Raw genomic sequence first — 142,827 nt, forward strand, 5'->3', positions numbered from 1 at the left:
AGGCGGCAGCTCCAAGGAGAGAGTGGCGTGATGTGGAGGTGTGTCCGCTACAATCATTTGATTGAGAGATCTAGAGCAGATATTTTTCCACTCAGCTCTGTCAGATCTGTACTTTTCCCGCCCAGCGCTACCCTCCCACAACACACCCCCTAATCCCCGCCTCGAACACACCGTCACTCCAGCTCCAAACCACACCTTTCACTTCGAACTCGGACAGCACAGGACAAATTTAGGGTCCACCTGTTGCCTGCTGGAGGAGGATTAAGCTTTGTTGTGTGCAACAGAGGGGGAGGGCTTTGGGAACGGGGTGAACTATGGTGTGTGACCCCTTTGGCATGTGATCTGAAATAGAAAGGGATTTATGGCTGCTGGGAAGACAGACAATGGCAGCCTGGGAGTCAAGACGAGCCCCTCTCTGTTGTCCATAAGAAACGATGAGTCATAGCTGGTGGCGTGTCGGACTGTGACGCGAGTTCGTCTAAGGTCCGACACCTGTGCACTGCCATTATTTTACCTCATGACCAAGGAGAAGTAAGAGTAGGAGTAGTTTTTGTGTTTGTGATTCTTCAAAAGGTCAGTCGACATTATGTAACACCGCTTTTAAAAGTGGCCTGAGACCAAATTTGGCCCTCAGCAAGCCTCCCACTCATGAACTCATTATTGTTTATTTAAAGAGGAATCTTATATGTAATCACAGCACTCTCCTTCATGATAAAAACCAGAACCCCGACAGGAAAACTGTGTCCTGCCTTGCTTTGAAGAAACAATGTGGCCAAAGTGAAATTAAATAAATTCAAGGAAATGTAGGGAGACATGTATGCATGTCCAAGAAAGTGAAATTAATGGGTAATATTGATAATTAAACTGACAAAAACTTTTTAAAAAAAGGGAAAAATACTACACCTCATATAAATGTACAGGTGCATGTCAAAAAATTTGAATAAAATCATGGAAAAGTCCATTTCCAGTAGTTCAAGTCAAACAGTCCCAACCAAGTATTGAGTCATATAGATTGACATACTTTTCCATACATTTCCATATTAAACATACTTTTTAAAATTGGTCTTTTGTAAAATTAAATTTTTTTACTCTGAATTTTAGGTCTTCATTAAATGTAAGCCACAATCATTATAATTCGAATAAATTCAATAAATTAAGACATGAAATGTTAAATTATGTGTGTAATGGATCTATATAATGTGTTATTTCCACTTTTTGAATTGAATTACTGACATAAATACATTTTTATATGATATTTTAATTTACTGAGATGCACCTGTATTATTATATTTTTATTCTAATATAATTGTTTTTGAGTTTGCTCAACTCTGAATTCCGATTTTTGTCAAATCAACTGTAAATTGTACGAACTTATAATTGTACACTGTAATAACTTTTAATCCTTACTTCTGCCTACTTCTGCAATGTGCTGAATTCACATGATTGTAACGCCGCTATGAAATGTCAGCTAATGTTGCGACCACAATTTTGAGTTAGCATTGATACGCTAATGGCTACTCTTGTAGCTGTAACAACAGCGCCGCTAGTATTAGTTAGCCGCTAGCTTTCGCTAATGAATTTCACCGCTTTCACGCATTTCACAACAAAGAAAGAGTTAACAAAAAATTTGCAGAACTATTGTCCCTTGTTGTGAACCCCAACTTAAAGATATAAGTAACAACAACTCACCAACTTGTTCTTGAGCAGACAACTGGCTTCCTTTGTTGTGCTAACTTACATTATTGCCCTAAATGTCAGTAATTTATATTTCCAAGTTTTACCAACTTAAATCACGGTTTAAGCCAAAAAAAATACAAGTTGGCTTTCTTGCAGTGTGGATGCTCCTTCGCTGTTAAAAAAAAAACCCCCAATAAGTGCAATGTAAAATAAAATGAAAAGTAGTAGTAGTAATAGTCTTATGGTCTTCCTTCAGCCAATAGTAGTTAAGGTCAAAAGAGCTTCCTGCTTGCGTCTCGACCTCTGCTGCAGCACCTCAAGATCAGCCCACCGGGCCTCTCGGGGCCGGAGCAGCCCCCGTCCCCCCGCCCCCTCCACGGACAGCCTCTCCATACGGAGCGAGGCGTGCACGTGGGTGCGCGTCTGTCACTCTATCCCAGCTGGACGGGACACAACACAAAAAGTTCAAAGAGAAGAGGACAGCCTGCAGCACAGCACGCAGCACACGGATCACGGTGGGATTCTGTTTTGGATTTTACGTTTCCGTTCGTGTTTTGTTGCCAAAGTGCGGAAGGTTTGAGTCGGGGCTTGTTGTCCTTTTGGAGGAGCTTCACGTGTCTCCGTTTGGCACCAGACGCATCTGTCATCAAGTCTCCACTGAGTGCTTGGAGCAGCCAAAGTCATGCCGGCCGGCTTTCAGCAACTCGGAGGGGAGGTAATCTTTACCTTAAGAGTTTTATTCATAACATATTGATCTGTCTTGTTGTTTGTTTGTTTTTTAACGGCTGGACGTTCTTTTTCTTCTGTGCGTAATTTTTGGTATTTGGAGAGATTTTACGCACGGGTTTATCTCCGTCAAACACAAAAACTGTAGGAGAAAATCTACGTTTTTCTGTGCTGAACTGCAGTTTGCTTCGACTATCCAACAGATAATTTAAAAATTATTGACTGGTCTGGAAAAAAGGAATATCGTCACCTTCCTAAAATAATAGCCGAAGTCATTGTTGGACACAAATGATTTTTTTTACTTGGGTGTCGATATGAAATAAGATCATTTTGATTTATCCCAGCTCATTAAAATATATATATATCTTGTAGTATATTAATTGAATGTATGCAAACCAATGGGCTATATTAGCATTTACATTAAGTTAGTGAACAATTTTGAAAATAACAATCAGCACTTTGCAACTTTGCAAAACTATAAACAATAACAATTGTTTATGAGAGTTCTAGTGAAGAAAACCCACATCAGCTTTGGCCCTTATTTAGTCCTGAGCAGTGACCTTGACCAGCCAAATATATGAGTTTACAGGTCAGAGCTGAGTACTCAGTACTCAGTACTGAGTACTGAGTACTGCTTGTTAGGGAACCTCGTTTGACTGGTTCCTTCTCACCCTCAGGAACAATGCCCACGCTGTGTGTTTCCTGCAGCTCTTTTCTGAAATGATTTCTAGGTCAGGTGGATGTAAGAGTTTAAAGTGTCACTCCTGTGATTCTGGATGGTTTAATCTCTTTGTAATCTGGAAACAAGAGATAGAGGGAGACTGTTGTCTGTGTGAACAGGTTGATGCTCCAGGGACGTGTTTATTATAGCTCAGACATTTTGGCTTCAACATAATATGTATATAAACTAGGGGTCTCAAACTCAAATTACCTGGGGGCTGCTGGAGGTAGTATCAAAATGACCAAAAAAAGACACAAAATGACAAAAAACAAGACACAAAATGACAGAAAAAACTAAATTAGTTCAAAAAAACACAAAATGACAAAAAAAAGACAAGAAATTACTAAAAAAAAGACACAAAATGACAGACAAAAAACTAAATTAGTTAAAAAAGGATGCAAAATTACTAAAAAAACAAGACACAAAATGACAGAAAAAAAATAAATTAGTTCAAAAAGACACAAAGTGACCAAGAAAAGACACAAAATTACTAAAAAAAAGACACAAAATGACCAAAAAAAGACACAAAATTACATTACATAACATTTCCACTTCTTCCGGTAACAACAACACGGCAGATAATAAACGGTCCGGTAGCAGCTACCTTTCTTTTTGTTAACGTCGTCATAGGAACGAGTGAAACAAAGCTCCAGCTGGAGCAACAAAGGGACCTTCCACACACAACACGGTAAAGAGACATTCATATAAAACTCACATTAAACTTTCATATCAAGGTGGGGGCCACAAAATATCATCACCAGGGCCGCAATTAGCCTGCGGGCCGCAAGTTTGAGACCCATGATATAAACGCTGTGAGCATGGAAACTCAAACAAAGCAAAAAGCAAACACAATCTATGAGTTTCTTAGGAGCAGAATTTATGATTGGTGACAAGTAAACAAATTACTGAATGTTCAACTATGGCATTTTTAATGAGATGCAACATGGTAACATGAAGTGTAACAGAGCAAAACAGGCGGCTGTTTCTGATGTTTTACCTTTTCTGTTGCAAGGACACACACACACACACACACACACACACACACACACACACACACCCTTGTTTTGGTCCATGAATTCTAAACAACACTTATCTGGAGACTCTAGCAAGGTCAAGACACAGTATTATGGACACATGCTAACTAAAGACAAACTTAAACCTCGCTGACTGATCCATAGAATACAACAGGACTAAAAACAGCACAATTAGAAGAATCTTTAACTTATGCACAACACTGTGAAAACACTCCACTGATAGAAAAAGTCCAGCATTCAAAACTAAACTTAAAAGTCTTAAAAAGTCAAAGGCATGAAAAGTAAAAGTACTCATCGTGCACTAAAATGTTAATGTTTGTGCTGCATTTTAAGGTTGGGCTTATTTTAACTCCTTTATAGACTGTTGGGTAGTTTAATCTAAAGCAGGGGCCGCTGGAGGCAGTATCAAAATGATCAAAAACAGACACAAAATGACAGAAAAAACAAACAAATTACTTAAAAAAGACACAAAATTACCAAAAAAGACACAAAATTACAAAAAAAAGAAGACACAAAATAACAGAAAAAAACTTAATTACTTAAAAAAGAAACAACATGACCAAAAAAAGACACAAAATGACAAAAAACACACAAGATGAAAAAACATTAAATTACTTTAAAAAAACAAAACAGAATAACGTAAAAAAATTATGAAAAAAAGACACAAAAGGACACAAAATGACAGAAAAAAAACTCAATTACTTAAAGAAGAAACAAAATGACCAAAACAGACACAGAATTATTTTAAAAAAGACACAAAATTATTTTAAAGAGACACAAAATTATTTTAAAAAGACACAAAATTATCTAGAAAATACAGACAATTATCTAGAAAAGACACAAAATTATATAGAAAAGACACAAAATTATCAAAAGAAGACACAAAATAATTTAAAAAAAGACACAAAATGATCAAAAAAAGACACAAAATTATTTTAAAAAAGACACAAAATTACCAAAAGAAGTAATTAAAGGGACCTTCCACACACAACACAGTAAAGTGCCATTCAACTCACATTAAACTTTCATATCAAGGTGGGGGCCACAAAATATCACGAGGGCCGCGAGTTTGAGACCCATGATCTAAAGCAATGCATCATATTCTATATGATCATGATATGTTTGTAGCTTTGCTGTCTTGTGAAAACCTCCAAAAAGTAAACTTTTCATTAGAAAAACAGCTTTCTGATTATGCATTTTTCAGCTGATCCAAGAGGCTCTTAAGTAGTTTATGTCACTTAAGAAGTAGGAGAGTTTTGTCAACACATAAAGGAACACGTTAACCTTAAGTTTATCACAAACATTCAGAATCACTGGTTTTCACTGGACAGGAAGAATAGATAGATAGATAGATAGATAGATAGATAGACAGATAGATAGATAGATAGATAGATAGATAGATAGATAGATAGATAGATAGATAGATAGATAGATAGATAGATAGATAGATTAGGTTGTCACAGCAAGTACAATAAAATACAATAGGTTGGCAAGATGATGGTAATTATGCTGATAATGATGAAGATAAAGAAACGTAATATGAAAAGTAACTAAAGCTGTCGGGAGCTTCTGTCTTTATTTAACCCTCTGGAGTCCACAAAAGCACCGGAGCATGACTTCTTCATGGCATCAAAAAAAGACACAAAAATACTAAAAAAGACACAAAATGACTACAAAAAAGAGACAAAATAACCATAAAAGACACAGAAGACACAAAATGACAAAAAAGAGACAAAATGACCAAAAATGACACAACAACAGACACAAAATGACCAAAAAAGACACAAAATAACTAAAAAAAGACACAACAACAGACACATAATGACCAAAAAAGACACAACAGACACAAAATGACCAAAAGAGACACAAAAAAATAAAAAAAGACACAAAAAGACACAAATAACTAAAACAAGACAACAGACACAAAATTACCAAAAAAGATACAAAATTACCAAAAAAGATACAAAATGACAAAAAAAGATACAAAATGACAAAAAAAGACACAAAATAACTAAAAAAAAGACACAACAGACACAAAATGACCAAAAAAGACACAAAATAACTAAAAAAAGACACAACAGACACAAAATGACCAAAAAAGATACAAAATGACCAAAAAAGATACAAAATGACAAAAAAAGACACAAAATAACTAAAAAAAGACACAACAGACACAAAATGACCAAAAAAGACACAAAATAACTAAAAAAAGACACAACAGACACAAAATGACCAAAAAAGATACAAAATGACCAAAAAAGATACAAAATGACAAAAAAAGACACAAAATAACTAAAAAAAGACACAACAGACACAAAATGACCAAAAAAGACACTAAATGACAAAAAAAGACACAAAAAAAGACACAAAAAAGACATGAAAAGGATTCAAAAATGGACAGAATAGTCCAAGACTCCATAGAGTTAACTAATCTGCAAATTAATCAAACGGCTCTTTGACTGAAACAACCTTTGCTGGAGGGGAAGACCTCGTCTCCCCAAGGTCTCATCGTCTGTCACCGTGGCGACAGCTGCCTGTTCGCAGACGGGGAACTGGAGGGAAGTTAAAGTTCAGCCGTCAACTGTAAAGTCGCCTGTGAAGTCATGAAGAGCACTAACGAGATTGTCTCTCATCAGGATCACGGTTATATTTAGTAGATGAAACCAAACACTGCTGCTCTCTTGTTATTATCTTTACACTCATTGTTCTGAAACTACCTGTATTTCTCTCTCTCTCTCTGTTTCTTTGTGTGTGTTTGTGCTCCAGACTTTGACTGGAACCTTTATTCTCTCAGTCTTCACTGCCGTCCTGGGATCTCTGGAGTTTGGATACAATATCGGAGTCATCAATGCACCTCAGAAGGTAAAAACGAAGCACCAGGATGGTGAAAATAGTTGGAGAAAATAGTAGTATTGCCACAGTGAACAGCAAGGAGCACAGGCCTCAGTGTAGCAGTGTGGTAACCAAGGTTATTATAGTTAACGAAAACTAACGAAATAACGAAAACTAGAATTGAAAAAACATTTTCGTTAACTGAAATAAAAATAAAAACTCGAGTTTTTAAAAAAACGGTAACTAACTGAAACTGTATTGTGTGGTTACAAAACTAACTAAAACTAACTAAAATTATAGTGAAAATGTCCTTAGTTTTCGTTTTTGTCAACTTTTTCCATTCATAATTCAGTGTTTCTATTTGAACATGCAACACATGGTAAATATGTTTACTGAGACTGGGATGTCTACACTTCAACCAAAATACAAAACACCCAGAACTGTAAGAGTTAATAACCTTATTGGGACTGAGATGATAAACCAAAGGAAATAAAGGCACATACCCATTACAAAAAAACTAAAACTAACACTAAAACTAATAAAAACTAAACTAAAACCAAGCGTTTTCAAAATTAAAAACTAAACTAAAACTAGCAAACTCACTCTAAAAACCAACTAAAACTAACTGAATTTGAAAACAAAAATTCACAATGAAATTAAAACTAAAACTGATGAAACTATTATAACCTTGGTGGTAACAGCAAGTAGTGCAAACTTCAGAATCTCTGCGTAGCCATCTTGATGTAAATCCTGATTCATATTCTTGCTGGAGATCTAGGCTAAAGAGTCACACTGCTGCAAATACCTGGGCTTCAGATTAGCTTCAGCAAGATGAGAAGCCTCAGACCACGTGGAGCAGCTCATTAAAAATAACAGGGTAGATGGCCCACAGAGGAAAAACTTAATAATAAGTTGATACTTAGAAACCGTTTCTGAAATAAGTGCACTAAAAATCCTTAAAAAGAGTTAAAACTAGACAGACATAGAGCAGACCAAAATATCTAATTGGGGTAATTTTGGCTGCTATTGCAAATGCAATATGCAGTATATTGGGGGGATTTTTTTTTGTGTAATTTATTTTTTATTGACATTCAGAATCAGACATGTACAATGTATACATCATATGAGAACCTGGTCTCACAGGAATCCATGGAATAGCCACGGATTTACTTAACTCAAAATCCGTGGAATAGCCACGGAATCACTCAAATTTCCGTGAAACTGACACGGATTTGGCTACAATGCAAGTTGATGACAGATGGATATTTTTTCCCATTGGTTTGTTCCAAGTCACGTGACTTTCAAGGTCCCGGAGGTCAGAACAAAAAACATGGCGGACAGTTCTCTCATTTTTAGTGAAAAACATCAATATTTTGACTTATTTTCTGCATAAAAATGGATTTTGATCCCATTTCTAGCGAGAAATAGTTTTATTTTCTAAATATTCACTCAGTGAATATATTTATTTTACAGGATATGACTGTCATTAACTTGCATTGTAGGGAAATCCGTGTCAGTTTCACGGAAATTTGAGTGATTCCGTGGCTATTCCACGGATTTTGAGTTAAGCGAATCCGTGGCTATTTCACGGATTCCTGTGGGACCAGGTTGTTTATTAAGTTGATAACTTAAATGAAGAAAGATGTCTTAACTCAGAAATATATTGATTTTGGAGAAGCATTTCTGCCTTCACTTAACAAGGAGAAGTATTAAGGTAATGAAACTTAATATTGTATTACGATATGTCTGACTTAAGTGAAATAAGTTACTTATACTCAATAAAATTGACTCTTTTCTTAGAGTGTAGCCATGAAAATCCCATGAAAAACTGGCGCCAAAGTGTGGTGTGAGGTGTGTTAGAATAGGTGCTGATGTAAGATGCGGGAGGAAAACACACACTGACATTTAACTGGACATCAGGGTATTTTCCCTGATATTTTTACGATGTGTCACAACATGTGCCTCAAATGGAGCTGATGGTGTTTAGAAAACAATCCCCGGCACATGATGTGAAAGATAAATGCCATGGAGTCACATGAGCACTTAATATAAAAAGAGAGGAGACAGGAGAGCTGGTCTGACAGTTTGTTTAGCATCTTAGTTGTGTTTATGGAAACAGAGTAATGCCAAAATATGTCTGGTGTGTCGGGAAAAGGCGGGTTATTTCTGTCTGGTTTATAATGAAAGGGAGGGTTATAAGATTAGTTTACTGCCACATTCAGAAGGCAACATGGTGCACATAGGAATAAAACGCTATATATACATATATATATATACATATAGACATATACATATATAGATTAGAGGCACATGATTTTTGACCTTTTCACCTGATTTGCTCTGCTGCTCATATTGCAGCACTGCATGTGAGCAATGTGTGATTTATTTCTGCACTGATAGTGTATGCATGCACTGCAAAAGTGTATGCATGCACTGCAAAAAGAAAAGCAAAAAAGAAGCAAGATTTCTTACATTTAATCTAGAAATAAGCATGTTGAACACTTAAAATAAGGAATTAACTCTTAAAACAATATCAATGATCTAACACTTCTAAATCTAAAGTTGTTTTTTTTTTATCTTGGTAAGAAACAAATAATTGTCAGGTCACTCTGCTCGGGCCAGTTCATCACTGCTTGCAGTTTTAACTTCATCTCTTTCAAAAGAAGATACCAAAAGAAGATGTAAAAAGACATAAAAGACAAAAATAAGGCACACAAAAAGATACACAAAGACACAAAAAGACAAAAAATATACACAAAAAGTTTTTTTTTATCTTGGTAAGAAACAAATAATTTGCAGTGCTCTGCTCGGGCCAGTTCTTTTGTACATTTTTTGTCTTTTTTGGTCATTTTGTGACCAAAAGAAGATGTAAAAAGACACAATATGACCAAAAAAAGACACAAAAAGACACAAAAAGACCAAAAAAGGCAGGAAAAGGGCACAAAAAGACACACAAAGACAAAAAAAGTTGTTTTTTTATCTTGGTAAGAAACAAATAATTGTCAGGTCACTCTGCTCGGGCCAGTTCATCGCTGCTTGCAGTTTTAACTTCATCTCTTTTGTATATTTTTTGTCTTTTTTGGTCAATTTGTGACCAAAAGAAGATGTAAAAAGACACAATATGACCAAAAAAAGACACAAAAAAGACATAAAAGACCAAAAAAAGGCACAAAAAAGACACAAAAAGACACAAAAAAGACATAAAAAGACCCCAAAGAAGACAAAAAAAGACACATAAAGAAGAAAAAAAAAGACAAAATAGAATAGAATATGAAATAGAAATATGCATGTTGAACGCCTAAAATAAGAAATTAACCCTTAAAACAAAGTTGTTTTTTTATCTTGGTAAGAAACAAGTAAGTGTCTGCTCGGGCCAGTTCATCGCTGCTTGCAGCTTTAATTTATCTCATTTTAAGAGTTAATTTCTTATTTTAAGCCTTCAACATGCTTATTTTTAGATTTAATAATCTTAATTAAAGAAATCTCGTCAAGGTAAATTATCTGTCCAGGCAGCAGGATCATTTCCCTCAGATTTAGTGTTTTATCTTGTTTTAGACACCTTTTTGCAGTGTGCTCCTGCTCCCAGTCAGGGAGACATGAATGGAGCCAGAGACAGCTGAGAGTCTCTGGGTCGTCTTGACCTGCAGCGACTGAAACCGCTCGGCTGACGTCGTTTCACACAGACACCAGCACCAGAATAGAAGCTGAGCTGCTTTCTTTATGTGTGTGTGACAGTTTTGTCTGCCAATACAATAGAGCTGTTCTAGAAAGTGTTGGTTGTTCTTAATATTCAGGATAAATCTCTTTATTTTATCCTCCATTATAATTTCTGCACTGTGCATCCTCCATATAGATTATTTTCTGTGTTAATGACTCCTTTAAATTTATATTATTGTACTTTAAGCTCAGGGGAAACCTCTGATTGTGATCACATCTGTCAAGTGGATGTTTTTTTATAACCAAAATATTTTTATTTTTTATTTCTCATGCAGATTTACCATCTAATTGACTTCTGTATATTTATAACATGAATATTAAGTATTGAAACTGGCAGCTTTGCTATTAAAAATACTTTTTATTGACAGTTTCAAGCTACATACAGCTACTTTAAATGTTTTTCACATTAGTGTGCAAATTAAATAACTGGACAGTGTATAATTAGTTCAAATTATAATGAGGCTTTTGCCCAAAAAAATGTTTGTGCTGTATATAAATATAGACATCAGTCGTGCAAATAAGCTATAAACCACAGCTGTGAGTTGGTTTTGTTGGTATTTTAACATTCCTGGAAATAAACTCTCACACAGTTTAAAGTCACAGAGGTAATGTATTATAGGAGTTAAAAAAAAGAACATCAATTACAGCATTTTTTACCCCGTATATGTATGAAAAGACCCATAATGAACACTGTAAGCAGCCTATTTTATTACTATAAGCAAATCATTTTTTACTACATCTTAGGAATTAGCTTTTTTATCTAACAAACAGCTGATTACTGTAATTGTGATCACTATAAGCCGTTTCAACTGCAGTAAAATTGTGGCACTGGTAAACTTCTAAGTGTAAAAAGGGTCATGTGAACCAAGGTTATACTAGTTTTGGATTTTTCATCAGTTTTAGTTTTAATTTCGTTGTGATTTTTTGTTTTCAAATTCAGTTAGTTTTAATTAGTTTTTATTGTTTGGAAATGCTTAGTTTTAGTTTAGTTTTCATTAGTTTTAGTGGTAGTTTTAGTTTTTTTGTAATGGGGTATTTGTTGCGTGAGAGATTTAAAAAAAGTCACAATAAATGTTTAAACCTTTATTTCCTTTGTCTGATCCATCTCAGCCCCAATAAGTTTATTAAGTCATAAAACCAGATAGATGAAATAGATTTAATATCAACCAAAAAGGACATTTTCACTATAATTTTAGTTCGTTTTAGTTAGTTTTGTAACCACAAAATACAGTTTCAGTTAGTTATCATTTTTTTTTAAAAACTCTCATTTTTATTTTTGTATCAGTTAATGAAATTTTTTTTCAATTCTAGTTTTCGTCATTTCGTTAGTTTTCGTTAACTATAACAACCTTGATGTGAACATTTTCAATGTCCTGCTGTGAATCCCAAGTGTTTCTCATGGAAAATGGCTGATTTAAGTTCCAGTTATTAGGGTCACAACTGCTAAAGAGATTTTAAATCTCTAAACAGTAGAAAACACCAAAAAGGCTGCAGCAGAAAGTCGTTATTTAGAGCACACTGCAAAAACTAAAATCTAAGTCAGATGAAATATCTTAGATCAAGGGTTTTATATGCTTATTTTTTATCTGATAAGACAGTTCTTCTTAGTCAGCAGTTTTTATTTTAGACTGTTTCACTTGTTTTAAGTATTTTGCTCCTTAATTATCTAAATAATAATAATATTACAGCTTGTTACTGGGATTGTATGACCTAAACTGAGTAAATACATGCTTGAAACTAGAATATCAAAAGTTACAAAGCTGTTTCAGCAACACTTACAAGTATAAAACTGCTATTTCAAAGTAATCATTTCTTATTTCAAGCATAACTAAGAAGTCATATGTGTGTATGTAATTAACTAGTACATTGGCACATTGCTGTTAACTGACACTTGATATTTAAACATTTAACATGAAACATTTAACAACAACAATTTAAAAAATGCACTTTTTATTAATAAGAATACACTAATTCTAAGGTATTTGTGGGTTCATTGAGATTAGATATTTTTACTTATTTTGGAAAGTCTTGACAAGCCAAATTTTCTTGTTCCATTGGCAGATCATTTTGCTATTTTTAAGCAAAATACACCTAATTTTTGTACTTTTGTACTTTTTTTTCTTCTTTTTGAGAGGTGGCTTTTGCAGTGCATGTTGTAGCTTGTTAAACACTGCCCACATGTGGCATTTCTACAGAAAAAACGACAGACAATGAGGATGGTATAATAATATATCAATACATGTGCAGGCTGTTTGTTTTGAGCGTTCCTTTTTTTCACCCACACTGTTAAAAATGTCTGTAGATTTTACGTTGAGAAACCACGACAGTAAAAGACCGTAAAATGATAAATGGGTTAATTCAGTTTCAGTAACAATGAAACACTGTAAATGTATATATCAGCCAAAACACCTTTTTTTACAGTTTGTTTTAAAAAAAAAATACATTACTCCACTGTAAAATACACAAAAATATACTGTAATATATACACAAGCCAACATTTTTCCATTTATTTTTTGTAAAAATACTTTTTCTAACTGTTAAATGTACTAAACACCATGAAAATATACTGTAATATTTAATGATAAAATCTTTAATAAATTAAAGTACTAAATAAAATACTTTATAAATTATGCAGCATTTATTAAGTATTTTTTTGTCAATTATATGGCAGAACAGCGTTTCTTTTGATGGAAAAACGTTATTTTTACACGGGAAATCAACAGTGCTAATATCATTTATTACAAATAAATGCACCGTATTTATTACGGTAAAGTTCTGGCAACCACAGCTGCCAGTTTTTTACCGTAAAAACAACAGGTTTTTTTCTACAGTGCAGACTGTAGACTAGGGATGCACGATATTATCGGCACGTTATCGGTATCGGCCGATATTGGCTTGAAAATGAACTATCGGACATCAGCCAACATGCCGATATAATAATGTGATTAAATAATGACATCACCTCTCTGCTGCACCTTGTTTGTAGCTCATAGAGTTGTGCAGTAGTCTGAGCCCACCTATTTATTGATGTTCTGATTAGGGGCTGAAGCTACTTATATTTTTTGTACTTTTTGTGATTTTGTTTGCACAGTGCAGATTGAGTCGTCACATATTGGGCTCCTGTTTTAAGTTAAATTTGAATTCAAGCAGCAGTCTGTAAGGTACATGTAGTTTTATTCAATTTGGGTTTAATTGCTGTACAGTTTCACTTTTCACATGTTCCCAGTGAACACAAGTTATGTTTACTTATTATGTCAACTGGGAAATTGGCCAAATTTGCCCTGATTGTGGGTATTAGTTGTGCAGGAAAAGAATATCGGTATCGGTAAAAGATCCAATATCGTGCATCCCTATAGAGTGATTATAAACGGGTTACTTTAACTGTAATTACCACAAACCTACCACCTAAACTTGCCTTTTTCTTATGCATCTTCTTCTGTTCCTGCAGATCATCGAGGCGGACTACAACGCTACCTGGGTGCAGCGGTATGGAGAGCCCATCCCCACCGGGACCCTCACCTCCCTCTGGTCCCTGTCCGTGGCCATCTTCTCCATCGGAGGCATGCTCTCCTCCTTCTGTGTGGGCTTCATCTCCGAGTGGCTGGGCAGGTAGGAAACACACGGGACCAGACACATCAGTGACATATTTAGAATAGAATAGAATAGTCTTTATTGTCATTGTACATAGAAACAACAAAAAAATTAGAGTGCAGCTCCCATAGAGCATAAAACAAATTAAGAACAACAACACACAAACACACAGGACAATAAGGTTTAGACCAGGCATGTCCAAACTATTCCACAAAGGGCCGTGTGGCTGCAGGTTTTCGTTCCAACCAAGCAGCAGCACACCAGACTTGACTCAGTTAATCAACTGATCTCAGTCTTCAGACAGTTGATTGGTCAAACTGTGAGCTTTTGCTTGGTTGAAACGAAAACCTGCAACCACACGGCCCTTTGTGGAATAGTTTGGACATGCCTGCTGTAGAGCATGGGTCTCAAACTCACGGCCTTCCTGACGATATTTTGTAGCCCCCGCCTTGATATGAAAGTTTAATGTGAGTTTTATATGAATGGCACTTTACCGTGTTGTGTGTGGAAGGTCCCTTTAATTACTTTTTTTTTGGTCATTTTGTGTCTTTTTTTAATTAATTTTGTGTCTTTTTTAATAATTTTGTGTCTTTTTTTAATACTTTTGTGTCTTTGTTGGTAATTTTGTGTCTTTTTTTTGGTAATTTTGTGTGTTTTTTAAATAATTTTGTGTCTTTTTTTGGTAATTTTGTGTCTTTTTTGTATAATTTTGTGTCTTTTGTATAATTTTGTGTCATTTTTGGTAATTCTGTGTATTTTTTGGTCATTTTGTGTCTTTTTAAAGTAATTTAGTGTTTTCGTCTTTGCAGTGCTCTCTGCTCGGGCCAGTTCATCGCTGCTTGCAGCTTTAATTTATCTTGTTTTAAGAGTTAATTTCTTATTTTAAGTGTTCAACATGCTTATTCCTAGATAAATAATCTTAATTTATGAAATCTTGTCAAGTGAAATTATCCGTCCATGCAGCAAGATCATTTCCCTCAGATTTAGTGGGTTTTTTAATCTTGTTTTTAGACACACCTTTTTTGCAGTGTGCCATCTTTTGCTTAGACAATCAGGTAAAATACTCCAGTGAGCTACGTTACATCTGTCTCTCCTTTCCACCTCTGCATGGATCCAAAATGGATCCCAAAGTCCAAAGAGGAAACTCTGCCCAGGATGTTCCTGGTCGACCCAGTTTCCCTCTGTAACCTGAACCACAGCTTCCACTGGCTGAAAGGGGATCTGAAGGGAGCTGGCAGCAGTGGGTCTGGAGGGAGGGAGGGAGGGGGGGGGGGCTGGCAGGGTGCTGGTGTTCAGCTCGGGTGCACTCAGGACAAGGTCTTCCTAAAAAAAGCAGCGACGCGGCGGGTAAAGACAATGGGAGCAGCCGTGACCTCTGAGGTCAAAGTGATTTAGATGCAACTCAAGTCTCCAGTGTTAAATTCAGCTCCTTTCAACAGCAGGTCTTATTGTTTAGTGCACGGGTCTCAAACTCAAATAACCTGGGGGCCGCTGGAGGCAGCATCAAAACGACCAAAAAAAGACACAAAATTACAAAAAAAAAAGACACAAAATGACAGTAAATAACTAAATTACTTTAAAAAGACACAAAATGACCAAAAAAAGACACAAAATTACTTTAAAAAGACACAAAATGACAGAAAAAACTAAATTACTTTAAAAAGACACAAAATGACCAAAAAAAGACACAAAATTACAAAAAAAAAGACACAAAATGACCAAAAAAAGGACACAAAATTACAAAAGAAGACTCAAAATGACAGGAAAAAACTAAATTACTTAAAAAAGACACAAAATTACTTTAAAAAGACACAAAATGACAGAAAAAACTAAATTACTTAAAAAAGACACAAAATGACCAAAAAAAGACAAAAAATTACTAAAAAAAAAAGACACAAAGTGACAGAAAAAACTAAATTATTTAAAAAAGACACAAAATTACCAAAAAAAGACACAAAATTACTAAAAAAAGACACAAAATTACAAAAAAAAGACACAAAGTGACAGAAAAAACTAAATTACTTAAAAAAGACACAAAATGACCAAAAAAAGAGACACAAAATTACTAAAAAAAAAAGACACAAAATGACCAAAAAAAGGACACAAAATTACAAAAAAAAGACACAAAGTGACAGAAAAAACTAAATTACTTAAAAAAGACACAAAATGACCAAAAAAAGACACAAAATTACTAAAAAAAAAGACACAAAATGACCAAAAAAAGACACAAAATTACTAAAAAAAAAGACACAAAATGACCAAAAAAAGACACAAAATTTAAAAAAAGAAAAAAAAAGAATTTGATAAATCTTGTCAAGTGAAATTATCTGTCCATGCAGCAAGATAATTTCACTCAGATTTATTGTTTTTATCTTGTTTTTAGACACACCTTTTTTGCAGTGCAGTTTGTGGAGGACGATAAAAAAAAAAAAAAAAATTAAAAATACAGAAATTAGAAAAATAAATGTAAATGTTAGGACCTCTGACTTCATCAACATACAGACAGAAATAGATAAAATAATGAAATTTAGTATATTATTATTAGTATTTCAGCATTTGTCTATTTATTTCCATATTTATTTTAACATGTATTTATTTATAGATTCAAATATTCATGTATTTATTTTTCCTATTTATTTTTTTTATTTTTTATTTTTTTTTGATACATTTTATTTATTGAATCAGCTCAATACACACACTAAAGCAGCTTAGTAAAGTCTTCAGTAGTTTAGTGTTACACTGCCCTCTGGAGGCGAACTGGGATATATCCACTCATTCTAATATATATTGTATTTGTATATCAAACAGCACTCAGACTATAGACAAATCTACTGTTTCATGTTGATAATTAAAATACGAGATGTGTTCTTTTGGCCTGTACATTTATTATTTATTTAAAATTAAAAAAATTCCACCCAAAAAGTCATTATGCTGCCTAAACACTTACATTACCAACAGTGCTTTAGGCTGTAAGTGATTTTAGAAGAGTGTGGGTTTTTTTCAATTTAAAAAAAAAAAAAAATCAATCAATGAATCAATACATTTTAAACAGAAAAAAAGTTAATACGAATCTTTCGGATTATAAATATTCGTTTTTGTTGAAAATAAACAGGATTCTTTGAGAATGAAATGGGTCAAATTAAGATTTAAAGTGATAATATGTAACACTGTAAATATGCTTGTCCGTATTTTTTATTTTCAGGAGGAAAGCTATGCTCATAAACAACATGTTTGCCTTCGTTGGTGGATCTCTGATGGGGTTGTCCAAACTCTGCCGCTCCTTTGAAATGTTGATCCTGGGACGTTTTGTCATTGGTGCCTACTGCGGTGAGCCCTCCACCCTTCTCTCTTTTTATTTTATATTTGAGAACAGTATAATACTAATAAATAGCATGGACTTTTTTGCTGATAGAAGGTTTCCGTCTCTTCCTCTGTGCAGGGTTGGCATCAGGTTTGACACCAATGTATATTGGTGAAATAGCTCCTACCAGCCTGCGAGGGGCGCTGGGCACGCTGCACCAACTGGCTATAGTCACTGGGATCCTCATCGCACAGGTGAGACAGCTGCAGGGTCCCATTATATCAGGGACGGGCAACTTAAATGCTGCAGGGGGCCACAGTTTTTCATGTTCACTACCACAGGGCCACATATAGGAGCGTGCACTTAACCAGATATGATGAAACTGCAATTTTAAATATGTTTACAGTGCAGTAACTTAACATATTTCATGCTCAAATGCATGTATAACAGTATAAATAGGAATACAAAAGGTTTGAAGCAAATTAAAAAAAACAACTACTGTGATTTCTTTTTTTTTTCAGTGTAAGAACAGCAGACCAACATTAATTGATTTAAGAAGTAATTTTGTGCATTTTTACACTGCACTTTTAAGATTTCATGTTTTTGTTCATTTTGTGTCTTTTTTTTGTTCATTTCGAGTCTATTTGTTTATTTTGTGTCTATTTGTTTACAGTGCAGTAACTTAACATATTTCATGCTCAAATGCATGTAGAACAGTATAATTAGGAATACAAAAGGTTTGAAGCAAATAAAAAATAACCACTTACTGTGATTTACTTTTTTAAAGTGCAAGAACAGCAGACCAACATTAATTGCAAGAAGTATTTTTTTTTTTTTTTTTAAACAATATATTTATTGACATTTTCTTACATAACAAAACAAAACAAGATTACAAATGGACTATACACATACACATCACAAACATCCACTTCTCAGCCACAAAACATTTCATAATTCAATGCCTTATACAATTGCAGGTACATGAACTCATTAATCCTGATTTAAGGTTTACTTAACTGACTGCTTATTCTTCTTCATTGTCAATTGTCAGATCAATACCGTTAACAAACACTTTAAACGGTTCCCATATTTTTTCAAACAAATCCTGCCTTCCTTTTCGTATGTATGTCACTCTCTCCAAAGGAAAAGTTGTGAGCATTTGCCTCACCCAATACATAGCATTCGGTCTGCTGGTCTTTTTCCAAAACATTGCAATGGCCCTTTTAGCGTGTAACAGACACATATCTATTAATATTCTTTCACTTTTGTTGTATTTGTGACCTTTTGGATAAAGTCCTAAGACAAAAAGTGCAGGATCCATTGAAATGCTTTTTGAAATAATTTTTTCTATTGCCTCTTTAACCTCCTGCCAAAAAGATTTTATCTTAGTGCATTGCCACACACAATGGAATAATGTCCCTTTCACCTCAGTACATTTTGTACACACATCCGGGATATTCCTATTATATTTATTTAATTTAACTGGTGTGATATAAGTTCTCATCAACCACTTATACTGCAATAGTCTAAATCGAGTGTTGATTGATTGGGTGTGAGCCTTATTACATATAGATTGCCAGTCCTCTAATGATATGTCTGTACCCAGATCTTCCTTCCACGCTTCTCGTTTTAGATCTGCATTCTCAACCGAATTTGATAAAAAATAGTTATATAGCTCTGCTATAGCACCTTTACTTAAGCTGTTTTTAGATACAATTTTTTCCAAGTTAGAAATTGGAGGTCTGGTTAAAAGACTATTTTGGCTTGTCCTAATGTAATTCCTAAGTTGGAGGAATTTAAAGAAATGTTTTTTATCTATGTCATATTTATGCCTAATTTGTTCGAATGATAACATGTCGTTGGAGTTGGGCATATACAGATCTTGAAGTTTTTCTAGTCCCTTTAATGCCCACTTTCTAAATACAGCATCTGCTCTTCCTGGTATAAAACGCTGATTTCCCCAAATAGGAGTGTACTGAGATAATTGACTTATAAATAAATTAAATTAAATTTTTGTACTTCAAACCATACTTTTACCATATTTTTGACAATCGGGTTAGTGGTTTGTTTTATCAATTTTGCTGCTGTATCAGAGTAAAAATACACGGTTAAAAGGCAAACGCAAACCCTCATCTTCCATTTCTTTCCATTGTGGAATATCTCTTGTTGCAAAATAAAATTTAATAGTCCTTATTTGTACTGCCCAATAATACCGTGTTATATTTGGACACTTTAAACCACCATTGCAAGAAGTAATTTTGTGCATTTTTACACTCCACTTTTAAGATTTCATGCTCAAATGCATGTAGTTGTACTGAGGGCCACTTCAAATTTCCCATCCCTGCATTAAATAAACAAATGTGTACCTGAGTTCACCTGTAAGCCCTATCCCAACACGTGGTCCCTCTCCCTGTGCAGGTCCTGGGTCTGGAGTCGTTACTGGGCGTGGAGGACTTGTGGCCAGTTCTGTTGGGTTTAGCCGTCGTGCCGGCCGTGTTTCAAATGGCTCTTCTTCCTTTCTGCCCCGAGAGCCCCCGCTTCCTCTACATCGTCCGCTGCCAGGAGCACCAAGCTAAGAGAGGTGGGTGTTCTGAAATTTTTTGTTTTGTTTTTGAACTATTTTTGTGTTTATAAATAGTAAAACAAATTGGTACATTTCCATAGAAACTTTTGTTTGTATTTTGGGTTCCTGGCAGCTTTATACTAAACTAATACTTAATTAAAGAAAGAGGAAGAAAAATCTGAAAAGATAGCCAAGTTTGTGTGGAAAAAAGGAGCCATGCATGTGATGTAAGGACAGACTGAAAGATGCTGAACAGAGACAGAAATTAATGCATAGGTAGTTGACAAATTTGAACCAAAATCTCCTGGACTTCAGAGGTTTAAAATGGAAATATCGCCAACGATCAAGTTAATTTAATCGTGATCATGATTAAAATTGGATTAATTGTGCAGCTCTACCTCTCAGTCCTCACTCCATACATGTGTCTGTGTGCAGGCCTGAGGAGGCTGACGGGCCGGCAGGAGGTGGGCAGCATGCTGGCGGAGATGAAGGAGGAGAAGAGGAAGATGGACATGGAGAGGAAGGTTTCCATCCTGGAGCTCTTTCGCTCTCCTTTGTACCGACAATCCATCGCCATCGCCATCATGCTTCAGCTCTCCCAGCAGCTGTCTGGGATCAATGCAGTGAGTCAGACGGCTCATTTAGCTTCACTTTAAAGCAGGGGTCTCAAACTTTAATTACCTGGGGGCCGCTGGATGCAGTATCAAAAATACCAAAAAAAGACACAAAATGACAGAAAAAACTAAATTACTCAAAAAAGACACAAAATTACTAAAAAAAAGACACAAAATTACCAAAAAAGACACAGAATTACAATAAAAAGACACAAAATGACAGAAAAAAACTAAACTACTTAAAAAAAGAGACAAAATGACCAAAAAAAAGACACAGAATTATTTTTAAAAAAAGACACAAAAATACTAAAAAAAGACACAAAATTATTTTTTAAAAATACACAAAATTATTTCAAAAGACAGAAAACGACCAAAAAAAGACACAAAATAACCAAAAAAGACACAAAATGACAGAAAAAAGACACAAAATGACCAAAAAAGACACAAAATTATTTTTAAAAAAGACAAAATAATTAAAAAAGACACACAATTATTAAAAAAGACACACAATTATTTTAAAAAGACACAAAATTATTTAAAAAAGACACAAAATGACCAAAAAAGACACAAAATTACAAAAAAAAAAAGACACAAAATGACAGAAAAAATACTAAATTACTTAACAAAGACATAAAATTACCAAAAAAAGTAATTAAAGGGACCTTCCACACACAACACGGTAAAGTGCCATTCATATAAAACTCACATTAAACTTTCATATCAAGGTGGGGGCCACAAAATATCATCACGAGGGCCACAATTGGCCCGCGGGCCGCAAGTTTGAGACCCCTGCTTTAAAGCAAGAAAATCACAGTATTCTTTACATTTTTGTTGCATGAGTGACATCAACAAATCTTACATAAAATCTGATAAAGGGCAGTGAATCAGTGCAGTGTATTATTAACGTATCTGTTCACCCCCCGGTCAGATTTTCTACTACTCCACCAGTATCTTCATGAAAGCAGGAGTCCAGAGTCCAGTCTACGCCACCATCGGAGCGGGCGTGGTCAACTGTGCCTTCACTGTGGTCTCGGTCAGTAACATGCCTTCATCCTGCCTTTTTAAACCTCTCTCCTCCTTCCTCATTATTAAAATTATTTAATTATGAATGTTTAATCTTTTGTGATTTTAGCAAGATAAAGATTACATTTGCGCTTTGTGCCAATGTGTGTCTCCATTACTGTTTAACACTGTTATCGAAGAGCAAATAAGATAACAGGCTGGCTTTTCTTTGGCCCGACTCTCAAACATTCCCACATCCAAATACTGTAGGTCAGGTTTGGTTTAGCAGGTCAAGATGTTTCAATGTCATTAAATGGGTCAAGAAGCAGGATTTTTAGCCAATGTAGTGCAATTACTACCTCTCTTGAGTGGGAAAATGAATCAAAGAGCATGTCGATGTTCCCTTTTTGTTTTCTTTATTATCAGACATGAGAATACACTGCCTATAGTCCATAGCCTGGGTATACCCATACTGCCTTGCGCGCTCAAATTTAATTTCAAACCTCCAGGCGGTCTGGAAACCAAGACAGTTTCTTAGCCCTGTTTTAGGGATCCAATCACAGAGCGGGGAGGGACGGCAAGACGATGACGTTTACTACTCGGCACTTGGAAGCTTTTGGAAGCTTGTAGTTTTCTTACGGATCCAACGTGGCTGCTGCAGACACGAAACTCTCTTTAGCTGTAGATGGTGTTTTAAATAGTTTAGAGCGAAAGTTGAAAGGCGAAAGGTCTCTCGGCGGCTCCGCTGTCCCCCGGCTCGTAGCCAGATCACCGGTAGCGGCGCTAATCACCAGCGCTAGCGTAACGGCGGTGATCTGGCTACGAGCCGGGGGACAGCGGAGCCCCCAGAGACCCGCAGCAGCTTGTTTATTGCCCATAAAATCAGTGGATGTGTGTGGCTGAATGACATGAGGGGGAATAAAGCGTGAAAATAAATAATCTTGCAGAAAGCGAGAACTGGAGAAGCAAAGCAGCAAACAACACTCTCTCACAGACACACACACAACAAACATCCATTTCTGTTGCTCTACTACGTCATCTGGTATAACTGATCTGATTGGCTAAGAGCTACCTACAGACGCTTTGATAGACATTCTAAGCGTCCAATAAACGGCTCTGGAGGATCGTAAACCACACCTCCTCTACGGAGAAATGAACGGTTGGTTTCCAGACCAAATCTCATTTGAGATTAGTCTGGTGTTAGCCAGGCTATATAGTCCATGGAACAAAGGCCAAAATTTGACTTTTTGGTACCACTCAAGGTGGCAAAATCTAGTAATATTTTTTTGAAAAGGTACATGTCCATAGTGAACCTGATCTCACAGGAATCCGTGAAATAGCCACGGATTCGCTTAACTCAAAATCTGTGGAATAGCCACGGAATCACTGAAATTTCTGTGAAACTGACACGGATTTCGCTACAATGCAAGTTAATGACAGTCATATCCCGTGGCTATTCCATGGAATGTTTATTAATGATCTTAGCCAGTCAAAAACTGGTCTCAATTTTCTTACAAACGTCTTCTATACATCAGAAGACTTTGAAAAGATTTGGAAAAGACTCCCGGAAAACTATCAGATCATGTATAGAAGACGTTTATAAGAAAATTGAGACCAGTTTTTGACTTGTCTTTAGATGTGAGCAGGTGTGAGCTGATAGTTTTCCGGGAGTCTTTTCCAAATCTTTTCAAAGTCTTCTGATGTCTAGGTAGCATAAGGCATAAGAGGAAAGAGAAACCAAAGAAAACAGAACAATAAACAAACGTACCTATTATGTAACTGTTAAACCTTTTATAACCTTTTTTTGCTTTAGTAATACAAACTCTATCATACATTTTTGGGCAGTTAACTACAATTTTTGCAGCTACCGCATCTAAAGGTGTGGCCAATACCTAATGAAGGTTAATAAATCATCATCACTTCCTCATTGAGGTTCATACAATTTAAATAAAAAAATGTCAAAGTCTTCTGACGTATAGGTCAAGGTTATTATAGTTAACGAAAACGAAATAACGAAAACTAGAATTGAAAAAACATTTTCGTTAACTGAAATAAAAATAAAAACGAGAGTTTTTTTTTAAAAAAAAGCAATAACTAACTGAAACTGTATTGCGTGGTTACAAAACTAACTAAAATTATAGTGAAAATATCCTTAGTTTTTGTTTTTGTCAACTTTTTCATTCATAATTCAGTGTTTCTATTGGAACATGCAACACATGGTAAATATGTTTACTGAGACTGGGATGTCTATACTCGAACCAAAATTCAAAACACCCAGAACTGTAAGAGTTAATAACCTTATTGGGGCTGAGATGATAAACCAAAGGAAACAAAGGAAACATTTATTATGAACTCTTTGAATCTGGCACCCAACATCTAGCCCATTACATAAAAACTAAAACTAAAACTAAAACTAATAAAAACTAAACTAAAACTAAGCATTTCCAAAAAATAAAAACTAAACTAAAACTAGAAAACTCACTCTAAAAGCTAACTAAAACTAACTGAATTTGAAAACAAAAATTCACAACGAAATTAAAACTAAAACTGATGAAAAATCCAAAACTATTATAACCTTGGTATAGATAGCACAAAGTGGAATATGCTAGTTTTATCTCCAGTTGCCTACTGAGGATAACAGCCCTGTTTCCTGGTTATTTTCAGCTCTTCCTGATCGAGAGGATGGGCCGACGGACGCTCCACATGATGGGACTTGGTGGGATGTGCCTCAGTGCCGTCATCATGACCATGGCTCTGGCTCTGCTGGTCGGTCTCTCAAAGATACAAGCTCCCTGCTCTGTTTAGTGTTTTCTCTGCTAACTTCTGAACCCTTTTATCTCTTTTCCCCTGATAGGACAGCGTTCCATGGATGAGCTACGTCAGCATGCTGTCCATCTTTGGCTTCGTTGCCTTCTTTGAGATCGGTCCGGGTCCCATCCCCTGGTTCTTCGTAGCGGAGCTCTTCTCTCAGGGCCCGAGGCCGGCCGCCATGGCCGTGGCCGGCTGCACCAACTGGACCGCTAACTTCATCATCGGCATGTGCTTCCAATATGTGGCTGTGAGTATTTATTACCTTGAGTAGATGTTGTGGATTTCTCCTGCTCATATCTTTTAAAAAATGACAGAAAAAAACTAAATTACTTAAAAAAGGCCCAAAATGACCAAAAAAAAGACACAAAATTACAAAAAAAGACACAGAATTACCAAAGACACAAAATTATTTAAAAAAAGACACAAAATTATTTAAAAAAGACACAGAATTACCAAAGAAGACACAAAATTATTTAAAAAAATACACAACATTATTAAAAAAGACACAATTATTTTTTTAAAAGATACAAAATTATTAAAAAAGACACAAAATTATTTTTTAAAAAGACACAAAATTACCAAAAAAAGTAATTAAAGGGACCTTCCACACACAACACAGTAAAGTACCATTCATAGAAAACTCACATTAAACTTTCATATCAAGGTGGGGGCCACAAAATATCGTCATGAGGGCCGCGAGTTTGAGACCCCTCCTTTAAAGCATATTTTTTAACTCTTTGATGCACAACATATAATCTACTTCTAATGCACAACATGGGTCGAAAATGACCCACTTTCATTTCCCATGTTATTTCATGCTGGCTGTGTATTTGAATATCTCTTTTTTTTTTTTTATTACAACAGATCATTATATCCATTTTTCCTTTCATACTTTATGAAGAAAAATAGTTTTTGATGACCTTGTGCATTAGAAGCGTATCGATACAAAAAGTGATACACTAAATTAACAATTTGAGTTCATGTGTAGCTATGTTTGTTCTCATTTTTAGTGAAAAAATCAATATTTTGACTTAGTTTCTGCATAAAAATGGATTTTGATCACATTTCTAGTGAGAAATATATGTTTTATTTCCTAAATATTCACTCAGTGAATGTACATAATCACTTTGTATGTTGGAATAGCCACGGGATATGACTGTCATTAACTTGCATTGTAGCGAAATCCGTGTCAGTTTCACGGAAATTTGAGTGATTCCGTGGCTATTCCACGGATTTTGAGTTAAGCGAATCCATGGCTATTTCACTGATTCCTGTGAGGCCATGTTCTCAAAAACAAGTTAATTGAGGAAAAAACCTGGAATACTGAATGATCAAATTAATTTATTGCAAAGATATAGTACATAAAAACTTAATCTGGACCGTCCTCCCCCAGGATCTGTGTGGGCCGTACGTGTTCCTCATCTTCGCAGCACTCCTTCTCTTCTTCCTCATCTTCACATTCTTCCGGGTGCCGGAGACTCGGGGCAAAACCTTCGACCAGATCGCAGCAAACTTCCAGCACACTGCAGGAGGGATGATGGACATGGACATGGACATGGACATGGACTTAGACAAGCCCAGCACCGAGCTGGACTACTTGGGGGAGGAGAGCATCAACTGAAGAGAGAGAAGACTGAATACAGCTGGAGATGAACTGTGTAAATGGGCCTGACTCCAAACTTTTATTTTCTGACATGTATATTGAGGTCATTGTCTTGTATTCATATAGATTGTGGTGCCAAAGCAGTGTTAACGGTGTGTGACAATTTGAGTGTTTTGGAATTGTCCTTTGCTGGTACCACTGCAATATGAGGTGACAAGTTGAGCGTCAAAAAAAGACTAAAAGCCGACAGATTTAAGAGTTGACTTACTGTAGTTTCAAGGAATAAGATGCACATCAGAACAAAGTGTGTGGACTGTTGAGGCATTAGCTGCCCGTGTGGGAGGATTTTATTCCATGGTGATGATGCACTCTGTGGCAATACTGACGGGAGCTGGAGAGACTTTGGAATTCCCTGCACTTTATCTACAAAGACATCCAAAGTTTGGAGGTAGAAAAAAGAAACAAAAAAATAGGATATACAGCCATAGAGCTAAGTATGCATGCATGTTTTGTACTGAAGGTGGGAACACTCAATGAAACACATTTAACTGACAGATTTTTACTTTTACTATTTAGCTTAAACCTCTGAAGTCCAGGAGATTTTTTTTCAAATTTGTCAACTTCCTTTGCATTAATTTCTGTCTCTGTTTAGCATCTTTCAGTCTGTCCTTACATCACATGCATGGCTCCTTTTTCTCCACACAAACTTGGCTACCAGTCAGATTTTTCATTTTGTTTTAATTAAGTATAAAGCTGCCAGGAACCAAAAATACAAACAAAAGACAGGTGTCTATGGATATGTTCTTTTTTTTAACCATTTATACACACAAAACAGCAGAAAAAACAATAAATAATAAAACTACAAAACAGTCTATTTGCATGTTAATTAAGAATAGTAATAGTTTTCATTGTAGAAAGAAAATTCACATTTTAAAAATGGTCTAGAAACATAAATGTCACACTGTGAAAGCTCCTATGATTGAACTTTAACTGGCTGTCTCAGCTTGTCTACATATCATATATAAATAAAGTTATTACTGTAAATAAAACGTGTATTTTCAATAAATAGATGGACTCCAGAGGGTTAAACTACCGGAAAGCTTAAAGAAAAATATTTATTGGGGCTAGAAAAAACAAACTTATTCAAGTTTAAGTAATAATTTGTGTCCAGGTATAAGATCAGTGTGAAACTATTTCAAACAAACCTTTACAACAATAAAATAACTACTTTACCCAGACTTTCTTCAGTCTATCACAGAACAGATCCTCAAAGTGTTTGTTGCTAAACTGGGCTTTAAATCATTTAAGTGTTCCCAACTTCAGACAGAATGCTATCACAACTTCTATATTTCTGATCGTGAGAAACTCGTTGCACAAGCTGCAGAAATGCTACTTTGAAAGAAACAAAATGTGTACATAGTGTGTCATGTGGTTGTTGATATTTAAAGGTATGAGGGTCTAAAAGTTTCAATTCTTTATGCACTCCAGTGTTTGGTTTTGTAAACAGAAGCCTGATATACTAGAGCAAGATGTGCAATCAAAAGGGCTGCCTGTAAAAAGTAGATTTTTTTTATTATGAATCACAAGCGTCCGGTTTGTGCGTTTTTCTTCTGTCCCGTGTGCTGTTTGCCGTCTGTTCAACGGTGTATATCACTACGTTGTAAACATTTGTATGGAGGTTGTTCACCTGTTATTTGTAGAGTGACTAATGATGCTGTGGTCATGTTGTGACTAAAGGAAGCAAGTACTGTAAATAACGTTACTGGAAACGTCTGTGAAGGCCTCATTCATTCATTACTGGAAGTTGTGTTGTTTAATAAGTAATCCAAAAAACAAATGGGTGATTCTCATGAAGCCAGACTAAGTTCTGTCTGTGAAGATTATAAGGGCATACTTTATTAAACTAAACATATTTCACTTTTATATGAATGAATATAGTCATGAGGCACAATTCAGTTTTGTGCTAAAATAATATTTTTGAACATATTTGATTCACAAATTCATTACCGTAATGCGTCCAGATAAAAATGTCATGGTTTCCTCACACTTGTATACAATAAATATTTAATAAGCTTTATAAAAATATACATTTGTTTGAAATGTATAATTTAACAGACTATAATCAAACAATGTTTAACAATGTATAAAGAACAAAATCTGAATGAAAATTGATGAGAAAAATGGTTAAATGTTACAGTAATGATAGAATTGTTTGCATTAAAATGTGTATATTTTAATAAAATATATTTTGGTGATACCAGCTACCCTTGAGCATATTTAAGTGCTTGCCAAGGGAAAAAAATAAATTTTTTTTTTTTTTTAATTTTAGAATGTGTTACGGTAATGAATTTAGCTCTAAAACTGTCAGAAAATACCTTAAAATTCTTTAAATAGATTATAAATTCATGTCAAACAATGACTTTATATTGTTATTGTTTAGAATGTTATAAAGGGTCAAAGAAAATATGTATTCAATGCTCTTGGATTATTGCTCTGAGCTGCACCATGTTCATGAGAATCACCCAAATGCACCCCAGTCACCATCAGACAAGAAATACGACTGTATCCTGAGATTTGCAAACATGATTTATTAATTAGCATTTTAACTACTGACATTGCACATAATCCCCTCCAAAGAAAAGCACACACAAATAAGTAAAACGAAAACAAAATAAAGTTTCTTTTAGTCAATCTATCCTCGACCGAGGAGATGAAGGGAGTAGTATGTTTTAAGAACCGATTGAGGTGGTAACAGAACTAAACTGACTCCCATAATGCACCACCAACCTGACACCTGCTTGGTTTTCCCCTCTTCAACCAAATTTAAAAAAAGTTAAATAAAAATCAAGGCTGGTTCCTCTATAAGTTTATAGAGGAACCAGCCTTGTAGTTACTTGATGAGTCCCATCTAGGCAATTAAAGAAAATTGTTTTTATTAAGGGGGGGTTGGAATAACTGGGCTACCAAGCAGATTGTCCATTCTTTCCCATTTTCTTCTTAAAGATGTCCTTTGAATTTCCTAATATGCATCCACCACCCACCAGTATCCCCTTCTTCCCGACCTTATCCCCCTCTCCGAATGGAAGACAGCGAGACGCGGTGGGTTGGAGGATTGGGGGGGTGCAGGGAGGGGAGAGCAGTGCATGTGTTCTGAAATAGATCCAGTCCTCCAAACCCTAGGATCTACCAAAACAGACAGAAAAACACAAATAAAAACGCAAGAGAAACAAACACTGCAAAAAAGGTGCGTCTAAAAACAAGATAAAAACACTAAATCGGAGGAAAATTATCTTGCTGCATGGACAGATAATTTACCTTGAGAAGATTTCTTAAATTAAGATTCTTAAATCTAGAAATAAGCATGTTGAACGCTTAAAATAAGAAATTAACTCTTAACTCTTTGATGCACAACATGGGTCAAAAATGACCCGCATTCTTTACCCATTTTATTTCATGCTGGCTGTGTGTTTGAATATCTTTTTTTATTATTATTTCTACAACAGATTATATCCATTTTTCCTTTCATACTTTAAGAAAAATAGTTTGTATTATTACATCAAGTTTACACACATGGGTCAAAAATGACCTTGTCCATTAACCTATTGACGCCGGGAAAGCATTATCGCATTTCTACCATTAAAGCCGGGAGCGCTGTTGCGTTATTCTACCATTAAGGCCGGGACAGCGGATATGTCATTTTGTAGTATTTGTATTTTTTTCCACCTATTTTCGGTCTCTTGGCCAATGAAATGCATCAGAATCATGATCAGAATACATGCGGGAGTGTCGCAATGCAACATGGGACTTTTCCAGAACTTATAAATCATGGAGGAAGACGACTATAGCGGAGGAGCTCAGCAGTAAGTGACGGAAGAGATCTGATGAAAACAGCGCCGATCATTTAATTGCTGATCCGGACTTTGAACCCTCGGAACCAATCGACCGGCATTTATGGATGAGGAATATGTTTTTAGACGACATATTTTCACCGAAGAACAGACAGATGTGTGGCCATCTGGAGATAATAATAATTGATTGTGATGATGATATAAGAAATCATGGCTGTTTATGTCTTATATTACTTTATGCGTCGTTGAGTACCCTGAAAAGTGCAATATATAAAATGTATTATTATTATTATTATGATAATTATTTTTTTATTACAGTAGGCTATTGAGAACTATGTCTTGTTCTTCCAATGGTCATATCATGTTTGCATCTTGCTAATGGACATGTATTAGTATTATGCATAGGACTTTTTATTCAGTCAAATGTAACATTTGCTGAGTTTGTTGATTTTTACAAAAACTTTATTGAAGGTTTGGACAAATAAACTCAACTTCTCATGAAAGCCACGGGTATAAGCTCTCAAATACTTTTTGAATTTCATTTCTATCTGCTACAGAGGCTGAAAAATCTATTATTTAGTAGGTGTTGAATTTCCAGAAAAACTTCAGGTTTTAGGGGGTCATTTGAAAATCGAGCATTTGAGCTTTTACTCTAAATTGTTCCCCTTTAATAAACAAAAGACTCAATCCAAACATAAGCAGCGAAGTCCTTAAAAGACGGATCATAAATCTAACCATGCTTATTGAAGCCCCGTTTGGAGAAAAAGGCAGGAGCACCGACACAGAAGCTAAGCAATGTGCTGCTGTGGACAATAGCCTCTTAACAAAAATCAGTTAAAGTGTTTAAAACGATTTAAAATATTTTCACTGCATTACCTTGCAATCAGACAGCCCTGTTTAAGTTCATGTGGGGAGAGAAGTGAAGCCTTTATTGGTGCCCTCCTCAAAGTCACCAGACTCAATTGAAAAAAAAAAAAAAACAGTAATTTTACCTTGCAGAACACAGGAGCTGCTGGTCTACGGCTGCCTCCATCATTTACTTTGTGTAAATGCATGACTTTGGTTTTTTTTAACCCATTTAAGCCGGAAAGCATTACCGCATTTCTACCATTAAAACCAGGGGCGCTTTTTCGTTACTCTACCATTAAAGCCGGGAAAGCGGATACGTTGTTTTGTAGTTTTTTCCAACTATTTTCGGTCTCTTGGCCAATGAATTGCATCAGAATACATGTGGGAGTGTCGTAATGCATCGTGGGACTTTTCCAGAACTTTGAAATCATGGCGGAAGACGATTATAGTGGAGGGAGCTCAGATATAACAGCTATAAGCTCTCAAATACTTTTTGAATTTCATTTCCATCTGCTACAGAGGCTGAAAAATCTATTATTTAGTAGGAAGAGTTGACACTTCTGTTGAATTTACAGAAAAACTTCAAGTTTTAGGGGCTTATTTTAAAATCAACCAGAGGTTTTCCAGGCATTTTTCCAGGCGTTTTAAGCCTAAATGGGTTAAAGGGGTTGGTTTGGATTCACCAAAGTAACAAACTAAGTGATCAAGGCAGCTGTAGCTGCAGCTGACCAGTAAAATTACTGGTTTTGTCAAGGGAGTCTGGTTTGAAGAGAGCTTAGATAACTACTTCAAAAAAGCTGTCTGTTGATGGCAAGGTAAAGTGGTAAAACTGTATACATAGAGCATAAATTTAATCATCTAATGTAGGTTATACACCAACTATGAGTAATTACCTCATACTTACCCACTTAAAAAAAATATAAACTGCTTAATGCCATCATTCCACCTTAAATCCATACACAGGAACACTTGAAAACAATTTGTTTATGTGCGTCATCTTGTTCTGTTTAGAGTGTCACAAGAAGAGAAACCCTACACCTTCACGTCTCCCCCTGCTGACCTGCTCTTACCAAGGGTCACGAGACTGTCCTCTCACTAGCGTCACTCTCTGGGGACAGGGACTGTTGTGGCAGCTGCCTGCTGTGAGGAAGGAGACACCTCAGATATCTGTGTCAACACAACAAACACCACGGACCATACACAAGGTTCACACACTATTTGAGTGGTCAAATTCAAGCACTTTAAGGACTTTCAAGATCCATTTTCAAGCTTTTCCAGGACCTTAAAACAGTTGTAGGTTGCATGTTTTAGATGAGTACTTACATGCTAAAAGGGGTAATTTCACTGAAACAGCGATGGTTTTATACTTTTAACAACCAAAAGTACAGTTTGCTAATCTCAATATTGAATTTATTATTTTTTTCATTGAACATGTGATTATCTATAGTCAGATTGCACGAGAAATACAGTAAGAATTTCAAGCATTTTCAAGCACTTTATCCATAATCCAAGACATTAAAATTTAAGCATTTTCAAGGATTTCAAGCACCCGTACCAACCCTGCATACAGATAAAGGAATAGGCATTTTAGCACCTTACCTCTGGTGTTTTTGGCGTTTTAGGAGAGGTTTTGGCGGCAGACTTTGGTGTTTTTGATGCAGATTTAAGGTCATCTGGTTTTGAGGTGGGAGGGGGGGTACCAGGCTCTGATGCAGACTTCTCTGTATCGTTCTGCAAAATGTGCAAGTTAAAAAAAAAAAAAAAAAAAAAATGGTAAAGCATTACAGGAAAATGATCCCAAAACACTTTCCATCTAAAACAGAACTGATCCAGTGACCTTGCAAATGATGGTATGCACCTTAGACCAGGAGTTCAAAGTATTTGAGTCTCGACCCCCAATCTAACCTGCATGTTGTCTGAGACCCCCGCTAACTGAACACAATCTCACAGTTCAGATCATACAAACAAAGATGAATTTTGGACAAATAATGAAGCAGACCACTAAAACATCCGTCTTTGCATTTACATATTTTTTATATTTTATTCTTACTTTTAATCCAAGTCCTTTGCTATCAGTTTAAAGGTCCATTCTGACCTCCTGAGTGTTTAACAGTCAAGTAATAACTTGCTAGTTTGGGATTTGTCAGAAAAGACACAAAATTACCCAAAAAAGAATCAAAATGACCACAAAATGATCAAAAAAGACAAAATGACCAGAAAAGACAGACAATTACCATAACAAAAAAAAAGACACAAAATGACCAAAAAGACTAAAACACATGAACACTTTAACACAGTGGAGACAGAGCTGACTTCCAAAATGATTTGGCGACCCCCAGAAATAATCGACCCCAAGGTTGAGAATAGCTGCCGTAGACCATTAGATCATTCTTGTGCAGGAAAAAAAAAGTTGGAGATGAGCCTTTAAAATGCAATCAACCCCTTAAAAAAAAAAAAAGCTGAAACCTGCAGTCTTTGTATTTGAAATGGCCCCCAGGCTGTTACGTAATGCAGTTTACCACCGTTAACCATCATCACACTCACTTTTGAGGTAGAGGACTCGGAGTTCCTTTGCCTGCGCCGTCTCGTCTGGCGCCGTTGTTGTTTCTGGCCCTCAGCGTCCCCGTTGGTCTGGGGGCCCTCAGAGGCCTCCGTCTGCTTCACTTCGCCTTGATCCTTCATCTCTTCTGGAGCTTCCTGCTGCTCGCCTTCAGCCTGATCAGTAGGTGGGCGAGGACGGAAAGGTCTGTGGTAACAAATACTAAATCAGCTTTACAGTTCGGTAATTAAGCAGATTTTTTTTTTTTTACTTTTTTTTTCCTCCAGTACAAGCATATAAAAAAGGGTGAGGTCTGGTGTATTTACACATAAAATAAGGATGAGCCATAAGGAAAACAACAGGTACAGGGCATTGATCCCCGGGGTCCAGTTAGAAAAATAAAAAACATGTATACACATGTTACTGATCTACATGGTTATAACAGTCCCATTTTTCCAATAATTATCTCCACTGTCTTTATGCAAACGAATATCGAAAGTAATTTTCTCCATGACACCTATTGAGTTGATTATGTTGATAAAAAGGGAGATGGTGGGAGGGTTCCTTTGCATTTTGTAATTGTCTTTTTGCTGGCGGCCAGGAAAATCTTCAGAAGGTATGAGTCGCTCCTATTGAGATCCCTAGGAATATGTCTAAGATACATTGAGGTGAAAGAAAAGTCAAGTCTCAGATCCAGGATCTCTAAGACTAATCGGCTCACTTCTCTCCAGAAAGGTAGAACAACTGGGCATGACCAGAAAATGTGAGCACGGTCTGCTGAAACAGATCCACACTCCCTCCAGCAGGCGCGTTGAGCTGAGCTAATGAATTTGGATTTTTGGTTAGGGGTAATAAAAAAAAAAACGAATACGATTTTTCCAACAGAATAAAGGATCTGTAGATGTAGACTGGGTTTCCCATATTTGAAGCCACATATCCTCTGAGATTGTTGTCCTAGCGCTCCCTGATGGAGTTGGTTGAGCCTTCATTAAGGAAAAGACTCTGTATAATTTGCCTATAACACCTTTCCTGTTCTTTGAATTATAAGCATCATTCCTGAGGAATCATTGTCGGATCAGAGGATTTTATCTTTAAAAAAAATGGCGTATCTGTAAGTAATAAAGCAGATTTTTTAAATTAAACTTCATAAAAAAAGGAAATGGACATAGTTTTTGTGATGCCAGTGCCGTGGGTGCACATTGCATAATTTGCAAAATCATGGAGTATGACTTGAAACTAGTGATTGAGATCACAAACTCATTGGGAACATGTTTACTGAGGTAATAAATAAAGTGAGAAGTAGGGTCATTTTCTCATAGACTTCTATACAATCAGACTTTATTTACTACCAGTGGAGTCGCCCCCTGATGGCCATTAGATAGAATGCGGGTTCAAAAGGCACTTCCATCTTGGCTTCACTTTTCAGACCCAGAGGCTAAATCCACTTCTTTTAAAAGGGTCAAGGATGAAAACAAAATAAAGGAAATGTTGTCGTGTCACCTTCGGTACGGACGCCAAAATCTCCGCTGTTGCGGTCGCTGTTTTGGATCGCCTTCTGCCACTCCGTCTTTTTGCTCTCCAGCCTCACTCTGACAGATCAAGCAGACAAAAACTTTAAATAAGTCTGATCAGTTCTAAACAGATTTTAAAATTCAAAGCTTCAAACTTCATGAAGGTTTTCTAATAGTTAAATATTCCAAATTGCCACAAGTCAGAGCTTTTCTTAACAGTGTCACACTTTCTTGAACCCATTTAGGCCTAAAACGCCTGGAAAAAATGCCTGTAAAACCTCTGGGTGATTTTAAAATAAGCCCCTAAAACCTGAAATTTTTCTGGAAATTCAACAGAAGTGTCAACACTTCTACTAAATAATAGATTTTTCAGCCTCTGTAGCAGATAGAAATGAAATTCAAAAAGTATTTGAGAGATTATAGCTGTTATATCTGAGCTCCCTCCACTATAGTCGTCTTCCACCATGATTTCAGTTCTGGAAAAGTCCCATGATGCATTGGGACACTCCCACATATATTCTGATGCATTTCATTGGCCAAGAGACCGAAAATAGGTGGAAAAAACTTCAAATACTACAAAACGACGTATCCGCTTTCCCGGCTTTAATGGTAGAATAACGCAACATCGTCCCCCAGTTTTAATGGTAGAATGCGGTAATGCTTTCCCACCTTAAATGGGTTAACCTGCTTCACACTCATTTAACTGGGTTGTAGTCAAAAAGCTCTCCGAATTGCCGTTTCCCCTCGTCCCAACCCTTCCGCTTACATCTTGTGCATCCTGCCGCGGTCTGCGGGGCCGGCGGCGGCGCTGCTGCCTCATGCCGTCGTTCTCTCCGGACCCCTCCCCCTCCACGGCGGAGGACTGGCCATCGGCCTGTTTGCCCTCGTCACCAGGCCTCGGGCTGCGGGGGAAGAACCGTCGACGGAAGCGCCGTTTGTTGGGAGCGTAGCGGCTGCCTTTGACTGGAACTCCTCCCGGACCGGTTACATTGGCTGCTTCCGAGCCCTGCGGCTCATTGAAGAGGGCGACAACAGGAAATGTAAATGTCAAAGATCTGTGATGTGACATATATATACACGTTACATTGGCCGTTTATGGTATTTATGTTTATAATATTTATTTTAAAATAAAAAAAACTAGACAAATTTTCTGCTTACAGAAACACAAATTTGCCTTTTTCTTTGCATCTCCACATCATTTATCAAAAATTGTGACGTTAATAGTGCTGTTTAACACATTTTTTAAAGATTTGTTTTGAAGTAACAAATTAATAAATAAAACAAATGACCATTTGCCTTTTTTGTTTGCATCTCCATAAAATATATTGCGACTTTAATTTGTTTAGGAAATATGGTCACAATAAGCTAAATGCAATACAGGACATTCACGGATTAGAATTGTTAAATGGGTTTAAATTTAGCCTCGTAACAAAAAATAAGCTTTTTGAAATTAGCTACTTTTTCACATTTCGGTTTCCAGTCACACACATTTTGGAGAAGTCACATGACCACCAAACCAGGGTGTTGAGTATGTGTCGCTTAGGGATTTAATGAGTTAAGGTGAAGCAAAAAGCTAAATATGGGAGATTATAGAAGACAAGGGTGTCACCATGGGTTCTTATGGGTTAAACCAGTAGTTCTCAACCTTTTTGAGTCGCGACCCCCAATTTAACATGCATATTGTCCGCGAACCCCGCTCACTGAACAGAATCTCACACGCACAGTTCAGATCACCCAAAAAATAAACAAAATGAACAAAATAAACAAAATGAACAAAAAAAGCAAACAAAATGACCAAAAAAGACAAAATGACTAGAAAAGACAAAATGACCAGAAAAGACACAAAGTTACCCAAAAAAGGCACAAATTGACCACAAAATGATCAAAAAAGACACAAAATGAACAAAAAAAAGACACAAAATGATCGAAAAAAGACAAAATGATAAAAAAAAGACACAAAATGACCAAATAACACACAAAATGACAAAGACATTAAGTGACCAAAAAGAGTAAAACACATTAACCCATTAACACTTTAACACAGTGGAGACAGAGCTGACTTCCAAAATGATTTGGCGACCCCCAGAAATCATCTCGCGACCCCTATTGGGGTCCTGACCCCAAGGTTGAGAATAGCTGGGTTAAACTATTGTTGTGAGGCCATAATATAAAACAGATTCTCACCTTGGCTGCTTCAATCACGTCAAACTCTACGACCTCCCCGTCTCCAACACTGCGGAGGAATTTCCTAGGATTGTTCTTCTTGATAGCAGTCTGAGGAGACAGACTTATCACAGAAACGGTTCCCAGAAACCCACAAAAAACACTTTTAAAAAGCCCTTCACCTTACCTGATGAACAAATACATCTTCTTTGGTGTCATTCCTGCAGGAGGTAAAACCTGGTTAGATAAGTGACCCATGGGGCTTAAAATGTACAGAAAAAGCTTAAAGATGCACTAAAATTACCTGTTTATGAAGCCATATCCATTACGCACATTGAACCACTTCACTGTGCCTTGGACCAAGGTGGCTATAACAACAGGTAACACATGAATAAATATATATTTCCTTATACAGCCTTATACTGATTTCCCCAGTCCTAGACTAAAAACTGAAAGTCTTTAGTAAATCTAGGAGTTTAACTGGGGTCACAGCGCTCCGTCATCTCCATGGTTAGTTTAAGGTAGTAATCTGCTCTGTTTCATATCAGTCTTTTCCTAGTCTTGGGTTTGTCGCAGTGACAACACAACATGGTTTCATTCATAATGATTTTGGTTATTATCAAGAATGTTTCCATGACTGTAGATGTAAAAATGAACAAATATGACACAAATTCATGGAAATAGACACAAATTGACCAAAAATAGATGTTAAAATGATCAAAAAAGACAGAATTACCAAAAATAGATGTTAAAATTACCAAAAATGACAGTCATGGAAAAAAAAAGTATTAAACCAATCTGCTCTGTTTCATATCAGTCTTTTCCTAGTCTTGGATCATATCAAACGTGTTTGATATTATCTCAAGTCTCAGTGACGTAACACAATCACCAACCAATAGATGAGCGGGGGAAAGGTCCCCGGTTCAGACTGTTTTCTGACTGGTTCCAGACTGGTTCCAGACTGGCCAGTAAAACCACTTCCACAGGAAAAAGGAACATCACAATAATGCTAGTAAGCTCAGTCCTAAATACAAATATAGTCATGTCATATATTGAGATTTTGGGGGGCACGGTTTCTTAGTAAAGAGAACAGTAAGGAGACCAAGTTAAAATGTATAAATAAATATATAAATAAGTAATAAATAATTGATGATTAACTAAATGAAAGTTGATAGAGCTGATTAATATTATTCAATTAAACACATCATAATTAATTAGGACATAAATTTATATCATGAATTCATTTCTAAATGTTCCTTTCCTTTATTCTTCCTTATATCTATTTTTACTGTAAAATAGTCACTTTTCATGTGATAAAAACAGAAACCCCTTTTCAGCTTTGTGAGGGGCATTTTGTGGCGTCTTCTCTTCTTTTTGTTGTTGTTTTTTCCAACACAAACCACTGAGTCACACACTGGAGCAGCTGGAGCCAAAAGCTGCTTCTCCTCCAGTTAGTCAGTTTTTACTAAGAGCATGATGGGAAAAAATTGCATGGTAGGAAAAAACTGCTAAAAGAATCTAGTTGTAGTCTTCAGATTCACAGTCTGTCTAAAATCTCAGTCTGAGACTAAAAACTCTAAACACTTTAGATGTGAGCTGATAGTTTTCTTGGAGTCTTTTCAAAGTCTTCTGATGTAGCATAAGAGCATTTTATATTGTTATCTTGCTTGTATCAATGGCGGCCTTGCTTACAAGAAATGAGAGCTTTGTGCGTCAATCATTAACAGCAAGACTTTGAAACCAGGTCTGCACTAGGTCACGAGGGGGGGCTGCTAAACAACTACACTTCATGTTTTTAAACTAAAGATATTCTGGGGAGAACAAAAAAAAAAAAGAAAATTCACAAGTAATAACCCTCGCGAGGACAAGCAGCGTGCGGTTCCCTTTGAAAACCACCTAAACATTTAATTGTGACGTCAGCCTCTCAGTGAAATGATTTGCACCTGTGAGGGCGCGCGCACGTCCAGGACGGAGCGCGCGGCCGCTGATAAAAGAGGAAATTTAGGTCATACTGTTAACACACACTAAAAACACACATAACATGGCTTCGTTTTGTTTTCCTTTTTAGTGCAGAAAACAAAAAAACAACGCTAAAAATGAATTTAAAAAATATATAAGGAGAAATAGGAACAAGGCATGTTCCTGTAGTTTATTTTGAGGTTAAATATGAATTACAATATCAAACTTTTCTGCTGTTAAAATGTCTTAAGCGGATATGTGTTTTTTCAACACAGGGTTGACTAAAATGGTATAAAATAATTGCTTTCCACAAAACCCATGTGAAATACTAAGGGCACGTGTTGCTCCAAAAATCGCAAATGATTGATTGATTCAGTGGTAACCTTGCTGCTGTAGTCTGCGCAGACGATTTAAAAAATTAAATAAATAAAAAACACGAAAAGTTTATTTCAATGCAAACCTGCTGCAACTACATAACTGTTTACCCCACTTATATCCATAAAAAACACATGAATTAAAATAATTTGTTAGTTTTAAAAGTTCCTGAACAACTTAACAGTCAGGTTTGTCGGCTGGATAATGAGTGTGGACACCCACCTATGACTTTCCTCTCCGGCTGGGGGTTCTCCTCCACAGGTGCCGATGGTGGAGCGCTCTGCGCCTCGGCGTCGGTCATGCTCGCTGTTGGATTACTACACTTTCTCTCTGGAGTCCCCTCCCTCCTGCTCTTCCCTAAACTTTTCTTCGTCTTCTTCTTCTTCGAGCTTTCCCGGCTGTTACCGTCCTTGATGTCTCATTACTGCCTCCGTCTGGACACTCATGGAGCTCTCCACACTATTACTCAGGCCTCCCAACCCCCTGAAAAGTATGTTTTCTTTACAAGATACACTCAGAGCCGGCCCAAGCCTCCATGGGGCCCTAATCAGAATTAGATTTTTGGGGCCCTCTATTTCTGCCAATAATATTGATTGATTTGTCAGCCTGATGTGTCTTTACACATTTATGGGGGTGGCCCAGTTAATAACATGAATAATACCAATGCAATAATAATATAAATAAAACCAATGAATGAATGATGTCCATGGTGTCACATAATATGGTTTTTAATCTCAAAATGTAGCACATTCAACTAGTAGAGCGAGATAGGGTTGATTTACACAACGTTCCAAATGGTAAAACATTTTATTAAAAAGATATATATATTATACGTATATATTTTAGTAAAAGTGTCATCTGGGTTTTTTTTTTTGCTTCAAAAAACTGTAACAGCAATGTGCAGCAAACAATTTGTGCAAACAACAAATCTCAAACTATATTTAGTACACGGATGCAAAAACAACAAAGCTAATTTGTTATTAACGGCTACACAAATGTCTTTGATAAACAATCCATTACCAAGACAACATACCTTTATCTTATTCTTTTCTCTGCCCTTGAAGGATATGTCCTTTTTTGCTACAATATTTTGCCTCCAACTACCTGCGATTTGGATGCGCAGTGCGCAATAAAATAAAAAAATATATTGTTTTGAATTGCACTTCGGGGCCCCCTAGTGGCCACGGGGCCCTAAGCAGTCGCTTAGTTCGCTTATGCCTTGGGCCGGCTCTGGATACACTGCTTATGGTAAATGCACCTATTGCACACAGCACACCACAGACAATTGCATGCATGCTTTCTGGTACTGTGCACAAATTAGACAATTTTGGATACAAGTCACAGATCAGCTATCACATATATTAGACTGCCACATCCCACTATCACCTCAACTCTGCATCTTAGGAGACATGTCATCAATACAATTACATAATCACATAAGCACTACACTGTTTACAGTCCTAGCTGTCACCAAGAAAACAATCCTCCTAAACTGGGAAAAAAGAGGAAAAAAAATCACACTGGAAGAATTTGTTAATAGATCAAATCTCAATGGAAAAAATGTCAGCATCAATTAATCACAACATACCCCGATTCAAGAAAACCTGGTCTACATTTATTAAAAAACTCACCTCTACAAATGCCTGATCCCAATTCCAAAGAACTTTGCAACGCACCTTTTTTTCCTCCCTGAAATATCCACACATATATACAAGCACTTATAAATACAAAGTACACACACACTTATACACACACGCATATATAGCATCAAATAAATTTGAATTTTACGACAGTCTTTGAACGGCTCATAGGCTACAAAAGTTTCTGTTGGAGCTTAAAGTTGTTTTATTCTACATGTCTCATTTAAAATGTTGCCAAAAATAAACCGTTTGGAATAATTAGATACTGTTAAAAACATTAACATTAATGTTAACATTACTTCAGCGACACTGTGAGGCCATAATTGATTCTGCTGAGATAAACAGTCATGTTACAAATATTCGCTGAAAATCAGACAGAACTGCAGGTTGTTTACACAGAGCTGAGAGGAGAGGACAGGAGAGGTTGTAAAAATGCAAATAGTTCAATATGTACAGCATGTGGAGACTCCATTTTTTTTTTTTTTTACTTTATTGTCAGAATTCTGAGAATAAACTCAGAATTCTGACTTTAAAGTAAAAAAATCTGAGAATAAAGTCAATTCTGGCTTTAAAGTCAAAATTCTGAGAATAAATTCAAAATTCTGAGAATAAAGTCAGAACTCAAATATATATATTTCATGTGTGGCCCTCATCCTCTTCTCTAGGAGTAGAAGTACCAAGTAGCTAAAAAAAAGGGGGAAATGTGCCAGAACCTGTTGAATCGGTTCAGACAAGTGCTGTTTTTGTCCAGTAGAGGGCAGGAAAGACTTGCTTCAACATGATGTATTTTGTGTTGTGATGGTGAGGGTGTTTATGATGATTTTGGTGGATATCGTCCATTATAAGAGAGAAGAAGAAGAAAAAATACACCTGTTGTTTCGAAAGTAATCAGCTTACTGTAACAATAATACTGTGTTACACTGCAGAATAATAAGTAGGGAGAATATTGACCAGGAACTATTTCCCTTGCCTCAGTTCAGCATTTAAAGGCTGCTGTACTGCCCTACAAAGTCTAACTGCAGTAGCTACATTTTTGGTCAAAATTGAGTTATTCCTAAAAAATAAACTCCTTGATGTCTGTTTTATCTTGTGACAAAGTTTGAGATTTCAATTTTGCTTTATTTCAGAGAAATAATTATATAAGAACCACAAAATCCAACTCAAAACCAAGCAGTAATTGCACTTAACATGGTTTGCTTTGAATACTAATTCAAACATAAAAATAATAGAAATTATAAGTTTATTTGAAAGGGAAATTATTATCTAGATAGTGATTAAGTTAAAAAAAGTTAGATAAAATTATATTAAGTCAAAATTATAACATTTCTTTATAATATTAAGTCTAAAATACACACATCTTTGAATAGACTTGTTAAACACTTTTAAATACACTTCTAACAAAAACAATTTGAAAATGTTTATTCACTGAAAACAAAATATAAAAGCTGAAAGAAGACAACATTGTGGTTACTTCACTCTGTTTTTGCATTACTATTAGAACCTTTTACAGCAATGCAGTAACTATGTTTTTGGGGTCAAAGGTCAAATAAATCTTCATGATTTTTTGGCATAAATATGACATCATCAATACATGTAGAAATAAGTGTTATATAACCAATTTGGCTGGCCAGTAAAAAAAAAACGTTAAAAAAAATATACAGAAAAAAGCAGTTTTTCACAGTTTTACCCTTTGCGTAGTTACTGCAGTTAGACTTTGTAGGGCAGAATGAAGCTCTGAGGACTACAGGAAAGTTTAATTTGACATCGGATTAATAAAACAATAACTGAATGTTCATTATGGGGTTAAGATAACTATGTCTTTACCCACAGCTCCCTGCACATAGGTCACAGGACTCTAGTTTCACAGCACTAAATTTAACCCAGCGGCTCCAAGAACTGCCAAGTTCAACGAAACCATTCTCTGTGCACAGAGGCAATCAGTCTCTGGATAGAAAAAAGACTCTAATTAGAAGTGTAATTATTATTAGCAGAGGGAATTACAGCCAGCGGAGGAGCACACTTGCAGGATAGCAGCAGTGACACTGTGGACTAATAGTTTTAAAGGATCCAGGGTAAATTAGAAGAATGAAACCATTATTTAGTGAATAAAAAGTCTTATATACACCCTGATGTATACCTTGTACTGTCAGTAAACTGCATATGGACATATTTCACTTTTATAGGCAAATAGACACTGGAATCTGTGTGTATCAGACACATAGTCACTCTTTTTAGTGGGAAACAAACTAATATAAATCACTTGTTATTATTCCATTATATAAACCTGTAAAATACGTGGCTAGATCATCACAAAAATCGGTCGTGGCATCTACAGTACATGCATGCAAAGTAAATATTTCCAGAAGAGCTTAGCGGTCCATGTGGTCCATGCTGCACTAGAATAAAAAGCTACGCATGCGCAGAACATGCCAAATTGCCGAGGCTTGTTTCATGAGCATTCCGATGAAAGCAGCATCAAGCCTCTTTAAGTTAGCCAAGAGTAGACAGGAACAGTTGCAACTGCACCTTCAATGTAAGAGTGTGTAAAAAAAACCCATGTCCTTTTATTATGACAGTATCTTTGACTCTGTAGTTATTGCCACGGCAATTAAACTGAATTTAATGAGATATTCTCCATTTACCAATGAATCATTGTTCCAATCCACTTCTTATTTTTGAACACAAATGCTGAAAGGGGTTTACCAAATAAAAACAACAATAGCTCCTGAACTACTGACTCAATGGGAAGGCACAATCATAAGAAGCATTCTCACAATATAATGAGATATAATAAAAAAATAGTGGCGTGTGTCATCCTCTTCAAATCACAATTCTTCAATAATACATGATCCTTGTTAAGAATGTTTGTGTTAAGTTATGTGTTAAGTCATAGCCTAATATAACTATTTTTTAATATCAAACATTCATATTGGTGCCTTAAAATAATAGCTGCAATAGATTGCAAACATTTTATTGCAATGTAACCTCTGCATTCTAGCATACACTGTATTACATAGTATTGCATTTACATTGTTTTATACATGTTAAATTACAATGTATTAGCTAGGCGCTACATTCTAGAATGCACTGTATTGCAGTTACATTATATCATATATACATTCTAGAATGCACTGTATTGCAGTTCCATTATATCATATATACATTCTAGAATGCACTGTATTGCAGTTACATTGTATCATATATACATTCTAGAATGCACTGTATTGCAGTTACATTGTATCATATATACATTCTAGAATACACTGTATTGCAGTTACATTGTTTTATACTTGTTAAATTACAATGTATTATCTAGGCCTACATTCTAGAATGCACTGTATTGCAGTTACATTGTATCATACATATATCTACATTCTAGAATACACTGTATTGCAGTTACATTGTATCATAATGTACAATATACATTGTATATAAGATTTAACATGGAAAAACATGACACATTTAAAGTGAGACGTTGTTTTCCCTTTAAATTAAACATCATAACAGTGTGTTAAGTAGTTAAAATGAGTCTATGGTTACGAAACGAAAACGCTACTTACCTAAATGCATCAATACACATTTTAATGCTAATATTTTTGTACTGTTACTTAAGTAAGTTTTGAATGCAGGAGGTTTACTTAGTGGTATTAGTACATTTATCAGATGTGAATACCTTTTCCACCACTGATGTACAGTAACAAGGTGATTTTATTGTGATAGGTCCAAGGGGAAGTGATGTGTTTGTGTTATTATTGTGGCGTGACAGTGGTGGAGCTGGATGAGGAGAGACAGAAGGTGGAGTGAGAGTAGCTACAGCGGCTCCAGTGCTTCTTCTCGGCCCGGAGGCTGACTGTTGACGGCCTCTTTACGAGGTGAACCTGCAACCTGGATTGCAAAACAGGTGCAAAAGAGAGGAGAGAGGAGACGACGGGAATGAAAGTGGAATAGGAGAGATAAGTAACGGGGAAAAAAGGGAGCGACATCGCAAACCGAGCCACCGAGGAGGCAGCCCCCCCACCCCCCGGCCAGACGAGCAGGATACAGGGAAGCAAAGAGGAGGACGAGGAAATCAAGATAAATAAGAGAGGAAAAGGAGCTATTATCACCAGGGTAAGTTCCTTATCAAAACATCCAATAGACGGGGCGTGTTTGCGCCTGAGCAGACGAGTTATCCTCTGCACATGTCTGTCTGGAGCTGACATATTCCCTTTAAACGCCCCCAGGAACTAATAACGCTGTTTTTACTGGAGGACCACAACCAGGACTGTCTGACTTATAACGCCCTAGTTTCACTCATAGCTAGAATGTCAAAATGCACATTTTTGCAACAGTTTTAACTTGAAAAATCCTGCACACTTGGCAGAAATTGCCATTTAAAACCACTCTTTTAGCTTTCACACGCTCACATGCAGCTCAACATGGTTAAAGTAGCTGTGTGGTGCGCGTCGGAGCCATCACGAGTATTAGCTTAGTCATTATTGTGCACCAGCGGGCCAGAATTCAATCAATTTCCATATCTGTGGGGGCGCGTTGACGGCCAACCCAGGGCAGGGTTTAAATAAGCAGGGCTCGGTTTAGAGGGAGGTCTGCATTCATTTCTCGACAGGCTCCAGTGGCTTAAAGGCTGTCATTGTGCCTGGAGAAGTTGAATGTGTTGATGAGGAGGGCCTGGGCCTGAGCGCAGCCAGTGCGCATGGATGTTCCGTGACCGTAACCGACGGACGCACGGCGCGCAAGTGGCACGTTCCGCTCGGTACGCAGAGGCCGCAGTCCGCCTTTTCCCCTCATTACTGCAGACATGACTGTCCCGAGAAGTGGCCTGCCAGTTTATAACGCTTTATTGTGCTCAGGTCACAGCACGAGAGCTGCAGAATAAGTCACACCCAGAGACGGCTGATGTACGGGCTCATTAGCGCGGATTAGCGGCCCTAGTTCACCCGGTCAACAGCAATAAAGCCCTTAATTTATGAGTCGTACTTTTTAGAAACATGCATATTTGTTTGAATGTTAGGGGTTAAACTTTCAGCTGTCGGTTATATTGTTCTCGTCACGTGCCAGGTATGGTGCCAGATCACTGTCTGCTATTGGAAAAGTTTAGTTTTAGTTACACTGCAAAAAAGGTGTGTCTAAAATCAAGATAAAACACTAAATATGAAGGGAATTATCCTGCTGCATGGAAAGATAATTTCACTTGACAAGATTTATTGAATTAAGATTGTTAAATCTAGAAATAAGCATGTTGAACACTTAAAATAAGAAATTAAGTCTTCAAACAAGATACATTTTCTAACACTAAATATAAAGTTTTTTTTTATCTTGGTAAGAAACAAATGATTGTCAGGTCACTCTGCTCGGGCCAGTTCATCCCTGCTTGCAGTTTTAACTTCATCGCTTCTGTACATTTTTTGTCTTTTTTGGTCATTTTGTGACCAAAAGAAGACATGTGAATGTAAAAAGACATAAAATGATCAAAAAAAGACACTGCTCTGACTCTGCTCGGGCCAGTTCATCCCTGTTTCCAGCTTTAATTTATCTTGTTTTAAGAGTTAATTTCTTATTTTAAGCGTTCAACATGCTTATTTCTAGATTTAATAATCTTAATTTAAGAAATCTCGCCAAGTGAAATTATCTGTCCATGCAGTTAGATCATTTCCCTCAGATTTAGTGTTTTTATCTTGTTTTTAGACACACATTTTTTGCAGTGTAGCTACACAGTTTAACAAACACACACACACACCCTAATGACAAAAGTTGCAGCTAAATTTAAAACTCCAGTTCTAACTTTACATTTATTGTCTGATTAATTTTTACAGGAGGACATACTGGGCTTGGTTTGGCTGACAGGTGCCATGCTTCTGTTGCTTTATTTAGCTCTGCATCGTGCTGCAGCATTGAATGAAAGTGTCTCTTCCTCTGCAGCCACACGTTTTAACTGGGACCACCAGCCAACTCTCACATGTCCATCTTGTTCTGCTGAGACACTGACACATATTCACCTTTTATATTTGTGGACTAACTTGCATAAATAGGCTACTACATATCATCCCCAGTAAACATCAGTATTTAACCCTCTGGAGTCACCAAAAGCGCCAAAGCATGACTTCTTTATCACATCCAGGTGTAAAAACAAAGCAGAAAAGACACAAAATGACTAAAAAAAAGACACAAAATGACTAAAAAAGACACAAAAAGACACAAAAAGACACAAAATGACCAAAAAAAAAGACACAAAATGACTAAAAAAAGACACAAAAGACACAAAATGACCCAAATAAACACACAAAATGACAAAAAAAGACACAAAAAAAACTTGACATGTCAAAACAAAGTATACACAATATAATGTCAGAGTTGAATGTCCACTTGCATCAGTGCATCAGAATTGAATATTCACTTAAGTTGTTTTGTTTAATTTAACAACATTTTGTATAACAAGGTAAAAAAAAAACCAACAACTTTTATTTTTAAATCATGTTTACACTAGTATCAAAGTATTTCACCCAGTGCCCAGTCACGGTAAAGGTATGATATAATAATTATATTCAGAACAATCGAAAGTTGCATCACTGAATTTTCACCTCAGATTGATGCCCAGCTCCCATGTCTCTCCTCTTCTAGCCTTCTGGCCATATGTTCTGGTCTCTTTCTTATCTCCCTGCCCCAAAAAAAACAAACAAACACAGCATCAATCAATACTCCCTCCAGCTGTGATGGTAACTGGGCCTGCTGTCATTTTCCTGAACCAGTCTCATATTAACGTCTGCTCCCTGTGTTGGCTCCACAGCAGGCATGGCAGATGCAGAGCTGGACTTCCAGACGGGTGATGCCGGGGCATCCGCCACCTACCCCATGCAGTGCTCTGCCCTGCGTAAAAACGGCTTCGTTGTGCTTAAAGGCCGACCCTGCAAGATCGTCGAGATGTCCACCTCCAAGACCGGCAAGCACGGCCACGCTAAGGTCAGTCAGGGCTGGAGCGCTGCTGATGTTCCTGCAGGGCTTTATTGCACGACAAACAGCTAAAATGTAAAATAGGTTTTTCCCAGGTGGACTCACTTTGATGAAAATAAGTGAAGTTTTGAACTATCACTCTACTATCCATCCATTTGTTCCTGAATAAACACAAGGTCACATTCATTAATATTAATGCACATTAATGGACTCTTTCAGTCTGTACCAGAACAGTAATGTGTCTGTGCTGGGTTACAGTTCTAAAAAAATATAAGTATAATAAATTATGTGATACAGTTAATTATTCATGGCCCACTACTCTCTTTCAAAGGACAGCAGGTAAGATAAGTACTTGCTTTACATAACCGGACATGGACTATCTTATAGATAGGGCTGCACCGATTGCAATTTTCTGGCCGATCACCGATTTTTAAAAAGCCTGACCTACTGATTCCAATTTTGGCCAATACAGATTTTTTTTATAACTCACAGCATACACCTTCAATGTTTGAATCTTATTTAATTGAAAAACAATAACACAGCAGTATTTTTCTTGAACAAATAAAGGAAATCACAATGTCTGAGGTAGTTAATAAAATATTGAACTTAAAATAAATAGCAACAATTTACAGGACGAACTAACGAAAGAACTGCAACCATAAATAAAGTGTCCAGAACTTTTGGTTTTCGTTATAGTACAACAAGAACAAATGCCCAAATGCAGCAGCAAATGGCTCTCCTTTGCTCTTCTTCTTTAACAGTGTAAAAGTTCCACGCTGACGACATGATTGGTTGAGCGTGCTCTGGGTGACTGTTGTCACGTGATAGACGCTAATCCGACTGTGTGCACGCTCAGTCATGCTGAAGTACGCGTACGTGCACACGCACTTTCAGACCTTTGTGGAGGTCGATAAGATCGCTAGATAAGATCGGTTAGACGTAAAAGAATCCGCAAAGAGCCCGCAAAATTAAGGAAATCGGCGCCCCTACTTATAGACACTGATTGATAAAATACAGCCAGTGTTTCAACCAGCCCAAGAGAGCACATGTCACTCCGCTCCTCATCTCTCTGCTCTGGCTCCCAGTCGCAGAGAGCCTTGTCTCTTGCTTACAAGACAGCAACAGGAACAGCTGCTACATATCTGAACTCCCTTGTTCAGGTCCACAAACCTTCCCGCCCACTATAGTGAAAGACGTCTGGCTCCTCCGCCGCTGAAAGGTTCTACGTCCCAAACCAGACTCTTCTCCTCTGTAGAGCCCCTATACAGTAGGTGGTGGAACAAGCTTCCAAACTCCATCTGATCTGCTGAATTCCTCTCAATTTTCAAAAAGAGGCTGAAGACCCAGCTCTTTACTGATCACCTACACACATAATCAACACACAGCACACACAAAAAAAAAAAAAAAAAAAATCTCCACTTGTGTCCTAAAAACACTTACGCCATAAAAGGACTCAACATAATATATGCCACTTATTCTTGCTTATTCTTGTGTTGTTTCTTATTAATAATAAAATAATAATAATAATAATAATAATAATAATAATAATAATAAAACATTTTATTTGGAAGGCGCCTTTCTTGGCACTCAAGGACACCGTACAAAAAAGATAGAAAAGAAACAGCAATAAAATACAATAAAATACACAGAATTAAGAACAATACCATATAATAGATTGGACAGGGTAATTGTCATCAGAGGGAATAGGCAGTTTTAAACAGATGTGTTTTGAGTTGTGATTTGAAATGGATGAGTGAGTCAATGTTGTTGACTCCATCCTCGCTTGTGTTATATGATTTCTCAAATGTACGTCGCTTTGGATAAAAGCGTCTGCTAAATGACATTGTAGATTGTAGATTGTTATTTGCTTTGGGAAAAACTTCAGTAAGATGCTGATTGTTGGTCCTGTGTGTCTGTGTCTGCTCCTGCAGGTCCACCTGGTCGGTATCGACATATTCTCTGGTAAGAAGTATGAAGATATCTGTCCCTCCACCCACAACATGGACGTCCCCAACATCAAGAGAATGGACTACCAGGTGAGACAGCTGGACGACTGAGGAAGAGACAGGAGCTAGTTGTACCAGTAGTGAGAACAAAGGTTTTACTTGCTGTTTAATAATCCACGTGGCAGAAAGCTGGAGCAGCCTCCGGTTAATCGCTCTGAAATTACGAGTTGATGAGGGATTTTTCGGAAATGGTCCGCCCAAGGGGAAAGATCTGAGTGAACAGATATCACAGTAATATTCACAAATATGCTTCGGTCTTTCATAAGCACAAGATAATTCTACATGACTGCTGCGGGACCAACAACAGTCGGAGGATTATTTGAAAGAGCCCCGTGATTATTAGTCAACTAAGAACTTATTGGAGAGAGATGAATGCTGCTAGGTTTTTGAAATCCCACTGTTTGAATCTATAAATGACTGTGGGAAGCTAACATTTGATTACATCACACATTTGATACATAATAATAATAATAGCAATAATAATAACTTTAAAGGTATAGCACCTTTTAAAAACAAGAGCTTACAAAGTGCTTTGACAGAGAGCAGTTAATCACAAAGGAGAATGATGCCATAAGGTTAACAGAGCAGAGACAGTGCATGTAAAAAAACCCACAAATATTATATTTAAAAAAAACAATTCTTACATAACAAAACAAAAAGAGACAGCATAGGATCAATTACAGGACAACCTCAGATACCAAGGGAAAGTCATTAAGTAATAAGAACATAATTAAAGGGTAAAGGGACGACTATATAGAGAATATAATCAAATAAAAAAAAGAGTAAGATGGAAAATGTTTGAAAAAAGTGGGTTTGTAAGGGTTACTGACTCTATTTGCCGTATCTCCTCAGGCAGCTCGGTCCAAAGTCGGGCGATCTGATGCCGACAGCCTGGTCACCTTTGGTTTTTAGTTTTTGACTTTGGAACAGTCAGAATGGCGACACCCAATGATCTAAGGACCCGGGTCGGCTAGTAGGGAGTTAGACTTCATGAGCCAGACCTAAACAAGCTTTAAAAACTGATCAGTAAAATCTTAAAATCAATCCTAAAATGGCAGTGCAAAGATGCTAAAATCAGGTGATGTGATGTCGTCTGTTAAAACCGGTAAGAAGTTGAGCTGCTGCGTTCTGAACCAGGTGGAGGTGAGAAAGAGAGGAGTGAGCATTACTATGCTTTAAAGAGCTTAATATTAAAGATTAAAGATTGAATAATTCTTTATTGTCATACCAACAACACATGCATGCACATGATGAGGCACAAAATTAAGTACTGAGGCTTGGTCAAGCCAAACATACAAAGTAAAAAAGAACACAATACAATACAACACAGTGAAATATAAAATCTAGTTTAAGAGAAGTGTGCGATATTTGCAAGTATCTGTATAAATATAGATATATAAATGTAAATATAGTGCACAGCAGTCAAAGCTAATCTAACCAATATTGCATGGTGTGTGATTATTGCACATAATATCTGTAATGGTCAACACATAAAGGTTTTTTTAAGGCCGATACCGATTATTTTGACACCAGTCTTAACCGATCCTGGATATGTGCTGCCGATTGTTTTTGGCCGATTCTTGATTGCCTTTTCTCCCTCCATTTACATGATAAAAATGATACAATAATTAATTATTCATTCATTCATTCATTCATTATCCTTCTCCGTTTATCCACACTCGGGTCACAGGGGGCTGGAGCTGATCCCAGCTGACATTTGGCGAGAGGCGGGGTGCACCCTGCACAGGTCACCAGACTATCACAGGGCTGACACATAGAGACAGACAACCATTCACACTCTCATTCACTCCTACGGACAATTTAGAGTCACCAATTAAACCTAAGTGCATGTTTTTGGGCTGTGGGAGGAAGCCGGAGAACCCGGAGAGAACCCACCCTGACACGATGAGAACATGTAAACTCCACACAGAAGAGCTGCAGGCGGGAGTGCTTAAGTCTCAATTTAAACAAAAAAAGAAACATTTATTAACAAAACAAACGAAACATATTAACAGTTGGATAGCAAACAATGTGTATGTTGTTCTAGGCCTGGAGGTGGTGGCGCCTCAGATGATCCACATATTTGATGTGTTTTTCTTTTTTCTGGTATCAGCAGCAGCTCACCAGAGAATGGAGATGGTGCACCGAGCCTTTCCTGCTGTTGGCTCAGTGAAATGGGCTGATTGATCGGCGAACCGATATATCGGTCGACCTCTAGTTTTTGTATTATTACATCAAGTTTACACACATGGGTCAAAAATGACCTAGTGCATTAGAAGCGTAGTGATACAAAAAGGGTTTTTATTCAAAAAGTAAGAAAAGAAAACAAAAAATTAGGATGAATGATGATCAAAAACGAGTTCATTGAGGAAAACCTGCAATACTGAATGATTAAATTAATTTATTGATGCCGATACAAGTAAAAAACTCAAATATCAGCCCGGTATATCGGCCGACCTCTGATCTGTAGTTGGAAAACAGTCTTCAAACCACATCATTATAGAAAACAAAGTCAATATAATTAAGATCAGTGTGTCCTAAATATCTTTAGTTGAGCATAAACAATACAGACGGCTGTAGTCAAATATTCACTGGTTAACGTGTATTTATGAACAGCTGATTGATTGTTCAGTCAAGCACTAAACTTGACTTAAAGTCAAATGTGAAGAGTGTAACATCAGGTCCTGGTATTGTGCATACTGGCTCACTTTCATACTCTAATGGCTTACTGGGAAACTTAATTAAACAGAGCCATCTGTAATATTATTAACACCTGTGCTTTTCCTGCTATAATGAACCAAAGAGTCTGTATGCTGCCTGCACAAAGATAGCAACCAGCTGGTTAGCATTTAGCAGCTGAAGACTGAAAAGGAGGTAAAATCAACAGATAAACATTTGACTATTTATGAACTTTTGAAATTTTATCTAAACTCAAACACATCTTGGGATTTATAGCAAATTATACATTCTCTTGATTTTGCGAATTTGTGGAGAGACTGAAAACTTGATACATTTCTAAATAAGCTTACATTACTGATCGAACTAATATTGTTCCTAATTTTATATTTCTAATATAAATACTTTTCCTACTTGTTAATACTGCTTGTTTACTATTTATTGTTATTTTATTGATGCTTCTTTCTATTTTTGCTGTACACTTTTTTTGCTGCTGTAACTCTGAAAATGTCCCCATTGTGGGAATAATAAAGGAATATTGTATCTTAAACAAGCTGCAAACAAAGATTTCCCTCTACTAGTGCACTCAGTCACAGAATTACATCTCTGAGGTATAATACTGGTTCTCAATAATACATAATGTAACCTTAATAATATTTAGTGTAGCTTATTTCATGTATGCTACTTTAAAAACGTATGAATAACTCTTAGACACCACCAGTAAGTTCAGGTACAGAAAGAGAAAAAGATAACGCCTGCTTGTATAAAAAAAAAAATACTATATGCTTACTCTTTTCTGCTGTTTTCTATTTTTCCCTCTTTCAGCTGATTGGGATCCAAGATGGCTACCTGTCCCTGCTCCAGGACAGCGGGGAGGTGCGAGAGGACCTGAAGATTCCCGAAGGAGACCTGGGCAAAGAGATAGAGAGCAAGCACGAAGCTGGAGAGGAGATCCTGGTCAGTGCTGTCTACGGTTGTCACAATACTAACATTTTCAACTCGATACCGATACTCAGGAAAATATTCAATATTCGATACCATTTTTGACACCACAAGGATAAAAACAAACGAAATATTTTTATTAACAAGAAAAATGCAACATGTATAAATTAACAGAACCACAGGTTAAATATTTATAATAAAAGACAGTTGTGCAAAATGAAACTGCAACTATGATGACAAGCTTCAGGTCTGAGGTAATGCAAAAAAAATAATAAATACAATAACAATTAGAACAATATTTTTGAGGTTGTTAGCGCGCTTATTGCCTAAGTATTTGGATAAGTACCCTGCTAAGCTAACTACTTAGCCAAGAAGTTAGCTAAGTAGTTAGCTTAGCAAGCTACTTAGCCAAGAAGTTAGCAAGTAGTTAGCTTAGCAAGCTGCTTAGCAAACTACTTAGCCAAGAAGTTAGCAAGTAGTTAGCTTAGCAAGCTACTTAGCTAAATACTTAGCCAATAAGTTAGCTAAGCTACTTAGCTAAAAAAATGGATATGGGTCATTTTTGACCCATGTTGTGCATTAGAAGAGTAGTCACATAAAAACGGATTTTAATTAAAAATGAATAAAGGAAAACATAAAATTAGGATGTATAATGATCAAAAACAAACTAATTGAGGAAAACCTGGAATGCTGAATGATGAAAATAATTTATTGCAAAGAATAGAACATAAAAACTCATATATGTTGGGTCCCAAGTTGAGCATCAAAGGGTTAAAGCCACTTGGACATTGGTTTGAAATGGTAAAAAAGCACATATCCTATCAAAGTGTCTCATTAAGCAGCCACAAAAATCTGAGTGGGAATAAACGCTTAAAACTATTAGAGTTCAGCTGCTCATTTGGCTGCTCAAACCATGTGTCAGGATTGTGGGGGCGGGATAAGATCACGCTTGATTGACAGCTCCTTCTCAGCTTGAGTACAGTTATTTTTCTTCCTTTCAATCACTAAAACATTTTAGCTGTCATGAAATAAACAACCAAACAGACTTTACATGGTTAGAAAAATTGAAGAATCTACTAACTAATAAATTAGATTAGACACTTGCTTCGAGGGCCACTTAAGGATGGCTTGAAAGTGAGTCAATCCCCATAGACTCCCATGTTAAAACTACCAAATTTACAGTAGAAATAAACGTGTACAGTCTGGTACCACAGATGGTTTGGTCTGTATCGCTAATTCCCCTCTTCATGACAATTGAACTTTTTTAACTCACCTGTTAAAATTCTAATAATATTATTGACAGATTTGCGCGGTGTTCCCCAGTCTGCTCGTTAACTAACACAGCATTCTTTCAAAAATCCAACAGAAGTCACTAACAGTGGTTGCACCTCCGGTCCTATCTATCTCAATACAAAATGAGACGACTTCTCACTTGATTTATTATCTCACAAAAATTTCTCGTGGCATGATTTTGGTCTCGAGTTTCAAGTCTTCTTCAATACAATATGATGTTAACTGTGTAAATGATGGTCCCATTTAGAAGAAAATAGATGATAAAGAAGCGTATGATTGGTTACCTTTGATTGACAGGTCGCTAACATGGCGAGCTGTCAATCAGGATAGAAACAAAACAATGCGTATCCACGGCAACGTGTACGTCCAAATAGCCGTGAACTTGTTTGCCGTGTTTTCATCTCAGAGCCTTGACCCTTTCACTTTGTGTTTTGAGCTCATGTAAGTTTATTTGAACATTTTGTAGATTTAAAATTGTCTTGTTCAGTGTTCGTTTGTGCTAAAAGACACTCCAAGGAGTCGGCGGTTTAATTTTTCAGGTTAACATAAGGGTCTCAAACACAAATTACCCTTTTATTACACCATTTAACAGTAGTGACAAAGGGATCAAGTGACGTAAGCAGGAAGAAATGTCAACATCTTGATCATTTCTTTCAGATCACTGTTCTAAATGCAATGGATGAAGAAGCTGCAATTGGCATCAAAGCGTTGGGTAAATAAGCCACTGCAGGTAAATACAGAGCTGCAGCCCCACAAGTACCGCCTGACCCAGCCTGCCTGAAGACGAGTGCGAGCGTGTGTGTGTTACGTTAAATGGTGTGTGTGTGTGTGTGTGTGTTACACCACAAGCCAGAAGCATGTGCCATGCCAGAGCAAGTGTGTATGATGTCATAAACATGTACAGTTTACTGTTCATCATTGGAGCAAAGGGGAAGGCAACTCCGCTCATCCAGATCCAAGGCTCAACCTTTAATGTTTAGATTTCAATCTTAGTTATTAGAAGAAAAAAACATCTAACCCTTTGGAGTTTGGGGCTATTTTGTCGGTTTTGTCGGTTTTGTCGGCCTGTATAAATTTAAAAAGGGTTCACCACGCCATGTCGGTATCATTGTTTTCAGCACAACCTCACCTATATGACCTGATTATTATTTTTTTCATTTTGACTTACTGGATCTAAAACACACACAAAATTACAAAAACACACATAAATAACCCTTTTTTTTTTTTTTTTTTTTTTACAGAAAACCCCACATAAAAACCCACTCAAAACACAAAAACACACCAAAAACACATACATTTTTTTTTACAAAAACCACTCAAAAAAATTACACAGAAAACACACAAAAAATGACAAAATACACACAGAAATTTACAAATATCACACAAAAAACATTAAGGACATAATACTGCATTAAAAATGCTGAATGCAAACTGCAAAATTTGAAAAACCTCTGCAAAAACTTACACTTGGTCGAGGTCGTTTTTTTTTTTTTTACCTTTGCTGAAAAAGGGTTGATGCACTAAATTGGACATGGAAACTTGTGAAAGCTGACAGCAGCTCCATGCTGCTTCGTTTTTACGTTGCAACGCCATGAAGAAGTCATGCGCCGGTGCTTTCCTGGACTCCAGAGGGTTAAAATGTGATTTACAATCATGCATATCCACTGGACTGAACTGTTTCATATTACTGCATTATGACTTTTTGTATATATTTGTTTTAACTGGATATGCAAGTGGTCAGCTTGAAATTGGAAGATTTCTAATTGACGAAATGTGACTAATTTAGTGAGTACACTGTAAAAACGTCCCGTTGTTTTTACAGAAAAAAACTGGCAGCTGTGGTTACCAGAATATTCCCGTAAAAAACACAGTACATGTCAACATCTTTACAGAACAACTTGTACATTTTACATCCTAAAACTGCAGTAATTAAAAAAAAAAAAGAGTGTAGATTAAACCTTCCTTTACTGCTAATTTAACAGGATGCTGCTGCTTTTATACTAATTATTTATGCAAAATGTACATGCATTTTGCTTATTGTGCATTGAATACCAGTAAATTAACATTCAGTTATTTATTGTACACTGAATACTAGTAAAATGTACAAGTTGTTCTGTAAAGTTGTTTACATTTGTACTGTATTTTTTGCAGAATTATTCTGGTAACCACAGCTGCCATTTTTTTCTGTAAAAGCAACAGAATTTTTTTTTTTACAGTGTACATTTGAAATTTGAAGCCTGTATGAAGTGATGGTAACACTGTGGATTTGCCTGCCCCTTAATGTACTTTCTGTCTCATGTTAACACTATTATGAGCATGTGTATCATTTTTATGTAGCACTATATGAAAGCTTATGGTTCATCCTGTGTTTTTGAGCAATGTATTTTCTTTTCTGTGGGTTACACTTCATTTTACAGCCTGAAATCGCCAGTTGCTTCCTGTATTTCTCTCTAAAAAAAAAAAAAAAACAGCTTGTAGCATTGTTGTCACTGTCGGGTCAAACTGTTTCGATGCACTTTCTTTTTATGCACTTTCTCACCTGCAAACTGTGGGCTGTAGAATAAAGTGACCACAAAAAAAAATGTTTTGTGCCATGTTTCCTCTGCGGAGGCTCGTCAAAACTCCTGAAAACATTTCTGGTGTTTTATTTTTTCTTCCGTCTCTCACTTTTCTGTCCTCTTTCTTCTCATTCTTCCCCTCTTGTAATTCTGTTTCAGGGGCAAACGAGATGCACTGGACCTGGGGAAAAGGAGGGGATATTGCCTCGTCAATGCTATCCTCCCTTTTTTCTTTCTTTTTGTCTTTGTTTTTCATACTCTCTCTCTCTCCCTCTCTGTTTTCTTCTTGGGTTCAATTAGAAAAGGAATTGGAAATGTCTAATTGTAAACATTCTTTATGTTACACGCACACGTAATAAAACCACATCTGAGTCAGATGTGAATAGATAAAAAGGTCGGCGGTGTCGAGGAAAGTGTGTCTCTAATGATCGAGTAGGTGTACAGATATTCAGTAGCTGCCTACCATCAGGGAAAAGAAAGCTGGTGATCATGTCACAACTGTTGTTTTTTTATATGTTCCCGTTTAACGAAGGGCTTCAACTCTGGATCTGCATTGTTCTGTTGAGGCTTGTTGTCTATTAAAACAAAAGGTTACCAACGTGGCACACCGAGGTTCAGTTTCTTTCTGTCTCAAGGAAACAAAACCCTGCTTCAAGAACAAATTCTCATCCGTTAAAAAAAAGTATTTTCAAAATTCTTTTTGCAGAGGCCGTCAGAGCGGGCCTTCACTTGGAGAAATTGAGTGGGATTTAATTTGGCGTACTCCTGAACTTCGAGCGATGATTCAGGAGGCAGATAAACTTGTGGCGGTTTGGTATCCTTACTTTGTGTTCATACAGCAAATCCAAACTGTGCAGAATGTCTCCATGGCCAAAAAAAATAAAGATGACACAAACTGTTGGACGTGGCGTTTGCTTCTCCTTTTATTCAGCAACATAAAAGCTTTAAAACAGCAGAGACTCTTGACTTCTTTTATTCTGTATTAGAAGAAAAACACAGGAAATCCTTCATAGCTTTGTCAGAAAAATGTGATTTGACTGAAATGGATGTAAAAAAAGTATTTTAGCTAAGACATTGTGTCTCAGTTATATCAGTGTGTGTGTGATGTTAGCGGGAAAAATGTTGATTTAATCCACGCACTAAATTAAACTAAGTGTTGCTAAATCATTTCCCTCAAATCTTTTTTCTTCTTCTAGTGTTTAGTCATTAAACCCTCCGCTGATGTGGTAATTATGGATGTTAGTATACAAAGAATAAGCTCTGGTTCATGCTGTCTTGCTTTATACAAGATATTAACATTTAAGTGCACTTAGGCACATCCAGAACAGCTTTACAGTGTAGGTAAAAAGAGTTATTTTACAAATTAACATCATTTGTAAGAAGAAAAAAAATAAAGTTGGATGTTTACAGAAGCACAGAAGCAGGAGCACAAATTAACCAAGTCAAAAAAAGAGGTACTGTACAGGTTATAAAACACAGATCACATAATAATCCAGCCTACCAACTGCTTTTTTTTAAAAGAAGTCGGCCCATTAGACATCCATTAGGTTCTCCAGAATCTTGAGTGAAGTCTCCGTGACGATGGTGAAGGTGAAGGTGAAGGTGAAGGTGGCTGAGTTACTTGCCGTGGTGGTAGAACCTCTGGCTGCTCTGGCTGTGGGAGAGGAAGCCGTGGCGAGGAGCACCCTGGGGGGAGCTCTGGAACGGCGCCTGGCGGCGGAAACACAGAATAACGTGATGAAATGACTCACATGTTTTCAGATTTCACGTCATGAAGAGAAAAACATGACAGTATAGAAAAGTTAATATCAGGAGGAAGTCAGTTACACCAAGGAGTGGAGGAGTGATTTCTGCAAAACTAAATTATTTCTGAGCTAAATTTAATGTACCAGGCCACATGAGGGTTACTGGCAGATCTAAATCAATACTTTATGATCTCATAATATGACTGGATGCACTTTGAGAGGCCAGCTGCAACAGATGAAGTTTAAATAATTTAAATGCAATGCAGAAGGATGCATACGTTGCAAATATCAGCATCATTGTCCTCTACCACCTCAAATTCAAGCATTTGCTACATCAATTAATTTATATACACACACCGTACGCACAGTATATTCATAATCACATTAAATTGGATGTTATTGTTAGCCTGGGTATACCCCGGCTGCCTTGCACGCTCGATTTAATTTCGAACTGCCAAGGGGTCTGGAAACCAGAGGGATTTCTCAGCCCTGTTTTAGGGATCCAATCACAGAGTGGGGAGGGACGGCAAGACGATGATGCGTACTACTCGGCAGACGGAAGCTTGTAGTTTTGTAGTTTTCTTACGGATCCAACATGGCTGCAGCAGACGCGAAACTCTCTTTAGCTGTAGATGGTGTTTTAAATAGTTTAGAGCAAAAGTTGAAAGGCGAAAGGTCTCTCGGCTCCGCTGTCCCCCGGCTCGGAACGAGATCACCGGCGTCACGGTACCGGGGCGACCGTAGCGCGATAGCGCTACGCTACCGTTACGGCGTTAGCGGTAGCTATTAGCCCCGCTATTGTAACGGCGGTGATCTGGCTACGAGCCGGGGGACAGCGGGGCCGCCCAGAGACCCGCAGCAGCTTGTTTATTGCCCATAAAATCAGTGGATGTGTGTGGCTGACTGACATGAGGGGGAATAAAGCGTGAAAATAAATAATCTTGCAGAAAGCGAGAACTGGAGAAGCAACGCAGTAAGCAACACTCTCTCACAGACACACACACAACAAACATCCATTTCTGTTGCTCTACTACGTCATCTGGTATAACTGATCTGATTGGCTAAGAGCTACCTACAGACGCTTTGATAGACATTCTAAGCGCCCAATAAACGGCTCCGGAGGATCGTAAACCACACCTCCTCTACGGAGAAATGAACGGTTGGTTCCCAGACCACATCTCATTTGAGATTAGTCTGGTGTTAGCCAGGCTATGTTATTGTGCTATAAACAACCAAAATGTTGTACGAGAGCTTTAGGGTAATCACCTTTGCAGTGGGAATCTGCACGGCCATGGATGGTGTGGGCAGCAGGCCTGGGGCAGAAGGGTGCATGGCTGGTGGATGCATCGGCCTCAAAGCACCCTGAGAGAACATCAACGAGACAAAAAAACTATCAGATAAGGAAAGGACAACACGTAGTCCCACATATATACAGTGGCAAGAAAAACCCTTTGAAATTACCTAGTGTTCTACAATAATTTGACATAAAATATGATCTGATCTGAATCTAAATCACAGGTATAGACCAACACAATGTGCTTAAGATGATATCACAAAAAACAGTTATTTATTGAACACACCCATGAAACAATCATAGTGCTGGTGGAAAAAGAAAGTATGACTCGATCATAATGCTAATTCATGCTAATAATGCTAATTCAGGGGTGGGCAACCTGAGGCTCTGGAGCCACATGTGGCTCTTCGGGCCATCTGCAGTGGCTCCCTGTAGCTGGGACAAAGAAATTATACCAAATGAAACAGTTATTTCTTTACATTTTTAATGTTCATTTATCATTGGTGTAGGCCCAGAGCAATATGTATTCCTCAGTTGTAGATGTGTACCTTATATATGACCTTTAACTCTAAATATTATGACCTATTAGTGAAGCTGGTAGGCTAGTTTAGACTTCGTAGGCTGTTTTAATTGTAAGGCTGAAAATAAGGCCTGTTTGTGGCTCCATTACTAAATTTTTTCTCTTTTTTTTGGCCAACAGTGGCTCTTTTGTTAGTAAAGGTTGCCGACCCCTGCACTAATATATTGGGATTCCCATACTTTTTCTTGCCACTGTATCTCTGTATGATGTTTATGCAGCTGCTTCCACAATTGAGACATGTTTGGAAATATTCTGACCCAAACTTATTAGACATAAATTATCATTTTGTAGGATTTTCAGTCTAAAAACACACACACATGCTCTATTACTACAAAAAGAAGGTCTTATATATACACAAGTAAACAGCAGATATTTAATTCCTTACTGCATCGGTAAAGCCGGACTGTTGGTTTGCATGCTCCAGCTGCTTCTGGAGCGGTATTCCTGCTCCGGGAATGTATCCTGGATGAGATACAGAGATCACCATTTACATCAAATATACAGCCCGAAAAACATTCAGCTTATTTTACAATACTCTGCATGTTGTTAAGGCTGCAGTTTTGCTATTAATAAATAGTCTCTACATTCAGGGTTCATACACTTTTTCAGTGGTCAAATTCAAGCATTTTTCACTGAACCATACCAACAGCGATGGTTTTACACTTTTAGGAGGAACGGTCTTCATTTCAGATAGGCTACTCATTATGTTTCACATTGAACATGTGATTATCTATAGTCTACAGATAGATATAGTCAGATTGAAGAGAAATACAGTAAGAATTTCAAGCATTAACAAGCACTTTATCCAAAATCCAAGCACTTTTAAACCTTGAAAATACAACATTTAAATTTAAGCATTTTCAAGGATTTCAAGCATCTGTATAAGAACCCTGTACATTGAACCAGCAGTGGGAAACACAAGGAGAAGAGAGGAACTGACCAGGCTGAGAGGTGAAGTGACTGTGGACGGGGTAACCAGGCTGCTGGTGGGGGAGGTACTGCATGGCCTGAAACGCAGACGCACCTGTGGAGGAATTAAAGAAACTTTTCACTACAGCCTGCTTCTATGTGGTTCACATTATGAACACAAAATTATACATATATTATAATTACATTATAAGCACAAAGGACAAGGTACGTCTTATTCAAGGACTACTGAACAAGGGAATTCATATCTAGATGCTATTATTATGTAAACAGCTGATGTGTGCTCCCTTTACCTCTGATCTGAGAGCTGCTTGCGAAACTGACAGGCACTGATGGTCCGGGGGCGTAGGTGGAGGGGTGCTGGGCCTGAGCCACCCCGTAGGGCTCATGGACCCCCTGGCCCCCGCTGAACTGTCCGTGCTCTGCTGAGCCCGAGCTGAAGCCTGGCGTCTGATAGTGCCGTGCCTAACAGAGGGACAAGAGGAGGAGGAGGAAGAGGAGGAGGGTTAAACAGTGTCATACGCAATACTTGTGTCTAAATCTGCATCTCCTAAACCAGTAGTTCTCAACCTTTTTGAGTCACGACCCCCAATTTAACATGCAAGTTGTCCGCGACCCCCGCTCACTGAACAGAATCTCACACGCACAGTTCAGATCACCCAAAAAATTAACAAAATAACCAAAAAAAAGGTAAACACAATGACCAAAAAAGACACAAAATGACCAAAAAGACACAAAATGACCCCAAAAAAGACATAAATTGACCAAAAAAGATACAAAATTATCAACAAAGGAAACAAAATGATGAAAAAAGACACACATTGACCACAAAATGACCAAAAAAAGACACAAAATGACCAAAAAAGACACAAAATGACCAAAAAGACACAAAACGACCCAAAAAAAGACATAAATTGACCAAAAAAGACACAAAATTATCAAAAAACGAAACAAAATGATGAAAAAAAGACACACATTGACCACAAAATGACTAAAAAGACACAAAATGACTAAAAAAAACCCACAAAATTACCAAAAAAAAGGGAAAAAAATAACCAAAAAAGACACAAATTGACTAAAAAAAACACACAAAATGACCAAAAAAAACATTAAGTGATCAAAAAAGACACATTAACACATGAACACTTTAACACAGTGGAGACAGAGCTGACTTCCAAAATCATTTGGCGACCCCCAGAAATCATCTCGCGACTCCAATTGGGGTCCCGACCCCAAGGTTGAGAACAGCTGTCCTAAAGCACACGGATTAACCAATTTGTGTCCAGAACTGATTTTTTAAAAATATAATTTGGTGGAAATGTGAAATGTGAAGACATTTTTTAAAATCAATCACACCAAAGACAGAAAAATCATTACTTCTTTTGCATTATACTCCATTAATTTAGGAAAAACAGGAGCATCATGAGCCTAAACACATACAACAAATAGTTGGTGAGAAAATGTCTGTATCAGAAAAACCAAGGAGCATAATCAGATCAGATCAGATCTCTCTGAACTCATAACGAGTTGAAAATCAAGGATATGCAACTTGTGATTATTCCCATTATATATGAATCCGTCACTTATTTTCTTGATTAATTGTTTGGGTCTATAAAATGTCAGAAAAAAGTTTAAAAAAATGTCCATCCCAATTGTCAAAGTCCAAGGTGAAGTCTTTCAGTCTTATTTTGTCAATCCAAAACCCAAAGATATGAAGTTTAATACAATACTAAACAGTGAAATGCAGGAAATCTCCAAATCTGAGAGGCTAAAAACAGCATTTTCCAATCAGAACAAATGTTGTAGCATTTCCCCTATTCTTACTAAATATAGTTCCTGGGCACAAACGGGTTAAACAGTGCAAGTCACACAGGACTGTGTGAAGAAATTATACTTCACCAGGAATCCATACTCAAACATATGATCTGTGCAGAAGCATCCGTGCGAGACATAGATATATTATTTTGTTATTTTATGAAAAGGCATAATTTGTTTAAGCTAAACAACCGTATACTCACTGGAATCACAGCAGCTGGGAACAGCTGTTTACTCCGTTCTCCCAGTAGCGCACCAGGTCGACTGTGGCTGACTGGACTTCCTGAAAGAGGTAAAGACGTGCATCAGTTTCCTCATAATGGTAAAAAAGAAAATTTTCTAGATAACCAAGGTGAGGTACTTGAAAACTGCGGTACCTTGGATGCTGAGGAGGTGCTGCCCTGCGTGCATGGGCAGGCTGGCTTGGTAACTGGCTGATGTCAATGTTGTGATATCACTAGAAAAGACAAAAGCGCAACTGAATACCAAAAATACATCATGAACTTGTGTGAGAGTATTTTGTTCTGAGTGCAGTGTTAAACGTACTACCTCTGCTCCTTCCTGCGTCTCTTCTCCTCTTCATGAAGGACTTTCTTCAGCTGTAAGAACAGCTGGTGTTTCTCTTCTTGGAGTCCCTGAAGTTTTTCACCCATTTTCATGACCTGAGTTTGGGAATCACAGTGTGAAAAAAAGAGCCGTAAATTATTCCTCCCAAGCCAAAGAAAAAAGTAAAAGCAAGTCATACAGAGATAGAAGCACAGATTAAATTATAAATGCTTCAATTGTTTCCCAACCTGTTCTTTGGTTTCCTCCAAAGACATCCTCTCTTCTATTTCTTTTGTCCTCTTCCTCTCCTCCTCCTCTTTCATCTTCTGCTCCATCATTTTGTCCACTTCTTCCTCCTCTGAAAAATGATATTCATGTTGTTTAGTGGTGGAGGAAAACATGTTGAAATATTTATTATATATTTTATTAAAAATATACACATATTTTAATGCAAACCATTCTATCATTACCGTAACATTTAACTATTTTTACTCATCAATTTTCATTCAGATTTTATTCTTTAAACATTGTTAAAAACCATTATATTTGATTACATTCTGTTAAATTATACGTTTTTAAACAAATGTATATTTATTTTTTATAAAGTTGATTAAATATTTATTGGATACAAATGTGGGGAAACCATGACATTTTTATCTGGACGCATTACGGTAATGAATCTGTGAATCAAAAATATGTTTAAAAATGCAGAAAATATTATTTTAACACAAAACAATGAATTATGCCTCATTATGGCTATATTGTTCATTCATATAAAAGTGAAATATATTTAGTTTGATAAAGAATGTCCTTATAATCCTCACAGACAGAGCTTAGACTGGCTTCATGACAATCAACCAAATGGGATCTGATTGTTTTATAGTGAAACGTACAAACACTTCGACGCGTTCAGTTGTGAAAGTGTCCACGAGGCTCTGAGAGGTTTAAACACGGAGACAGATCAGTGAGTGACAGCTCACCTTGTCTCTTGCGCTCCCTCTCCCTCATGATGTGTTTGTGGAGCGCTCTGGCCATCGCGTTGGACAGCTTGGGTCTCTCCAGCAAGGCGGGCATGGTGACAGGCAGTGGAGGGGCCAGCTGGTGGAGGCAACGTTCAGTTGGAAAGGTTACGACAAATATATATAAAAAAAGTGTCCATTATCTTTATTTTAACCCATAAGAACCCATGGTGACACAGGTGTAATAAACATTTTAAATCTTCTAGAATCTCCCATAGTCATCTTTATGCTTTACCTTAACTCATTAAATTATCTCTCTTATTTTGCACATTATGACTAGTAACAAACTTTATTCTATTTATTCTATTCTACTGTATTGGTGTTGAACTGCTGCTGCTGGAATTGCCAATTTCCTGAGGCAACCTTCTCAAGGGATTAATAAAGTTCCTATCTATCTATCTATCTATCTATCTATCTATCTATCTATCTATCTATCTATCTATCAGACGCTTTTATCCAAAGCGACTTACAGGAAGAGTAAAAGCAAACAATCAAGGTATAGTGCAATAAGAGCTATTAGTGCATCAATAAGTGCTAGTGACAATTCTTTGAGGAGTAGAATTATCGTGTGCACATTTACATCTATCTATCTATCTATCTATCTATCTATCTATCTATCTAAAGCCCTAAGTGACGTATACTCTACACCCTGGTGTGGTGGTCAAGTGACTTTGACAAGAAGTGACTTCTCCAAAATGTGTGTGTGACTGAAAACAGAAATGTGAAAAAGTAGCTAATTTCAAGAAAGCTTATTTTTTGTTACTTGGCTAAGTTTAAACCATTTAACATTTCTACTCAGTTAATATGGTGTCCTTTATTGCATTTAACCGGTTCTGACCAAATTTCCTGACCAAATGAATATAAAACAAGTCACAAAAATATCGCTGTGGCGTATACCTATATTATTGATTTATTATTATTTTGTTACTTAAAAACAAATCTGAAAAATAATTTGTTGTTAAACAGCACTATTAATGTCACAGTTTTTATATATGTTGTGGAGATGCAAAGAAAAAGGCAAATTTGTGTTTCTGTAAGCAGAAAATCTGTTGAGTTTTTTTATTTTAAAATAAGAAATATTATAAACATAAATACCATTAACGCCCAATGTATCATATATGTCACATGACAGATCTTTGACATTTAGGGGTAGTATTTTTATTAAGTTGTTTTTTATTATGTTTATTTTTAAACATCAGAAATGTGCTCTATATGGTCCACTTGTCTGTGGTATATCCCCCATAATTTTCCTTTAAGGATAAATGGGTTAATTGTAGCGTTACCAGTAGAAATATCAAAGCTGTAACGATTGAAGGCCTGGATTAGCCACAAATCGGCTAAGTTAGCATTGTTAGCCTTAGCTCCTGTTCATTGACTTATATTTAAATATAAGAATCAACGGGTGTGCTTTAGTGTAAGGCAAAGGTGTGTGCAGCTTATACCTGCACACCAGCTGCAGTAGTTTTATTTTACAACATGCAAACATTAACAGAAGATAGCCAGCTAACGAGACATTTTATGGTAACGTTTCTATTCTAGCTGACAGTTTCTCTTCTCTAGCGGAAGGATAAAGAGCAAAAACTCTTACTTTTGTTGCTTTGTGGGTCGTTTGATAAGAACCGAACCGTCTTGCGGTTTTAGATTTGAAGCGACGTAACTCAGTCCGGAGCAGTTGAGCGAGATAAATTCAAAACTTAAAGCCAAAATATAAACAGACGGAGAGGTTTTTTCAGCCCGGGTGATAATGTTGCGCTTCCGGTTTTCGAACCCCCACCGAACTGCATTTTGGGATTTGTAGTTTCTCCTGACCTGTCTTTTTTTTCTTCTTCTTTTGAGTTTTGTTGCATTTGTTTGCATTACCGCCACCTACTGGACTGGAGTGGTGGAGCAGTAAATTGACAGGAAATTAAGGAGAGAAAATAATAATACTGATGAAAAATGAATATAAAATGAGATAAAATAAATAAAGTCATACTTATAATAATAATTGTTTTCTTTGCATTATTTTTTTCCCAAGAAGACTTTCCAGGGTGTTACTGTGTTTCCTCGAGAAGTCTCTTTCTTTCAGCATCGTTCATATTACATTCTACCAGCACCGAACCCCCACCGAATTACATTTTAGGATTTGTAGTTTCTCCTGACTTTTCTTTTTCTTTTTCAATGCTTTATTGATTACAAAAAAAAAAAAAAAACATTTCTGGCAGGTTTTTTACAGTACATACCTTGAATAAGTGTAGAAAGAATGCTAGGTGAACATCAATCAACAGAAAACTTATAATAATTACATCAATATTGTAAATCCAGAGCAGTTGAAATAAAATTAAAATACAGACGGAGAGTTTTTTTCAGCCCGGGTGATAATGTTGCTTTTCCGGTTTTCGAACCCCCACCGAACTGCATTTTGGGATTTGTAGTTTCTCCTGACTTTCTCCTTTTTTTCTTCTTCTTTTGAGTTTTATTGGCGGTTGGCAGACCAACGTACAGACGCATTACCGCCACCTACTGGACTGGAGTGGTGGAGCAGTAAATTGACAGGAAATTAAAGAGAGAAAATAATAATACTGATCAAAAAATAAATAATAATAATAATAATAATAATAATAATAATAATAATAATAATAATAATAATAATAAAATAAATAAAGCAATAATTACAAAAATAAAAATTTCTGGCATGTTTTCACACTACATACCTTGCATAAGTGTAGAAAGAAAAAAAAAATAACTCCAGAAGTTTGAAAAAAATTGAGCCATCTGATTGCCTGTCCTCTGACGTTGGAACAAATCCGGCGCCCCTATTGGCTACCAAAAGGTTGGATAGTGTGATTGGCTCTGCTGCTGTTGAGACGGAGGGAATTACGGAAGTGAGTGAACCGATATCTACATTATATCAACATAAACAGCTAGTTCGCTAGCACATATACTAAAATTGGAATGATACAGATACAGATACAGCAGCTGGCGCAAGCTTACTGCTCAATCTTCTCCAGGGGGGAAGCGAGGTGGAGGGGGGTTTTGCTCCCGCGGAGTAGAAGGTGGCCGGTTCGATCCCAGCTCACCCCAAACCCAGGGAGCAATTGTGATAAAAACAGATGCATTTTACAGTGTTTTGCCTAGTGAAGTACCTATTTCTGCTCCATTAACCATATTTATTCATTAAAGTCTCACAACCAGTGCACTATTGTATGTACCTGTGTAAAAATCAAGCTTGAAAGTGTCTCAAGACATGTGAAACAAGAGTAAATAGCATTTTTTTCTTAAATTGTGATAAAAACAGATACATTTTACAGTGTTTTGCCTAGTGAACTACCTACTTCTGCTCCATTAACCATATTTATTCTTTAAAGTCTCACAACCAGTGCACTATTGTATGTACACGTGTAAACATCAAGCTTGAAACAATTAGTAAGAATTGTCTTTTAGAAAAGGGGAAAAGTACAGTAGGTAAGAATTGACTTGGAAGTTATGTTTTTGCAGTCCGTTTCCGCTCAGTGTATTTCCCGTGTGCATCCAGACACAGCAATGACAAGTTGTCTTCTCAGTTGTCATAATATAAGCAGAGTAGACAACTAGTCATCACACACTGAGCAGAAACAGACTACAAAAGCTTACCTACTATACCTTTTTACTTTTCTAAATGTCATTTCTGACACATTATGCATTTTTTTTTGCAAAGCTTCCTACTACTGTACCATATCTGAGATTCCACCAGGCTAACTGAATTCTGGGATAAATAAAGTAGTTTTGATTTGATTTTGATATCTGCTATAAGAAATGAGGGGAAATGAATAACCAGATATATAAAGTTTGAAAACATTTATTATATAAAAACATCACCAACATGAAACTCAGCCATGAGACGGTTACAAGCTCCACGGCACCATCACTGGAGTCGATGTGAGCACACCCACCTGAAAGCAGTGAATATGACCCTAAAAAACATGGAGCCCACTCAGCTGGAATAACTGAGTATCCGTGGCAACAATATAAAAACACAGCAACAGCATGGCAAAAAATGATAACCAATTAATAATATAAAAAAAGAAAAACACATAGAATATGTACAATTAACAATATGAACAATGAAAAACAAATAGAATCTGTACAATTAACATTATAATAAAATGAAAAACAAACAATATGTTAAATTAACAAAGAATGAAAAACAACAACAATCTGTGCTTTCAGGTTTTTTTGTTTTTTTTACGAGCACACCTGCGTGCTCAGGAGGTCTTGTTAAATTTGTATGTGAAGTGACCGCTGTGACCTGCAGGACCACCACAGAGGGGACAAGAAGCGGCTGGCTGGGGAAGAGAGGTGGTGGCCTCCTCCTCTGAGCTGCTGGTGTTCCAACCTTTGGAGAAAACACATTATGTAATTAGTAAAGATCCCAAAATAATAACAACTACAAGAAACACACAAACACCGTTCTACGTTCAGCGGTGCCACTCCTCTGCTCTGCCAGCCACTGTTCCGGTGTCTTGCCAGCAGTGGAGATGGAGCAAAACCTCTTCCCATTTCGGGAAGTGTGGCCATACTTGAGAGTTTTTGGCATCCCACACTGCTGGCAGGTGTAGCCCTTCACTTCATGGAAGGGCCAGCCCTTCCTCCTCGCCTCCGCCTCGGCCTTCTGCCTCCACCTGGTGGTCCGTGGCACCTTCCTCCCATCTCTCCTCCTCATCTCCTCGAGGAAGTCCTCCACAGAGCGGCCTGAGGCAGTGGCACAAAAGCTTTGGCCCTTGTATGTTGTGTGGCCAAATTCTCGTCTTTTGGGCTGGCCACACTTTGAGCAGGGGTAGGACTTGGGAGGTTTCCGCATTTTTTCCTTCTCCTTACCCCTTTTCTGGCTCTCAGCCACTGCCTCAGCCCTCTTCTTCCTCCTGTACGCCGTCGACTTCGGTAGGGTTTCTCCCTGGGGTACAGGACGGTAGTCCACCACCCGCCTCACGGTGCTGGGACGCTGCGCTCTGTCTGCATAAACACAGAAGTACAGGTGTGAGCAGAATAGTAGCTGTTTGTCTGTGCATCAGATGAGGCAATGAATGAGAGCACCTTTTGCCCTTCTTTTTTGGGGAGGAGCGGCACATCTCTTGCTGGTGGTGGGACTGGGAGTCTGCACAAGAACACAGATATGAATGAAAAGGTCAGGCTGCTTCAGTGAATAGAGCAGCAGTTAAATGCAGGTTTCCAAAAACAAGTCACTGTTTACAAGTGTACCTTCTCTATTCTCTGTGAAGGCCCGCCCTCCGAGTCAGAGGAGGAAGGGGACACAACCCTCTTCTTGCCTTCTCCTTCTGTCCTCTCAGGACTCTGCACACACACACACACGTTACAATGTAAGTAGGCCTGGGACGATAACAAATTTTGCTGGACGATATATTGTCCCACAAATTATTGCCGATAAACGATATTATTGTCAACATGATAATATATCATAATAAAGCACACCCTTTCAAATACAATACACTTTTATTTCTCAGTGTTTTTTACCATTGTAATTGTAATTTTAAGAACGTTTAAATATCCTAAATAAATGAAAACTTTTTTTTTTTTTTTTAAAAGGGCAGCATTTATTTTGCGATGTAGCAAACTCCACTTTCTGTGAGCGCACAGCGTTTATATTTACTTTGTCGACCAGTGTTGACTGTCGGGACGAAGGCTCTGCATCTCCAGGTGCAGTTTTTTTCCCCAGCTGGGAAAACTGGGTCGGGTGGTTCTGCTTTAGATGGGCATGCAAGTTTGTTGTGGTGGCTTTTTTTGTTGCCACCACTTTTGAACAAATTCGGCATACAGGCTCGTCCGTGTGTTGATGGGCTCACCTTTTTCATTCGGTTTGAAACCGACATATTCCCACACTGGGGCTGTGGCATTTGGCTTTGCAATCATCTTTTTTCCTCGCGTTGCTCCGCACGAGGCTCACCTGCTGCACTCTGTGTGTAGCCAATGCTAGCGGCCCAGCCTTCTCCACAGAGACAAAGAGACTGGATGACTGACAGGAGGGTTCACTCCGCTCATTCTGCTATGGAACAAAAGCGCCCAGGTGCTGAGATCGAGCACAGAGTGAACCCTCTTGTCATCCAGCCTGCTTGGAGGCAACAGACGAGGAAAACAAACACGCATGCGCATGGCGATATATCGAGGCCGGCAAAATGATTGAGTTCATTTAATTTATCGTGCGAATAATTGATTTATTGATTATCGGCCCAGGCCTAAATGTAAGTATGATGAGTTAAAGGTGACTGAGTAGCAGGGAACAGGACAGCAGCCTACCCATTGTGTATTGCTGCTGCCAGACCAGTCAGAGAGAGACACTGTGTCCTCCTCCTCTTCTGCAGCCGAGGCCTGAGCGGTCCACCGATCCCAGCCTCTGCCTGCTGGTGGGACTGGGAGTCTGCACAAGCACACAGATGTAAATCAAAAGGTCAGGCTGCTTCAGCGAATAGAGCACCGAAATGCAGGTTTGGAAAAAAAAGTTACAATTTACAAGTTTACCTTCTCTCTTCTGTGTGAAGGCCCCTCTGAGTCAGAGGAGGAAGGGAACACAACCCTTCTCTTCCCCTTCTTTTTGCCTCCTTTCCTCTCAGGACTCTGCACGCGCGCACACACACACACACACACACATGGTTAATCATTTAGGAAAGAGGAATTTCCCACAAATTTATGGACATGTGTTCTGTTACAATTTCGGTAATTACTTGAAATTCTGCTCTGCTTGCCCGGTGGAGATCTGGGGAAGGACCCTGAAGGCTGTGGAGGAGGACGTGCCTTGCGGTCCCTCCTCAACACATACTCCTTCAGTGACGCAAGCATGGTGCCCGGCCTGGTGCTGAAGGATCGTAGCCAAACCCTGGAGCTGTTGAGGGATGAAGCCATGAGGTTAACAACATACCTCAGCTATTCAACACATCACCAAAGCAGAAATCCAATTACCTATAAAGCTCAGAGCTTCTGATTGGCATCCGGCCATTTATTCTGATAACAGATAAAAACAGGTGCATCCCTCTGAAAAATATAAAATTAAAAGACACTGTCAAGTTTCTACTAAAATAAAGTGAAATTAAATTAATATATTAAAAAAAAGACGGAGCTCATAGCCCGTAACCTTACCATTACACCACAAGGTCCGAATGCAGTTCCCCCCGGGGTGCACGACACTAAACCCCAGGGGTGCTGCGTTCAACACCCGTGGTTATTTAGAGATGGCAAGTGGAATCACTAATGACCTGATTAACTATGTTACATTGGCATCCTTTTCGTTGAATTTACCGCCATCTGCTGGACTTAACTTATTTCATACTTTTCCTTCTGTTGTATTCCTTGAATTAGTCCAGTTCAGTTGTGGCAAGAAATCTCAGAAGGATTTTCCTCGCTTCTCTAGATTTCACACCTTGTATTATATTTTTGACATTTTCTCCTCTTATACCTGCCTTCTGCATCTCTACCTTCATCCTTCCCCTCTCCCTTTCATACTCGGGACACGCTGTTACCACATGTTCTACTGTCTCTCTCTCCGCTGGTAGAATAATCTGTGATTCTGTCTCTGTGGATGTGGGTCACTATCTGATTGACGTAGGTCACTATCTATGCATGCGTAATTCACTAACTGTGTATCGTCACACTGTTAAAATAATCGCCTAAGTAATTTTTGATCAAATTTGTTGTTTTTTGCCTAAATCATCTCTTCAACCTGGCTGCACTATAAATACTTTACTGTGATTTTTACAGTAACTTATTGGCAACAATTAACAAGTAACTTACTGTAATTATTATTTGCAGTAGAACTACTGTATTTTAATTTACAGTACTGTTTTTTATACTGTAAAATAAAAAACACTTGCACACTGTGATTTTAGTTTTATTTACAATACTGGTTTCTTTACTGTAAAATAAAAAACAATTAAACACTGATTTTTTAGTTGTGTTTACAGTACTGATTTGTTTACTGTAAGAATAAAAAAAACAGTTAACATTGTGATTTTTAATGGTACTGTATATGGCAATATGGCACAGTAAACATGGCTGTTAATTTGATAATAATTTAATCATTATTTTTTATAGAAATAACTTGTAATTGCAAGTCATTACTCTATACACTAAAGATAATAATATTAGCTTAATACGTTTATTGTTTTACAATTGATTTCCATACTGTGTTGAATATGAAAAACTTTAAGTTAATTATTTAAACAGTATTTTTATAGGACTGATTCTGATCAAAACTATGATAAAAATGGAAAAATACAGTAATCTACTTTACTTTTCACAGTACTATACTGTCTACTGTTTCTTCTACAGTAAAGTTTTAACTACTGTGATTTTGTCACAAGGACTGATTTTTATTGTAAATTATACAGCACAATCAAACAAAAATCAAACAGTGATTCCACAGTGATTCATTACAGTGTCTATATGAAGATATATATGTATATTAACAGTGTATGGTCTTAATAAGCACTTACCTACTAGGACTCTTATATTTTGAATGGACGTATTGTTAGAAGCTTGAAAATATCCTCTATTTACATATATGTATATATATATATATATATTTATTTATTTATTTTAAATAACATGGTTATTCACTCATCTTATGTCAGTCTGTTTAATATTTACAAATGCAAGCTCCAACAGACCCCTACTACTTCTAAAATCAAATTAGGGGTGTAATTAAGTATACTTTTTAAAAAATATATCAAATACGAATTTTAAAATAACTGTCATTATTTTTGAATCATTAATACTGACAATATACAGCTAAATAGAATTCAGAGAGATGGTTAATTATGTCAGTTCTTAAACATTTTGCCTTTTTCCGTCTGCTTCTTGTAGAGCTGTAACTCTTTATTCTCAGCACTCAGATTAAGTTCTTACAGAAATTCATTTCTTTCTTTCTATCCACTCCTTTGGGTTTAGAAAGTTGCTTTAAAATGCTTAAGATACTGAGGTTATATTGCATTTAATAGCTCTTTACAGCCTTAGTTTGTCCTTATCAATCCTTATTAATTATCTTTCATTTCTTTAAGACACTCATAATCAATGGCTCTTCAGAATAATTACGTAAAATGTACATCAAAACATAATTTGGGAGAAATGAGACAGGCACTCTATTATATGAGGTTATCATATAAACGTCAATAAAAAAAAAAAAGCTGGTCGCGTCCCTGGGTGGGCTTGAACCACCAACCTTTCGGTTAACAGCCGAACGCGCTAACCGATTGCGCCACAGAGACGGCGACAGTTGTCAGTGGGCGTGGCCTCAATTCCCCGACAGACAGACAGACAGACCAATGGGGGGATTTTATGTAACTGCTACAGATGTGTGTGTGTGTGTGTGTGTGTGTGTGTGTGTGTACTTTGTATTTATAAGTGTTTGTATATATATGTGGATATTTCAGGGTGAAAAAAGGAGATGTGTTGCAAAGTTATGTGGACTTGGGATCAGGCATTTGTAGAGGTGAATTTTTTAATAAATGTAGACCAAGTTTTGTTGAATCGGGGTATATTGTGATTAATTGGTGCTGACATTTTTTCCATTGAGATTTGGTCTATTAACAGATACCCGCCCACATACTTTAACCTGTCATTATGAGGCAAATGTAACGACAGTAATGACACCATCAGCGTTTAGTGAGTTTCCTTTAAGCCTCACTTTTACGAGGCAATTCTGCCTGACACGGGAAAATAAAGGCTTCATTTACGGCACAAAGTGCTTATGAGCTGCGCCTATATAATTATGATGGTAATAAATTATTAACACGGAGACTCCATAGTCTGAACCAAGTGCATTACAGCGTCACTACATCTGTTTTGTTCTTTCACGATAAAAGCTTACATGAGAGCATGTTGCTAAGAAGTCAACAAAATAGCTTGAAACTGAACAAAATGAGGAATATGGAAATTTGGAAACAAATGCAATATTATTGTATTGTTGGTAGCTGCTAGGCTGTCAGTTATAACAGATAAAAACAGGTGCATCCCTCTGAAAAATATAAAATTAAAAGACACTGTCAAGTTTTTACTAAAATAAAGTGAAATTAAATTGATATATTTAAAAAAAAGACGGAGTTCATAGCCCGTAACCTCACCATTACACCACAAGGTCCGAATGCAGCTGCCCCCGGGGTGCACCACACTAAACCCCAGGGGTGCTGCGTTCAACACCCATGGTTATTTAGAGATGGCAAGTGGAATCACTCATGACCTGATTAACTATGTTACACTAATGAAGCAAATGCGCTCACCCATTGCGCCAGAGAGAAGATGAGGAGCATCAGACGGGTCAGGACGTGAGGCTTTCTTCCCAAAGTCCCTCCCACTTGAAACTGCGGCACAGTTTGCGCAAATCCAGGCAAAAATACTCAGACTCAAGGCAAAAAAAATATTTTTTTTTACTGCAGGGCATAAAGAAGGTCCACACATTTGAATAAATAAGAAATGTATTTATCATTAGACATTACAGTACAATTTTAAGCAGACATTCAGCACCTGTTGTCACACTTTTTGTTCCTGGTTTCTTTACCCCTGGTCACAGAAACTACCTGATCCATTCACATAGAAGTACCTGAATAACATTCCTGGGTGTGCTCAAACCACCAACCTTTTGGTTAAGCAGCAGAAGGCTCCAACCTGTTCCTAACTGGATTTACAAAGAAAGAGTGATTGACAAAGGTAAACACAGTCATCAATCACGTCACTACAGTCTGTATGTTAGGTCACTTAATTGTATTGCTTTTGGAAACGTGAAGTTTGCTGTTCTTAAATGCATTTCCTTTTTTGGTTTGTTTTTTCTGTGCTGCTGTCACTCTTTACAGCGGGACCTATTTTATACAGTCTATGAGCGGGACGCAATACTTATTACTTATTTTATTATACATTCATTTTTGTTGTTTTACTTGTGTTACTGTAGAACTAACCTATGAGAATGATTTATAACTATATATATAAATGTATTTATTTAGAAAATATGAAAACTGACTTGTAGATGCTAATTGTAACTGGTAATGTGTTGTGTTCATTCAGCCATTGTCCTTGTTTCTCTAACTTTTACTGATGGAAACTAGCTTATAAATTCACATAAAGTAAGTAAATACTTAGTAATAAAGGTGGCTTTGCACAACTTGGAAATGCTCAATAGATTTGAGAAGGCACAGTCGCTGATATGATAAGGCAACTAACGCAAATACAGGAACAAAGGCTGAACTAAGTCATACATTCAGTGTGATTTTTGTTGCACAGATCTTGAGGATGTGATTTTGACAGTATAAATAAAAGTGACTTTTGTAACAATTGAAGACTTTTGTCTATCTGGTCAGTTTGTTGTCAATATCACAACTAACAAGAAGGAACTAATTATTTTTTAAAGAAAAGGATCTTGTAACCAACATGACCTAAGATATAAAATAAAGACAAGAAACACAGATAGCTTTTCATCACATTTTATCATGTATGGTCATGAGTGGAGAGAAAGAGCCAGTAATGCAGCTGTATACAGAGTTCAAATCTTAATTTTTTTTTTTAAAAAAGAAGACAAACTTAAAAAAAGAGAGAAAATTGCACTCAGCTTTACAATACCTTTTAGAAATTAAGCCATCTAAAATTAACAATAACAACAACAATAATCATAGTAGCAGTCAACATAATAGTCTTACCACTGAAAGCAGAGGATGATTGTTTAGTCTGAATTCTATTATGCTCCTTGCTAAGGTCAGACGCGGGTCAGCCCACTGAATTCTCATTCACAGACTGCTGAAATAAAATATAAAGACCTTGCCAATTCTGTTTTGTTTTTTTAGGAAACTAACTGCTGCAAAACAGTTATCCTTTACTTGCCAGACAAAATCACCTGCCCTCAACTGGTGAGTGCTATTCATTCCCTAACCTAAACTCAAAACACACTTCATACTCCTGCAAGCCAACAGAGTGAACACACAGTAATATATCTTCATTGTCAGAAAGGGCAGATTTGAACTCACATACTATGCCTTTCTTCCCTTAACCCTGGGGCAACTATATTTACGGCCTATTTCTATTATTATTTATTATTCAGTTTTGTCAGTAAAGTATGATCAATTATGACACTAGAAAAAATAACTGGCCACGAGACCACTTAACCCGAGAAGCTACTGAAAAAGAAAAGCGGATGCAAATACAATTCAGACTGCAGAATAATAAAGACATAAATGGATGGGCGAGGGGTAATGTATGGGTGGTGAAAGTGCATTTGACATATTTACTCTGGGAACTCTAGGCTGCTGAGCTGGATTTAATATTTAAATGAATGAATGGTGGAGGAGGTCTCAGAAAGGTGGGTAGTGGTTGGAGGGGGGATGGTGGTGGGATCAGATTTCCCTTTGGCTGCTCCCGTACACACTCTCATCACTGTAGGCAATGTAGAGGAAAAAGTCCTCTTCATGATGCTCCTGGGGAACAGAGAAGGAAAAAAAAGATGTTAGTAGGACATTAAAAATGTAGAGGGACGCTCACTTTAATATAAAGAGGAATGAAACAACACAATATGTTGATAAAGTAGGTTTGCGAGAGAGAAAAGGATCTTGCCTGGTACAACAGTCCCATGGTAGCTGAGGTGGGTGGAATGACGTTGTTTACAAAGAAGAAGAGCGCATCCTCAGCTCGCAAGTGGATTCTTTTTCGGATGAGGAAGTAAAACTGGCCCACTGATGAGAGAGAGCAAACAATAGTATTTTAGACAAACGTTTAGAGGTTACAGCACTCGTGTCTTTAAAATGTTTTCCAGGAAGTAGGCACATAATAAAATATTCACCTGTCAGGTCGGAGGGGACAAGGTATTTCTTCTTGTCCAGATCTCCTATTCTGGCTTTGGGGGCTTTCTCCACAATTACCTAAAACAAGAGAGAGAAGAAAAATGAAGCAAATGAATCGAGTGCAATTTCCACTGTGTGTATCAAGCGAGAAGTACTTTCACAGCATTTCACCTTTCGAAGAAAAGGGATCTGAGAATACGCAAAATTCTCAGTCAAGCGAGGACTGCAATATTTTTAAACCAGATGCTGCGTTTCACTTCACATCTTGTAACAGACCAAATAGAAATACATAGCTATATTCATATGTTTATAATTCAAACTTAGGAATTGGTACAGAGGACTGGCAGGAGTGCAAAAATGATACTTCTTTTTTTCCTTTTGTCTAAAAATAGGAGTACTACCTGTATACTACCGGCCAGGACACCAGTCAGCAGCACGTCACTGCAGAGCTTAAACGATTAGTCAGCAGCCAGAAAACTAAACCAGCAACACTTTAAAAAACGACAACTATTTATTGGATTTTAAGCAACAATTTAGTGGCTCCTGCTTGACAAATTTAAATCTCTCAATTTGTTACTTCTTCTATGAGAGTAAAATGAATATATTTGGCTGTTGGAATGTTGATTTTAGATTATTTATAAAGACAAAACAAATGTCACCCTGCGCTATTAGGATTGATGATGAACTGTTTTTATTATTCCTGACATTTTATATACCGAATGATCATCAATTATTAGTCCTATTTTACATTAGTTTTGACAGTGCAATCCTGTTTTTATATGAATCCGTGTAATTTTGCTGATGTTAAAGCATTTTGTGCTGCATTTCTTGTATTCAAGGTGTTATACATGTAAAGCTTATATCATTATTATAATTTATCACATTACACTACATTATGTTAATATATTCTGATTTTTACACAATATTTTCTAATATGTTTATACTACATCTCTATATTAGTACAAACACTAAACATTATGCAATCAAATCACACACAAAATTAATGCTAGAATCACTTTTTCTACTTATTCTATTCATATTCAACTTTCTGCTTTTATCTACATCTCATTCTTTATTAGTGCACTTCTCTATTTATCTGTATTGTCGCTTTCTTTGTCCTGCTGTAACAGCAAGATTTCCCCACTTTGGATCAATAATATTTATCTTTAATTAATGATTGGTAAATTGGGAAATAACAAATAAGATTACTCGATCAGTTAGTTAATCGGTTCAGCAATACATTAAGTTTATCACAATTTCTATCTGATTACAGCTGTAAAAAAAAAAAAAAAAAAAAAAACTAGAAGTGAAACTAGATTAGATTGTACAGACAAATCCAGCTGGTCACACATTACAGAGTATTGACCCAGCCAGTCATGTTAGGTCAGTTTGAGCTATTAGCTGTGGACTTTACAATCCATCGGCCAGAGGCAGGGAGACGTAAACAAGTAAACAAGGCTTGTTGACACTTACTATTTTAAGGTGCACTGCTGTTATCGTTTCAACATACAGACACCCAGCTGCCCGTTCACACCGCCACCAGTCTACACGCTTCTAACGACACGTCTTTCACTGCCACAGTCGTTATAACCAGTGTGGTGTCTTATTTCTTTACATCACCTTTATAATTTAACACTAAAATGTTGACACGGGAGGATTAAAGGAGGCTGGTAGTCGCTGGCCCGCTAGGTGCGGCCGACATTCCCCCTGGTTAACCTCTATCTTTGTTAACTGGCTGCTGGTCTGTTTACTAACGTGGAAGTCAACTATGAAGAAAGATGAGGGTGATTGAATGTAGTTAGAAATAAACAACAAGATACTAGGTATTTTTACGTGCGTACACTAAGTGTCATTGCAACACAGATCGCGCTGCTAAGCTAACGTTAGCTACTTACAGGTACCCTGTCCGGATACTTCTTCCTTATTTTCTCGCCTTCGGACCGCCTTTTCTCAAAAGGGTGCTCTTCTTTGTACTGGAACTTCATCGTTAAAAGAGATGACAGACAACAAGTCGGTCACTCTAAGGTTCGTAGGTTAGCGGGTTTGGCTCAAGGAACTGCTCGAAACGCTGACACACACGACAAAAACAAACGATGCTAACTAGCCTTTAGCTCGCCACAGCTGTTTTCCTAGTGCGACTGTGGCGGAGGGATACAATAACAACATGACGTTGCAGGGAGTCTAGTTCGCAGGGTGGACTTCACGTTATTTCGAGCCATATTAACGTCGATCGTGTAGTGATAATTGATGTTTATTAAAGTTAAATGTGCTCCTTTGAAATTCATCTTTTTGTAAAGTGGGTTAAAATGTATGGCGGAATTTTATACAGGACTACTTTATTTTGATCAACCTATGCGCGTAAAGACATTAGGGAGAGCAGTGAAGAGGCAGCTGCCCTTGTCATATGACCGCGGCCCAGCAGCAGTTAGCAGCTACAGGAAAGAAACTGAAAACATGCTGTGTTTTACTGTCATTTTGGCTGTTTGGGGTAGCGGGGCTCTAAATCTGTTCTAGAAGACAGTCTGCAGGTACCAGCTAAATGGGGGTATTATAAATAAATGTGTATTCGCTCATTGTCTGAGCTCAGTTGGTAAGAATTACTAAATTGGCTTGAAGTTTCGCAATTTCCACTGTTGTCACAACAACATAAAACAAATTAAAACAAATGGTCAATGAGGTCATTGTTAATCACCTGATCTATGGAGGAATTAAGCGGGGAAATATAATAGATCCATTTTCTAGTGGGCCACTAACTTCTTTTTTAATATGTTGCTTGAACTCTCATTCTTAAAACATATTTAACATACAGGGATTACCCACTGGCCCCCCCAAGAATAAACTACTGTAAGTAACAACTATCACAGCACAAGGTTTCCTAATAGAGCTGTAATGTCATCTGAAGGATCTTTTTTCTTAAGGAATGAAGGTTAATAGATCCCAGATACTGTGTGATCATTTCAATGGGGATTCATGGTAAACACGTATCCATCTATTCTACTTTTCTATTAAAACTGCGTAGGAAGAAACAAAAGATTTTGACTTGGGTCCCCCAGACACCAATACATTGGTACTTTTAAAAAGCACATACTAAAACAGAAAACAGTGATATGAAGTCGATGGTAACAAGTTGCGGACATCATGATTTTTTTCAGTGACAGAATGAAGCACCTGTTACAAAAAGAAAAATAGAGATATGACAAAAAATTAGGGTGGTGAAATTGGTCAAATTAAGAATATTTGATATAAAGTATTCAGTACACCAGATTCAGTCTGCCATGCCCTGAAACACTCATGGGACAAGCTGCTAACCTTTAGGCTATTTTGTTCATGTGATAACAGCTGTATGACTCACTCCACGCACCCATGTGATTATCCATGTCACCTCCTCTCTGCTTTGACAGGACTCACACATCTTTGATTACAGAATTCTCTTTAACAATGAAGACACGTCTGAAAGTGAAACAACCTTTTTGATCGCAGTATAGTTTTTGCTAAAGCACAGGGCGTAATGTGCTGAGTCACTAGTTTGTAGGATTCAAGAGGGATTTTAGAAATGGACAGCAGTTTCAGGTTAAGTCTTATACTTTCCGGCTTATTGTGACACTTCTGGTATGACAGACCTACATCATAAGTGCCAGAGATCAATCTTTAATGATTCACTGTAAAATTACAGACTACTGTGCTTCACTCCCTTCTCTTCAGAGTTCTGTGAGAGGAGGAGCACTAAAGCCCTGGTACCACGTCCTCCTTAGACTGAACCATATTTGTCATATTTCTCCCATGAAAGCTCTTCATCATCAGTGACAAATCCAGTCATAGGACTCTAGGTATTTCCAACTCCTTGCCACAACTAGAAGTGGAATGGACGGGGAATTTTAAATACGCTTAGCCTTCCCTCTGTACAGCATCCACTTCTTTTTTACATAAAGAACAATCATAAGGAGGATGTAGAGGTGTTGGAAAACACGAGTATACACTTGGCCTGCCCTAGAAGTTACCTACTACCTCACCAGAATGACGACAATTTAAAAAATATTCAAATGTTAAATATAACACAAAACCAAACAGTTTTTTTTTATAACCATGTGAACTCAGCAATGACTGATCAGTAAATGTGCAATCATCTGTATATTAGTTAAGGAACTCACCTGTAGGTTAAACAGAGGGATGAAATCACATTGTTTTGGGTAAAGCTACGAATACATTGCAAACTGATAAAAAAAAATGCTAACAATACAAAAGTTGCACTCAAAAAATAGAACTACTAAATTTGCACAGGTATTATTATTTTTTTTTTAAAAGGGACATTTGCCTATATTTACCACAACAGGTAGCATTAATACACTCAGTTACCAGTTTATTACTTCCACCTGACTAAAACTAATGCAGTTTAATACGACAGTCCTGCAATAATCCTACCTTCAAGAGAACTTTCTTTTTTTTATTGGGACTGATTAAATTGTGATTGATGTGTTCAAAAGGTTTCTTAGATTGAGACAGTGGAATAAGAATGACTTTCTATTCTATTCTTGTTCCCCCGGGGATCAATAAAAGTTTTTGATTCTATGCATGATAAACCTTAACAAATGTATACTCATGCAAAAATAATCCCTCTCAAGCGATACTGATGACCCACTGGGCGTGTGTGGTAGTATCTGGATCTGCAGAAACCCTGCCATCTTCCTGTATTCTCCTTTTTAAATTCTTGTTGTCATTTGCTGTTTTTGGACAATGCCGCAAGACACCTCAACAGCAAAATGATCATACTGTTGAATTTACCCATCTTTTATTATAACCTTGAACCATAAAGGTAGGATTTATTGCAACACTGTTGTGTCAGACTGCATTAGCTAGCTGTACCTAAAAACTGCCAGCTGAGTATATATCAACATTTACAGTCATGGAAAAAACAATTAGACCATTTTTTTCTTCAATTTCTTGTTCATTTTAATGCCTGATAGAACTAAAGGTGCATTTGTTTGGACAAATATAATGATAAAAACAAAAATATCTCATAAAGGGTTTAATTAAAAAAGCTGATAAAAGAGCTGACATCTAGCCATTTTCCATGGTTTTCTTTATCATAACCATGATTATCAAGAAAACCATGGAAAATGGCTAGATATCAGCTCTTTAAATTCAAAATCAAAACTCTTACTCTATTTTTGTTATCATTATATTTGTCCAAAGAAATGTACCTTTAGTTGTACCAGGCATTAAAATTAACAAGAAATTAGAGAAAACAATGGTGGTCTAATATTTTTTTCCATGACTGTATATACAAATTACAGTTACATTACATTAGGTGCCATATATGACACAATACAACTCTTTAGTGCAAATGTCAGCTGTGTCAAAATCTTTCAACTCTGGTTTTATGCCAAACTGTATTTTTTAGAAAAGCCTGAACCAGAACTAAATGATTTCTCTTTCTAGTAGGGTAAAAAATACTGAGCGAACCCTTGCAGTTTCTTGTCACACCACATGATGGCAGCAGATTAACAAAAAACAATTTTCAATCATGCAAAAACTGAATCCTTTTGAGCTTTCTCACTCCAGAAAAAGGCAGTCAGTTGACAAGCTGCAAAAGGTAATTAATGCCTCACAAAGACTTCAGATTGAGATACATTTAAATAAAACAAGCTGAATAATAACTGGTCGATACTGACAAGTGTTTTATTAGTAACACAGACCTGGAGACAGAGCCAATAAGAAGCCGGTGTGAGCCTTGACAAGACTGACATTGTTCCGAAGGCATTTAAAGACGGAGGGTCTAATAGTTGAACCCATACAGTAAGCAGAGCGGGTAAAAACTGAAAGAGGAAGGCTGCAAATTTGAATCAAATACAAAACCAACTGCAACAAAAACAGAAAAGGGAAAAAAATTAAGTGCAATTCCTATAAGATGAAATCAGGATGGCATCAGATGGCAAAGGGGAAGAGCGAAATGTCATGGTATGCAGAAGTCATATTATCACATATTATAATAGAGAAACAATCAGATATGGAAAGTCGGCACGGCAGTCCACATATCGTTACAAGCCATTCTTTTTTTCTCCCAACTTTTCAGTCAAGTCTTTATCACTGAGTCCCATGAGGAGCTTTGGGGAAAGAGTGACAGTTATGGCTGAAAAACCAAAACAAATCTCAGGCTGCTCGGCTATTTGTCCAGAAAAACGCCCGAGGATGGTATGTTGCAAGCAAAAGTCCAACGATTACACCATGACCGTTGATCCATTCTTGTTTAGGGTTAATAAACGTACCTCATGAATCAGTTCATTACCGTTGAAGGTGTCGGGTTGATCTAAAAAGGGGTGGTTTTCTACTTTGCCCTATTCAGTTGCTCTGAGAGGTTAAGACAGTAAATTGACGAGTCGTCTGCTTAAGTGCAATGTCCGATGTTGATGGAGAAGATGAAATAATAATGTAGAATTGTCTTTGTTGCTTTGCTGATCCCCCCCTCCCCCCTCCCAATTGTCAAAAAAGTTTAAAAAGGACTAATGAACTCAGCAAGCATACGCCGACTCACATACACAAGCTCACCTCCATACGCACACAGTCAGTATCAGGAGCAATAAGGCAGAGAGGCTCCGTTTTGTTTTGGAAAAAAAAAATACAAATAAAGATCAAGAAGAAGAAGGAAAAAAAAAAAAAACAAGCTGCCCCTCCCCACCCTCCTCAGTAGTTTTTTTGGGTTCTGGTGATCCCATACTGTTCATCCCGTTTTAACCCTTGTCTCCTCAGGACACGTCTGAGAGGCTCAGAGAGGGCTGCTGGGTCGTCTGTGTGGGAACGGAGGGCAGGATGGAAGCCTGCAGAGAGGAAGAGGCTGGTCAACAAGCCCCGCCCCTCTTCATTCAGCCAATCACCAGAGTCGGTGCTGGTGGAGGTTTCGACTGAGGACGGAGCGGACATCAGCAGTGAACCTAGGAGACAGAGGGAGGAAATAAACTACTTGACATTGAAAGTTTCACCGTCAAAGCCATTAAATGCACAATCTCTAAACCAAAAGCCTGTTTTGATAACAGCTGCTTTTATTTTGAAAGGACGAAAAGAGACTTGATCCTGTCAATCGTAAAACTAACTCAACTGAGATTAAAATAAAGATAACGTCAAGGAGTTCAATGTTTTATGTTTTAGCCCCCAGAGAGGCATGAGGATAGTTTTCACAGTAATCTTGCATGTTTAAATGCGTTTTGTGTTTTAATGAGTTTTGGGTCAAATTAAACCTAGTAATTCATGCTTGCAAGGTTTGATACAGTCAGCTAGTTTTGCTTCAGTTAATACTCTTGTATTTTTGTGTGTTTTATAATTGTTATTGCAACTTTCAGTTTGCAAACTAAAGCTTTATGTACGGGCATGTTTTCAGTTCAGTGAGTACTGATACACAGTCATAGATAAAAATTAAAAGAAAAGAAAATACACACATCGATGAAACGTGATCGACCAAATTCTTAACGACCATTAATCGATCATTGATTAATTATTCCTATCCCTAATGTAAACCTTGCCGTAACGCATTTGAGCTGCTGGTTTTTGACACTGAAATACAAACATTTCAGAATAAAAAAAGTATACAACAAGCATTCTAATATTGTTTAGGTGACATTTATCGTCATATCGTCCAGCTGTAATTTTGTATCACAATATCTCAATATTTGTTTTTATAATGATATGATGCCAATTAAAGACAATAAATTATTGTATTTAACAATTGCACAGCCCTGCGACTCATCAGAATATTTTCAGTGTTACCAAATTAGAATTTAGACAAGTGTTAACAACTAAAATCATGTACGTCAGTTGCATCCATCAGCTCACACTCTTGAATTATCACAGACCATTTGAGTACACACAGGAGTTAAAAGGTTTGAATTGTCCATCTGCTTTCATGCCAACTTTATTATGCCTTTTACCTTAGTGCATCCAGCATAGGCAGCAAGTTAAGAAGTGCTGTGTCACTAGGGTCGCTGAACCAGGACTTGATGGGTATTGCATTGTCTGGAGGGCAGAAAAAAGCCAGTCAGTCGTGTCAGTGAAGTGGACATGGTTGTGATTTTATGCTGCTCTGTTAAAGACGCCACGGAGTGTTAGAGGAGCTGCAGGTTTAATGCACTGTTACAGCACAGACAGTACAAGCTTTGTACCTAGAACAAACTGCTCAGTTATGTTTCCTCTTCCTGCATCATCACAAGGTTCATGTGTATAGTATTAATGATGCAATCCATTGCAATTCGCGTGTCGATAATTCTGAGCTGGTATTCCCGACTTCTGATCTAAATGCATCCCAGTGTGACTGCTTAGGAAAACCTGAACATGTGCAGCAAACTGAGGTTTGTATAGCAAGTATCTGAGCTTTGCAAGCATCTACAGAGGACCTACACCAATTACTGCAATGGCCTTGGCAAAGAAGAATGGCATATAACTGTTTGGTCATCTTTCGTGTATGTCTTTGCTCAATCAAATAACATAAAAAAGCTCAAAATTGTGTAATTAAATATGAGCCATGCATAGGAGTGTGAACCAAAGCCAATAGGATCAATAGACAACTCAGAAATGGTGGCTAGAATGTTGTTTAAATATGTTTCACATCACAAACACTTCATGAAGTCAACATTAATGAAAAGACAATTCACTGTTTCCAAATTGGAATTCCGACAATGCACTTTTCCGCGTCAAAGGTTTGCTTTGTTCCGAGTATAATGGATTGCAGCAGAATCCTCATTTCACTTTGCATGTTAATGATGAGTGTGCACAGGCAGGTCTTACCTGGATGGCTACGATAAGCACCAGGCGAGTTGTCCAGGATAACAATACTGGACAGGTCATCGTGTACTACAGAGAGGTCTTTAATATAACTACCTAGATCCAATGTACAATGCTGAAAGAAAACAAAAACAAAGAAAAAGTCACATTCAAGAGAGAGAATGAAGTGATAATTTGAGTATATGAAAGCCAACCCCATGCTCAATTATGGCATTAGTTGTTGCAAAAAAGTTTTGGGTTCATACCATTTGTTACACAGATTTGGTGCTAAACGTTTACCTTTTTTCACATTAACACACCAAGACCTTGTGGAACACCACACAAAAACTTTGTGATTTGGTTTACAAAAATGGAAAGCTATTCTGTTCTGGAGAGGACTGATAAACTTTGGAGTGTTATTTCACCCCCTTCCAGGATGTAGTCCTTAGTTATCATGTACCATTATCTTCTCTGTAGCATTAAGACTGAGTCAGCTACACTAGCTGAAAGATAAAAGTTGACAAAAAAGTTCCAACAGCTTGCTGCCTATTGGGGTTAATATTTACAGTATTATGTCAGTATTTATGGAAATATCTGCAAAACATCACATGATTTTACGCAGAAGGGGAAAACAAAGAGTTCCTGTGTGGATTTCTTTTTTTTTTTTCTTTTTTTTAAATCAAGAGTTTAAGTTTTACATATTATATTGGGATACAACCATCACAATGCCACAGGCTAAAAAAAAAGAAAAGTTGTGAGCCTCCAAGAACCTGCAGTTCTGCATGACATACCACATCAAAACATAAACTAATGGTGCTGAGTAAGCACTGCTACTCCCTCTACTGTGCATGGAATTCAACGACATGCTGGTCTATTACATCATAGTGTTAATGGCTGCAGGGTACTGATATTACTGCGAGTGTAATTAATCATAACTGCACTAAATGTAAAAGTGTCTCCTACCAGGTGATTCAACCTGATAACATTAGATATCTACTAGTCAAGCTAGCCATGATCAAACCAGCTGATTTCATTTCAATAGTTTTCCGGACTTTATTTGGCGATTGACATTACTACATCTGCTCTGCTCTGCATGTGACTGTCTCAAACTGTAGCACAGCTGTTTTGACTATGGAGGTGCAAGTGATCACAGTGAAAAACCTGGTAGAGATACTTTGGGCCATTTAGCTGGATCATTTGTCTTTTATGAGGTATGAACAAAAATTGGATCCAATTCGGAATAACTTATAACTATATATCTATGCATGCTGTACCTGTCTGTAGTATCTGCGTTTCAGGATGTTCCTATTGTTGTCCAGCTTATCTGCCACTGCTGAGCCGTAGATCTCCATACTGGCTGTGAAAACCACCAGCTCGTACCACTGGCTTACCTGTGTACACACATAGGAGATAAGGCAGACAGCAGTATAAGTAAACAAGTTAAAGCAAGTGCTTCATAAGTCACGAGGGACCAAAACAAATATAGTTTTATAGCACCAGGTTGTGAAATAGTGCAGTACAATGGAGAGTGATGGCGAAGATGACAGACGGGATAAAAGGTGATCTGGGACAAGAGAAATACCTGAGGAATGATGTGTGTACTATATTGTTCCTTTTCATGTTAATCTGGGATTCAAACACGTGAACAGTGGCACTGATCACAGATTGACACTCACCACTTCTAAAAAGAAGTCAACATGCGGCCTTTTATGTACAAAGAATCTGACTGGGTGCTTGTCAATGACGACCTGCATGGAGAGAGGAAGAAAGAAAGACAGTGTTTTTTTTGGCTTGAATGAATATGTGTTCAAACATGTACATATGAAGCTGAATGCTCATACTTTGAGGATGAAGTCTGGCGGCGTGCCAGGTCTCACTGTGGGTCTAAGGACCCCGTCATGGTGAGAGTGGATCAGCGTCTCGTCCAGGTCCAAAACCAGAATCTTCCTCTTTACTGCATCTGGAGTTTACCGCACAATATACACACTTAGGCTGCATTGTCTTATGACATTTACATGCACACAAGAAACCAGGTTCACGAGGCAAATGAGGTTACACAGGAAATCACTAAACATATTTACCTGCACTATAACAATGTAACAATGATTACCGTAAACTGCATATACATACAGCAGGTCAATAATCTGATTTCCACGACCCCTAATTTATTAGAAACCCTGACTTGCTCCGTTTTCAGTGTTGTGACAAAAAAAGACAAAACTCCTTGATTTCTTTCAAAGCACAGTGAAAGGAAGGCACTTGAGTGAAAGAGTGCTCAGCTCTTTCAGCTTGTATGTGTCTGGATTTTACAAATAGTCAACTGTTTAGGTGGGAAAAGACATATTAGGAGTTAAAGGGGCAACTTAATGTCAGTCTCACATTAAGTTGGCCTGATTTTAAATACAAGTTGATTGTAAGGGGGAATTACTCATGGGCCCACTCCAGTGTTTCAACTGGTTTGCGCTCTTTTGATTCATGGAAGTGTGGTCTTTTCTTTTGGCCGCAAAGACATCCAGGAGGTGTGGATCCCCCCTCCTAAAGTTTTTCTGCTGACCTTATTCTGTTATGAAAGGTATGTGACACAAAGATTTATGCCACTGTTCATACAGTTGCTTTAATTCTGTCCACAATGTTGTCAATACCAGCAGAAATACCAGCCGTTTACAGCTACAGGAGTCAGTGGTTCACTTGAAACTGGACCTGGATCTCCAGCTGAGGTCACTGTAGTGAGTGAGAGGCAAGGAAAGTGAAACTGAAATGCAATCCTTCCTCCAACTCAAGAGCGTGCTTTTGAATGAGCTCTCTACAGACAGAGGGGAAACTCATTCAGAGTGCACAACCCAGTCAATGCTAGTGTAAGTGCTGCATTTAACATGTGTACTTCCTCTGCTCTTCCACACCACAGACAAGTCTCGCCTAGGTTTGAGTCAGAGAAGGGAACTCATTTTTTCCCCTAGTTTTTTTTGTCAACCCTGACATTAACCCGCTGCCATAATTCACTGTTTTACTCAAATGATTTTGGAGGACAATAGTTGTTTACCCAGCTCAGTGTCTTATTAAATCCTACATGCACATACTGTACATAATCATCCAGTCCACATTTATACATTCAGTATTTATTTCTTTGCACCTCTTGTATAGCGAAAAAACTTGATGTCTCATTTTAAAACAAATTATTTTTATTGTTCATCACTGGATCTTCTTATATATATTTATATAAGAAACCCAATTTTTCCGCATACTTATGAACACAATAGTCCCGTCGTCTACTCATTTCACGTCACACGTCTTCAGCTGTGCAACACACTGACATTTCCTTGAAATCGCTGATGTTGTCTGAGGGACATTTGTGTACGCTATCAGCAAAATCACTTACTAATTGTTTGGCTTTCAGTTGTAATGGTTTAAGAAGATGATCTTTCTATATTGCACACCTCAGGCAAAATACTTAAATGCAAAACCATTCTTTGTTGGGATGCAGGAAGTCATGAGAGTAAACAATAACTGACCAATGTAGCGCAACAGGTTTACTGGAACAATTGAGAGACAACTGAGGTTTGCTCCTAGCCATCTGATCCACCTTATAAATAAATACAGCTAGACCATAATACATAACATAAAACTGATTATTTTAAGTTATTTTGGAGGTGCAGAAGGTCCTTAGAACAGGGTCAAGAACAAGTGTTTTTTTTTAAAAGTTGCTGATAACTCTTCTGCACAATCACTTCTTCCTCAACAGACTGGTTTTACTTGTACTTAAATTCTCACATTACCAATATGTTGTGCTAGCATCTCCACTATCTTGTTATCACACAACACGTATCATGTACTCACTGAGTCTGTTTCTGGAGATAGGTGACAGAGGCAAAGTGTCGTATCGCACCGTCTGATACTGGATTATCTGCAAAACAAGGAGAATGCAACAGTCAGTCAAGATCAGGACACTGTTAAAACAACAAACTATATAAGGTTACTGAGCACAACTGCACCATTGATAGAATTCAAATGTGTTTTTATTTTTATTTTGATTATAGATGAAAAGAGGGAAGTGCTTTTTTTATACCAAGTATAATAAGTTGATACCAGGCTCCAATCTTTTTTATTTCCTCCAGCACTCTAAAAGTGTTTCACTTCATTTTCAAGACAATGACATTTTGTGTGATTTTACACAGGAGATGAGTATTAGTGTTTTGTGAATGCTTTGGGGCATGAAGTGGTTTAATGTCATCTCAGTCGCTACAATCCATAATCCAATTTGAAGTAAACAAAATTGAAAATGATTGGCTAGAAGATCTTAAAAACCTAAAAACTATATTTGAGACTTAAGACAATACATTCTCAGGAAATCAACTCTCTATGTTGTGCATCAAAGATTAGGTAAGAGAACAGAGGAGGACTATAGTGAAATTTTGTGTCCACCCCATGACTCCTCCTCTCAAACTCCTTGCTGTGTTCTGGGCAGGATGACTACAGAGAGGAGCCTTTCCAGTGCCGCTCTCGCCCAGGGGCTCTGCTCTTTTCTTCGCAGGGCTATTTTTATTCCCCCCAGCTGTCGATGGGTGTCAGCGGAGCATGGGGCACACACAGAGAGGGAGACTTGCAGGGTGACTTTGACTGAGCCTTGGTACCTAAGCCTTGGACGGGGCCTCCCTCTGCTTCCTGGCAGAGTAAGCTCGGGGGAAGCCTATTGGTGCCAGCAGCTGCTGAGCACCACGGGGGGACCTCACCCTCCACTCAGCACTGGGCACCTCCAAGAGCGTCCATCTGGACCCGAGGCCCACAAAATCAGACTGAGTCCTTTGCCTCCAGAGCATGGCAACAACTTACAAATATGCTTGCTGTCTTCACGAGACCAAAAGCCAATAACAAAAGAACAAAATCTTCAATGTATAGTGATACAAGGATCACAGACAAACTAGTGGCCTGATTTTAATGGGACTCTGTGGAAGGGTGTAGAATGGGCCAAGGACGAAGTCATTTCATTCATTTCAGATCTGAATCAGGGGGCGGACACAAATACATTTTTACTTTCACTAAACTCCCAGTTAAACGGAAGTTAGGGTGTTTTTAGCTTCTGTACTGTGACTTATTTCCAAGTTAAACAGAATCGCAACCTTCTCATTTGTTTGGATGGCTAAAAAGTGAGCGGGTTAAGAGTTTAACAGAACTACTGCTAGCCAGAGCCTGATAGCTCCTTTAATTGAAAACGAGTTAGCAACGCTGGAGCTACAGAACTCTGGTCTGCTACAGAGACTGTTGGCTCATCTGTTGTACGATGAGGAGGACAAGGGAGAGACCTTCAGCTGACTCCAAACGTTTGGAGGCTACAGAGGTCTCCTGCTCAACAGCAGCAGAAGTCTGCCGGGGCATCGTTCATCTGCATGCACTGCCTGAGCCGCAGTGACACAGAGACAGACGCAAATAAGCAAAGGCTCCCATTAATGAATTCAACCTCAGCCACATTGTAACTTCGATGCAGTTTTGAGTACTCTGTCAGGTTTATGTGTCAGTCTGTGGACCATGATAGCATCACAACCTTTGCCACTAATGTAGCAAGTAGTTTATGACTCTAAGCTCAGTACAGCAGATTGATTGACAGGTGGATGTCACAATATTATTGGTTGAAATTGGTTGGTACTAGCTTACGCAAGCACATCTTTTTCTTTTTTTTTCAGGAAGAAGGTGGTTTGATTTTGATATAAAATACAAGAAAACATCATTTTTGGCATATATTGTTGAATAGGTGCATAATATTGACAGGGAATGAGGGAGTGATCAAAAAGGGTTAGAAATGCATTTTTCTCTCAATCTCAATTTTAACATTGTGATATAGGATATTTGTGCTTCATTCATGTGGTGTTGGAATAATCAGAAAAATCAATTGCCGTCTGGGATCATTCACACAAATGCCCATGCTCTTCTCTACTTTTCTACTAATAAGTAAGAGTTTGGCGCTGTTTAGCTAATTGTTTCAGTGCTAACTCCACACCTGGCTGCACTCTGTTACAGTGGATGAGATAATAAACAGAACAATTACGCAAGATTAATAAACAGCCATGTCGTCATCTGTTGACAAAGAGCGGCGTGCCTGGGATTATTACCTGGTCATAATATTCATAATCCAACAGAGCCTCTACTGATCCAAATGTTTGGATCCGGTCCCTTAATGCATTGTAGTCTTCTTGGAGGGGAACACCTTGAGCTCTACCTTAGTCACCGACAACAGTAGAACCAAGGGGATTATTAGATTAACAGAGAGTGTTGTCATAGTTATAATTGGGACATTTATCATTTGAATCAGCGCCTTGCTTTAAAAGGTATTGGGTGGAGTTTGGTCTCCTCAGATATTTTTCATCCAATCACCTGCTACCTATAGCATCACCTACATGAGCGGTGGCTGGATCATGACATTGTTCCAGTGCATCACATATTGTAAACAACAGCGCTAAACTGTGAGTGAGAATGAGAGAAACAGAGGGAGGGAGAGAGAACAGTACGCTCTCTGTGCTGACATAATCCCTCTCACTTCAGCCATAACATGGACTGAACTACTCACTCTCAGGGCCTGTTGACAAGCTGCAAGTGTTACTGCCACACAATAAACAGCAGACAAACCTCGAACAGCGAGATGATTACAACACACAAGGCGCTGCTCCAAGCTTTGTTGGGTTGATACGGAGCTAGAGTCGAAGTCCGCTCATGTTACACCACATATGCGTGTCTATTAACGACTCAACAACACCTGTGTGTGTGTCTAAGTTACGGGGAGGTGGCTTCTGTCCCCTTAAATGCCATGTTTATTGTGGAGGCATTTGTGAGCAAATGAAGGTGACCTGCAGGCTCGCACTGGCTGCTCCTCAAATTTAGTGTTTTGGATGTGAGAGGTTTCCACTTTGCACTGTTTTGAATAAGCAATTAATTCAAAGAAATGGAGACAACAAGTAGAATCAATTACTTGAGCGACTTATAATCAATTACTGTTAAAGTAATTCATCAACACAACACTGTTCAATCCTCATTCCCTCACAATATCAATACCCAGGTACCAGCTGTGCTTTCTGCCCTCTCTTCTTTCCAACCTATTAAATGTAATTATTGTTAATTTACTACAGACCTGCTGTTCTCTGCTACTTGCCAATAGAAGAAAACCATCGCTGGCATGATATAGCAGTGATATATTTATATTTTAAAAGAAATCTAAAGTTTGATGCCTTCAATGCTGTTTAAATGTTTTTTCTGTGATCGTGAAAATTGTATCAAATATTGCTATTTTATTGAATTAGAAATTCCAATATCATAACACTAGTTTCAGCTTCACAAATGTGATGACTGTTAATTGAATATCTTATAAAATATCCTTGGTTTTCTGACTTACTGTGACAGAAACGATCACTATTTTCTGACATTCTCTAGCCTAAGTAATTTAACACCCTATTGGGAAAAAACATTAACACTGAAAGTTGTCTTGTACATTTTGGTGCACTTTATCTTCACTTTAAGATGTTTATACTATTCATCATCCTCTTTTGGTTGAGGTTTTAGATACTGCTATGCCACCTTTATGCTAAATGATGTAGCAATACAGTTGACACATATGTTAATATGTGAGATTAGTTCACACATTTACACAATTTAAAGATTGGGAGAAATCATCATGCTGGATGCACATCGTGGGACAGGAAATTAGAGCACAGGTAAGACACACGTAGCCGCGCTGTCTGAGAGCCAGTTGAGCAAGCCTAAAGGTGGATGTGATCTGTAAAATAATGTTTAGGAGCAAGGGAATCATGGCAAGACTTTGCTCACTTGTCACAGAAACACAACACTTCCAAATATCTTTCAAACAATTTCTCACCGTCCGTAGGTGCTTCCTGAGGATGTACATGATGAAGCCCCATATTCTCGACGTTACGCCGAGAAAAGTGCGGATGCCAAGTAAACACTGCCGGGTCTTCAGCATGTTGACGAGCACGCAAAGACCCCCACAGTAACTCAACTTCAATTCTTAATTGATAGCACGCTTGTGCCCCAAGTCGCTGAAATAATTACTGGGGGAACTTGCTTGCTAGTGATAGTCACAATCCGTCTGTAGCCACAGCCGCCAAACTAGCGATTCAAATGAACAAGAGGCCAAGCAAACGTGTGAGTACCTCGCTCTGCACACTTGTGGCACAATCAGCATTAAATAGAGTGCATTCGCATTTTAACTGTGAAAGACAAACGTGGTCAAAAGAGAAGCGGCTGCACGACGGCTGCTGCTGCTGTATGGACCTTAGCACGCAGCTCGTTGACAAGCTAGCTCCGGAGCTAGCTGTGTACCCACTAACGTTAGCTAGTAGCCGACAAGCTACCGCTAGCTCGACAGGGTGACCACCTTGAACCTTGGGCAAAAATACCCCAAAAAAGCTGTGGGTCCGCGCGTTGTCAGGCAACGGTTCAACGCGACTTCACTCTGTGTGGCGTCCGAAAAGAGACAGCTTTATAAAAGTTCCCTAAAGTCTAACCGGCCCGGTTAAAATCAGTTTGTAGTCCACTGGAAATCCGGAATGAAACTGCGAGCCGCCATCGCCGCCTTGCCGTCACTTCCGCGAGGAATCCTGTGGTCGCGCGCAGCACGTCCACGTGGAAAGAAAATAAACAGACGTGGACGAGCGAGCGAGAGAGAGAGAGAGAGAGAGAGAGAGAGAGTCAGACAAGAGTCACACAAGCCTGTCAGAAACATGACATGACAAGTATCATGAGCATTAATGTTACTTCAAAGTGTCATTAATGTTCATGACACGCTCATGTCACTCTTATGTAGACACCTTCAAAATAAAGTGTTACCATATCTTGCTTAAGTCACAAAGGCATGATCAAAAAATTGCCTAAGTCACATTTTATTTGACTTAGGCATAATAAATCTGTTTAAGTCACACACTTGACATAGGCCATTATCTTAAAGGGGTAAAATCACATGATCTGACCAACTGAGGATGGAGGAGATTTTACCATTGGTGGCCGGCATCATGAGGAGATGATTTAGGCAAAAAAAAAATTGACAAAAAACGACTTAGGCGATTATTTTTAACAGTGTGACGATATGATGGATGAAAGATGTAATGATCTGACTGCTAATAGAGCTGCTTTTATTAGTATTAATAATATGATTATATTGTTTATAAATTATTTGTATGGATTTCCCCCCCATATTTTTTCCTTATTTTACAATATTTAAATTGGATGTTTATGTTTTCTTGTTCCTTCTGGTAAAGGCAATTAAGAGTTGTTGCAACAAAAAAAATAAGGGCTGTCATACAATTATGATAATCAAAATAATTATTAACTATATAATCACGATATGTATAGAATTTTTAAAATTATAATGCTATGGGTCAAGTTCATCCTAAACTTTGTTTATGGAGATTATATTTTTGGCAAATTAATTACATTCAAAATACAAGTGTAGGGAGGTGAGGAGTCTGTAACTACATGACAAAGTGAGAATGGAAAGAATCAGCTATGATTTAAGAGGCACTGGATTATTCACATAATACAGAATAAGTCCATCCAAACCAAGGTTTTATTTTTTAAGTATCATACTTAATGTCAATATCGGTATATCGCAACACCTCCAGTGTGAATACATCTCAATTATGCCACTCAGTTAAAAGTTATGTGGAATAAATTTTATAGGCACACCAAGTATTATACCTAATATTTGACACGGCCATCTTTTACAGATGTCAGTAGACACAAGCTTGACTTAACTGCCAATGAATGCAGTGGGCAAAGAGTTTACTTCACACCCACTGAAATAGGCTACTTAAAATTATTAAAATAAATAGTCCCCTTTGACACAGTCATGAGAATAGCACCAATGACTAACTATAATGGGAAATGGGTTCACTGGAAACTAATTATCAGTTGGTGCAAATAGACCTGGGTCAGTGATTGAGATATGTTTAAATCCGTCATTAATTTACAATGAAATGACAGATTGATATGAATATTACTTACCATAATTTTTTAATATATATTATGGTTTTGATATGGACAGATTTGAGCACTTTATTTCACTGATTGTTTCATTTGCAAAGTGTTTTTTTCAGGCTCTAGAAAGGCAGAAAAAAAAGCTTAGAGAAATGTCAGAAAAAACAAACATTTTGTGTAACAGAATGTTTTTTTCTTTCTTATCTCTTTAATAATCTTGAAATCCCATTCATATTTGTTTTGTCCCGACCCCCATGTTGGGAAGCATTTCAACAAATCGTTGTTAAAAGATTTAGTTGGATGATGCCACAGCTTGGACGGGAGTTTGTACATCACATGTGTAACATTGCATTTTCATAAAAAATAAATAAACATTTAAAAAAAAAAAAAAAAGCAAAGTTTGTTCTTAACTGTTGAATAAAAGCATAGCTTTAATCAAGAAAAAAAACATGGTGATCAATAATAATAGAAAAACACTCTTGAATAAAAAACATTTTATAAACAGATTACAGATTTCTTCCAGAAATTTTGTACATTATTTAATTTCTTCACAACACAATTATGTGGCGTTAAGTCTTTGAATCTTAACTACTAACAACTCTTGAATGGCAATCAGGACATGAAACGTGGAGCCTCTGTGCCTGAACTCTACACATCGAGATCATCATCAGGGTCCTCCTGGTCGTAGTCGTCGTTGGCATCAGGCTCGTACAGAATCCGTCCTGAACCTGGGCCTGAGTGGAGCAGAGCCGTTTTCCTGATAGAGAGAAAAGGAGGTTGGTGATGGTTACAAAGATTAACGAAACATATTGAACGTCATCAAAAAATATCACAATTGTGGAAATGTTTTTACTTCTCTTTGCTGAAGACAAAGGGAAGTGCAAGTTTCTCTTTGGCCTCCCGCTCTGTATCAGACAGTCGAAGGTTGAAGGTCAAGTTGGCTGTTGGGTCGGTCTATAGAAAAACAAAAAAGGGACATTTCAGCCCTCCCATATCTGAGTCTTCTCTTTATTCTATTGATCCATGTATGCTTTGAAGGTCTTTAGCATCTGTTACTGCACCTCCTGGTCCTCAGTGTCAGCCTTTTTGGCTCCATGTTGGCTGGGCTTGCTCTGTACTATGACTGTGAGATCATCTTTAATGCTGAAGATCCCCTCCTGAGGACAAGAAAAACAGAAACATTTTTTAACAGTGAAGGAACACAACATAATAATTCCAAAGGAAAAAACTGCTTACATCTTGCATAACTTTCCCCGATTTTGAGCGCTTTGTTATCCTTGCCACAGCTTCGTCTCCCTTCATCCCAGATGCTACAGTGACAACTGAAGTAGCCAAGTGGCATACACTTCCCACAGTACCCCTGTGATGCATATCTGCATGGAGCAGACCAATAATAGCTCTGACAGCTCCCCCTAATGCAAACAAAGAAAAAAGACCCTTAACTAGTGGAAAGCTGCATATTCTTTTAGTGTTCTAGAATGCATGAGTCAAGAGAGTTTAATTCATAATATGATCTTTTATTAAATATGTCAGCCCTTGATTTCTAAGATAAAAGCTTCACAAGAACTCTTGAATGTCACATTTCTTCATTTAATAACACTACAAAAAAACTGACAAACACAAACAGAAGAGGATTTATTACCTTTTCTAAGTTGCTGAAGAGTCTTACAGACAGCGGGAGTGCTGAGGTGTCTCAAAATCCAAGAAAGAGAGTCGACCACTAAGGTAACTGGTTTGGGGTGTGATGTTTGCTTGACCAGACGTGTAATTTCATCCAAACAAAACTGGTGAACTGTGAAAGCTGGCTGACCAGTCCAGCCAAGGGGGTCTGTATACGCATTGTGAAAGTGTAACCTGAAGGGACAAAACAAATGATTGACTGTTGGTTTGGTTAAATAAACAGCAAAATAAAAAAGGCTGCACCAAACTATTACTTTAGCTATTGAGTAATATATTGTGCTTCCCATCATTTGATAAATAATTTCATTTGTAAAACGTCAAAAATCAATTTTTGGTTTACAATGATACACAATGAAGAAAAGCAACAAATGCTCACACTGGACTTCTTGCATTTTTCTTGTTAGATAATTTAAATAAGCAACCAATATCAACTTAGATCGCTAAAATTCTCTGCTGATGGACCAATTATTACACTTCTGATCGTAGTTACCTCTGTAGATGTGATCCTTCCAATCCATCTTTCAGCTCCTCCTCACTGACCTCAAAGCCAAGGATATGGACAGCTTCATCCCTAAATTAATAACACACGTAAAGTAGGTTTTTATACATTTTATCTAGCAAACACATATCTTAGAAGTAATAATAACTGGTAGTGCATACATAACCACAGTCCCCACACACTATTCTTTAAATACCTGTTTAATGCGGCACTGATGAAGCTCTTCAAGAGGTGTCGACCAGAATAACTAGCACAATCTAATAATGCAAGTATAAATTAAATGAATTGTATGCTATGAATTTATTCACACGGTTATGTTATTGTACGCAAGCTAGCCTCACATTTTACAACATATAAGCATTTACCTTGTATTATGAGCAATCCTCCAGCATCAGTGCCTTGCAATATTTCAGGCAACATTGTACTAGCTCAACTGTGTCAGTAAATTGCAGAAGGTCCAGGTAGCTTAAGCTAGTTAGCATGCCTCTGATTAACCACCTATTTAGACGTGAAATTCATGGTAAAGAAAGTCGGATAACTCAGTAATTACACGACGGAAGAATTATATCTCTCAAGGTTCCCAATGGCGAGCGCCTAAAGTCGCAGTCACTCATATTTCACTGAAAATAAAGTCTTACTGCCCAAACAAAGTCCAACGTGTTTCGCTGGATAGCATGTTTAGAGTGTATAGCTACAAAAACGTCATATCCCAGAGTTCCCTTCGTCTTCTTCTTCTTCTTCTTTTGAGTTTTATTGGCGGTTGGCAGACCAACGTACAGGTGCATTACCGCCACCTACTGGACTACTGGAGAGTGGAGCAGTAGATTGACAGGAAATTAAGGAGAGAAAATAATAATACTAATGAAATAAAAAAAATGACTAAAGTAATAATAATAATAAAATTAAGATAAATAAATGATTTAACGTGAAAAGGGGGAAACAATAGTGTAACTAATAGCATTTTTAGGGCCCGAGCAGGCAACAACCTGCAAGGTCCCTATTGTATTTCGAATGATTTTTTTTTCTTCTTCCCAAATAATCGCATTTTTCACTGCCTGAACATACCCCAAAACTCATGAAACTTTACATATAAGTCACACCTGGCGAAAAATGTTATAATCTATTGTCATCCTGAATTTCCACCACTAGGTGGGGCTATAATAAAGGAAAGTGCGTTTTGGCTAATAACTCCCACATACTTTATCGCACATTCAAAAACCTTATATCCATGCGTTCACTGAGTTGTGCTGAATCTCGTGATATAGGCCACGCCCATTTTCGCCAAGAGGTTTTTTTTCCGCAAATTTGCAAAATGTCGTAAACATACTTTTTCGAACTCCTCCTAGGCAATTTCATTGTTTTGCACCGAACTTTGCACACAGCATCTATGACCCTCATAACAAAAAGTTATTAAAATGTTTTTTATAACCCAAAGAATACTCAAGTTATTAAATAACAACTTCCTGCAGGTGGCGCTATTTTAAACACAAAACACGAAGTGTTGCATATCTCCACATTGGTGTGTCTAAATGACATGAAACTCAAGATCCTACTTCCGCATGAGCCCCTGAGGCTCTGTGCAATTTTGGCCGATTACCACTAGGTGGCGCTCTTTAAATTGAAGTATTTTATATCTCCAAATTGGTTGGTCGGATTAACACCAAACTTGGTATACTTCTTGGCAATGCCCTCCCGAGGATAACCCTTGAAGGTTTTATTGATCGGCCCCTAGGTGGCGCTCTGGTGGCAGTCTAATTTAATATTTGGCACTGTGCCCAGACCATAAGACTTAAGGCAATGAAATTCATTATCATTATCATGTTTTTATCTTTTTATCTCTGTTATTTACTTCATACTGCAAACAAAATCTACCTCTGGGTACAAATAGAGTCCTTATACACACACCCAAAAGAGGCACATATCACACATCATTCAACTTAAGACAGTGGGAGTTAAGAAATGGCAAGTTAAATTAAAAAAAAAGAAGACAGAAAAATAAACAAAATAAAACAGCAAAATAAAATAAAACTTGTTTTGGCTGTAAAAAACGTAGATAAGGTTAAAATGTATATATAGAAATAGGAAAAACATTAATAAAAGCAACAATAAATAAACACCTGTGCAAAGCATAGCAGGGACAAAACTGTTTTTGTGTCTTTTTGTTCTACACCTAGGGATTGTAAGCTTTACAAAATTTTACTTTAAATCCAGTACTTGAGTAAATGTACATAGTTACTTTCCACCATTGCTAGCTGCCTCTTCTAACTTATACATATCAGTTAAGAGTCCTCCTTCAGACACTGTATGAGGATTAAAGGGATAGTTTGTGTATTATTATACAAAACTTGGTACAATTATTGTCAATGCCCTCCTGAGGATTAGCCTGGCTAACACCAGACTATTCTCAAATGAGGGCTAGTCTGGACGCTAGCCGTTCATTTTTCCGTAGAGGAGGTGTGGTTTAGGATCCTACGGAGCCGTTTATTGGGCACTACGAATGTCTATCAAAGCGTCTGTAGGTAGCTCTTAGCCAATCAGATCAGTTATACCAGATGACGTAGTAGAGCAACAGAAATGGATGTTTGTTGTGTGTGTGTCTGTGAGAGAGTGTTGTTTGCTGCTTTGCTCCTCCAGTTCTCGCTTTCTGCAAGATTATTTATTTTCACGCTTTATTCCCCCTCATGTCATTCAGCCACACACATCCACTGATTTTATGGGCAATAAACAAGCTGCTGCGGGCCTCTCGGCGGCTCGGCTGTCCGCGGTAGCGGGGCTATTAGCCGCTAGCGACGCTAATAGCCCCGCTACCATAACGCCGGTGATCTCAGCGGAGCCGCCGAGAGACCTTTTGCCTTTCAATTTCGCTCTAAACTATTTAAAACACCATCTACAGCGAAAGAGAGTTTCGCGTCTGCAGCAGCCATGTTGGATCCGGAAAACTACAAGCTTCCAAGTGCCGAGTAGTACGCGTCATCGTCTCACCGTCCCTCCCCGCTCTGTGATTGGATCCCTAAAACAGGGCTAAGAATCCTTCCTGGTTTCCAGACCACCTGGAGGTTTGAAATTAAATTCGAGCGCGCAAGGCAGTCTGGGTATACCCAGGCTACCTGAGGATAACCCTTTAAGGTTTTATTGATCGGCCCCTAGGTGGCACTGTGGTGGCAGTCTAATTTCATATTTGGTACCGTGGCCACACTATAACACTTAAGGCAATGAAATTCATAGGGGTGGTATAGACTGGCCCCTGTAACGCACACACCCTGACGGCAGCACGCCCCGACACGCGTGTACTGCGAGGGCCCGTTCAGTAATAATAATATATAATAATACATTTAATTTATAGGCGCCTTTCATGTCACCCAAGGTCACCTTACAAAGTCTAAAATCATAAACAGTACTGCTTGCAGTCCTAGTTATATATATATATCCTTTATTTAACCAGATAAAAGTCTCGTTGAGATTATAAAATCTCTTTTCCAAGAGACACCTGGCCAAGAAAGCAGCATAAAAAATGACAAGTTTCAACATTTCAACACAGTTAACATAAACAATTAAATACAAATACAGCATCACAACACTGAAGGAGCCTCAGTAGAGACCATATGGAGCAGTCACACTGACCAAGATAAATTATTTCTTTATCATATTTTACAATACAAATATAAATAATTAAATTCTCTCTATAAGTTCTGTTTCCCTCAGGTAGTTAATTAGGGGCTTGTTTTCTTTGCATGATTTTTTCCCCAAGAAGATCCCAGAGTCCCCTTAACTTTAATATTCATTATATGTGGGAAATGTAGTTCAGCAACATGAATGACCATCGCTTGTGTCGGCTCGACTATCGGCGCAATAAACTACGTTACCCGGCATTCCCCGCGGGCCACAGTGCGCTGGCAGCCTCAAGAGGTTTCTGCCGCGCACGGAGAAGACCGAGCGGAATAAAGTCAAAACTCCAGTCGTTTTGTGAGCCTGCAGCGAAGAAACGAAAAAAAACTTCACCGGAGAAGTTTACATTACGGACACACACTGGCTAGTAATCGCGTTAATCTTGGGAGTTCGGCGGTTTTGCTACATTTTAACACCGAGGGTTATATAATTAAATGTAGTGACGGAGAAAAAGGAGCTGTAAATGCAGCACGTTAAGCGACCGAGGATTTAGTGTTTTGTGGCTATTAAGGTCCGTGTAGCGACCGATCACTTGAGCTACACTAACGCTAAATGTTGTAGCGGATCCCCGGGGAGGAGATCTACCAACTTGGACCCACATTGTTGGAGTGTTTTTGAGGAAGAGTGTGCTCCGCGCCGCCCTTGGCTCGCTGCTGCTGAAGCTCCCCGGCGGTGAGGTGCAGCCACGCCGGGGGAAGGCTCCGCGCCACGGCTGCTGCTCCTGGTGCTTGGATCGGGGCCTTGTCGGTGAGGCGACAATGCTTGACATAATGTCTGAGCACCAAGGTATGTTTCACCAGCACCGAGGCATTAAACAGCTGTTCCCGTGTGATAATGTGAATGTGATCCCGTGTAAATCTGTCGTGTTTCATGCGGACATTAACGTGTCTGCCCTTAATGTGACGCTCGGTTGCGTATGCTGTATTAATATAATCACTTTCTCTTGCCCAACTAATTTGTTGTCGTCAAAATGCGCTGAAAGTTGTGTTGAAGTGAATATCTCCTGCTTTGTTACGACTTGTGTCGCTAACCTAATGTTAACGTATTGCACAGTTTAGTGAAGCTAGCTGCTAGTTAGCTTGCTATAGTTAGTAAACGCGCCGACCCATCAAACGTTAGCTTAATAGCTAATAGCTGGAATGCTAACATTAACCAATCACTTCAGAAAAAAACACTCCGCTTTGTCAGTTTTAGGTGAAATTAGATTACTTGTCAGGCACGCAAAACACTATTTTTTGCACTAGTTAAAGCCGATTAAACGTTACACCTTACTAGCACCGAGCTAACACGGCTAATAAGCCTCCCACTTCCATTTCAAGAAGCCTGATGAGTTAGCTGATGGTGTGGTTGATTGTTAGCACAAGTCTAATCAGAATATCCGGCTAGCAACTTTAAATGCAACTCGTTAAATTTATCGTATATAACTCCTACTAGTTGAAACCATGGTTACCGTTGTCACCATATATATCTATATCTATATCTATATATACATATACATATATAGCTTCTCATCTATGTGTCAGCTAACGTTAGCAGGTAGCATCTAGACAATACAAAATGACAGTTTTAGTGCTTGGCAGCCAACTAACTGAGCTTTAGGTTAGCTACCCTTTCACTAAAGCAACCATTTGTTTATAGCGTTGCAGTTAAACCTATGTAGAGTCACTCCCGGCCGATGTCGAAATATCCACTTTGTATAAAGTTCAGATGTGCTCAGTTGACACCGGTTGCGGTTGTTGGCAACTCGGTCAACCAGTGTTAACATGGCTCGCTTATTTTCCGATTGTCACTAAACTATGTCGGTCAATTTAACGTAACTAAGCGAACACGGCTCTTAAGCTCAACGTGCTCATCACGAATAACCCTGATTAAGTTATTGAGCCGTGTTAGCAAGCTAATGCTAGCGTTAGTCCACATGTGTCTCATTGTACCCCAAGGCAATCGACTGCTTGGTAGTTCTGTGTACAAGCTGTTTCTGTGAAAATAATAACCGAAAAGGACTGGATCACTTGTGACTTACAGAATTGTTTCTTTTCTTCTCCACTAGATTCACTGTTGACGTGCAAAACGGAAAGTTTGGTGAGTACTAGCAATGTTTCTGTGAACACAGTAGTTAATTCAGTAGCTTTTTGTAGGTTGAGCTTTTTTTTTATGTGAGCTTCACATTCTTAAACAATGGCATGTGTGTCTGTAGCCCCCAGAGAGGAAAAAGAGGACTGTTGAGGACTTCAACAAGTTCTGCAGCTTCGTCCTGGCGTATGCTGGTTACATCCCCAGTCCAAAAGAGGTAAGCTGCTATTAATGTCACTGTGGATATTAGAAATGACTGTTAGTTATTGCCTTGCTGGTTGTGGAGAAACCAAAATCCTTTCTGTTGTTGTCTTGTAGGAAAGTTCATGGTCTCCCACATCATCCAGCTCTGCACACAGTTCAGGGCTGTCGGCAGATGGAGGTGGTGGAGGCAGCAGCTCCACCGGTAATACTTGGGGAGATGGAAGCTCCGACATCCATACCATCCATACATTTGTCCGTAAAGCTCGAGCAAATAAGGGAAAAAATATTCGCCGCATGCACTCTGATAGCACTCTGCTGGACAAGATGCGCCTTAAGGACTCTCTGTACGAGAGCCAGGTTAGCACTAAGGCCGAGCGCAAGAAGGACAAAAAGCTGAAAAAGCTGTCGCTGGGATCTGCCATGACGGCGCCAGACAGCGGGAGCAGCGAAGGCGAGAAAAGGGCACGCATCAAACGCAGCAAAAACTCAAAACAGCCAAAGCCTAAGAAGCTCAAAAGTTCGACAGCTCAAAGCGAGACAGACTCTGAGGCACGGCATACACATACAGAGGTACGACCCGCCAGAGAGGAGCTGACGGAGCACGGGGGCTCCACCCCAAGCATGCAGGGCCTGGGCAAGATGCAGACAGACGAGGCCATGAGGGAAGCAGAGATGAGCTCCAGCGAGGGCGAAACTTGGATTGCCGATGAAGACATTATGGTGGAGTCAGGTATGACATTATGCTTTTCGCCTAAAAAAATAACTAAAATGCATTGATCATCTTTGGCTGTATCTAATAAGCAAATGTTTAATTCCAAACTCACTTTGTCCACTTCTTAAAATGCAATCACTGACAACTTTTTTTTTTTTTTACCAGCTATAATACAATACATATGTCTGTTGTCTTTATCAACACAGGCGATGACTCGTGGGACTTGATCACCTGTTACTGTGGGAAGCCATTCGCAGGACGGCCGATGATCGAGTGCAACCAGTGCGGCATTTGGGTGCACTTGTCGTGTGCAAAGATCAAGAAATCCAACGTTCCAGACATCTTTTACTGCCACAAGTGCAGGGACGTGCGGCGATCTGGACACAAAAAAGACCCGTAAACACAGAGAGGACGGGAGGGACGAGGAGCACCCACCCTGTTTTTGCTGTCCTCTGACACTTGTTTTCTTTGATGCCTACAGCCAAAACAGCCTGAATTATCACCTGGATGGCAACTGTATTGTCAGTTTTGTAGGATTTCTTTTGACAATCACAACCATTCTTATTTATCCCTCACGGTTTCTTTTTTTTGTTTCTTACTTTTTTTTTTTTTTTTGGCTACTGTGAAGAACTGGACAGAAGGCAACAGTGACAGTGGAGAATCATTTATTTGTTACTAATTGGCTTTATTGTTGTACACTGTGCTGTTGATGTGCACACAAACTTTTTACACTTATTCACTGAAGTCTCATTTTGACTTGTAGATTAGTTGTTGAGGATATCGACAAATCAGTGGAAATTTCCTTTTAGCGTCTTAAGGAGTACCATTTTCAGTTTGATAGCTATTTCCTCTCGACAATAAATCAATGCAAGTTTTACACATTGACAGTTATAGCTTAAGAGATGGAAAGCGCCCCCCCGTTTTTTGTTTAGAAGTATGTCATAATGCTAGATGGGCAGCTCATTTTGTTTTTTATCGTATCACGGCGATTCATTTTTGAGTTAGCTTTTTTTATTTCGGTCCTCAGTGATAATCACTGAACTTTAAAATGTAGAGATCTCACTCCTTTAGAACAAGTGATCTTTAAATTAATAGAATCTGTCCTTAATTATTTTTCAGCTGCAATTGCATTCAAATTGCTACATTTCAAATTGCACACAGACAATTCTCTCAGCAGTGCACTTTTTAAGAATATAAACCCAAATACATATCCGCTGCATATATGGGTGGTATTGGGAATATGATTAGCTACGGCTGATTTAAATCTGTACTTGGCATGTACATTCATGATTAAGCGCTTAATGTTTCTCCCTGTCTGGCTTGTTAATCAATGATAGCCATTTACCATGAACAACATTTACATTGAAAGCTGTTTAAATGTTTTTGTTTCATGTGTGGTTTTAGTTTCTCATGTTAAAACTCATCTGATATGAGGGCGTAATGTTGCTGTAAGACGAATGGTTTGGCAGTGCTTTACAATATCAAAGTGGTTCTGAGGCTCGTTTATGAATGGTTGTAAAATATTTGTTTTTCTGTTTCATGTAATTGTTTATTTCTTAGCTTTCTGAAGAGCGGGATTAGGGATGCGCCCGCATCAGAGAATGGACATAAGATTGTCTCACATCGAGAACAAAGTTGTAGTGTACAGAAAAATAAGTTGACGCCGCATAGGTTGCGGCGTTCGTTTATGTTGTTTGGTTTTACCATGTGCTTTTTCTTTCGTTGGTGGGAGAGTCTTGGTAAGTCTCCAGTAGCAGTTGCACTCTCTCTACAACTTCAATTCTGTGTACATATCCTGTTCTTTGACAACTGTACATATGTGAAAGTGAAGAGAGAAAATACCCAAGCAAAATCTATATTTTCTGCAGTCTGATATTGTTTTCTTTAATTGTAGCTTGAAAAATAAAAGTCTTTGGGAACATAGTGGTGGTATTTGGAATCCTTTTCATTCAAGGATGTGTAAAGAAAAAAAGACAATTGAACAAGTTATTCTGTCACATTTATTTAGATTTTAGTTTGCACACAGCAGTGTTTGTCATGTTTGCATCTTCTACCACTAGAGGGAGCACGTCGACAGGCAGCTCCCTTCATAACATGGCAGTGAGTTAAATAACAAGGAATAAATATCTTGGAGGATATTGTACAGTTTCCACGTGGAGAATCTTGGTTGATGGATTTTCATTTTATTCCCTGAACTCTTCCCCATAGATGTCAGGTTCATCCTGTAACACAAACAAATGCTCAGATACATATATACACTGTAAAAAAAAATCTGTTAAATTTACGGTAAATTAACGGCAGCTGTGGTTGCCAGAACTTCACTGTAAAAAATACAGTGAGTGAGTTTTCTACTGTAAATTTAAATGTAAATATCAGCAAAAACTAATTTAGACAGAATATTCTCATTATTCTCGGCATTTCTCCATTAACTTTACATGAAAATGTTATATTTTTACAGCAAACACTGTGGTTCCTACAGTTCATGATAGTAAAAGTAAAAATTGTGCTATTCCTTGATTTACGGTAATTAAAAGTGTCTACTACAGTGATACACAATTTTTTTATTTTACGCCCCATTTCTGATGCAATTTTACAGTGTTTTACTGTCATTTCTACAAACATTTTTTACAGTGTACAAAAGCAAGCCAATGATATGAATGACTGCTGGGTAAGTCATGCCATATGAAAACTATGCAAATGATAAAGAAAAGTGATCCTGGAAATTGATGTTGACTCATCATTTTGAACTTGTCACACTGAACCACCGATTACATATACCATAATTTATTCTAATAACACTGTCAATTTCTCTCAGTATAGTCTCTAATGTAGTAGCATCAGCAGTTTTTTATCCACCAGTGTCTTTCTCTTGTAACTCACCTTTCTGGTTCGGGAACTGGACATTTTGAAGCCGCCGATGGAGTCCAGAGGAGCAACCTTCCTCCTGGAGACACAAAAATCAATCATTAACTTGGCTTTATTTTATTTAAAAGAAAAAAATCCACTAAAGCCAATATATCTCCAGGTGAGACATTTTGCTTGTCTCCTTTCAAACTAGTGGAAATATTTTTCTATATGATAAAATTATTTAACTACATTTAGTCTATTTGCACCTGTAGATTCCTTCTGAATGCATCCAAAGTTAGCATTAGATAATCATTTGCACATTTGAACACATCATTTCAGAAAACTTGTAATAGAAAATTGTAATAGAATTGTCTTAGTGTAAGTAATCAACTGTGGAAGTTTCATGGTGATATGATATAATCTATATTAATATTATTAACCCTTTTAACCTGTAGTGTCTCCCCTTAACCCTCCTGTTATGTTGCGGGTCAAATAGACCCATTTCAAAGTTTAATATCTCCCAAAAAAAATAGTTTAAAGTATTTTTACATTTAAAAAAAATCAATGTCATGTAAAACCATTGTATTTAATATGTACGTCTTTCCGATGTACATTTAAATAGTGAATTATCCTCATCGAACCATGATCTGTGAGAGGTAAAGAACACCATTGCACTAAATATTGATTGAAATGGTGAGTAATGGAGTTATTAATGAAATATATATTAAAAAATTTTTTTTTTTGCTGTTCCTGAGAAACAAAGATAACAGGAAGGTTAAAGTGAGACACCAGCAGTTTTACTTTCCTATCAGTTGATTGAAGAAAATAAATAAATGAAGTGAAATAAGAAATAAATAATAGAGCAAATAAATAATTTCTGATTCTATCAAATTGATTGAAATGATGGTGGACATAAATCAAGTTATTTTATTACTCATATTATGAGTTTCATATATTTCCAATTACTGTTTGTTCATTAGACACATGTCACATTTTGCTTTCCTATCAGTTGATTGAAGAAAATAAATAAATTAAGTAAAATAAAATAAAATATAGAAATAAATAACAGAGCAAATAAATAATTTCTGATTCTATCAAATTGATTGAAATGATGGTGGACATAAATCAAGTTATTTTATTACTCATATTATGAGTTTCATACATTTCCAATTACAGTTTGTTCATTAGTCACATGTCACATTTATCGCTGTGTTAATTTCATCATGTGTGACTTCAAAAAGATGAGAAGAGGTTTTCTCTAAATTATTACCTCTTTTCATTGGCTTTGCGCTGGTACTGGTACTGGTACTGGTTCTGGTTCTGGTTCTGGTGTGGGAGGAATAGGTGCTCTGTTGGGGCGAGGAAAGTGTCTGAATGAAGAGGACGGCCGTCCATCTCCATAGCGTCCCCCACAGAGAGGTCTCCCTGGTCGGATCGGTCGGGCAGGCGGGGGAGCAGCTCCTGGTCGGGCCAGCTGACTTCCTGAGAACAAGAATCAGATTATAAGAAGACAAATAGACAGCATGGCATTAAAAGCCTGCAGGTATTTGAGCTGTCCAAAAGGTGACAAGGATGTATGTTAAGGCTTACCCTTTTGTTTCTGACTTTGCCTGGTAATACAGCAGAAAACGTCTCCTCTGGCAGCATGTAGAGAGCCAGGAAAGGCAGCACACACCTGGAGCAAAGCATCTGAACAAAGACAACTAGAGTCAGTCACAGATAGTTAGACAGTTACAGAGAGCACACAAGGGACTGGATGTTCAAAGAAGCAACAAGCTCACCTTAAGTCTTCACTTTTCTCTGGAGTTCTGTCCTGACAGCTGGTGATGGTTGGAGCTCTGTCCCTTCTGAGCTCTAGACCAGTGTGGAGCGTATTTGTAGCCATGCATCTAGGGTGGGTTTATATTATGGGACCGGCATCAGTGGCTGTTTAGGCTAAGTGAGTGTGTGTGTGACTGTGTGACTTCAGACATGCCAATTACATCTGCCGCCGTGCTGCCTGGCATCGTCATCATTAGTGTCGTCAACCCTCTAAAGTCACTTTAAGTGCCTTGACACACGTAGATATAGACATATAAGCACCGTCCCACGCCCGTTTTCCATTTTCCTCACAGCTGCTTTGAGATGTGAGCAAGATAAGGTCATTGTTGAGGATGTTGGTGCCTTTGACCTATTACCCTCAGGAAGCTTTCAGCTGATCTCCTCTACACTCAACGTAAAGGTTTCTTTTTGCACATGAATTTGAATTTAATGCTCTTAGATGAGTTATAGACTAACTAACAAACAGAATTTACTTGACAAAGTACAATTGCATTAAAAAGCTGCACACATTGGTTTTTAACCAATGTCCAACTCTATGTGTCATTGATGTAGCAATAAGTTTGTTTTTAAATGGTTGCCTTGTACGCCAGTGTATTGCTTCTGTACCACAAAAAAAAACAGATCAGTATCATGTTATAACTTGAAGAGGTTATTATTGTAACACAATCATTTTTCATGTTATAGATAGTTATAGAAATGTTCTATGTTTCTCTGGAAAACTTTCCTTCTATGTTACAGCATGACATTTTTTTCTGTTATACCAAAATAACAACAAAACAATAACAAAATAGTAAATTGTTTAAACAAGAAAGGTTTCTGCCTATGACCAGATGAGTTTTTATGCCCTGATAATGTGAAAATATATATAAAAATGTTGTTATAACAATAGTATTCACACATTATAAGATGATCTTTTATTCTTTTTCATGGCAGTAATGTGCTTCTGCAGCCTAGAAATTATAAATGACTGAACTTTTTTTTAGTAATACAATCTACTACTCTGTAACTTTAAGGGAATTCTTTGATAATAATAATAATATTAAATATACAAAAATTCCAAAATTATGGAAGCATAATGCATTCACTTCAGAAAAAAAAATGTGGCTCTTGTTTTTATGAATTAATGTGATGATAATATGACTTTTTTCAAATTAATTAGAAAGGTATCTGAGTTTTTTAATTAATTAGATAAATGTCTGATTTTTTTATTGAGATAATTGTCTAATTTATTCAGAAAAAAACAGGGCAAATGTTTGTTGTTGCTTCCATACAAATTAAAGACAAAGGCCATCAAGAAATATTAGAATTTAAAGTGTCATATATAACACTAGCCACAAAGCCATGAAACTGGCTGGCAACTAATGGCATTTATCGTTAATAGAAAATATAAAAGAAGAACAGTTAATTGACATAATGGGAGTAAATGAACTGAGCAGTTCATCCAGTTCTCATATCCTCATGAATCCAGTGTGTTTAGGTCTGAAAGAGAAGCTCAGAGACACAGAGACCCCAGATAGTATCAGGACCCCAGTGAGTGTGGTAATCTGGAAAACTGGATCAGTCAGCCTCGCCTGACTTCACCGCCGGACTGCCACCCAACCAGACCACACACACACACACACACACACACACACACACACACCGCTCTCCGCCCGTCCTCCGCCTGCTGACTGTCTCCAGAAACAAACAGACAGCAGACAGTGGAGCAGGGTGGATGGAGAGATTGTCAGAGGATGGGGAGGGGGCTCTGCTTTCAGAGTATGCACATTCAGACACGTTTCCACTTTTCCTCTTTTCCCGCCCTGTCCTAATTATATCTATTTTAGGACACTGAGGCCCACCAAACATAGAGCTAGTGCTGATAGATCAGGCGTGTATAAATAAACCCAGGCAAGGCTGGCAGCATGTCAGCAGGGCCAGAGGCCAGATAGCTGCACTGATTACCTCCATGATCAGGAACACGCCTCATTAGGAACCTCTGGCTGGGTGTGTGTGTGTGTGTGTGTGTGTGTGTGATTGTCACACCCCGCCCCAGTCCAGTGCCCTATAAGTACCAGACATTGCAGCAGGTGCCAAATATAGACTCCACAAAGACAGAAAGCTCCCTCCACAAATGTGAGCAACCTCAAAAGTGATTAACATGAAGATTGAAGATCATGGAGATTGAATGATAAGTAAACAATTTTCAGATGTAAATTTTCCAGAAAGTGATTATCAATTTAGCCATTTGCATTTATGTTGTTCAAGGAAATACTGAGACATGAACTGAAAAAACAAAAGGGATCATATGAGGTCGTCTGATGTGTTAATCTGGGAAATGAATAGCAGACATTGTGCAGTGCTGTAGATTGAAAGTAACAGATGTAACCAATAACATGAACAATGTGAGCCATCATGCTCAAATTAGTGAAGTGAAAAGCCTAAATTAGATACAGCCATGGTTTCATTCGCTACACCTGTGTTCAATACATTTGTTTTGGTTTACATTTGGTTCAATACTGGAGGTTACTTAAATCAATTGAATCAGGTTACAGGCATACAAGTGTGGTACAGTACACAAAAACATTACAAATGTACACCAAACAACTCAAGGTTAAAATATCAATATCATGCATATAAAATGTTTATATTGGACAACAATTGTTAATCAGTGAAGCAGTCTCATACACCAGAATAATTACACTATAGTCAAAATAGACAGGGCTCTCTCCTTTGGTTGGCTGCAACACTAAAATACTGCATTTTCAGGTAATATTTCAATAATAATAATAAGCCAATCCAATAATATAACACTGACTTTTACTTGGAATTAAGTATTTTACATACAAGTATTACCAGTTTTACTTAAGTAAAGATCATAATATCATATATAATGAATCATGGTGTATATTTGTGGTAAAAAAAAAAAATCATTATTATTTTTATTATTATTATTATTAGTAGTTGTAGCAGTAGTATTGTAGAATACAACAATGAGAGAAAGCAACAACAAATAACAAAAAAAGAAAGCAATACAAGTGCCATTTTATAGCGCACACAGAAAAAAGTCAGAAATAAAAACATGGGTGTGTATTTGAGTGAGTGTATGAGCATGTATAAGAGATAATGATCCAATGACAACTATACTGGAAAAGAAACTATTAGGATTCTTGATTTAACAGGTAAGCTTTCAGTCTTAAATTAAAATGATTGAGGGATGAAGATAATTTAACATGAATATGAGAATTCCAAAGTATGGAGCCTGTTAGAAAAATTGCATGAGTAAACCTTGAAAATTGAATAATCTGACACCAACAGGAAAATACCTCACCAATTATTTCTGCGCAGTCTTTGATGGGGAAAGGATGAGCTGGAGACGTCCGAGTTCTCAGTTTAACATAGTTTTATTACAATATGTCAAGAAATGTGAATTACAGAGCTCTGGGATTCACTTTAGAAATCAGTTTAACTGTCCCTGATACACACAGACAGGTTTCAGGTCATGAAGTCTGAAAACCTTGTCTCTTCCCCTGCAAAAACCCCCAGTTCCACACTAACAATGTTTAATTATATCATGAAGGTAGATTTCTTCCAGGAAGTGCTGCCTTCTCCCTTCGCTGATTCGCCAGTCTTCTTTCATACCCTCACACGTCAGGCCACCTGGGCAACACAATCACTGCTGCCCAGGACAAGGCCTTGTGACCTGCTAACAAACTTGTTGTGACGAACATACTGCCTTATTATGTTCTACAGAAATATAACAAGAGCCCAACTATTTTTCAATGTCTACTTGTTCTTTTAAAGTTTAAAAAATATAAGACAGACAATACTATTTTTTGTGATTATAGAATCTTAATTAGTTTAAGCAAATGGAATATATGTAATTAAAGTAATCAGTTTTCTAAATTAACATTAACACAAACATAATTATTGTATCAAAATCATATTGCCTGATTAATATAAATGCATAGAGATAGACATTATCAAAGTTTAGTGAATTACGCATACATAGTGACCTGTGATGACTGTTGGAGAAAAATCACAAAGACAAAAAAGAGAGGAAGACAGTAACATTTCATTTTAAACAACGTATAATATTCAAATTATTCTAACAAGCCTCTGTATGTTACACAGCACGGATACAGGACTCAAATGCAGCACTCGGGAGGCAGAATCAGGAGGTAACCAGTCTTTAATCACAGGCAATGGTTCGGTACACGGGAGTTCAGTCAGGCAAGACAGGCAGACAATCCAAAGGGAGGCAAGGCAGAGTCCAAAAACAGGCAAGGGTCAAAACCAAAAAGCACACTAGGAAACCGCTGGAGATTAGGACACATGGTACACTGACAATCTGGCACTGAGGGAAGGGACACAAAGAGTTTAAATACAGAGAGTCAATGAGGTGATGAGACACAGGTGTGTGATTAGGGGGCGGAGCCACCACCAGGTGAAGCTGGAGCCTGGAGTAGACAAGGCAAGGCAAGTTTATTTGTATAGCACAGTTCAACACAAGGTAATTCAAAGTGCTTTACATACACATTAAAAACAGCAAGACACAATTGAAAACAGTAAAAACGTAGGCAGAGGAGGGGCAGACTGTGACACTGTAAGCAAAAGAAAATCTCAAAAAGTATGTGTAATGTGACAAAGATGAAGTTTATCAGTGTGTTTTGTGTTGTAAAAATAGATCTGAGAGTTAACTGTAAAGAATTATTAATGAAGTAATAACTTGGTGGGCGTTGTCATAGTAATAACTTTCTGTAAGAAATATAATGTGTGTTGTGTGAACAGGTTGGAATGAGTAGTTAGCCTCTAGCAGAGCTAAATGTCTGACTTTCCGGTGTATTCACGGTCATTTTGAATAAGATCGCCACCTACAGTATAGGTATAATTGATATGTACATATTTAACAATCTACTTGTGAAATTCCATGTCTAATTACAATATGAAAGTATATCTGATGAGGGAAAGTAGTAAGAACGCTCGAGCGACAATCAGGCGACGATTTTAAAAGTACATCTGTAAGTTTACTGTACTGTATTTTATTATGACGCCAGTAGTGGAGAGAACTGTAAGATATATTTAAACGTTGCTAAATGACGTATTGATAGAATGACGTAAAACGACGTCATTACGTAGATTACAAGTGAGAAAGTCAGTACATATTTTTTAGTGTCATTTAGGGGAAATGTGGGTTTGTGTCACTTTGTGTCACAAAAGCTGATAAAAATCGCCCAAAACATTTTACAAGTTGCTAAATGTGTTGCTAGGTGCGTTTAGGAAAAAAAAATGCAAGGATAGTCTGAATAGTTGATTAAAGTTGCAGTTTAAGCATTACCATTCTTCATAAGTACAGTTCTCAGGCAGCTGTTGGTTACTTGTATTGATGCAAACTCGTATTTCTACTGTATACTAAAAATAATAACTTAGGCATTAATTTAGTTTGCTGCTTCACTATATTTGAGAGGGAAATACTGCAGTAATTGGGCTTTTCTAGACTTAAAAAAACATTTAACTGACAACTAACGTTTTATTAATCAGTAGATGTTAGTATGCAGGGTAGGACTACAGATTATCTCAGCAATTTCAATGATATTAACTAATGGTCACACAGTTTACAGTACATCATGCTTTGTCCTGCATGATGAGTATTATTTTCTTATTATTTAGTAAATTTTGATGATAATGATCAATATCAATAAAATATCAATATCATGCATATAAAATGTTTATATTGGACAAAGCATTTAGTCAATTGTTAATCAGTGAAGCAGTCTCATACACCAGAATAATTACACTATAGTCAAAATAGACAGGGCTCTCTCCCATCATCTTCATTATTATTATTATTATTATTTTTATTATTATTATTATTAGTAGTTGTAGCAGTAGTATTGTAGTATACAACAATGAGAGAAAGCAACAACAAATAACAAAAAAAGAAAGCAATACAAGTGCCATTTTATAGCGCACACAGAAAAAAGTCAGAAATAAAAACATGGGTGTGTATTTGAGTGAGTGTATGAGCATGTATAAGAGATAATGATCCAATGACAACTATACTGGAAAAGAAACTATTAGGATTCTTGATTTAACAGGTAAGCTTTCAGTCTTAAATTATAATGATTGAAGGATGATAATACTTTTTTTTCTGTATTTAATCTAGTTTTTATGTTGGACGTACTGACAGTATTATTGGGGTTTTGTCGCCCTCTTGTGGCTGACACTGTTTGACAGCCCAGCTCCTCCCAGCTTTCTCTGCTGCTGCATGCAATGATAACAACATGACGACCAGGCCAAACAGAAACAGTAAATCCTTATTAAAAAACAGATAACAAAAACTACATAGTTCCACATTTCCGCTAACTAGATGATAAGGATTGTGTTTAGATGCTCGTATTTAGGTTTGTCAGTATGGAGCCTTAATGAAGGTGGTGTGAGTCTGAAAGGGGAGGAGAACATTAGAGGAGGAGTGACATCAGCAGCGCAGCGACGAGGGTCAAGTTAGAAGGAAGACGAAAGAAAAGGCGCCTCCTTGGCTCTGTGGATGGGTTTTTAAATCATACTTTCATTTCATTTGTTTTCTAGATTGACTTTTATGCCTTTTTTAGTTGGGACTGAGAAGAAACGGCTGCCAGAGAGGTGAGAATAACATGTTTTTTCTTGCTTATATGACAAAGATTGGATGGTCTTATCAGGCTTTTACAGACACCGTGTGTGTGTGTGTGTGTGTGTGGTCTAGAGAGAGGCAGGGATGGTGTCTGTTTAGGTAAACTGATATAAAAAGTGTTTTTAGAAACATTCACTCTTTTCAAGCGTGAGCCAACTAAATAAATAAGTAAATCCAGCTCTGTCTCATCATTTGTTATAGTGTTAGCAAAATAAAAGCATGAAGAGCAGCAGAGAGAGGACCCAGTGGAAAAATAAATGGCCAGCCCCCCGTTTCTAATCATGCCACACCCACTTTCATTTCCCTGCATGTTAGCTCTGAACATGTTGCATCAAGAACAAGAAAAAGCTACATGATTTCTCCTGTGGAAGGACAAACTAGATAGACAGATGGACCATGTTAGTTGTAAACATATAATTGTTAAACCACCAAGACCTGTGATTCTAGGATAATAGAAGTGACTCAACATGTGTGACTGATTGAGGTTAAATGTTGTTGGGCTTGTTTTTGCCACTCTTCAATTCTATTTCTGTGAACCCCCCTCTCTCTCTTCCTCCTCCCCCTTCATTCCTCCAGTTTCCCATAGTGACCCTGAAGGAGTGGACTCCCTTTAACTCCGTGCCAGAAAAGTTTGCTCCAGCTCCTCGCAATGTCTGCTCCTGGTAAGTCTGTTTGTGCAGCCACTGTTAACAAGATAACAAGATTTCTTTCAGATGTTCAGTTCGACTTCTAGAAAGAAACGGACAGATTTGAGAGCTTTGGTGGTGCATTTTTCAATCCATATTTAGTATAATTTAATGTTGCACTAGAACACCATCTTCCTCATCTTCTGTTCTGCTGCCATTGTTAAAATGATTAACCTCGGGCAGTCTCCATTATACATTCCTGTTCACTGAGCATCATTGTGAAGTGAATAGACACCCTATCCAGCCTCCAGATTCCTTCAGCGTCCTTGAGAAATAATATCCTCCCCAAGGTGGCGAAATCTAAAAGAAATTCCCAGAATGCCTGCACGAAACTCGAGGGGAACAGATTTCTGATTTGGCTCGCTCGTCCAGCTCCCTCCTCCCTCTGGATGGAAAAGAGCAGTCGAGGAGGTGAAAGGTGCCGTTGTTGGCATGAGGGCTCCCTTCCTGCAAACACGCTGCTTTAATATTTGGGTTTTGTTTCCTGCAAGTAGAGAAAGGAATGTGGAAAGAGGTGGAGCAACTAGAGGCCTCAAAGTTCACAGAACTCTTTACTCACATCCTCTTTTTGACTTTTGAGTAAGTCTTTCTCACTGTAATCCATGTTTGGTTTGAGACTAGTTCAGCCCACACTCTCATAACTTTAAACAAAGGATTAATCTCATTTAATGCTGCAATGGCATTTAAAAACCGTCCTGCTGCAATGTCAACAAAAACCAGTTTGGTCAGCTATGAAACCAACGTGAGGCCTGTGTGTGGCACAGCATTTGAATGCTGACTTAGAATGTGAATGTCACCATTAACCCATTGAAGCCTGGAAAGCAGATACGTCGTTTTGTAGTATTTGTATAAGCTCTCAAATACTTTTTGAATTTCATTTCTATCTGCTACAGAGGCTGAAAAATCTATTATTTAGTAGAAGCGTTGACACTTCTGTTGAGTTTCCAGGAAAACTTCAGGTTTTAGGGACTTATTTTAAAATCGCCCAGAGGTTTTACAGGCGTTTTAGGCCTTGATGGGTTAAGGATAAAGCTTAGTACTGTTGAGTACAGCCTGAAATAACATACGAGAAGAAGAACAAGCCCACACCTATCCCACACACACAAAACACATGCCTTCAGATTGCTTATTTTGTTCAAACTACAGTTAATTTCCTAAACTTATTCAGTTTACAAGAGTATTAAACAGAAAAATAGAACATTCTCACATTTGAGAAGCTGGGACCAGAGAATGTTTTGCATTTTTGCCTGAAAAAGGACAAATTGTTTCAGTATTATGATAAATGTTAAAAATGAGGCCAAAGATTACAAAAAGTTTTTGCACAGTTTGCAGCAGCTTTTTCAGCCTCATTAAAAAAACCAAATACTCAGCAACAGCATCAAGACATCAGGTGATTTTGGGACAGGGAGCAATCTAGTCCTTTTTTTCGTTTGCATAATGTAAAACGAGGGATGCATGTTGTTAATAGTTGCTTATAATTAGTGCGTTGTCCAAGGCGAACTCTTACAACATTGCAGAAATGTGTCAGTGAGTGATGACTGGCAGCAGTCATCATCCTTTAGGTGCTACACCCACTTCCTGTTAATGGTGATTGACGCTCAATGCTGTGAACTGAAAGAATAATTCACTGTCATCAAATTGCTTTAGACTCTCTAAAACCAAATATATGATCTTCTTTAACCCGTTGAAGCCTGGAAAGCGGATACATTGTTTTGTAGTATTTGTATAAGCTCTCAAATACTTTTTGAATTTCATTTCTATCTGCTACAGAGGCTGAAAAATCTATTATTTAGTAGAAGTCGTTGACACTTCTGTTGAATTTCCAGAAAAACTTCAGGTTTTAGGGACTTATTTTCAAATCGCCCAGAGGTTTTACAGGCGTTTTAGGCGTCAATGGGTTAAGGATCTTTTTAGGACAGCTCTTTACTGAACATCCTCACACATAATCTACACAGATAATGAATTGAAAAACAAAACAAGCACGACCTTTTAACACTTAGTTTTAATGGACTCAAGCTTTACTCATGGCACTTCCTCATGTGTTGTCTTCTGGCTTGTGTTGTATTAACTCTAAAATGTACAGACAAACAAGAAGAAACAAATGTCTACAATCATGTTTAAATGACCACTTTCTTCTTATGAGACAATATTAACATCCAGATGGTCAAGTGCACATTAAAAACTGTACTGATGAGTGTAGTTTGCTGTGGTCCGATAAGACTGCAACTGTTGAATTCATGCCATAAAAATAAAGACTGTTATCAGGTAATTGTAAGCTTTTTTTATGAGGTTGTTTACACTGAAAATGTGACAAAAAACAAGGAGGAGAGGAAACCTTCAGGGCTTCACCTTTGTTCACTATTGGTTGTGTATTTGCTCCACCTGTAGGTGTTACCCATCTCCTCTGTGGCTGGGTAATAAGTAGCTTATTGGCTCTGCAGCCCTCTGCAGGGAGAAGTAGGCTGATCCACAGTAAACACTCTCTCACGTACTTATGAGCAAAGAGCAGCTGCTATCAGCCAGCACACGGATCAGGACTTCCTCTGCCTGTGACACTGTGGTGAACTATGAGAGTTTCAGTCTGAGGCTCTCTTACTTTATGTTTTTAGTCTAATTTTAAGGTAAGAGCTGGACCTTTTGTGGTTTATTATATGGATTTTATTAATCTTTTGCTGTCCAAGTTAGTTCTTACTTTGAGTTCTGATTTTACATATTATGTTTTATAGCTAGGATTATTCTGTATTGCTTCCAGTTTGAAGTCATCTGGTTCTGTAGTGTAAAGAGCTCCTGAGCTGTTATAATGAGCATTTTTTTTAAAATTCAGTCAGCTAAAAGAATGCTCTTGTCTGTTAGGGGACCACACAAAGTTGCTCGTGACCTTGCCGTAATAAAGACTGATTGATTCTTAGGCTATGGAAAAGTGGCTCCGCCCCAAAATGTAGGCAATGGCTGGACCTTATGGCAGAGATACTGTCTTATGAGCATTTAGCCGGAGTTAATAATAAAAATGAGAACATTAATAAGGCACAGGACCATTTTTTTGTATTATGAATCAGTGAGGAGGCAAATATGCTGCTGTGGTGCCTGAAATATTATTCTACTCTGGTCTCTTGTGTTTCCTTGTTTTCTTTTCCTTTTTTAGAATATTTTTTTGGTTGGAAACTCAGTTGTGCTCAATATGGGGACATATTACTGTACTGTGTATTGTTATTGGATTTTTTTTTTTTTTTTTACATGAAAACTAAATAAAATGTTGAAAAAAACCAAAAGAATGCTCTTGTCTTTGAACTAATTTCTTCTTTTTTTCCAGGTTACCCAGGCCCTTACCACCAACCGCCCTACCCGATGGCTCACCCCGGAGGCCACTCCGTAGCCCCTTACCCCGTCCCTGCTGGGGGGTACGGGGACCCAAATCAAGCCGCCCCTCCACCAGGCTTCAACATGAACTACCATCCAGGCCATCCAGAAGCACCCGTCATGTATCAGCCGGGCCCCGTCGACCAAGGCCCCGGACCGGAGTACGGCGGTCCTCCAGGGGGGATCTCCCCGGCCCCGGCTGGGGCTCCAGCTGTTCCTGTCGGGGTCCCACCTGGACTGGAGTACCTCACACAGGTAGGACAGAGAAATCAGAGAAACAGTCTTTATCTTGAGCTGAAAGGGATTATTCATGCACCTTCACTTCTGTGATTGGTTCTTAGAATGTTTCCTTGGGAGAGTGGTGATAACAGACAGTTGGATTCATAGATGTAAATGATTAGAAGCCACTCTTGATACCACTTGAGGCGAATTGTTTATCACCCTATAAAACTACTAAAGCGGATGTTTACCGAGTCTGAAGGGAGCACTGACCTGCAAGAATAGCTTTCTTCACACTATAAGTTCCTCATTTGGAATCTTTACTGTGTGAAATGAAATCTCACATGTTTAAACAGCCACACAATAAAGACAAATATTCATCTAACTACATTCACTTCAGTCCCTGTTACAGATTTAACATTTATGTAACTTTACTGCTTAATTTATTGCACTTATCTGGACCTGAATTCAAATCCATCTCAGATAAGAACGGGCAGTTTTGCAATAGAACATGGAGCCAGTTACAGAGGATAGAAAATAAGGAGCACCCTTTAGTTTGTATACTTTAAAATCTTTTTTTTTCATATAAAACAATGTACTATGACCTCACAGCCAACTTGTAAAGACAACATCCAACAGTGTTGAACAGTTTAAACAGGAACTCAGTAGGTTTTCTTTGTGTACATATTAACGGGACAACATTTACTCTTATTCAAATGGAGTTCAAACAGACACCGCAAAATGCTCCTTGTGTAAGCATAGAAATACAACAAAACATAGAACAAACGTTATACTGATTAAAATACACACCAGTTCATACAATAAGGACCAGTAAACATCTCATGAAGTCACACACACAATCTCTCACAGTTTTTACCCTTCTCTCCATACTTTGAATATTCTAAAAAACAGAAGTGAGTCTCCACAGCAACTAGCATGGAGATAGTGTTTGTCGATTATCGTGTATGATAATTCATGGCCTGGGTTGCTTTGCATTGCAAACAAGTGAAATAGTCATTTTAATGTTTGCAGCTTTTTAAGAGGAAATAGACTTTTATACTTGAAGCTTGACACATTTTGCAGTTGATGCTTAACTGTCCCTCTTCTCCTTTTAGATTGACCAGATCCTGATCCACCAAAAAGTGGAACTGCTAGAAGGTAAGGCGTGTTCCTCCAGTCATATCTACACCTGTTGCTCTGTAAGCAGTAAAATAACCAGCAGCAGCAGCAGTTTTCTGATGCTTTAACCTCTCACTATCAATCACAAAGATAAAATGACACCTGTCCTTGAATTTCCTGACTTATCTACACTTTGTTATTCATCGTTTCCACCCGTTTTCCTTCCTCCCGCCCAGCCTTCATCGGGTTTGAGACCAACAACCAGTACGAGATAAAGAACAGTCTGGGCCAGAAGATCTACAAGGCTAAAGAGAAGAACGACTGCTGCACCAGGAACTGCTGCGGCTCGCTGCGCAGCTTCGACATGAAGATCAAGGACAACATGGACAGGGAGGTCATCCGCCTCATCCGGCCGTTCCGCTGCGTCTCCTGCTGGTGTCCCTGCTGCCTGCAAGAGGTCGGCACATATTATATTGATTTACCACACCAAAACCAAATAATGGGACTATTCAATACTTCAAATTACCCTCTCATTACTCACTCTCATATCTCTTTCATAATATTTGCCCTCAGTGGGCCAAGATAACGCGTTCCGTTAATGAAATAGTTAATATTTAACCATTATGAATGTGTTAATCGTTTCTGATAATTCAGTCGATTGCTAGTTTAGGCTGACTGGTTAACCCTCTGAACCCCAAGCAGTTTCAGGGTGTTTTCCTCTTACATTTTACTCACTGTGGCCCTCTTCTTCACTACAATATTATATATATATAATATGTAATAAAGTCCTGCATCTCTATGGAATCAAAACAATCATGCTTTAAAGCAGGGAGAACTTAATGATTTATGTTGTGCAGTATAACACATATCATGGCATAAATCCTTAAAAAAAAGAAAAGATACAAGTTGAATTTCTTTAAAAATGTATTTGACAAAAATCTACATTTGTCCAAGTGCCCACAGCTTAGCATCCACATGCTAAACATTGAATTGTTTACATGTGCACAACTTCTACCTAAAACCTGTCTCGCCCGCTCCCCTCTGCTCTGTGTCAACAGCCTGAGGTTCAGTCAGTTTCACTGACTGGTTGTCACAGGGCTGCTGGTGTCAGACCAGTCATTCATGGCTCCCAGTAATTCTTACAGGATCTGGTTAGGGTACAATAAGACAAAAAAAGAAGTGATTTTGATTAAATATTACTATTACAAGCTGACATTTGGCTTATTTTCCTTTCAGAAGCATTTGTCACACATGATTAGTTCAAGTACCATGAGAAATCTGAAGATAATTTCTGTTTTTACAGTTTCTGGCTATGATAAATGGTGTCATTTTGGCAATTTTCCTTAAGAAAACATTCCTTTCAAACTATGTAACGGGGTCAATGTTTCTGCAAAGAGATGTTTTTGAGAGAAAAGCGGCCCTTATACAAAAGTAGATTTTGAAATGGTGTGTGTGCATGTTTTACAAGCGTTAAAGCAGCTGATCGTATTGATGACACTATTTCGGTTCTATGAGCATAAAACTCTGCAGCCTCACAGCTCTCAGTGGTTCGTATTTAGAGGCTTTTGTCTTTCCTGGCTTCGTCTTGTGTTACTGTTGAGGTGCTGAATGGCGCTTCGATGTCTTTGTGCACCAGTCTACTCAGGCAGGGGCTTGTTGAGACGATGAATGGCCCTTTGTCTGTCCAAACTATCCCCTAGACTCCCCAATCCTCTGCCATCCTGCACCTCTGAGACGCTCTCTCTCTGTTTAATCACCTCGTTGGCTGGCTACACTTCTGTTTACTGGCCAGACAGGAGACATGTGAGATGTATTATCTTTGTTATGTGGTGCCACAATGAAGCAGTCAGAGATTCACTTACTGATCCTGCTGTCCGATCCCGTGTGACCTGTTTGACAAGCAATCCCCGTGATGTTTTATTTTTAGCTGTCAGCGTCTAGAAATGTTAAAGCCCTCTGGAATAACTTTTTGTGGCTGACTATGTGTATGTAATCATGTATGTGACCCACAGATGGAGGTCCAGGCACCGCCAGGCACCACCATAGGCTACGTTAAACAGGACTGGCATCCTTTTGTGCCAAAGTTTTCCATCCAGGATGCCAACAAGGACACCCTGATGAAACTGGAGGGGCCCTGCTTTGCCTGCAACTGCTGTGGGGACGTTAACTTTGAGGTGAGGCCAGAGGATCATTGTATTATGTATTGCTTTTATATAATCTTGATCTGTATTTCTATTTTTTCATTTTTCACTCAAACTACTACTATTTATGTTCACACCGTTTGCTTCTGTTTTTGCTGCTGTGACATGAATTTCCCCGTTGTGGGATCAATACAGTATTATCTATCTAATCTATTATCAGAAGGTCGAAAACACTCTCATATCTGTCTAATAGATAGGAACTACAGTCAGCAGTTGGTTAGCTTAGCTTAGCACAAATGTTTGAAATAGGTTGTAAACACTAGCCTGGCTCTGTTCAAGCCAAACATAACAAAATTAGCACCTTTTTAAGCTTGCTAATTAACACGTTACATCACGTTTCTTCAATCTGAACAAAGAACAAAAATGTAAAAATGATGCCGGAGTTTAAGTGCACCAGTTTAAGCCATGCCCCTCAGTCTCCACAGTTAGTTAAGCTGCAGGACTGTCAGCTGTGTGTCTGCAGCCGATTTAACCCACCGGTCTTCATCAATATAGTGGCATGTGTCACTTAAAAAACAAACTATAATCCAGTCATTTTAAAAATCCCTAAACAATGATTGAGATGAATGAACCTGTTAATGCTTTGGAGGTGCTGGTAGATTTGGTTACCTTTGCACTGAGGCAGGCTAGCTGTTTCCCCCTGTTTCCAGTCTTTATGCTAAGCTAAGCTAAATGCCTGCTGGCTATTTGCTTAATTTCTGTCCCCCATGTTTCTAGTCCTTTAAATAATTGATTCCAGTCCCAAGTTTGGATCTTTTGGAAACACCTCAACATGATAAGATCATGATCTGTCTGTTTGTTGTATTTGACCTTTTATTTTTTTCTGTAATTTATATTCACACCTTTTGCTTCTGTTTTTGCTGCTGTGACAAGTGAATTTCCCAGTTGTGGAATCAATAAAGTATAATCTAATCTGATCTAATCTAGCGTATAATTGATAGAATTTATAGATGTTGTTGTCATTGTTCTGCAGCTGAAAGGCAAAGATGGTAAAAAGCAGATTGGTCGCATCAGTAAGCAGTGGAGCGGCCTTTTGAAGGAAGTCTTCACGGACACAGACAACTTTGGCATCCAGTTCCCGCTGGACATGGACGTGAAGATGAAAGCTGTGCTCATGGGAGCCTGCTTCCTCATTGTAAGACAATATTCTCATTCTTTTCCTTTTGCTATACTTGCTGCCTTGACCTTACCACGGGATTAATTCATTAATTTTCTTCTTTGTTGCCACATTCAGGATTTCATGTTCTTCGAGAAGGTCGGGGAGGCCAACCAGCGCAGCACTGTGTTTTCATAACGGAGAGGAAAACAACAGCACGAGAGCGTGCCAGTTATGCAGTCTCTGTTCATGTATGCCGTTTTTCCAATAGTTCTTCCTTCCTTCACAAGATTCCAGCCAACATGGTGCTAAGGATCATTTTATACTCACAGGCCAAAAAAGAACTCTTGATTCCAGTTGCCTGCCAAGAATTGTTTTTGAAATCTACTCAAAACTCAGTGACTGACTGCTACTTTTACACTCCATACAGTCTGTAGACGTTTTATCTATTTAAGTCAGTCATCGTACCTCCAGCTGAGATTCAATGCGCCAAAGAAAGTCAACCAAACCCCCTCAAAGTCTTTCCTCAGTGCCCACAAACAGAAATACCAGTGATTTGAATGTGTTACAGGCTACATTTCATATTTATGCAGTATGCATGTCTATTATTATCCCAATTCTTATATTTTATGAAGGAATTTCAATAGATCTTGTGTAAGTGCTATACTGTTGCGGACGTAGAAGTTGTAGTAGCTAACTAGCAGAAACTGCGTGTTTTGTGCTTATTAGCAAATGTTAGCATGCAATAAAGCCAGACCAAGTGGTTACTATTATACCTGCTGAACATCTGCATGTTGGTGCTGTCATTGTGAGTGCGTTGACACGTTGGCATTCAGTTTAAAGCAATGCTGCACCTTCACACAGAATTTCAGTGCTAGCACAGCTGTAGAGTTCTGAAGGAATACTTTGCCCATAAAATGATCATTTGTATATTAATAACTCACCCTGTGTTGCCTTAAATTCTATAAGAAAGGATTGTTGTTCTTGTATGCCTCCATGGGGAATGGAGAATGAAGAAAACAGAAAGTTGGTGATGAATTAAACAGCAGAATGCTCACTATTTAACAGACATTTTCGCTTAAACCATACATTTTTTCTGCAGTTCTGCAAAAAAGTGTGGTTTGTGCACTAGTAAACAACAAGTGTGAAAACGAAACTTTATACTACACAAGTTGTGAAAGCATGGAAACTAACCACATTTACTGCAATACATCAACAACTTTCTGTTTCCTTTTTATATTCTGTTTCATTAGATTTCAAGGTAACATGGTGAGTAATTGATATACAAAGGACCATTTTGCCAGTCTAGTATTCCTCTAATTTTAACATTGGAACCAGTAAACAGGCTGTCATTGTTTAGCTTATATAGGAGAGTGGTGTTGTCAAAGTCTTGTGGTATACAGACAAGAGTTGACACATACTGACAGTATTTACCAAAGTGCTCTTGCTCTACCTCTCAGCTGCCTTTCTCTTCCTCAGAGCCTTCTGTCTTAAACCTTTAAAGTGTAGATAATCCAACAACACTGTAGTGCAGGCTGTGGTGTGAACGCTTTCTCTGTGGTTGTCCTGGAGACTGACACCACTCGCCAAGCCTCGCCCTGCAGCTTTGTGCAGATACGGCTGCCTTGAACATGTGCCAGTAAAATGATATAGGACACATAATGTAGGTTGAAAGCAGGAATGACCTACATGTAGAATAGTAAGAAAATAAAAAGCAGAAGTTGAGTTTGTGAGTGTTAATCTGACTTCACAGTGGGTGGAAACCTTCCTGAAACTTTCTGTAGTCTCGTGCAGCAAAGAGACCTGAATGTGAATTTGTTGTCATTTTAATCATTATGCTTTAGAAAAAAATGGCAGGTTAATGTTTGCAGATTGCTATTGTAACTCAGCTTTGTATTTAATAATCCTTGTCATGGTTCTGTGACGTTAACATGGGTGTGCCTCCTGTGAGGCTTGGTTGCCATTAGTGCTCTCTCATGCAGACCACAGCCCTCCATTACACTGTTTAACCTCATGTGTCTCATATACTGTGTTGCTACCACCAGCCTTTGTGCAAGGAAAGAGAAAATAGCCAAAGGATGTACAGGACATTTATTGTTTGTTCTTTGTGTCAGTTTGTTGTTCACCTGCAGCACTTGTTTATTTTAGTCAGTTTAAGGATCTATCAAAACTATTTTGTACCAATTTTGTGTCTTGATTGTGAATTAGTTTTTTTACAGAAACAAAATACTCCGTACTAAAGAAATTAAATAAATTCTATGTAAATCCATTGTTACAGTGTCCTTCTGCTCCACTTATTGACCTGGAAAAGTTTGGGAAGGTCCTCGGAAAACCTACGTCTAAATGTGGAACATCTGGTTTCACTTGGAAAAAATTATCTCTGCCTCAGAGGGAAATCCCATCTCCGTCGAAATCAGAACAAAGTCCAGCTCCAGGAAAACTCTGCTCCACTTTAGATACTGGTTAACTTTCTGCTTGCAACTTGAACTTAATGGTGTCAATATCAGCTTCTTTATGGTTCTAAAGATTATATACATGCCCTACTTCAGAGACAAAACATCTCCTCCCTATTGAATGTCGTACTGCTCCACCCTCTGGAAAAACTGGGAAATACAAGAAGAGTATTTATGGGAGCATGTCCGCACATGTCCATACATGCTTCAACGCTCCAGGAGAATTTAAAAAATCTATTTTATTCCTATAAAATGCAATCTTCAGTCACACATTCAGTGGCTTAAAATGAAATGTTTACCATTGGACATACATTTTGCATGCTACTACTGTGTAAACAATAACATTAGTATTATTATTATTATATATAATAATATTATTGTATTAGTGTCTACCTGAGGATACTGAATTAATGTCTCAGCAGTGTCCACAAACTCTTAAAACAGAAATTCATTGAAAGGTTAACTTCCAAAGAATTGCTCGAAATTTTCAGCATATGTACCCCTCTGCATCCTTTATAGATAAAATATTTATTTGATCAATTTACGTGTTTTATAAATTTGTATAACACCTGTGGTCCTCAGGGCTCAGAAAGGACCTCATGACATAAAACTGGTTTTAGGACATGTAGACAAAAAATTAACAACTTTGTTCACCTTTTAAGGCAACTCGTGACCAACAAATTGATATATAATTTTTATGTTTTCTCATTATTATTGGTAAATTTTAGTCAAATATACAAAATTAGGCCTCGTTTCAAATAATAATTTTCCTTCCCATCAAGAAATTTTTTCAATACAACTATTGAAAAAATAAATCAGGTTTCATTACCTTTTTTTCTCTTGAACTGAGGCCTAATTTTGTATATTTGACTAAAATTGACCAATAATAATGAAAAAATATGAAAATTATATATCAATTTGTGACATCAGTTGCATTAAAAGGTGAAAAAGAAGTCGTTTTTTTCCTACATGTCCTAAAACCAGTCTCATGTCATGGGGTCCTTTTTGAGCCCTGAGGACCACCAGTGCATAGTTGACTGGAGGACTAGACAGGCTTAAGGGCCACAGAGCTTTGATCCTGCATTAACACCAATGTAAGGTTTTAAATAAGACAATTTAAAACTAAATCCTCCTGAAGACCAGCAGGCACTTGAACACAACACAAAGTTCCTATTAAAGAGTAAAATATACAGTAAATAAACTCATATTATCAGCAGCTCAGCATTAAGACCAGATCATCCACTTTATTCAATAAGACGACAATTTCTAATACATTATATACAAATTCATCACGATACAAAAACTATTTGCAAAATGCACATAATGTGCTGGACAGTATGTCATTACAAAATACAAGAACAGTAGTCGGAAAAGTCTCTTCGCTAAATTCCTGTTTATCTTTCTTTTTTACAATCAAACTTCTTCACTTCTCTACTTTACAATGCACTGGACCTCCCGTCTGTTCCCGTATCAAGGTGCTAAATGAAAAGTATACTTCCAATGTCAAAGCCAGAAAATAATTTCAGACTCGTCTTTCGGCGCTAACTTGGGCTCGCTCCCTGTCTCCGGTGGTGGTGCGGTCGTCCCGTGACCAGCGGATCAGGTACCGGCTGGCCAGCTGCAGGTTCCACTGGTACCTGGTGAGGACCCTCAGACAGTCTTCTCTGGAGCAGAGGCTCAGAGAGTACAGCTGCTCCAGCTGACAACACAAGATACACATCTTTAGAAACATAGAAACACCTTAAACCAGGGGTGTCAAACTCAAATACACAATGGGCCAAAATTTAAAACTTGAATAAAATCGCGGGCCAACATTGAACAAATAAACCTTTTAATATATACCAAACATGTTTTGCTTTAACATTAAATATGGAACCAGCAACACTTATAAACATACAATATATAACTAAATAGTGCAGACATGCAAAATCAAATATCAAATAAAAAACACATCAATGTCATTCATTTATTAAATAAAAATGAAATAAAAATCGTATGCCTCTTTTCTATTAGCATCCTTCTGATTTAAATATCAAAATAAAGTTTTTCAACAGGGTAATACATTTAAAAATAAAATAACAATAATAAATCTAGTATTAGCGGTAAATGCGCCGTATAATACCAGCGGGTCAGCTTTTATAGTACAATAATTATATAATAATTTGGTATTGCCTCGCGGGCCAAATTAAATTACACTGCGGGCCAGATTTGGCCCGCGGGCCAGAGTTTGACACCCCTGCCTTAAACAGAGAACATGGAGGAGAAATCAAGAGAAAGCTGCTGGTTATTTGCTATCTGTTAGATGCTCTTCTGTCCGCAGCTCAAAGCAGGTGTTTCAATCAGCATTCAAATGCAAAACACCTGCTGTGAAACCATTGTTGAGGGAGTTTTGGAGAGACTCTTAGAATGTGCTGTAACAAGCTGTGCCGGCATATAGAGTCTGTCTGTCTGTCTGTCTGTCTATCTATCTATCTATTTAGAAGTGTAAATATTGCGACTTGAAACAGCAGTCTTAAAGGGGCTTTACTGAATCACACAATGAAAGTCTTCAAAAAATATGACGAACAGATTCCTTCAGATTGGTCTATATTAAAGCTTTCTAATATTTACAGGTAAATAAGGTGTTTGTGTTTTCATGGTCTGACCTTGAGCTGTTGTTCTGCTCGTACCGGGTTCCAGTCATTGCGCTGAAGTGCAGTACGAACCTCTTCAATGGTCGCTCCATGAACCGCCTCCATCACCTGAGGAGAAGCTTCTATTTAATCCAGTGAACACATTATTGATCCAGAAAAGCCAAATGATGGTAGATCAGCTTTGTACCTGTGACGTGAGGCTGTCTCTGGTGTTATGCAGATGAGGCGACTTCTCTCGGTCTCTGACCCGGTCCCTCTCTCGGTGGTCCGGCTCGTCCAGCTGGGGGGTTGAGCGAGCCATGTGGGACATCTTGGCCAGGTTGGAGCCTCCGACAGGCTGGTGAGGCGGGTACTGGGGCTGGGGGGGAGGTGGAACCTGAGGCTGAGGCTGTGCTGGAGGAGGCCAGGAGGAGCCCGGGTAGACCGGGTGGATGGTGGGCCTCCTCTGGGGTTTAACGTTAATGCGTTTGAGGTTGGGAGGCGGGGGCCTGGGAGGTGGGGCGATGCTGGGAGGTGGGGCGAGGCTGGCCTCGCTGAACCTGCGGGGGTCCTGCATCACCACACTACGAGCTGGAGCAACGAGTCGGCCATGCTGATCCACTCGGACCGCCCCGACCGTCTGAACCCGCGACCCTCCGCCCAACACTGACTCCAGACTCTGAGACATACCTGGAGACACAGGAAGAGCTTTTTAATGCTCAATAAATATCAAATCTAGAGAGTTAGAAAGGGATCCTGGTTCAGAGTTTGGGTGACCTGTGCTAGGAGTCAAACACAGCCACTAGAGGGCAGACTAGTAAACTGTGACATGTAAATCTGCAAATTAGTAAGAAAATAAATGAATACATAAAGTTACTTCTTGGATAGATAAGATGTCTAATAATAGCATTTTAACAGGTTGTAAAATGGTCCAAGTCACCTTGTCTTGTCATATGAAATTAAGTTAATCCTTAGATAATGCTAGTCAGGTTCTAAGTCAAGTCCCAATTACATAATTGTAAATGATGCGAAATAAAATTAAAAAAAAAATGTAATAAATTAAAACGTTTTATTACAATTATTAAAAAAACATAATAAAAAATGTTTAAATTATTAAAAATAATTATTCAGCTGATACCAACCATTTAATACAGTATTAAATTACATACATTTTTTTAATGTGATCAACATCAAAACGTAATTTAAGATTTCCTGCTTTCTATTTTTGGGTTTTGGATTGACATTCAACATTTAAATACATCATTAAATACCTTTGACTTAGAAATACTGGGATAGATATTTTTTACAACTCTCTGGCATTTTATCGACCAAATGATTAATCGAATAATCAAGAAAACAATCTGCAGATGAATTGGTAATGAAAATAAATGTCTTAGTTGCAGCCCTTGTCATATGAAGATGTTAACGTTAGCCTGATATTAGCTTTACTCCCTACATTCGGCAGCATCTTTAGTTCCTACCTGCCATTTTCTTCAGATTGGAGCTGTCCTTGTCTCTGGGGGGGGCCGTCCTCCAGTTGGTCCTGCCACAGGTCAGAACAGTCAACACATTAAAATACATAATACATAATACAGCTAAAACACTACAAGACTGACAGCATGTTGTTAGCATTCTGCAGTAAAACACAGGGACTCAGGCAGCACAGATGGAAGTTTGTATGGTTTTCTACCAGATTGAATGGGAAACATGCAATTTCAAAAACCATAGCTAACAGCCTTTTATTGCCTATATTTTGTAGTATTCTGTAAAGTCAATAAATAAGCAGAAAAGCTGAAAGGCGGCAAGGCAATAAAAGGAAGACCAACCCTCAAACACTGTTATTGGTAAAAACAGTAACCAGAGATTAACTTTGTTCATTTTTCTTGTTGAACGGTGTATCTTTAGCTGCAGGTGATTAAAGTCCCTGTGGTAGAGTAGTAAACTATACTTCCTGAGTCATTTTTACTGCCATGCTAGTTTCAGTTTATCACATACTTGTTTTTATCTGAGACTGGCTAAACAGTAAAACACAACAGCAGACATTTTTACAGAAGAAGTGAATTCACCAAACAGCCTCAGAAAGAGAGAGAGTAATAAATGTCACTGACTCTATATGGGTGTCAGGTCCCCCCCAGCAGTGCTCAGGTTTGATGTCTCCGTGCCCGGTGTGTTGCAGGCTGCCCTTCAGCGGGGGGGAGATGTAAGCGGTGGCGGAGGCGGGGTTGGGCCCGGGGTTGCCGGCAGGAGCAGGAGCAGGAGCAGGAGCAGGAGGGAGTAACGGCACGGTGAGGCCGGCAGGGTACCAGCCGACCGCCAGCGTCCTCTGGTTCTGGCCTCTCCACTCACACATCTCCAGACTGCAGAAAAAAAACAGTTCAATAAGAAACTAAAGGAACGTCCCTTCTTTAAAGTGGGACTACCAGGATGTAATGTTTAAATGTTTAACTCTGCTATATAGTCATCATACAATGACAACTTTTTATTAGTAAGAGCACAAATGAAGTGACACAGCCTGGCTTTATCTCACAGAAACTGTCCGGTTACTGACAGGATACTGGTCTATAGTTAACAGTGTTTCCAGACTTTCTTCATTTGTCTAAACTAACGCCTGAACCACCAACATTTGCTTACTGTAAGATTCAGCTCTTTACTCTGAAAAGCTAGTTAGTAATATAGTATGTAGTTTTATTAAGAATTATTTAAGAAATGTAAATGTTTGGGATGGAAATATTGAGTCTGGTATTAATCTGCACCAGTGTTTGTATTTTACTTTTTTATTTAATTTCAACTGACTAGCATTAATAATACCAACAGACTCAACTTCTGACATGATGCATTCTTAACTGGTTTATTTTGTTATTGCTGGCACTTTTTTTAAGTGACTTTAATTAAATCAGGGGTTTCAATTTAAATTTTTGCCCGTATAACATGATTAACAAATATCTTTTTTATGTTTATTTGTTGATTGATGATTTTAGGCTTTCTGTGAGCGTTTCTGAATGAAAACAAACTGCAAACAATGACACAGCAGATATCATTTTCACCATTGAGGTATCATGTAAAAAAACCTTTAAAAGGCAGCATCAGAGCTGTTAGACTCGTTCAAACAAACAAAGCCAAATGGGTTTAAGGACTCCATGAGATCATGGCTGGAATGCACTTTGGAGAGGCTGATTTAAACCTCTGTTTCATCTAAACAAAGGCCCATTGTGTTGGTCAAAGTTTTCCCTTTACTCTTTTAGTCCCACCCTCCTTTCTCTCACCCACCCATGGTCTATGACGGTCACAAGGTCGTTGGCCACAAGTGCAAGTTTTCTGGGTTCAGCAAAGTCTCGTGTTGCTTGTGTCTCCATTGGTTTAGCCTGCAAAGGCAGAAAAATAAGTTAAAAAGTTAAGTTAAGTCAGAAAGTAAATAAAACAATATGCATTTTTAAGTAGTAGATTAAAACCTGATGAGGCTTCATCAATAATATATATGATAATATATAATATTATAGTCCCTCCTGTGAGTTGATCACCAGAGGTATTAAAGGGATAGTCTGGGTTTATTGAAGTGGAGCTGTATGAAGTGCTTATCAAAGTGAATTAACTTCAGTAGAAGTTGGTCTGCACACACAGGCAGGAGTACTGATACAGAAACTAAGCAATGCACTGCTGTGGATGGGGACAGCAGCAAAATGCACCTTAAAAAACTTTAAACATCAATATTAGTTTAGATGTACATTCTATTTTTAATGTTTTCACCACCTACAGCCTTGGTTAAGTTCATATGGAAAATTACATCAGAGCCACCAGAATCCATTGACAAAAACTGAAATTGTACCTTGTAGAACTGCTGGTCTACTGCTGTTTTGACTGGTTAGTCTTAGGCTTAGTTTGTGTCTTTAAAACACGAAAGTCACACAATAACACAAACTAAGTGGCTGAGGCAGCGGTAGACCAGCAGCTGCAGTGTTCTGCATAATAAAATTACTGTTTTTTTCCCAATGGAGTCTGATGATTTTGAAGAGAGCTTCAATAACTTTTTCACTTCCCCCTGCGTAAACCTAAACTCTTATGGCAAGTTAAAGTGGTGAAAATATTCTACATATATAGTGTACATTTAAACTGATTCTGATGTTTTTAGGTGGCTAACATATGACTTGCTGCTGCCCCTGTCCACAGCAGTACATTGGGTTTTTCTTCTGTGTCAGTACTCCTGCCTGCTTCTCCAAACTGATGCTGACCGCCATCTACTGCAGGGATCACTAGGGATAAATACCACTTACAACCCACTTCAGAAAATCTGAACTGGCCCTTTAAAAGCTTCACATTCGGTTTCACACCTCTGCCACCATTGTGATGAGCTGGGCGAAGGTCGGCCTGTCGGCAGGATTGCAGGCCCAGCACTTCCTCATGACGGCGTACAGTTCTTGGGGGCAATCCGGCGGTTTCTCCAGGCGCTCACCCTCCCGCTCCACACGCCATAAAATCTGGATTTAAGAGCGTGAACGTCAGAGACACTTCAACTCTGAGTCACAGAGCATATCACAAAAGCAAACTGGATCAGGGCGGGGACACACATTCCAAACATGAGGACAAATACGCTAACTGGCATGGATACAAGCTGCAGAAGCATAACATGAATGTTCCCATGCAGCTGACAAGCGTGTACCTGTCTGCCCGACAGGCCCAGCCAGGGCTCCTCGCAGTACGTGAACATCTCCCACAGAGTGACCCCAAACATCCAGACGTCTGAGGAGTGGGAGAAGGAGCCCACACGGAGACTCTCCGGAGCACACCTGCAGGAAGAACAGGCAGGTTCACAATGAGAGAATACATGAGTGAGAACTTTAAATATCACATCGTCCATCCATCGTCAGTCCTCACCATGCAAACGGGATCCGTTTGTGTGCTGACATCACATAGTGGTCTGCGTCTTGGCTCAGGCCTCTCATCAGGCCAAAGTCTCCGATCTTCGCCGTCTCCCTGGACGCCAGCAGGACGTTTCTCGCTGCCAGGTCCCTGTGGATGAACCTCCTCATCTCCAGGTAGTCCATACCTGCTGCGATCTGGGTGGCAAAGAGCCAGAGGCGGAGCAGGGGGTACTCGTACTGACGAGAGCGCAGGGTTTCATACAGAGAGCCTAAGGGGGCCAGCTCTGTGACCTACAGGAAAGGAAATGTCATTGTGAAATCCTCCTCAACATGTCTTACATTCAATAGATCCCCATGATTAAACATCAAAACATCTGACCATTTTGAGAGGCTGTGTGAGCACCACTCCATAGAGCCGGATGATGTGCTGGTGGTCCAGTGACTGCATGGTGGTCACCTCCTGTAGGAAGTCCGTCAGTGTGTCCGTCTGCCTCGACAGGCTGCTCTTCAGGGACTTTACTGCTACAGGCAGCTGACAGGAGACAAAAGAGACAGACTCAACCTCAGTCCTCTCTCTAAACCCTCACCTCGGTTTTTCAAAATCATTATCAAGAAAACCATGGAACATGTCCAGATATCAGCTCTTCAATTAAACTCTTATGAGCTATTTTTGTTATTATTATTATATTTGTCCAAACAGATGTAACTTTAGTTGTACCAGGCATTAAAATGAAATTGAAGAAAAAAAAGTGGTCTAATAATTTTTCCATGACTGTATGATGAATGTCAAGTTCAGTATTCACTTTCCAATAGACTCGTTATCAGAGCACGTCACTCTAGTGTTGCAGGAATCAGAGGTCAGCTTAAATACATGAGAAAACTTTAATCACAGGAAGAGCGATCATCTGTTGGAACATGTCGTGTTGTGCCGTGGGCTGCCAAAAGGTACTACTTATAATAAAAGTCTTCCATTTCAAACGTATACAGAGACATTTTTTACACTCGCCTATCCTCGAGTGACAAGTTTTTTTAATATTGAGACAGCGTTTAATAAAGTGAAATAAAGAAAAATTCTCTGTGAGAAAATAGTATTTTTTTGCGAGGTAGTTTTCTTCACGATCACAGTGTTCTTTTTGGCGGTCCGATTTTTGCAACCAGCACAGTTAGTGTCCATATACAAATAATTAGTCTATTAGCTCTGTTTTGTTCTCCACCAGCACCTGAGGAAAATATCTAGTGACTAGCTAGTCACTAACTCTGTCTGTCTGCTGTTTGGTGCTGTAGTTGGTGTACAGTGTTTTTTTTAATTATTTGGGTCATTAGTCCAATGGCCTGTTAACCTGAATCCTGAAGTCCAGGGAAGACCTCTGAAAAGTTAAATATAATCTGAAAATGAAATCCAGCTCCAACTCCTTTTCTGAGCTTTATTGTTTTTGGGATTACTCTCAGTCCAGTCTGACTTTTTTGAACTATTGTGGTTTTGGAATAAAGGGCCAATGAGCTCGGTAGATTCAAAGACTTTAGTGAAACCAAAACAATGAGCTGAAGGGGAAACTTTATAGGAATGATTATCTTATAGCAGCCTTAAGTTCAATCTTTGTGAACAATATATGAATCCTGCAGACACCTATGCCAACACTTTTTAAACTGTGTTTTCATGGTGGGTTTAAATAATAATAATAATGCAGTAATGTAAAATTAAAGCAGCTCACTTCCTCCCTAGATAAATGTATTTAATCTTTACTTCTATATGCATGCAGCAATCACAAATAGAAAGCCTTACCATCTGTTTTATAGTACATGTTGACTGTTTTAGGGATGTTTAATTAGAATATATACAGAATATAAAACGTCTATCAGAAAAAAAGATACTCCATAAAACAGTCCCTTACCACTCTCCCAGTGGGCGTGTGCCACTCTCCCCTCTTCACCACCCCGAAGGAGCCGGAGCCCAGCTTCTCTCCCAGGACCAGCTCGCTGTCCTGGATCAGACTGGGAAGAGCCCGGCTCACCTCCTGAACCGGAGCCGGGCCGCCGCCGCTCCACTGCTCCCCGCCCTCCGGACCTCTCGGCGGCTGCATGTGTCAGGAAATTCATTTAGAAAATATGCCTAATGTTTATTCTCACTAAATACATATGAACAAACATGAGTCAGACCTTGGGCACCCAGGATCGTCCCCGTGCGTTTATCTTGTAGCGTTTCAGAGCTTCCCATAATCTTCTTTGTGCTGGAAGAAAACATATTATAGACATATATATATATAGACATATTCAACATGACATATCATGTCTGACTTTTAGAACCCCAATTGTATTTTATATATTATATTGTTATACAAACATATATACAGTACAGGCCAAAAGTTTGGACACACCTTCTCATTCAATGCGTTTTTCTTTATTCTCATGACTATTTACATTGTAGATTCTCACTGAAGGCATCAAAACTATGAATAAACACATATGGAATTATGTACTTAACAAAAAAAGTGTGAAATAACTGAAAACATGTCTTGTATTTTAGATTCCTCAAAGTAGCCACCCTTTGCTTACTAGAATATAAGACATGTTTTCAGTTATTTCACACTTTTTTGTTGAGTACATAATCCCACATGTGTTCATTAATAGTTTTGATGAATTTACAATGTCAATAGTCATGAAAATAAAGGAAACGCATTGAATGAGAAGGTGTGTCCAAACTTTTGGCCTGTACTGTATATATATATATAGACATATTCAACATGACATATCATGTCTTTTAGAACCCCAATTGTATTTTATATATTATATTGTTATACAAACATATATAGTTTTCAGCACAACATTTCTGCTCATTATTTCACTAAAATTCTATTGATAAGTTATGTAATAAGTGATCAATAAGTGTGTTTGTGAATTAATGCTCATGGTTTTTAATATTTCTGCATCAATCAGGATGTTAGAGCAGGAGTTGCCTTTCAATATTCACTATTTTTTTTACATTTTATAGACTAAATGAATAAAGGTAATATATTTTTCTAAATAAGAAAAAGAAAAATATGCCGTGTATCACCCTCATTTAATCATTTAATTACTAATTTGCTTCAAATTAATTTCTATATTTCTACATTTCTATTTGTACATATCTCTATTTACTTAAGACTTGTTGCATTTGTATTTTATATTGTTGTTGTATATTTAGTATTGCACCACTTTTTAAAAAATCTTTATTTTGTTTACATACTTACTTATTTATATTTTTATTCCTTATACAGCAACTTAAAGAAAAGCATTTTCTGATTCTGATTTAATGTAATTATGAACACAACAACTAAACAAACACAGCTGCACAGATTGGTGGATTAATAGATTTTTAAATTATGTAAAATTGATTTCTTTATGAACACTTGTCTCTGTGTGAAGGCCATGAGATGTGGCTGAAAGCTTTAGATAAAACAAGAAAGTGGACGTTGTGATGAGAATTGTTGATCCCTTCTGTGAACCATTGTCTTCTGTTAACCCACTCTATTGTGGGTAAACAGAGGACAATAGTTTAGCATCAGAAGCAGTTTAACCCTCCTGTGTCCTGTGATGATGTAACATCAGTCACAGAGGGGGATCCTCTCTACCTGAGGACACAGATACGTATTGATTACATATCTAGACCCGGCGGAGGTGATCGAAGCAGACGATCAGGCTCACCAGGTTTGCTGATTCCGATCTGCTCCAGGTCGGACTCCTTGACGTAGCTGAAGTGTTCGATGCGGGTGATGTTGAGGCCATCTCTGACACGCAGGTAGAACTTCTCCAACTGGACCTCGGCCAGGAGTTGGTACAGCCACTGAGTGTCCTGGTCCATCAGCATCACCGGCCGCCGCCTTCAGGGTCAAAGGTTAAATGTTTGTTCAGTTTAAATCCAATAAAATCTTTTGTTTTGGTCATTAAAACTTCATGATAAGAAACTTAATGAAGCTCTTACTCATGTTTTCCAGTCTACAATGAGTCAGAGCTTCATCTCTCGAGTCTTCCTCGTCTCATTAAAGAAGCCTGTTTAACTAACTTTGCTCCCTTTTGAGCCTTGATAGGTTACTATGGTTACTAACAAACAGCCCTTGGTGAGGGGATTGTTCAGCTTTTAGACGCGTGCAAACTGTTTTACACATCACATTTACTACAGCCATTACTTTTTTATGACCAAGACAACACAAAAGCTGTGTCCGCTGCAGGCAATTTACAACCCAAATTAGAGTAAAATCAGATAAGATGACAGAAGAAGCATAGAAGTGAGGAGCAGGTGGATGAGGAACAGGACAGGAAACAAAAACGTGACATAAAAGAGCATCTTTTCCTCAAAAGCATGAACAAGCGGCTTTTTTCTCTGTTGTGACTCAATTTGAACCTCAGTGACAACGATCCTGCAGGGAACGTGAAACACTGACAACACTAACCTGTCTGTGGTTTGGGGGCACCAGTCCAACAGGATCCTGTTCACACAGTATTTATGTAACTGATGTAGTCGCTTCGCTCTGTTGACAGCAGTGTGACAGCTCCTGGGAAGCTATCTTTACTAGCCTCAATGGGGACTTTTTTTGCTTTAATTTTAATTATTTTGGCCGTTTTAAATTGAAAAACTGGCAAATCTAAATTAAAAAGAAAGTTTGCAGAATCAAACCATTAACTTATATAGTCATTTGCATTAAATGTTTATGAATAATTGGTCACCACTGAGCAGTTTTTACTCTCTATACAAAGTGGGGATTTTTCAACACTTTAGTTGTAAATGGGACTTTAAACATTTTTTAAATAAATTAAAATGTATCAAAATCAATGTTACTGCTAATCACTGAAATATTCCAGACTTTAACAGAAATCGAAGAAATTCCCACTATCATTTATTCATTCATGTGTTTTTGTGTTTTCCCCCCTAAAAACAACAGCTGCATTGTGTAAACAAACTGGCATTTAAAGGCTTACAATTCTAAAAAGAAAATTCATATGTTGTAGTTCTGCTCAGCATTTAAGTCTTTTCAGAAAATAATATTAACATTGTATGGCAGGTTTTTGAGATTTTCTTCTTCTAAGGATGTCAGAGAAACTTTTTAAAGATAAGTAAAAAGGTTAAACTTAATCTGCTGTAATTTCTCTGCAATTTCTGCATCCTGAGTCAGAGGAACAGTGAACAGGGAGATCAAGTTTGCACAACTTTCTTATTGCTGAAAAATAAAAAGTAAATTCAGCAAATTCTTCTTCTGTGTGCTCCTGTTACCAGAAGGTTACACAGCTATAAATCAGCTGCTTATCAGCCCTGCAGGTATGAGTGAGGGAAGGCCTTTCCCCCGTCAGCTAGCCTGGGAAAACATTAACATCTACAACAACCAACAAGCAGAGCAGCAATCAGTCTGCTTATTCTCACAACTCGTGCCTAAATAAACAAGAGCAAGAGGTTACTAGCCTGAACTTGCACTCATGTCTAAGGACAACTCCCAATTAATTTGTTCCTAACTTGAGTGAGCATGTGGTGAATTCTCTGCAGGTCAAATCCAAACGGTAAAAAGATGCATGTTGGTGAGCAGAGAGCTCTGTGATCATTCTCTCTGTTTACAGAGAGATCAATTTTTAACCAGAAGCTCTAATGGCATGTGTGACCAAGTGTCCAACTATTTAGTTAATAGGCACCGGTTGGACTGGACCGGCTTTTATCACACAAGACATTATCTGCCACTTGGAATGGCCAGCAGCGTTGTTTATCCAGTAGCATTTGTTTACAGTGGTGACGGCTGCTTCCTACCAAGAACAAATCAAGATCAAGCCAGGAGACAGTCACATCACTGACCGGCTGCTCTTCATCAGCAGAGAAGAGACACAGCTGGAACATTAGATCCCACTAATACTGTGTTCTGTTATCAAAGCAGAAGAAAACACACCATGATGCTGTGTGCTTTCTCAACAATGTAAAAGACTCCCTGCAACCTCATAATGAAGTCAAAAATGTAACTGTTATGAGCTAAATGTACTTATGGATGATTAAACACTAAAGTACTCTTTATTCGTGTTAAGTTTAATCTCAATACGATATTATATTGATTTTTAGGCCTGTGATTGATAGGAGATGATATCATATGGCCATTAAATGGAAATAGTTACATTTATATCAACTAAATATGACTTGACCATTTTATTACCGAGCTCTTCACAACATTTAAATGAAAAATAATCTACTTTTTTTAATAACGAGAGAAAATAAACCGGCAATTTCAATATAAAGGCATATCTACAAGGTTGTATTGTTGTATTTTCATTGAATCTATCTATTGATCATTGAATCCATATAATATAATATAATATAATATAATATAATATAATATAATATATTATTATATTATATTATATCCATATAATAGTTTCTATGCAGCAGAATGCCCCCTCAGTGTTATGTTGTTATATTACTGGATTATTATCATTGATGGATAACTGTTGGAGGTGATTTATGATCGTTGATGCTTTAATAATAATGCACCATATTTTATTAACCGATTACATATTTCACAAAACTGTCAAATGTCAAAGCAATGGTGGAATGTAACCAAGTACATTTACTCTAGTACTGTGTACTTTATACTTCTGCTTCACTACATTTTGAGGTAAATATTCTACTTTTTACTCCACTTCATTTATGTCACAGCTTTAGTTACTTCCAGGTCAAGATTTAACATAAAAAACACGATACATTTAAAGTGATTAGACATTTTTTTAAGTAAACCTCAATGAAACAGTATGTTAAGTCGTTAAAATGAGAAATATCACTGTTTACATATGCATCAATACAAATAATCCATAGTATATTTACAATATATATAATAATCTGAGTGGGCCAATTCTGCATGATGAATACTTTTACTTTTGAAAAAACACATTTTGTACTTTTATTTTGGTAGGTTTTGAAAGTAGAACTTCTACTTGTAATGGAGTAATTTCACTATGTGGTATTAGTACTTTTACTTAAGTAAGGGATCTGAATACTTCTTCCACCATTGATAAAAAGCCTTTTAACCCCAATTTAATGAGTGTTTTTAAATGAATAAACGTGCTTATTTTCCCACTAAGAAGGTTTTGAAAGCTGATCTGTTAGGAAACCTTTCTGATATTATTATCTCCCCAGCCTGCAGCTCCTCTCTGA

General features: G+C 37.9%; 10 protein-coding genes, 1 long non-coding RNA gene and 1 other non-coding gene across 19 annotated transcripts in view; 4 read left to right on the forward strand and 8 right to left on the reverse strand.

Annotated features, from left to right (window-relative positions):
- The first annotated feature begins 1,892 nt into the window (after positions 1-1,892).
- On the forward strand, positions 1,893-27,948 carry LOC131989922 (solute carrier family 2, facilitated glucose transporter member 4-like). Its single transcript, XM_059355284.1, has 11 exons — positions 1,893-2,392; positions 6,925-7,020; positions 14,156-14,316; positions 17,501-17,625; positions 17,738-17,853; positions 20,018-20,180; positions 20,598-20,785; positions 21,705-21,809; positions 24,443-24,544; positions 24,633-24,836; positions 25,983-27,948. The coding sequence occupies exons 1-11, from the start codon at positions 2,360-2,362 to the stop codon at positions 26,208-26,210; spliced, it is 1,521 nt and encodes a 506-aa protein (XP_059211267.1). The 5' UTR covers positions 1,893-2,359; the 3' UTR covers positions 26,211-27,948.
- An 812-nt stretch (positions 27,949-28,760) lies between these two features.
- On the reverse strand, positions 28,761-39,844 carry LOC131989866 (Y-box-binding protein 2-A-like). 2 transcript variants are annotated; one of them, XM_059355213.1, is made up of 10 exons: positions 39,659-39,844; positions 37,407-37,470; positions 37,290-37,323; positions 37,124-37,213; positions 35,706-35,951; positions 34,929-35,017; positions 33,434-33,635; positions 32,489-32,620; positions 31,960-32,026; positions 28,761-29,375 (listed from the first exon to the last, which is right to left on the reverse strand). In XM_059355213.1, the coding sequence occupies exons 1-9, from the start codon at positions 39,735-39,737 to the stop codon at positions 31,991-31,993; spliced, it is 972 nt and encodes a 323-aa protein (XP_059211196.1). In that variant the 5' UTR covers positions 39,738-39,844; the 3' UTR covers positions 28,761-29,375; positions 31,960-31,990. The 2 variants fall into 2 exon arrangements, with proteins under 2 accessions (XP_059211196.1, XP_059211195.1); XM_059355212.1 differs by having other exon boundaries at positions 31,960-32,056.
- Positions 39,845-44,856: 5,012 nt separating this feature from the next.
- Positions 44,857-58,407, forward strand: LOC131989647 (eukaryotic translation initiation factor 5A-1). Its single transcript, XM_059354940.1, has 6 exons — positions 44,857-45,186; positions 47,861-48,033; positions 49,956-50,060; positions 53,532-53,663; positions 55,599-55,671; positions 57,659-58,407. Exons 2-5 carry the CDS (start codon positions 47,866-47,868, stop codon positions 55,659-55,661), a joined length of 468 nt encoding a protein of 155 aa, XP_059210923.1. The 5' UTR covers positions 44,857-45,186; positions 47,861-47,865; the 3' UTR covers positions 55,662-55,671; positions 57,659-58,407.
- Positions 58,396-67,206, reverse strand: gps2 (G protein pathway suppressor 2). Of its 2 annotated transcripts, none has more exons than XM_059354939.1 (11): positions 67,014-67,206; positions 65,387-65,504; positions 64,655-64,764; positions 64,410-64,522; positions 64,238-64,317; positions 64,064-64,143; positions 62,339-62,510; positions 62,059-62,142; positions 61,504-61,580; positions 60,511-60,606; positions 58,396-59,209 (listed from the first exon to the last, which is right to left on the reverse strand). In XM_059354939.1, the coding sequence occupies exons 2-11, from the start codon at positions 65,478-65,480 to the stop codon at positions 59,117-59,119; spliced, it is 999 nt and encodes a 332-aa protein (XP_059210922.1). In that variant the 5' UTR covers positions 65,481-65,504; positions 67,014-67,206; the 3' UTR covers positions 58,396-59,116. The 2 variants fall into 2 exon arrangements, with proteins under 2 accessions (XP_059210922.1, XP_059210921.1); XM_059354938.1 differs by having other exon boundaries at positions 64,407-64,522.
- A 4,148-nt stretch (positions 67,207-71,354) lies between these two features.
- On the reverse strand, positions 71,355-72,549 carry LOC131990066 (uncharacterized). Of its 2 annotated transcripts, XR_009396026.1 has the most exons (4): positions 72,356-72,549; positions 72,121-72,278; positions 71,918-72,013; positions 71,355-71,816 (listed from the first exon to the last, which is right to left on the reverse strand). It is a non-coding gene; the product is annotated as an uncharacterized LOC131990066 (long non-coding RNA). The 2 variants fall into 2 exon arrangements; XR_009396025.1 differs by having other exon boundaries at positions 72,121-72,549.
- Positions 72,550-74,581: 2,032 nt separating this feature from the next.
- Positions 74,582-74,655, reverse strand: trnan-guu (transfer RNA asparagine (anticodon GUU)). Its single transcript has one exon. It is a non-coding gene; the product is annotated as a tRNA-Asn (tRNA).
- Positions 74,656-76,844: 2,189 nt separating this feature from the next.
- gabarapa (GABA(A) receptor-associated protein a) lies at positions 76,845-80,340 on the reverse strand. Its single transcript, XM_059355396.1, has 4 exons — positions 80,103-80,340; positions 78,207-78,285; positions 77,981-78,099; positions 76,845-77,844 (listed from the first exon to the last, which is right to left on the reverse strand). Exons 1-4 carry the CDS (start codon positions 80,190-80,192, stop codon positions 77,764-77,766), a joined length of 369 nt encoding a protein of 122 aa, XP_059211379.1. The 5' UTR covers positions 80,193-80,340; the 3' UTR covers positions 76,845-77,763.
- A 3,515-nt stretch (positions 80,341-83,855) lies between these two features.
- Positions 83,856-95,541, reverse strand: ctdnep1a (CTD nuclear envelope phosphatase 1a). The gene is made up of 8 exons (XM_059355126.1): positions 94,808-95,541; positions 90,787-90,853; positions 88,794-88,912; positions 88,629-88,700; positions 88,227-88,343; positions 86,977-87,088; positions 86,124-86,208; positions 83,856-85,133 (listed from the first exon to the last, which is right to left on the reverse strand). Exons 1-8 carry the CDS (start codon positions 94,910-94,912, stop codon positions 85,073-85,075), a joined length of 738 nt encoding a protein of 245 aa, XP_059211109.1. The 5' UTR covers positions 94,913-95,541; the 3' UTR covers positions 83,856-85,072.
- Positions 95,542-97,400: 1,859 nt separating this feature from the next.
- Positions 97,401-99,842, reverse strand: elp5 (elongator acetyltransferase complex subunit 5). Its single transcript, XM_059354933.1, has 8 exons — positions 99,469-99,842; positions 99,300-99,360; positions 99,095-99,175; positions 98,567-98,778; positions 98,161-98,336; positions 97,986-98,081; positions 97,778-97,878; positions 97,401-97,681 (listed from the first exon to the last, which is right to left on the reverse strand). Exons 1-8 carry the CDS (start codon positions 99,521-99,523, stop codon positions 97,573-97,575), a joined length of 891 nt encoding a protein of 296 aa, XP_059210916.1. The 5' UTR covers positions 99,524-99,842; the 3' UTR covers positions 97,401-97,572.
- Positions 99,843-102,924: 3,082 nt separating this feature from the next.
- Positions 102,925-107,678, forward strand: phf23b (PHD finger protein 23b). The gene is made up of 5 exons (XM_059355356.1): positions 102,925-103,555; positions 104,817-104,848; positions 104,964-105,056; positions 105,158-105,773; positions 105,962-107,678. Exons 1-5 carry the CDS (start codon positions 103,528-103,530, stop codon positions 106,153-106,155), a joined length of 963 nt encoding a protein of 320 aa, XP_059211339.1. The 5' UTR covers positions 102,925-103,527; the 3' UTR covers positions 106,156-107,678.
- Positions 107,679-112,519: 4,841 nt separating this feature from the next.
- Positions 112,520-128,014, forward strand: LOC131989805 (phospholipid scramblase 2-like). 5 transcript variants are annotated; one of them, XM_059355140.1, is made up of 9 exons: positions 112,520-112,597; positions 117,014-117,044; positions 117,649-117,734; positions 121,069-121,370; positions 122,450-122,492; positions 122,690-122,910; positions 124,466-124,627; positions 125,628-125,789; positions 125,889-128,014. In XM_059355140.1, the coding sequence occupies exons 3-9, from the start codon at positions 117,722-117,724 to the stop codon at positions 125,946-125,948; spliced, it is 963 nt and encodes a 320-aa protein (XP_059211123.1). In that variant the 5' UTR covers positions 112,520-112,597; positions 117,014-117,044; positions 117,649-117,721; the 3' UTR covers positions 125,949-128,014. The 5 variants fall into 5 exon arrangements, with proteins under 5 accessions (XP_059211123.1, XP_059211122.1, XP_059211121.1 ...); XM_059355139.1 differs by lacking the exon at positions 112,520-112,597 and adding an exon at positions 114,899-114,915 and having other exon boundaries at positions 116,991-117,044; XM_059355138.1 differs by lacking the exon at positions 112,520-112,597 and adding an exon at positions 114,931-115,032 and having other exon boundaries at positions 116,991-117,044.
- A 1,428-nt stretch (positions 128,015-129,442) lies between these two features.
- The window catches only part of tnk1 (tyrosine kinase, non-receptor, 1), a 14,122-nt gene continuing 737 nt past the window's right edge, over positions 129,443-142,827 (reverse strand). The window contains exons 3-15 of the mRNA XM_059355131.1: positions 139,353-139,528; positions 137,829-137,899; positions 137,564-137,746; positions 136,051-136,203; positions 135,685-135,962; positions 135,470-135,596; positions 135,141-135,287; positions 134,083-134,177; positions 132,924-133,172; positions 132,297-132,358; positions 131,024-131,505; positions 130,849-130,944; positions 129,443-129,902 (exon numbers count right to left, since the gene is read on the reverse strand). Of these exons, the coding sequence (XP_059211114.1) occupies positions 129,726-129,902; positions 130,849-130,944; positions 131,024-131,505; positions 132,297-132,358; positions 132,924-133,172; positions 134,083-134,177; positions 135,141-135,287; positions 135,470-135,596; positions 135,685-135,962; positions 136,051-136,203; positions 137,564-137,746; positions 137,829-137,899; positions 139,353-139,515 (2,283 nt within the window). The 5' untranslated portion in view covers positions 139,516-139,528 and the 3' untranslated portion in view covers positions 129,443-129,725. The remainder of the gene's footprint in view (positions 129,903-130,848; positions 130,945-131,023; positions 131,506-132,296; positions 132,359-132,923; positions 133,173-134,082; positions 134,178-135,140; positions 135,288-135,469; positions 135,597-135,684; positions 135,963-136,050; positions 136,204-137,563; positions 137,747-137,828; positions 137,900-139,352; positions 139,529-142,827) is intronic.

The sequence above is a fragment of the Centropristis striata genome, chromosome 17 (assembly GCF_030273125.1).
Source record: "Centropristis striata isolate RG_2023a ecotype Rhode Island chromosome 17, C.striata_1.0, whole genome shotgun sequence".
NCBI lineage: Eukaryota > Metazoa > Chordata > Actinopteri > Perciformes > Serranidae > Centropristis > Centropristis striata.

Coding starts and splice junctions, on each gene's coding strand:
- LOC131989922 (XM_059355284.1), top strand. CDS start 2,360: ATGCCGGCCGGCTTTCAGCAACTCGGAGGGGAG. Junction 20,786..21,704: donor AGCTGTCTGGGATCAATGCA/GTGAGTCAGACG, acceptor CCCCCCGGTCAG/ATTTTCTACTACTCCACCAG. Junction 21,810..24,442: donor GTGCCTTCACTGTGGTCTCG/GTCAGTAACATG, acceptor GGTTATTTTCAG/CTCTTCCTGATCGAGAGGAT.
- LOC131989866 (XM_059355212.1), bottom strand. CDS start 39,737: ATGACCGACGCCGAGGCGCAGAGCGCTCCACCATCGGCACCTGTGGAG. Junction 37,471..39,658: donor GCCGGAGAGGAAAGTCATAG/GTGGGTGTCCAC, acceptor CTGTTGTTATAG/CCACCTTGGTCCAAGGCACA. Junction 33,636..34,928: donor TTTTGGCGTCCGTACCGAAG/GTGACACGACAA, acceptor TTGTTACCACAG/ACCTTTCCGTCCTCGCCCAC.
- LOC131989647 (XM_059354940.1), top strand. CDS start 47,866: ATGGCAGATGCAGAGCTGGACTTCCAGACGGGTGATGCCGGGGCATCC. Junction 50,061..53,531: donor TCAAGAGAATGGACTACCAG/GTGAGACAGCTG, acceptor TCCCTCTTTCAG/CTGATTGGGATCCAAGATGG. Junction 53,664..55,598: donor AAGCTGGAGAGGAGATCCTG/GTCAGTGCTGTC, acceptor CATTTCTTTCAG/ATCACTGTTCTAAATGCAAT.
- gps2 (XM_059354938.1), bottom strand. CDS start 65,480: ATGCCCGCCTTGCTGGAGAGACCCAAGCTGTCCAACGCGATGGCCAGA. Junction 64,523..64,654: donor TGGAGGAAACCAAAGAACAG/GTTGGGAAACAA, acceptor TCCCAAACTCAG/GTCATGAAAATGGGTGAAAA. Junction 62,143..62,338: donor AAGCAGCTCTCAGATCAGAG/GTAAAGGGAGCA, acceptor ATTCCTCCACAG/GTGCGTCTGCGTTTCAGGCC.
- gabarapa (XM_059355396.1), bottom strand. CDS start 80,192: ATGAAGTTCCAGTACAAAGAAGAGCACCCTTTTGAGAAAAGGCGGTCC. Junction 78,286..80,102: donor AGTATCCGGACAGGGTACCT/GTAAGTAGCTAA, acceptor CTCTTGTTTTAG/GTAATTGTGGAGAAAGCCCC. Junction 78,100..78,206: donor TGTCCCCTCCGACCTGACAG/GTGAATATTTTA, acceptor CTCTCTCATCAG/TGGGCCAGTTTTACTTCCTC.
- ctdnep1a (XM_059355126.1), bottom strand. CDS start 94,912: ATGCTGAAGACCCGGCAGTGTTTACTTGGCATCCGCACTTTTCTCGGC. Junction 90,854..94,807: donor TCAGGAAGCACCTACGGACG/GTGAGAAATTGT, acceptor CTTGTTTTGCAG/ATAATCCAGTATCAGACGGT. Junction 88,913..90,786: donor TATCTCCAGAAACAGACTCA/GTGAGTACATGA, acceptor GGTAAACTCCAG/ATGCAGTAAAGAGGAAGATT.
- elp5 (XM_059354933.1), bottom strand. CDS start 99,523: ATGTTGCCTGAAATATTGCAAGGCACTGATGCTGGAGGATTGCTCATA. Junction 99,361..99,468: donor AGGATTGCTCATAATACAAG/GTAAATGCTTAT, acceptor TTGCATTATTAG/ATTGTGCTAGTTATTCTGGT. Junction 97,682..97,777: donor TTTGTCTTCAGCAAAGAGAA/GTAAAAACATTT, acceptor TCTCTCTATCAG/GAAAACGGCTCTGCTCCACT.
- phf23b (XM_059355356.1), top strand. CDS start 103,528: ATGCTTGACATAATGTCTGAGCACCAAG. Junction 105,057..105,157: donor ACATCCCCAGTCCAAAAGAG/GTAAGCTGCTAT, acceptor GTTGTCTTGTAG/GAAAGTTCATGGTCTCCCAC. Junction 105,774..105,961: donor AGACATTATGGTGGAGTCAG/GTATGACATTAT, acceptor TTATCAACACAG/GCGATGACTCGTGGGACTTG.
- LOC131989805 (XM_059355140.1), top strand. Junction 121,371..122,449: donor GACTGGAGTACCTCACACAG/GTAGGACAGAGA, acceptor TTCTCCTTTTAG/ATTGACCAGATCCTGATCCA. Junction 124,628..125,627: donor GTGGGGACGTTAACTTTGAG/GTGAGGCCAGAG, acceptor ATTGTTCTGCAG/CTGAAAGGCAAAGATGGTAA.